Raw genomic sequence first — 133,555 nt, 5'->3', positions numbered from 1 at the left:
AATGTAAAATAAACTAACGATGACAATGACATAGATCCATTACTAAAATAATTATTTTTTTCCATGGTGATCTTTAAGAGACATATTTTCTGTATCAAAAATAAAATTCAAATTTCATTGGATGAGTGATACATTGATACAACAGAGGAATCTCTTTTCCCAAAATTTCCACCTAGGTTTCTAACTTGGTTGCACCAAGCCAAATGTCCCACATCTACTTAAAGCTCTCTAGCAGACTTAGTACTGGAATATAAAAATTACTTTATAATTCAGGATAAAACAGGTTAATGAGAGGAAATGTAAACTCTTGGAGAAAGTTCAAATATCAACTAATCTACTCAAGGAATTACAATTCATCATTACAATAGGTAATTAAAAGAAATGTCTTCTGAAAAAGGAAGGTGAAAATTCTAGTAGTTAATTCATTGCACATAATTTTGTTGCAGCAGAATTTATTCTTACATTGTCAATGTTATTTTTTTTCTCGCCTGTTTTTATTTTCCCTTTTGTATTATGCACTGTGCTGGTTTGAAACTGTTATGTACCCCAGAAAAGCCATGTTCTTTCTCCTAATCCAGTCTTGTGGAGTAGACCTATTGTGTAGGGTGAGACCTTTTCATTAGGTTGTTTCCATGGTGACCCACCCAGGTGGGGATGAGACTTTGTGATTAAGTGGTTTACATGGAGATGTGTTTCCGCCCATTCAAGGTGAGTTTTAATCAGCTTATTGGAGTCCTTTAAGAGGGAACCATTTTGGGAAAAGCTCAGAGCTGACTCAGACGGAGACATTTGGGGATGCAGAAAGAAAACACCCCCTAGGGAAGCTGCTTATAGTAAGCCTTGAAACCAGAAGCCAAAGGACCAGCAAGCAACAGTCAAGTGCCTTCCCAGCTGAAAGAGGTATTCCAGATTCATTGGCCTTTCTTGAGTCAAGGTATCTTTTCCTGGATGCTTTAGTTAGGACATTTTTATGGCCTTAGAACTATAAACTTGTGACTTAATAAATTCCCTTTATAAGGCTAACCCATCTCTGATATATTGCATTCCAACAATTTAGTTTAGCAAACTAAAACATGCAGTGTACTCCTTCTCTCTCTTTCGTCCTTTTGAGAAAGGCAGAATCACATGGGTAGGAGCTGTTGTTGTTTATACTCTATTTCCATAGTTGTTTAGAGAGTGGGAAGATGAAGGGGAATTGGATTTGGGATCCATAGGGAACATGAAGATTAAACAGGGTTTTCAAAAATGGAAATTTAATGTTTCATAACTAAAGTCACAAATTTGTAAAAAGTTACTCTCTTTCTTGTCATTATCAGTGCATGAAGATGCATCGAGCAGGCCCAAGGAGGCAAATGAGTAGTAGACTTAGATTATCTCTGCATTTAGAATATATAAACTTCTATATAGTATATATAAGCATACTATACTACTTATAGTTTCCTACATACTCAGGGTCTTTATTTAAAAATATAGCTTTAATTTTATGAACTAAGTTGGCATTCCACCTTTTTAATTTAACATTTAAATTCAACTGGGAATCTAGAGGGACTCTCTGATCTACTAAAGCTACTTAAAACCACCACACAAGTGTTCCATTTAAGTTTTCCCTAGAGGACAAATTTAGCAAAAGCTGAATTTCCCATTTTTCTCCCACCTAATGCCAAAAGACCAAACTGAGCCTGTCAGGATTTGATCCTTTAACTCAGTGATTTCTCACCTGAGATTTGGAACATTTAGTGGTGCTATAAGTACTTTTGCGAGGCATCCTTATGCTACATTTCTAATCAGGGAAACTTAAAACCAGATCGGTCCTTAAGCTGTTTTAGTTCACCTTATCAATGTCTCCATTTCTTTTCATGCGGCATTACCTTGAGAAATTGCTATTTTAAAAAATCACTTTTTGTCTAGAAAGCACACAATAGATCAGATACTAAGGATTATTGCTGAGGTTGAACATTTAGCCCCATTTTGCATAACTCCATTCATTATATGTCGCATATTCCCAATCTTGCTCTTTGTTTCTAATGTATATTCTGGATATTTTAGCAAATTAGGCTGGGTGGATTCTTGCAATGATAAACCGTACTGCAGCTAAATTAGGACTAAAAAGCATCCAGGAATATTATTACACTCAGAAAAATCCACAGGGTGCTGAAACTCTCTGTTTAAAAAAAGAAAGAAAGAAATAGAACAATCTGAAAAGTCAGGTCACATTCCTGGAATTCACATGTTAATTATTCCCAGTGAAGATTATCATGGTGATTGATTTATAGAGGTATGATAGAATTTGAATCACTTACCTATGTTTGTTCATCCCTAGAAATCTAGCAGTAGTTTAAAGAAAACTTACATGGTAATTTGTCTATACTTATTACACTTGGAGGAACACTTAAAAAACACTACACATAAAGAAAACACAAAGCAGGCACATCACTGTGGAGTACAAGTTCCTTAGAGTGACAATAACAATTAGTATAAAAAAAGCAGCGTTGGCTCTACTGAGAACTACAATTACCTCAAAAGCAAAGGAACAATTTAGAGAAAAGCTATAGGAATTAGACATTGTATCAGTAAGCTGATTGTTAAATAATGCACTGAATTGACTTTGAAATACCAAGTGGGTATAGCAATGTTACTATGTACCAGCAAATAGCAAAGAAAACTTTTCTGAATTCATTTATATTTACCTGATTCTTTTTGTCAAGTAAATTATTACTGCCAAGTGGTCAAGAAAGCACCTGTCTCTCTGCTCATTTATTTATTTATTTTGTATGCTCCATGGTGGGGTCGCATTTTATTATTTTTCCATGTGAGTTATTGCAGCTCCCTTTGTTGAATTTGCCTGTTTGTTTGTTTTGCTTGTTTGTTTGTTTTGGGGGAAGTGCACGAACCAGAATTCAAACCTGGGTCTCCTGTATGGCAGGCGAGAATTCTACCACTGAATTACCCTCGTATCCCTTCTGCTTATTTTTATATATTAGGTCTATTAGAGTCTTTAAACATGCTTTTTAATTATCAAGCACAAACCTCAAATTGTTAATTTAAAGTAAGGTTAGTGTAATGCCCAAAATCATGGAGAAATTTAGAAGTAATGTTTAAAATAGAAATTTAGACTACCGATGAGAAATTTCATGCTCTGACCACTAGACCACACTCCTGCCCAAGGATACTTAAAATTTTTACTGAGTTATTCCTCTTTGTAATTAGACGCAGTGATTAGAGTGTCTTTTACATTACTCTGCATTTTCTTTTAAGTCAGGGTTATAAACCACATAGGACACTGTCCCTTACAAAACTAAACCAGGGATTTTCAGTCTTGCAATACAATCTCCTGATATTTGTTTATAGGTTTCACACATCAAAAAAAACAATGAAATCTGTAATTTTTCAAATTACAATCTTCTCATTTTCTAAGTTATATGCCTATGAGAATTCGCAAATCTCTTGGAGAGAATGTAATCTTTATGCTTACAAAATGTAGGCTTTCATATTTGGGTATAATTATAAATCAAAGCCTTTTATCCCATAATAATCAGTTTCTTAAAGTTGTGGGTTTTCTTCACTTGAAAATAAATTAATAGGAATTTAAAAATATAATTCATCCAGCTAGTAAATCTTTTGAATCTTTAAAATTAAAAACCATTTCTAGTCTCAACCCCCAAAGAAGCAATGACAGAAAACGCCTTACATTATAGCAAATGAATTTTTTTTTAATTGGGGGGATAGCTAAAACTAACCAGTTTAAGTTAAAAAGAAATCTTATATGTGGCTGCTTATTGTTTTATTTTTTCTTACAGGTATCTATTGTATAAGTTAAATGTTGAGTTTATTTTTATAAAGTACCTGGCAAGAGAGAAAGTCAATCCTGTAATAGCAAAAACTCAAAAAGTACTATGGATGGCTTTCTAAGCTAATTTGAATGATAGCATTCAATGTTGCAAAAAAAATAAAAAAGAAAAAAAGAAAGATACCTTATAGTTCTAAACATCAGTTTTTAAATTAGAGCTTGATATATATAAGGAAGCTAATTTTTCATAATAATTTTTCATTTTCAAATAATAATGCATGATAGCTATTAAATTATACAGTAGTCTTATGTGGGTATTTATGCATAGTTTCTCAGTGCTGTCACCTATTATTTAGAAATTTCATTCTCAAAACCATGAGTTTTAGTCATAGGTTACTTTTTCTCTATATTAATATCTTACGTATTTTGAGACAAAAACATAGTCATTCACATTTTTTCCAGAACTACCTGAAGCAATCTGAGGGCAGGGAGTAGGGTCATGGTAGGCATAATAAAACTTGTTAATCCCAGGTGGGCAACGGTGGCTCAGTGGTAGAGTTCTTGCTTGCCATGCTGGAGACCCGGGTTCGATTCCTGGAGCCTGCCCATGACAACAACAAAAAACTTGTTAATCCCTATATTAAGAAGGTGAGCTTTTCGTGAGTATATAAAGAGTCCTTTATATCCCAAGGGAGTAGTAAGATGGAATCAGGATCAGCAATGCCCATACAAAGAGGTAGTTTTCCCTGAAGTACTTGACTCTTGTCACATAAAAAATAAACTCAGTATAGGTTCTCTGCCTAGTTTTCTCAACACTGTATCTCCAGGGCCTAGATCAACTATTTTTTGAGTGAATGATCAAATGAAAAATTGGTGATTTTTGGACACCTTTTAACTCAAGATGTCAAATTAACATCAGTAGTCATGGGTGTAGCGAAGGAACTACACTGATCAGAGCATAGTATAGGGAGTATACACATTGAAGATATTTGAGACAATGGTACCCAGGGTAAATCAGGGATTTTTGAAGGCAAATGGCTCTCTGACTGTGGTCACATGGTAACCTGAACTCTTCCAAAGCCAATTTAAATCATGGAAAGGCCAGTGATCTCTTCACTTCAAAAACCTCTTAAATTTATGGGTGAAATGATATGACAGCTGGGTTTTCCTTTAAAATCATACTTTAAGGAGCAAGGTAGATGGGAAGGGAAAAAATACTTAGGGTGTAGATGAAATAAAATTGGATATACTGATAATTGTTTCAACTAGGTGCATGAGATCCATTATACTCTTTTCTCTACTGAAGAGAAAAGTATCTGAAATTTTCTTTAACCACAAAAATCCTTCCACATAAAAGCTTGACATCATAAACACTTGTATAACCTGATGAGGCACTATATAGCTAATCTTAGAAGCCCATCTTATATGTAGACTAAGAAAATTAAAAAAATTTGTTTTCCTATCCAAAAAAAATGGCTTTTAGCCCTAGATGCAACAACTTACGGAAATCATTAGCATGTGACTGATACTAGGTTTTTAATGATATTGGGGACATCTAAGGAGCTATGCATATGATACTTTATTCAAAGCCTCAGCACATCTTTATACTCACTGGGACAAGGGCTGAGGAAGTCAAGGAGAGTTATAGGAAATGTGACCAAATAACCAAGGTATACTCAAATAATCTACCTGCTACAGCCATCCATGAAGAGACAGGCGAGGTCCTCTAGTTAGGTGCTGGAATTTATGTGTTTATAATGTTTTCATGTGATTCTCATTGCTCAATCAAGAGTCAGATTTATTTGTCAAATGAAATTAATCTTAGATTCTGATTTATTTCTCTAGTTCCTTATGGGATAAATATATTTCCCTGCTTCTTCAGAGGACTTTTCCACAGGTCTTTTTCTGCTCAATGATTTATAACTCCATAAATAAATACTAGTCTAATATGTATTAAGTAATTAATGCATAATAATTAATTTGAATTCTCAATTTATCTCTACACATCATCATAAATGAGATGATGCATGCATGAGTTCATCAAACAGACTAAATGAGGTGATTTCTCTAGTTGAAACTCCATGCTTTCCTGCTGGAAGGATAGTTTATGATTGATTTGCAAATAGTTGTCAGGAAAGTTTAATGAAAACAGGTATATAGTATGGGGTCCTGGAGGCCAGGAGTTATCTCTCCACAATACCTTTTTCATTTTCTCATAGCACCTGCTGCCTAATTCCTTTCTTTACAATTATTAGCACTACTATTACCATGTAGCCTGACTAGAAATAATTGATTCTAACTTCTGATAGTATTAATCTGTAATTTTTAAAGCCAATATTGTTTTTTAAGATAACTGTACTGAGATACATTCACATGCCATAAAATCATCCAAAGTATACAGTCAATGGTTCACAGTATCATTATATAGTTGTGCATTAATTACTATAAATTTTGAATATTTTCATTACCCCAAAAACAATAAAAATAAGAATAAAAATAAAAGTAAAAAAGAACACTGAAAACATCCCCTATCCCCTATCCCCCTATTATTTATTTTTAATATTGTTATTAAATTAAATTAAGAAAATCATTATTTCTAGTACTAAGACCAAAAAAATCTTTACTGTAATAGAACAAGGTTAAGTGAGCTGTTCACTGGAAATTGTATTTTAATTCTAGTATTCATACAGCATATTGCAGTTTCCAGCTTAACCCACCCAAAATCCATCTACTTACAAGAAAAGAGATTTATAATTCAAATGTTACAGAAGAGGAACTCTAATTTTGACCTTGAGTCAAACTGATGCCAAGGGGAGTTTATGGTTTTCTTTACTTTATAAGCTGTAATTGCAAATACAGTTTCCTCCATCTGAAAAAACTATTCCACCCTGAAATTTTCAAACAAAAATAGTTTTCAGAAACATTGGCAAAAGACATCTTCAAAGGAAACTAACTAGTTTGAATTAGAAGGAGAGGAAGAGAGAGATGGTAGATATTTTTAAAGGGATTATGTTTTCAATATTTTGGGAACATGATGTTTAATTCCTATTTTTTTAAAACATTTCTCATCTAAAATTTAAAAGTAGATTAGTAATTTAAATTCGCTCAATTTGTAAATAAGGTAAAAATAACACGAATGTGTCTAATAAGATAAGATAACTTCTTAAGAGGAAAAAACAGTAATATGAAACTTCTTTCTTTAAATATTAAGTAGAAACAAAGTTACCCTCAGTAAATGGCATAAAATACTAAGCTATGTTGGCCAATATCACGGCACTAATAAAGAAAGAGCAATGGAATCTAGTTACCAAAAGTATTTTGGCTGCTTACCTTTATCAGAACATTTGATAGTATAGCTTCAATTACATTTAATTTCAATAAATAATGCTGGTTGTTCCCAATACTGTTTATTATGGTATATGTTTAGGTTAAATTTAAACCATGACTAGTTTTTGATTAGCTGACTAACCTTACCACAACTATTGGCTAATGTTCAACATAAGACACATCAGGTATCTAGTTTGAAGAAGTTAGTGTAATATTTCAGTGGGTAAGAGGTTTAGTATAGGGTAAGAACTTAATGTTAAGAAGAAATATCATCCCTTCTTACTCCTTATTGTAACAGACTCTTAGTTTTTACACTAATCTTCTTATTCTTTATAAATAGATGTTCTAGTTAGCTAGCTGCCAGAATGTAATATACCAGAAATGGAATGGGTTTTAAAAAAGAGAATGCTAGTTCACAGTTCTAAGGCTGTGAAATTGTCCAAATTAAAACAAGTCTATAGAAATGTCCAATCTAAGGCATCCAGGGAAAGATACCTTGGTTCAAGAAGGCTGATGACATTCAGCGTTTCTCTCTCAGCTGGAAGGGCATATGGTGAACATGGCATCATCTGCTGACTTTCTCTCCAGGACTCTTGCTTCATGAAGCTCCCCAGGAGGTGTTTTCCTTCTTCATTTGCAAAAGTTGCTGGCTGGTGGACTCTGCTTTGTGGACTGTGGCGTTCTCAAAAGGTACTCTCTCTAAAATGTCTCCTCTCTTATAGAATCCCAGTAAATTAATCAAGACCCACATAGACTTGGTGGGGACACGTCTCCATGTAATCAAGTTTAATACCTACAACTGATTGAGTTACATCTCCATGGAGATAACCTCATCAAGTTTCCAACCTATACTACTCAATAGGGATTAGAAGAAACTGTTGCTCCCGCAAGATTGATTACGATTAAAACATGGCTTTTCTAGGGTACATGGATCCTTTCAAACCAGCATAATAGATAACTCTTTTCTTTGATGTATTTGCTTTTAATTTTTATATGCAACTACTTTTTACTCTAGTGGATATTGAACAAGGACTTTCATCATCCAAACCAAGTTTGACCAAGGGAATACAGGGTATCTACCAAATTACTTTCAGAATGCTCTTAGTTTACATTTACATTAAATGCCTAAAAATACTCCAGTAATAGTTGCAGTAATGAAAACAGGAGATACCTGAATCATTGAGAGTGTTTCGGTTTGCTAATGCTGCCGGAATGCAAGATACTAGAAATGGACTGTCTTTTATAAAAGGGATTTATTAAGGTACAAATTATAATTCTAAGGCCATAAGAATGTCCAAACTAAGGCACCAACAAGAGGATACCTTCTGGAAGGAAAGGCAGCATCCGGGTTCCTCTGTCACACGGGAAGGCACATGGCGATATCTGCTTCCCCTTCTGTGTTGGTTTCAAAACGGCTCTCTCAGCTCCTGTAGGTCCTTCTAGCTTCTGTCGGGGGGTTTTCCTTCTGCATCTCCAACATCTGTGTCTGCCAGCTCTTAGTGTTGGTTCCGAACTCTTTCTTTCTCCATGAGCTCATCTACGGACTCCAGTAAAATTAAGCACACCTTGAATGGGCAGGGTAATATCTCCCTCCAATCAAAAGGTCACACGTACAACTGGGTGGGTCACAGCTCCATGGGAATAACCTAATCAAAAGATCCCACCCAAACAACAGGTCTGCCCCACAAAATTGGATGAGGATTAAAAGGACGTGACTTTTGTGAGGTACGTAATAGTTTCAAACCAGCACAGAGACTACCTAAATATTTGAATAAGGTAGTTCATTTATCTGTTAAGGCTATATTCATGTTAAAGAGAAAGTTCAAAGGTTCTTGTTTGTTTCTAGTAAGAAATACTTAAATTCAACAAAAACAATGGAGCTGGAAAAGATCCAGAGAAACATCAACTCTTACAGGAATGGCTTCTTGGTATGACTGGCTAAAATGATAGGTTTCATAAGGTGAAGACTTTTCCCTATGTGATAGCCAAAAAAATTCCTACCACAAAGAAACAGACTAACCAAACCAAAAGCAAAAACAACCAGAAAAAAAAAAAAAAAGATTAAAATGACTTTCAGGATCATTAAAATTGTAATGGCAAATATTCAAGAAGACAATGTAATATATAGTAAATCTCAAACTCATGATTGGGGAATACTTTTTTAAAGGTGCACTCTACTTAGAGTGTTCTGTAAACACTCTCTGGGAAAAGATTGTTTTAAAAAGATGTGATGACTGGTTTTAAAATATGAAACTTTCAGAGAATTGAAACTAGATTTTGGAAAAGCAGAATTCGGAGCTACCCTCTGAAATTTGGAGGAAAATATTTACAAGTAAAATGAAATCTTTCTGCAGAGATGTGGTTTATGTTGAAAATAAATGGTGTTAATGAAAAATTTAAAACTTTGTAAATAACACTTCTGCCCTTGATCATTAGCAGAGGAGTTACAGATGTTCTTGTTAGGTCCCTAAACTGTGCAGGATGACACTATTCAAATCATCCCTTGATTAGTGTTGAGGACAGGCCATGATCCTACCCAACAGGAGAATTCATTGACTTTTCTTAATCTTATAATCTGGAAAGGACATTGAAGAATACCCAGTCCAACTTCTTCATCTTAAATATATGGGAATTGAGGTCCAGAGAAGTTGAAGTTGAGTCATTTTTCATTTGTCCAATAATATATACTTGGTGACAATCTGGATTAGAAATATTACTTCTTGGTTTCTCTGTTTCAAAGTATGCAATAGTGAGTAGTCAGTCATCTTGATGCTTACTCAAAAACTTATTACTCTTAACATTGATTGCCTTCTTACAGAGGTAATGTGGGTTAAATAGAACTATCATCATTTGTGATTGTTAGATCTCACTTACCTGATCCACATGCTAGTGTTCCACTTCAAACCACAAAACCTGCTATCTTGTAATATGGAATAATTATTTGGGGGGTAAAACTAGGAAAATAATTTTCTTTCTCAAGCATTTGCCTTTTCATTATTTCACAAAGCAATGTTGCCTTCTCTTAAAGAAGGAAGCATAGATACCCTGTAACCCTGGGCTGAATCCAGTTGGTAATTCTTTTTTTTTTTTTTTTTCAGTTGGTAATTCTTGATATTTCCATTCAAAGAGATGGACAAAGGAGATGACCAGAAAGCAGATTTTTAAAATCATATGGTTATGCTAAGTTTATCTCATGGAGAAACAGAGATTGTGTATTGGCTTGGGAAAAAGAATTATAATCACTTAAACATTTTGTTTGAAATTAGATTTCAGCTGCTGCTGTTATTTGAAATTTTTCATCCATGTCACTAATACCATGCAGCTACCATGTACTCCCCTTGACATTTGATGCTCCTCAAATTTTGTGATGAATATTTCTTTCAAGTTCGGAAGGTAAAATATCCATGTCTTAAAAAGAGGAAGAAACTTCAAACCTATCATGTTTTACAACACTTTCTTTCTATTTTACTGTCCTTGTAGATTTAGAATGGTGGTTTATCAAATATACATTTAGGCAGACAGCCAAATGGCTAAGTTTAGATCAACGTTTGTCAGGGGATGAAGCTAGATATCACCATCATTGAATGAACTTCCTGTATATAAGAAGAAAAGTGTTGTAATTGCAATCACATTTTTATAATAAAAAGATCCCAGTAATCAAATTTTAAAAGTTTGATATTATGGTTCAGGAAGAAATATTCATATTAATTGTCTATCTAATATTTTCCTGTTTTTCAATTTAACAACTTAAAGATTATTGCTTTCTGTATAAGATTATCAATTTTCACAATCTTCCCCAATTTTGCAACACTTTACTCTTCCAATACTACCACTGACATTTGAGAACATGGGGAAATTTTCATTCCAACTTACATCTATACATTCAAAATGAATATTCAAATATTAAATAATATATTAGAATGAAGTTCTTTGTTGGCATTATGCCCTTTCTATGCTGTCTGTCTGCGGGCAGATAAGATGATGATGTAGGTATGTGGCTTATCAACATTCCACAGGAAAAAGGTGAAACTGTAGTTGAAGCAAAGTAGTAAGCCTTGGCCAAATAAAAGTTGAAGTCGCACTTTACTACATAGCTAACTTCCAATTTGGTAGGACCTTTCAACAAGCATAGAATGTCCTTATACATTATAGTTTCTTTATTCTTCTCCTCCTATTTTTCTGGAGAAACAACCAGACATTTTAAAATTGAAATCATAATTGAATTCCTCTAAGATCCACAAGATGGTGCTATCAAGTGGTGTTTAGAAAATTTTTTAAAACCTTAAGCGTTTCAGGAGTAAATTTTAAGACAGGATCAAATAATTATCATTTAATAACATCACCTACGGAAATGCTATTTTAAAAAGATAAAATAGTAAATGGTAAATCAAAGTATTTGATATGAGTGGCATATCTTTACTCATAATGCTGCTTTTTATACTCTATTCTGTAAATTATACTTCTGAAAGCTGTTTTTGATCTCAGATTTTAAGAATATTTTGTGAGAAAACTAATCATTGAACTTGGATCTCAGCAGAGCTAAGTCATAATGGGAAAGTACTGTACTAAACAGAGACCAGAGTTCTAATCCCTGTCCTCCACCCAAACAGCCAAATCTAGCAATCCTTTCCATCTATTCCAGGGATTCTCAACTGAGGATACACCCCCCTCCTATCACACTCCCTACCCTGGGACATTTGGTAATGTCTGGACATATTATTGATTGTCACAATCATGTGCCACTGGCGTCTAGTGGATAGGGGCCCGGGATGCTACAAAATATCCTACAACATGGGACTTCCCCCCACCACAAAGAATTATCCAGCCCAAGATATTAATAGTGCCAAAGTTGAGAAATGTCATCTACTCATTCACTTGCTTGTTGGTTCCTCTGTCCATTCTTTAGTTCATTCACACATTCCTTTACTCATACATGTACTTATCCCTTATCCATCAGTCCATTAATTCATTCTTTCAATTAATTTTTACAAAGTGCCTACCATGAACCAAATCTGGACCAAGTCCTGGAAATGAAAAAGATAATTATCCTATTCCTATTCAGTCTAAGAGGGGAGAGAAACCCGTAAAGAAATCATTACTGATATTATGATTTGGTCAGTGTTCAGCGGTACATATAAGTGGTAAGTTTCTGAACCCAGAAAAGAACATAATGAATTCTGGGAAAGAGGATAGAATTCTGGAAGACTTCACAGAGCAGGGAGGGTTTTGGGGGGTGGGGGGTGGGGCGGGTGGGAGAACGGTCATAGGATGAAATTCTGAGCAAAGCACAAGCAAAGCCAGAGACTTAGAGCACTGCAAAATACATTTGGTAAGCAGTGTACTGTTATAGCAAGAGAATAGAGTGAAGAGGGTGGGAAAAAGGAAAAGACACTAAAAAATAGAATGGAGCCCCCTGGCAAGGGTCTTGCCCTTCAGTAACTCTTCAGTAGAAGAGTAATATTACACATAAAGCAATAACTTATGTCCTTTAGGCCTGAGTTTCATAGCCTTAAAGTGTTTGATGAGTGGAAGCTCAGATTTTTTCTCATCTTTAAATCTGTGGTTTGTCAAAAAAAGAGTCAATCTCTTAAATATATTAAATATTTGTATATTATTAGATCATTGATAAAAGTCACAATATCTATTAAAATATTTTTATCTTTCATATGTAAAAATTGTGTTGTTTTTTTGAACAATTATATCATATATTCCTATTAATATATTTGCTGTTTGTTTTAGGGCTGGACATACATGAGAAGATTAAGTTATTTGGCAAAATACACAGAATATTCCAATTAGTTTATTTCTACTTCAATAACTAACTTAGATTGCACCCAGGAAAAATTTTTAAAGGTTTTTTCCCTCAACCTTTTTTACTATTTGTACTAACAAGTTTTTGACAATCTAATTAGTTCTAAGCTGCGTGACATATGTTTCATAATTTGAATAATTATTTCAAAAGCATTAGTGTTTAAGGAAATAAAGCCTTGGAATATTGTTTATTTATTACATTAAAAAATGAAGAAGAAACCCAAAGATGAAGCTATAGTGTGAATTTTATTTGAGTACAATTAGTAGCAACTAAATAAATATGACATAATTTGATTCTGATATACAAAATGCACTTCCATTACATATTTTTGTCACATATTTTTATATTTGTAATTTAAATTCAGCTTTAAAATATGGGTGCTGAAACCACTGCTAGACAGTTCTGTAGTGTCATTCAGAATTTAAGCTTACAGATCAAATGACATGAGATAAAAGTAAAAAAGTTGGAAAGGGGACAGAAAAGTGGGTTTCATATCTAAATAAAATATAGAGAACCCAAAATCTCCTACAAGGAACATTGCCATTCTTTTGCTTAAAATAGAGAAATGAAAATACTGATGTTAAAAGTGATGGAGACACTGGGAAGGGAAGGGCTGTATTACAGTCTTTGGAATAGGTTAATGATACAGTAACTAAGCCTCTTTCACCCTTGCTTGTTGTCCCAACCATAATTGTCTACATTTGATTGTATCTTTTTGAATCCTTCCTGCTCCTTCCCCGAAATCTTTATCCTTCTGGTTTCTGTACCACATTTCCTCAAGCATTAAAGTCTTTGATGGTTCATTTTAGATTTGACCCATCCATCCATCCATATTTATTTTCTTCCATAGAAATTCTTATTAAAATCCATCCATTAATTTAAAAAGTAAAGTGGATTTTAAATAGCTCTTCCATTTTGAGACAGCATCACGAATCTTATTTCAAGATATATGATTAATTTTCAAAAGACGAGAACACTGTATGATGTTATAAGCAAGGTTTTGTGCCCCTAGAAAGTTTTTGAACTAGCCAATGGTTTTCAAAGGCACCATTAGGGTGCAGGGAAAGGCCATAGAAAAAGCAGTAGGGGAGGCAAAGCACAGAACTGCAAAGAAATCCCCCTTTTCTACTGCTTATTCCCGTCCCCTCATCCTGTCAAAAGCTCTGCTTCCAACTCTGGTGACTATTTGGTTCACAGATTAGACATCATTGGAACAAAAGGTTATGATGATGTGCCAAGTGATCTCTAAGGTCCCTGTGACCTAAGAGTCTCTGAATTATTATTTGCAAATCCTTCTCCACAGACACAGAACTCCCAGCTAATGCAGTTGAATAATAACTAAGAGGCACAAGGCAGGATAAAGAAATATTAAAAGCCACATCACCATGAAGAAATTCATCTTTCCTACTTCTTCCTAAGAAATTAAACACTTTTTATGAAAAGTTACCTTTAAAAAAAGGTTAAATTCCCTTCACACACTGAGATATACCATAAGAGACCCCAAACCAGCAGAAAAACCTTCAGTTTGAGTGTTCTGCAGAGACCAAGTTTGGAGAGCTGCCCAAGAGTAGAACTGGTTCTGCCCAGAATGGATCTTTTTCCAAGCAAGGGACACCTGTCATCACATGTCTGCACTAGGATATAGCAAGCACCACATCAAGGCTTCTGCTCAGGGTCTCTGCAAACCCTGAGCACAGAGGTTGCCCTCCTGGCATTGTAAGCGTTTACTTTAATTTGCATATGCATAGAAACATCAAACAACAACACAGAAGCACCTACAAGTGCACCGAGCATGGCTGGCCACTACCAGACTATCACAAGATGTGTCATCTTTCTTAATTAAAGATGGCAGGCACAACCCACTAGTTGGAATTTCTAAAGTAAGTACTTACAGAAAAACCTCATAACAATAAAAGTTCATGCTACTTAGGGAAACATGTCTTTAAACATCCCCCATAATTTTTCTGAATATATAAAATACATTTTATGAAAACTAATAGTTTTAGAAATAACCTTACTGTGTTCATATAAAATAAAATAAATTTTAAGCAAAGATTCAGTCTATTTTAGGAATTGCTTTTCATCCGCAATATAACTAATAGCAATGAAAACAAAGAGCTGTAGAGAGAACTCCAAGAGATACTTCATTTCATTCAATGACTAAGTTCTATAATCAAGGAAAGCACAACTGAATGTTCACATGGAAGGTATATATAAACAGGAAATAAATTAAGGGATGAGCGGATTCAACTTTTAATTTGTGGTTAACTACATGAGATATTCTGGCCATGAGTGAATAGAATGTGTAACAAGTGATTCCAGTTTAAGTTAATAATCCAGTTTTAAATATACTTACATCATAGTCTACTATCCTTCATGATAAAGAGATCAGCAACCAAAGAAGAATCCATATTGTTTAAAGGGAAAGCAATTTCCAAAATATTAAACTGCAAAACAGTTACTTCTGGAAATTTTATGGGTCTTTTTTTCTTCCTTCATTAAGATAAAAATGGCTAAAGATCATATGCCATAATAAAGGCATGTATGTATGGGTAATGGAGGTGTTTTTTGTAATGTCTGTAACTTCTTCTGGAACATTAAGCTCCTTCTCTTCATTGAAAATAAATCGAGAGTGTAGTATCCCTCTCAAAACTAAAACTAAAAATGGCAGCAGTGAAACCCATTTGCTATTTTAAAAAATAACCAATAGAATATATATTTCATAACATCAATGATACAAAAAATTTAATTTTTTTCAAGTAATTGAAAACACTTCTTTTGTCTAACTTGTCCTAAATTGGCAACTAAGACTACTTTTTTTTTAAATCTGTCATTTATTAGACCACCTTTATGTAAAATAAGAAATAAAATTTTTTCATATTCCATGAGGAGGGACCAAGGTGGAATGAAATCTGACAGAGTGTAAATATTAAGTGAAAGTGAAATCTTAAAAGAAAAATGATGGCATTAGGAATTAGACTTCTGTCTTCCTAAGGGAGATATTCTACTCATGTTCTCCTGAACACAGGAACATGCTAGAATGTGAAAAGGGAAAACAGAGACACAGTATTAATTAAAATGTTCATTAAAACACCATTCCAGAATTGATTCTTTTGCTTGTTCAAAGGAGGGTTTGCCTTTTTTGAGACAAATTGGCCAAGTCTCCTATACATGAAGTCTAGGAAACTCTTGAACAGGCTATATATGTATTTGCTAATCTGGAAATTTCTAGTTCTGTTGCCCTTTGGAGGCTAGAGGGGATGATGCTTGCAGGGCAGAGTGGCACAGTTTCCTCTCAACCTTACAATCAGAAAGACACTGGAAAAGGAGAATGCAACCAGAGATAGGCCGGGGTTAGAGTGAGGTGAGTGAATCCAAGTCAGGCAAGTGCAGACTTAGATTCTGTCTTTATTTAATATTTTGATATTTTGTTCACCATGGTTTTTTCTGCACTAATTATCATTTAAAAAATACATATCGCATTACACTGTTTTTTGGTACACCTTAAATTTTGCACCCTTTCCTGGTCCCTGCCCTTCTCAACCAGCACCTGGGCTCTGGGTTTGGGTAGACCAGTGGAGCCACACTAGAGGGCAGCCAATCCCTTTTACTCTTCTCAGCTCAGAAGGGCCAAGAAAAGCTCTGACAAGAAAGACTGAAGTTCTCCCTTCTTGGAAAAATAAAAACAAAGAGTTTAGAAAAGTGTTCTCTTCATCTAACAGAGAAACAGCGGGAATGTTAGGAAATAGCAGTTTCACTGATAGAACTGACACTAGAAAGTTTTTTTTTGTATGCTGTATGGAGGGGTCATATTTCATTATTTTTCCATGTGTGTGTCCCATTATAAAATTAATCATTTTAATTATTTGTTTGTTTTGGGGGAACTGCATGGACCGGGAACCAAACCCGGGTCTTCTGCATGGCAGGCAAGATTTCTACCACTGAACTACCCTTGTATCCCCACTAAAAAGTTTTTTATCTGTCCTCTATTCCAGTGCTTATTTGTTTCTAGACAGGAACCACAATGGACAAAGGAACTAATGCACTGAAGGTGATCTTAGTCAGAGAAACAAGGGGTCAGACTAATACATTAATTCAAAAAGCCTGAACCACCTGTCCCCTCAAAGAATGGTGAGTTTAATAAAAGAATGTTGAATTGATATACATTTATTATCAATGTGACATGAAGTCTTTAAATATTGAACTGGGTAGGCTGACATGTTAGCTAAAGTAACACCAATGATACCTTTCAATCTTATTGCTGAAGTTCTCATTGTATTTCATGGTATCTATCTTGTCTTTTCCAAAAGAGATGCTTACATTCTGCAGGCAGGGGTAGACTCAGACATCAACAAGGAACACTGAGGCCCTGTTTTCTCTCCATTTGGGTTTTCCCTTCATTTGTGTTTGAAATGAGTAGAAGCTTCCGAAGGCACTACTAGTCAATGATACTTTCAGAACCATTATCTACATAATGTTCCCAGCAGTCCTAAAAGAGAGGCCTGGAAGACATGGGGAAGAAGCTTTGGTTCTGACAGTTGTTACAGCTAGAACCATAGCCTCCTGGATGTCCCATGACTTTCTCTGAAGGCATATGACAACACTGGACGTAATGTTACTGTCCCGTCTTCAAATTTAGCAAGTTGTCATGTCATAGGATTGTTTGTAAAGGTGAAATCCAGGGGCTTCAGTTCCATTGTTCTTCCATGGAAGGAATCTCTGGACACAGTACTTTCTGGCAACAGAAGCTAAAACTATTGGCAACAAAGGCACTCAAAAGTCAAAGAGGGAAAAATTAAGGACATCGATCTGGTCACGAAGTTCTCAAAATTACCCAGCAAATAATGACATCAGATGTGTATTAATCTGAAGGCATTAACATTGGCATATATCTTTTTTTGTGCGTTTCTATGCAGATTCAATATAAAAAATACTTAAATATATATTTAATTCCATAGGATTTAAACTGATAAGCCAACCTCAAAGGGACTGATTCATGCAACTAAAACACAGACACCTCTGGGGTGAAATGTGGCAACAGTTTGACAGGCATAGCAGTAGCTTAGGCCAGAAAGGATTTATCCAATTAAAATTATGGGATGAATTTTGGCTGGCAGAATGTAATTACCAGTCTTGGAATGGTTCCAGGATCCTGAGGTTAACACCCCTCCTCTTGCCAACAACCCTCCTACCTGCCAACACTCCGAGATGGAGAAGGCTGGATCTGACATAATCGCACATAATACTGTTGTGACATCTAAGTACAATGATGATGATGTGAGAAGCATCATGAACCTGATTTTTTTTTAACACTCATTATGTTACTTATTTTTATGCCACATTAGGCTAGAAACCAAATGTCCACATAAATGTTAATTTCCTCAAATCTGTGTTTTAAAATTATAATTAGAAAATAAAAAAATAGATTTAAAAATTAATTTATTCTCTCAAAGCAGTTATTTACTGATTATTTCACTTCAGGAAGGAAACTGGATCAAAATGGTGACATTTAATCCTTGCTACATAATAAAGCAGTTCCTGATTTTTTGGAAGAGAAATGTGTTCTCAAGGTTCACTGGCCTAGAAAAAAAAAGGGAAATGCTTAACGCCTGATTCACATTCGTTGCAAGTTTGACTAAATGGGTCCACGGCAAGTACTGCTTTTGTCCTGGGATGGATTCAGTCTATACTCCCAGGCACTGGCGGGCAGTGGTTCTTTCAAGAAAGAATTTACCAGAGGGTTTTGCGCGAGTCCCTCAACAAAAGCAGAAAAAAGAGCCCCCTGCTGGTGAACGATCAACGGGGAAAGACCTAATCATTAGATCTAATGCCTTTTTAAAAAGCCATTTATTCCCCAGAGAATTGAGGAGTTTCCCAAGGTGAAAGTAAGACGAAAGGTCATTCTGAAAACAATACGAACATTTCAAGGTCGCTGGGCACGCGGTGTCCAGCTCAAGGAGCGAACGGCAGAGAAGGCTCGGGCGGTGGACCGTTCCCGCGGAGCGCGCCCCAGACCGCCCGGGAGGCGGAGCCGGCAGCCGGGGCGGCCCGCCCGTCGCGCGCTGCTTCTCCGACTCCACCGCCGTGGGGCCCCGCCGCCCCTCCGCGCACACGGGTCGGTTCCAGTCCCAAACCGCGGAAGTGCTGCGGCCGCCGGCTCGCGAGTGGGCCCAGGGCAGCGCAGCCCCGCGGCCGCCCCTCGCTCCTGGTAAGGAGCGCTCGCGACCCGCGTCCAGACGCTGCCCGCGGCGGGCCTCGGAGAGGGACGCCCGGGAGTCCTCCGGAGGCTCGGCGACTAGACTAGGCGCAGGGCAGCGGGCCAGGAAGGCCTCCCGCCACCCTCAGGTGCCCGTTCGGCCCACGTGGCCCTGGGAAACTCCGCAGCGGAGTCGGACACCCGGTGGCGCGAGGGGGTCCCGGCGGCCGGGTTCTAGCCTCGAGCACTCCTTACGCCTCCCTGACCAGCCTCCTCGCGGCGTAAAGCGCCAGCAGTGCGGCCGCAGGCAGCTGACTGGGCGGACGCGTGGCGGCCCTTTCCCGCACTGGCCCTAACTAGTTCCTCCCCGGAGCTGGGAGAGGAGGGGACCCGGTTTTTTAGTTTGATCGCCGGAAGTAATCGGATGGTGATTGAAGGGGTGGGCAGACTAGGATCTCCGTTTCCCAAACCCCACGGTGTTTGGGGGCTTTGATTTTGGGTCACGTTGTTCAAGGAGAAGGGAAAGAGATACCCTTTTTACTAACAAGTCTGACTGTTCTCCACGTGCCTCGTATTGCCGTTCATTACAGCTTTTGCTGTGGAGGTAAATTTTTCTAACACCATCTTTGTGTGATTTAGCTGTCCATAGGGAATCAAAATGTGGAATGAGAGGATGAAACTAATCCTTTCTTTTGCACTGTTAGGGGTTGCCATAAACACCATTTGTTAAAAAGCATAATTATGTTGGGAAAGTGCCTGATGAGACAATTAAGCTACATAAACACACTGAAAACAAATGAAAACCAGAAGACGCCCACACCCCTTGTGTAAAGCAATTTTTGTTTACATAGAAACGAGAAAGGTCTGAGCTGCTTTATTACAACAAATGCTATTAATGTCTAGAACAATCTAATGATCATGTTATTATAAATTTTCAATTAGAACATAATGGTCACAATATGAAAACCTTCTTGCAAACCTGAGGTAGCTGTGAAGGCCCACAGTCAGTCACGGGTTCAGATGGTTAGGCCAGCAAACCCTCTAAGTGAACAGAAGCCAGCTGATTTATTCGTTGAGCACATCATTATTTGCACCAGACATGTTTACCTTAAGGTCATAAGCTTAAAGTTTGACTCAGAGTTGGATACCATTCACCACAGTATTCCCGGGACACAGAACATTGCCTGGTACAAAATAACCCTTATCAAATATTTGTTGAATGAATTCTAGAAGGCCACATTCATTTTTAGTTATAATTTAAAAGAGGCCCAAAATTTATAATGGCCTCATCTTGAAAAGGGGGATTATTTTCTTATTATGTTGTGATATTGCAATTCCTTTAGATCATAATGTCATTTGAGGTATGGAAACGTGAATGAAAAAAAAAAAGCCGTTTTAGAATACCAAAAAGAGTCGGAACAACCACTGAAGCTTGTGTAATTAATCCACTTTCAACAAGAGAATCACTGAAATTTTATGTTTTCAGTTCAAGGTACAGAGTCCCGTGAAAAGATTTTAAATTGATAGAAACTTAGGAGATCAAAGTACAAGAGGAATTTGGTCGTCAACTATTTGTCATTTAGAGCACCCAAATCAGTCTCTTTTACTTGTTCATATAATGTTCATGCTGTGGCCTGTAGAGATACTTTTTCTTGCTACTGCAAGAGTAGTTTTTATAAGAATCGACATATTAAATAATCTTCCTCATTCCCCTTTCCTGCCTTTCTCCAGTATGTATCTGAATGAAAGGGTTGTGCCTGTTTGCTGAACAGTGCAGACTCTGGCAGAGAGTTAAACTAGGAAGACTAGGCTTAAAACTGAATGACACACTTAATGGAAAAGTTCCATTTCCATGACAGAATTCAAGCAGAGTAACTTGTCAGATATTTTCAAGCGGTATTACCATGTTTGTATGCTCATATATGCATGACCATGTACATGTGGTTTCCTGGTTTGGGTCAATCTGAGAATTTTATCCTTTTAGGTCTTCTTTAGAAATGAAATAGTGAAGTGTTCATATTACTTCAAAATCAAAAACTATGATTTCTGTTAATGGTTAATGAGCATTAAAATATGAATGCCACTATAGTGACTGAAGTGAAGAGTCATTTTTCTGTTCTAGAAAAATCACCATGTCTTCGTCCAGATTGGGTCTCAGTTTGGCTGCCTGTTTACTAAACGTTTCAGAAGCCAGAAGAAAATATGTTGTTGAGAACATAGCAAAAGCAGCTCTCCTTCAAGAAAATGGTAGGAACAACAAGACAATAGCAGCAAATATTGAAGTATTTTGATAATAATTTTTGTACTTTGTAGACTATCTATAGAACACTTGTCTTTCTTCGTTGACTTTCCCCCCTTGTTCTTGAACTATTATAGCTTCTTCTGCACGACTTCAGGAAACTGAGATAGATCAGTTACTCAGATGTGCACATATGCTCACTTCCAAATGTGTGCACACTCTCATCAGTGAAATTTTTCATGTTTGAGTGCAGATCTCTGAGATGTACATTATTCATCCTGAGGTGTGTATATTTACATGGAGGTGGAGGTGTCATGTTTGCCCTCTTGATCGTTCTGTTTGATCATTAATAGGATGAGCATAAAGCTTATATTATGCTTTTTGTTCAGCAGGTTGAATAAAAAGTAAATTTGCCAAATATCTACAATGTTTCAAAGCCCTCCTCCCAGCAAAGCCCATGCTATCATTTCAGTAATATTATTTCTATTCCATTTTCTCTGTTAAAAGATCTTTAGACGATTGTATTTAAGTGATGTAGGTCAGATCACTCAGCAAATCAATTTGACAGCAGACTGGAACTCAAGTCTCCTTACTCCCTGGTCCGGTATTTACTATGAGAGATGCTACTCTATTTTACGATTTTGAAATGTTCATGTGATGAACCACATTTCTGAGATATCAGTTGTACTTTCACACACACAACACACACATATACACCAGCCACTGTATTTACATACTTATTCTCATGTAAATAGAAATGCTTTGTTATTAAATCAACAGTTTTTTGGCAGCAGGTGAGCATTAGAATGACAACTCTAAAGCATTTAAGATGGTATATTTTAATTTCTAATTGTCATTTTTTATTTTGTCCTGCTTTGCTTTGCATGAAAAGGGAGTGTTTTCTCAGAACTCATTTCAGTGAGCATATTTAAGTTATCGTCTTGCAAGTATGCGAGAACTGGAAATATCTATGAAAATTCCTGATAATTGCTGGCAAGAAACCTCCTTTGGAGTCTGTATGCAGCTGTGCTTTTGCATTCTCTTTGCGAGAAGAATCTGCTTGGGCTCCTCATTGTCAGGAACAGCCCATCTAATGGAACTGGGTTACCTGTCTCTGTGATTAAGTGAATGTGCAGAGACATTTGTGGAAGTCACACATTGATGGACGCCTGGGCCTCAACTCAGCTTTTATCAGCTTATTAGTGGCAGCAGCTCAAATGGAATTATAGCTATTACACTCCATTACAAATACCAAACAATTTACTTCTGCTGAGATTCATACTGACAGCTCCTCTTGCCAGCAGTAATTCTTTTTCTGTATGCATGCTTAAGAAATTGCAGGAGAGAGTGTTTCATTCTTTCAGCATTTGATTCAATTGAATCATATGAAACTGAGAATAAAAGCTTTTCAGAAGAAGATTTGAGATGGAAAAAAGTCATGTGTTTCTTCCTTCAGGAGGTAAAGAAGGTTGAAAAATGACATAAAATTGGAGGTTGTATGATCTTGTTCCTACTTCCCCTTTTATAGTTTTAAAATGCAGGGAAGGTGGCACTAGTTAAGAAAATGAACCTGTTGTTTTACAAATATTTTAAAGGCTTTTATTTTTAAGTGAGTGGAAAAAACTGTATTACTGATATATAGTTTTTCTAATTAATATGAGAACATTTAAATGGCCTGAAAAGATCTTAGGTAAAAGGAACCTGAGTTATAAATTTTAAGAACATCACCAGGGCAGGGCTCAATAGATGTTCATTTGACTATGAATGAGTGACATATGTTTATCTTCTCACATTATTAAAATTAATTGTGTAGGGCTGCTGTAAGCTCTGTTTCCTTGGTGTAGCTTGTTTTTCCTTTCCTCTGAAAAGATTAATTGTTAAGCTGCCAGGGGACAGGGGGACAAGGTATAATAAATGGCATAGCTTAAGATTTAATTATTGCCTGAAAACCTTTGTCCTTTACTTTGAATTTGCTTTTGTAGGCTTAAGGGGGACTTTAAAAGAGCCTGCACCAGGCTTGTAAACTTCAAAAATAACTTTGGGGTTGCGTGTGGCTGCCAAACAAGGGCATGGCAGCTTTCTCCTCCAGGTTACACACTCAAGTGAGTCAAAGCCATCGAGGGCTGGAAGTCGTTAACATCTGAAAGCTGTTGGTGGCCTCTGGAAAGAAGATGGTGGCGTCCAAGAGTCAGACCACTTTCTAATGTACAGGTGCATGCATCCCAGAAACCTCTACTGTTGGCGCTAATTGGCCTAACCTAGTTTTTCCAGATGTCAGATTTTGACCCAGTCAGTTTGATTTCTGGGGTTTGGAAGGACAAATTGACAAGGCCCAGGAAATGAGGTTGGTAAGGAACAGAAGTTAGAGTAATATGATCTGCAGTTGAAAAAGGAGGCTCCCTTCTTAGACTGAGTTAAGAAAGCTTTGCCAGCTTGATTTGGCAAACTCAAGAACAAGCCCAAGAGAAGGTCTTTCAGAAACATCAAAGATTAGTGTCTGAACTGAGCCTTCTAAGTTATACAATAAGGTGTTATAAGAAGTGGGTATTTCTATCCACAGATTTTTTGCTTAGCCACTGTCTTTTCCAAGGATCACATCCCAGAATTTTTCTATTAAATTTAATTATATCAGAAGAAATAAAGGGTTAAGTTTCATCATGAAAAAATATCTTGTTTATATGTTGTTTTCTTTACAGGGCAGAAATATCCTAAAGTATCAGTGCTCAATATATTTTCTGATCAAGACTACAACCGTTCAGTCATTACAATAGCAGCTTCTGTTGATACATTGGGTAAGAATTCAGTTTCTTTACATTTGTGTCTTTTTTGATAAAAGGTAGGTTTCAGGTAGGCCTGACAATTCTTTAATTGTTGATTACCTGTGTAAATCTGAAGTTTTCTCTCAGCTAAGTAGAGTCTACCACAAAACTGCGTTTTATCAGTTTTCTGACTATGTATATCTCAAGTATTTCCTGATTCCTCTTTATTAAAATCAAGGTTGGGGTCCAAGACTTCATAACAGTCTCTTGTAGGAGATGATCACATATCTTTTGTGGTTAAGAAAAGCAGTATCAAGTCTTCAACTCTAAAGTCATAGTATTCAAATCAACCTTGATTTCACTTATAAGTTGATATGGAAAGAAACATCCTAATAAGCAACTGTGTTTTAGGTTGGGAGACAAAATTTTTAATTAGGCTATGGGTTGAAATGAAATGGGGTTGTCATAAGGTTTAGCAGGACAGTTTGAGTTTGAAGAATTGTAATTGTTTAAACAAAAACCTTGTGTTTAATATTGCTTAGTAAAGATTCAAAATATTTTCAAATAAACTTGAGTTCAACTTTTAAAAAGTTGGTTTACTTGGAAAATGAAGTTCTGACTGATAAGTCCCAGCAAGCACAGGACAGATAATCTTTTTTTTTTTTTTTTTTTTTTTTTTTTTTTTTAAAGGAAAGACAGAGAGAAGGAAGGAAGGATAGAAGGAAGGAAGGAAGGAAGAAAGGGAAACATCTTTAAACACTTTCTTGTTTTATTGTATTTTGTTTCTCCGTTTTTGTTACATGGGCTGGGGCCGGGAATCGAACCGAGGTCCTCCGGCATAGCAGGCAAGCACTTTGCCCGCTGAGCCACCGCGGCCCACCCCGCAGGACAGATAATCTTGAATGTTAATCATAAAATAAGATGTAAAATCTGCTTCTTTGTTATTATTGTTTATATCTGTTGCCAAAATAGTGTCATACTGTACTGCTGATGAAGACTCAGAGTAGTTACATAAAACTCTATAAGGTGTCCATAATATATATTTGGATACTATAATGCAAAAAAAAATCAACTTGCTAGATAAGAACAAAATTAAACTAAGTATGCTTTTAAAAAATCATGCCTGTGTGCATATTTTAATATAGTTTTTATAAAACATTTTGAAAATAGCTACAAATTTTATCACACTAATTTGATAAAATAAAAAAATAAGTGTCCAGTTATAAAAAATTACCAACCCGGTGTCTGCCCATGCAAAAAAAAAAACAAAAACAAAAATTACCAAGTTGTTTAAGATTGATAAACATTGCATAATTCCTCCATTTTTGAGAATAAAGAGCTGGAGAAAATGTGAAGTTTTATAACAGTGGGGAAGTGGGGCAAGGGAAAATGTTGAATATTATATACTTCATTATTTTGGATGAAAAATTTTCATCCAAATATATTACAGTTTACAAAAGAAAGTGGCTAGTGGAATGACAAAATCATGGCTTCTTCTTTAGATATAGCTGAAAGTTTAATTAATTTCTTTTTTTTACAATTTTACATTTTTTTAAGGCCATTCTGTTCTTGCTGCCTGCCTGGAGGCCTTCCAGTCTATCGATATGGCGGTTCAAGAGGGAATCCATCCTTGCCTTGGAGCAGTGGACTTAATTCCGATTTATCCTCTCTCTGGTGTAGGTGTAGAAGAATGTGGAGCTGTGGCCAGAAGTAAGAGAAAGTTTGGGGTTGTGTGTTATTCCTTAAAGTAAACGGTATTTACAAACCAGAACAGCTTGTGACAGTATAATCACTCCTGAACTCCCTTAGAGAAGTAGACCTTTAAGAATTGTATCAACAGTAAGCTTTTGTGGGTTGCAGTGTCTTGCTGTATCTTTATAACTCATCCTTCCACTTTCCACCCCATGACATTATGAAACACTAAATGCTGTGGGATGTGACAAAAAAAAATCAATAATTTTATCCTTTTGTATTTATATCTTCATAATAGATCACAAGGAAACATAGCTTCTAAAGAGTTCCATAGACTCTTCAAGGCAGCACAACGGTGTGTTTTGCCCATCTGTGTCCTATTTTCTTGAGCAGGGGTAATGATGAGGTTGAAAAACCTCTTAAATGTTAACTCCTACTCCTTTTCCTCTGATTTTTTTTTCCTTTTTTCCTAATGCACAGCTCTCTCTAAGATTTTATTTAGAGCCGAACTGTCACATGCTTGATTTTTAGCCCCAGGAGTAAGTTTAATTTGGAAAATTTGAGCTATGTCACTTGAGGTGTTTTTGAATTAGGCAAATTGGGAGAAAAGAAGGACCTTTTGCCGGGATTGTCTAGCTGCTCCACAGTTAATTATGATCGCAGAGGCTTATAACCTTTGGGGAAAAGTCTGCCTTAGGATAATTGCATTCTTCTCTGTATGACCTCAGAAATCCCTCTATGATGTTGCCTCATTTTTATTTAATAATATGTTGTCTAACATTTGGGATATAGATTTGGACTTCAGCTGAGCTACACCAAGCTCTAGAAATAGGAACTGGGACTTGTTTGCAAAGGAGTACCTCACTGCCTGTGCTGTATTTTAATATGACCTGACAGTTGAGGGTCATTTCCCAGAGAAATCTTGGCCCCAAATTTGCTGCACTTTGAATCCAAGAAAGAGTTAAAGTTCTTCATGGGGAAAAATATGTTTCACACAAAAATGAAGAGTTCAGACTTTCCCAGATCAAAAAAAATGATTTTAATTGTCTTCAAAACAATTATGGACAATGACATTAAATCTCAAATTAGCTGGGACATGAAGTTCTTCATTACATCAGGACTAGTCCACCCCAGATGTTCGTTCTGTACAGAAGACAGTTGAAAGTCAGAGGATCTGGACACTATTTCTCCCTTCCCTCGCCCTTTTGCTTCATTGGCAGCTACTGTACCTCATGATTTAAACATGGACATTTCTAATTAAATGAGAGCTCAGCTGCATTCTTGAACTAATTTATAACATTTGATTTGAAATGTAATAGCTTCAATCTTCATCTGATTAAAAACAGTCATATACTGTACATGGTTACTATTTTGATGCTCCAACATGCAGTTTTTATTTTTACATTCCCCTTTCTACACAGCTGTTCATCTAATATCATCCAATTTTTTTAAACTTTTTTTTTCTTTGGTAACAGCATGCTCAGACATTCTTATGAGGCAAACTATTCAAATTCTAGGATCCTACAGTTCTCGGAACAGGGAAGAGATGTTTTTCACTAGAGTAATCCTTTCCCAGGGAAACCAACTTTAATATAATAATTTAACTGGCTTTCTTTGGGAAGAAGGGCAATGGAAAACATTCCAATGACATAAAAGGATAGTTAATATTGATGTGTATATATATATTCATGCATGTTTTATATGCAAAAGTTCTAGATAGTATATTTCAGAACTTTTCGGTATCAACTAGCTTATACCTTAAGGAAGCAGTTCCTAAACTGGGGTCCAAAATTGGTGTTTAGGGGATGTATAAGGACTGTCAAAACTATGTGTAAGTTTGTATATGTGTGTGTTCATGTATATCCATACACACTTATGCAAAACTTTGCATATAATTTTAGTTTAAGAACCCCAAGAATAAAGGAAACAACAGTGCAGATGCCCAGAAGTGAGAGAAGCCTGAGCTTGAGGACCTGCAAAGGACTTCAGTGTGGCTGCCTGGAACTTAGAGATGTGGTAGAGTGGGAAGAACATTCCTGGGAATGTTAAAATACGAGACTCAAGAAGTGATCAGAGGCCAGATTATTAATTTATATATACAGGTTAAGAAGTCAAACTTTAACTTAAAGAAAATGGGTATCCATTGATGAGTTGTAAGCAAGAAAATATTATAAATAGATTTGACTTTTAGAAAGATTACTCTGCCTGAATGATAGAGAATAGACAGGATATAGACAGACCAGTTGGAAAAGGCATGGTAGCCTAAGATAATAGAGAGCGGGGAGAATGGAGATAATGGAAAGGATGTTGGAAGGTGGGGACAATGCAGATATATGTTGTCAATACTGACAAATGGAAAATAGTAGGGAAAGGGCTTTGGGGGGACAAAGCATGGACTTTTTTTTTTTTTTTTTTTTTACATGTTTCCATTTGGCTGTTGGATATTCAGTTTAGAGCTCAAGAAAGAGAAAGATCTGGTCTCTATTTAAGGCTTATATATATGTATTTTAATATTTTGGTTTTCTTTTTTTTTTTTTTGTAAGGACACATTTGATCTATTAGGCTCCATCTCAGTTTTATTTCACTCTATAAATTTTTCCTTCCTTTCCTCTTTTACTCCCTCCTTCCCTCTCACTTCCTTTCTTCCTCCTTCCCTCTTGCCCTTCCTTTCCTTTTTTCATTTTTATCAAAACAATAAATGTATGTGGCTAAAAGTCAAACATTCCAAGGTTTGTTTCAAAAAGGGTGCCTACATATCCCCTTACTCCCCTGTACATGTATTTTAATTTTCTTTTCCCCGAAGTGAAGCATTTTGAACTCTTTTACCTTCTTGTTTAGGGCTTAATTCCATATATCTCAATATCACACTTATAATGATTCTTTTTGATTTTTCAGTTTTAGGAATTATCTAATGACTTCTTACTCTAGAAGGTGAGAATTTAGGTTTCATTCACACACTGCTCCACCCCCCCATCAATCATCCTTCTCTTCAATGTAGTTATATCATAATTTGGATCAGTATTTAGCAGTTACATTATTATAACTGTGTGGTGGTTTGAAGCTATATGTACCCCCAGAAAAGTATGTTCTTCAAGGTAATCTACTCCTGTGGGTGTGGACCCATTGTAAAGATCTTTTGGTGGGGCTACTTAGGTTAAGGTGTAGCTTCATTCAGGATGGGTTTTACTTCTCTTTCTGGTGTCTTTTATAAGAGAATGAAATACAGACAAGGGAAAAAAAAAGCCATGGAAGCAAGAAACTAAAGCTGCAAAACCTGAAACAGAAGGGACAGACCAACTGATACTACCATGTACCTTGCCATGTGATAGAGGAGTCTAGGATTGCTGGCAGCTGGTCTTTAGGAAGAAAGCATCACTTTGAAAATGCCTTGATTTGGACATTTTCACAGGCTCAAAACTGTAAGCCAATAAATTCCCATTGTTAAAAGCTAACCCATTTCTGGTATATTGCTTTTGGTAGCTTAGCACACTAAAGCAGATTTTGGTACCAGAAGAGTGGGTGCTGTTATTGCAAATACCAACAATGTTAAAAAGATTTTGTAATTGGTTAATGTGTAGAGGTGGAAAGAATTGTAAAGTGCTTTGCTTAATAGAAAAACCTAGATTGCTTTGAAGAGATTTATGGTAGAAATGTGGATGCTAAAGGTCATTCTGATGCAGCCTTTGATAGAAATGATGGAGTGGTTGCAAACTGGAGAAAGGTCACCCTTGTTTTAAAGTGGCAAAGGACTTGCAAAATTGATTCTTGATGTCAGATGGAAGGCAGAATTTGCTTAGCTTGGATATTTAGCTGAGGAGATTTCCAAACTAAATATGGAAAGTGCTGCCAGGTTCCTCCTTGAAGGTTATAGTAAAATGTGAGAAAAAAGGGATAAGCTGAAAACTCAATGCCATAGAAATCAGAAATTGATGGTTTGGAAAATTCTGACCTTCCAGAAAGTGAGTCCCCAGCGAATGGTGCTCTCTGTGAGGGTTTGACTGAACGTTAAACCAGTCAGCCATTTTATTGCAAGTCAGTATTGGAAATGAAGTAACCAGAAACAATTTGTGGAAAGTTCTGTCTGATGGCTTGGACCCCTGTGTACTATATGTGAAACTGACAAGTTTTTTTGTGAGAGCTGTATGAACATAACCACTGCTACCCTGGACTAAAAGGACAGTTGAAGGAAAAATTACTTCTAAGGCAGAACCTTGGAAGTTGTGGTCTGGACCGAAAATGTCTTCTTGGGCCAAGAGCGTGAGCCCACACAAATATATGGAAAGGTGAGTAAGCTCTGGAGCTTGGAGAGGGTGACCTCCCACCCATAGTTCAGGAAGAATGTTACCACTCAACAATTCTCAGATCCCTGGGGCATTGCAGTGAACTGGCCACCACCCCAATGCTTGACAAGGGTGGAGTCTAGAGTTCAGCTGTCAACTCTGATTCTTGAAGTTGTTGGTGTTTGGGGAGAGTATGACTACTGTGCAAGCACTTAAGAAGGGTGGATTGGCCACTCCCATCAGGCCCAGAGGGCAAGACATTGTTCTAAACGTGACTCTCAGATCGTGATATCTAATAGAGTATGCTGTGTGGGGCTTTGGAATTGTTTGGGACCCATGACCTTGTTTTATTTCTAATTTCTTCCTGCTGGAATAAGAATGTTTATACTATGACTGTCCCTCCTTTGTTTTATTAGAAGCAGATAACTTATTCTCTAAGTTTCACAGGTTCACATATTCCATATTTTATATGGAAGAAATATGTCTTTTTGGGGTCCAGAGAGTGGAATGTGGTGGTTTTTATCTGTATGCACCCCAGAAAAGTATGTTCTTTAAGTTAATCCATTCCTGTAGGTATGGACCCATTGTAAGTAGGACCTTTTGTTGAGGCTCCTTGAGTTAAGATGTGACCCACTTCATTCAGCATGGGTCTTAATCCTTTCCCTGAAGTCTTTTATTAGAGAATGAAATTCAGACATTGGGGAAAAAAAAAAAAACATGGAACTAAGAAGCTGAAAGCAACAAAACCCAAAAGAGGAGGGAGAGACCAGAAGACACTACCATGTACCTTGTTGTGTGGAAGAGGAGTCCACGATTGCTGGCAGCCAGTCTTCAGGGAAAAAGCATTACCTTGATGCCTTGATTTGTACATTTTCACAGCTTCAAAACTGTAAACTTGTAAATTCCCATTGTTAAAAGCCAACCCATTTCTAGTATATTGCTTTCAGCAGCTTAGCAAATTAGAAAACTATGTAAATGTTACTCACCGTTAGTGATGTAAAATGTTATTATTTATTTATTTACATAGGCAGGGACCAGAAATCGAATGTGGGTTTCCGACATGGCAGACGAGAACTCTGCCACTGAGCCACCATTGCCCTAAAATGTTACTGTTTTTAACCTCTGCTCAACTTTTTTTTTTCTGGAATTGATTATTATCTTTTTATTTTTGTTTGCTTAGTTCTTTATGTATTTATCTCTGGTTTAACTCTGTCGATATCTACATTTCTTTCATGTATTCAGATAGCATACTCCATGAATTGAGTGTTCTATCAATTTCATTTTAAAGAAATGTCTTCTAGAACTCTCTGACCTGTTCCAGTTTGGCTGGTTTCCCTCAATGTCTTGTGTATAACAATTATCATTGAATCTCCCTTTACCATCATTCTAGGTATTCCCTTCACCTTTTTCCTGTGTTGGTCCTCCTGTTTCCTGAATCCTATATATTCCTTTTTCTCCGCCCTCTCAGTTTATGTCCTTGTTTTGATGGAGCACCTCCTCCAGGAGCTTTCAGAAAAAAATGTAAATAGGAGGTACGTTTTTGAGACCCTATGTTTCTGAAAATGTCATTATTCTACCACCACATTTAATTGATAATTTGATTAGGTATAGAATTCTAGATTAGAAATAATTTTCCTTCATTATGAAGACATGACTTCATTGATTTCTTATTTCCATGTTGCTTTGAAGACTTTCTGGAAGTCATTGTGATTCCTGATCCTTTCTTTGTAGCCTCTCATTTCTCTCTGGAAACTTGTAAGAGCTTCTCTTTGTTCTCAGTGTTCTGAAATTTCAGTGAGGTATCTTCATATGGGGCCTATTTTCATCCATTATGTTGGGCACTTACAGGCCCTTTTAATACTTGAAACTGTGCTCTTTGGTGCTGGAAATTTTTCTTGAATTATTCCATTGATGATTACTTCTGTTCTCTTCATACTTTCTGGAAGCCCCATTATTTGGATACTGGAAATCCTGTACTGGTCTTCTGTATTTCTTTTCTTTTCTCTGTTATTTGCCATTACTTTGTATTTTTGTAAATATCTTCTGACATATTTCCTCTATATCCCAAGCCTTCAGTAAGTTTTTCATTTTTTCTGTCTTAATTTCTAAGAGCTTTTATTTACTCTTTTGATATTCCTTTTATTTTCTCTCTAAATGTTCCTTTTATTTATTTATTTATTTTTTACATGGGCAGGCTCCGGGAATCGAACACAGGTCTCTGGCCTGGCAGGTGAGAATTCTGCCACTGAGCCACCAATTGCACCCCCCCTCCTTTTATTTTATTTATTTATTTTTTTACATGGGCAGGCACTGGAAATTAAACCCAGGTTTCCAGCATGGCAGGCAAGCACTCTGCCTGCTGAGCCACCATGGTCCACCCCCTCCTTTTATTTTATTTAACAAAGAAAATAACATTCTGCTTGTTTCATGGATTCTGTATCTTTGAGGCTATTATGATGATTTTAGCATTTTCTTCCTGCATAGTGTCTGGTTTATTTTTTCTCCTCAGGTTGTTTTCCAGTATTTTAAAGGCTATCTTCAGCTGCTGGTGATGCTTGGTTGTCTTCTTACTCTAAGAGGGGACACTAAAAGGCTAAATGGATACTCTGAGTATATAGGTAGGGTTTATCAGATATGGGGTTGATCTGGTTGGGTTGTTTCTTTGGGGGAACCCGTATGTCAGTATTTTTGTGTCTTTACTCTTGGAGTATTGGAGTAATTGGAGATCCCCCAGAGAAGGATCTTCTTGTCTTTGGCCTGCAGTGAAGATGCAGCTGCCAGTATTTTAGGTGCTGAGTTGAGGAAGAGGTCTAACTGCTGCTTGAATGGACTTCCCACTAGACTTCTTGATTTGAGCTCCACCTTTACCTTCCTTCTCAAAGTGAGGCTGCCAGCTCTGACCATTTTCAGGTGTCTTGTGTAAGGCATATTGCTTCTCTGCTGTCCCTACTTGGAGGCTGGGGTCTGCTAAATCACTTTCCTCTGATATATATGCTCTCCACCTCCAAAACTATTTTGTCCTCTACCATTTATTTTTGAGTTAATGCCTTAAAAATCTCTTTACTATGTTCTTACTAGGTTTTCTGGAAGAAGAATAAGTATATATAAGGATCCAAACTCCCATCTTTACCTGGAAGTCCCTATACCTCTAAATTCTTCTTGGTTACATTTAACTTTCTCGAACCATTAAGAACAATGAAGTCACCTGTTTTGGTCTGACTTCTAACTAAATATTAAAGATATTTCAGCTGAATTTTATGAAAGTTTAAGAGATTGTGGAACGTTATGCTTTCTGTACATTTTTCATTTCTTCCTTACTCATTTTTTTTCATGCACAGGAGGCAGTGTCTCTGTAACATGACCCTGTTTCCCACTCATATCCAAAACTTCGTGACTTGTTCAAGGATTGAGTGAAATTGAAGGGAAAGAGTCACGATAGAATAGGTCTAGGCAAATTCTCCTAATGATTTGTCAATAAAAATTAACTTCTCTGCGTAGTAGTTCAGCTTCAAAAGCCTGCACCATAGCTATGAATTTTGTAAGTGACATGGAAACTTGCTCTCTGTTTTACGTCATTAATCAAATGAAATAATGTTTGTACAATACCAAATAAATTGAAGTTATTATTTAGAGGAGTAGGAAGCTAAAAGTGCTAGCTAAGTAAGTTATATGAAATAAAGAAATAGCCCCTACATCTTATTGACTTTTATTTTCTTGATTTCCTTTAAAACATAAAACATTAATAAATTTTATTAGTAATTAGCCTAGTAGATGTTTTTCCAAGTATTTTTATAACTTGTAGAACATGTGCCATGATAAATTCACACGGCATCAACACTTGTGTAGTAGTCTTGAGACCCTTTGATTACCTTATTACAGATTGTCAAAACATGGGCTGATATGGCAAATCAGGAACAACTTTTCACTTGAAGAATTTTCTACTCTGATTCTCTAGTTGCTATGGAGATTGATGCATAAAACAGTCTTGGACTTAGTTGAGATTGATTTAGATATTGGGTTCTGATACAGTTTTTCCACCATTGGCACTACCGTCTTTGTTATAGCATGAAAACAGTGGTTAATTTTACAAGTCTGTGTAAACATTTTTTTAGGACACAGCATTTAGCTTGAGAATTACAGGATACTACCAGCATATAAAAAGTTGAAAAGCAAAGAGTTGTGCATGAAAAAGTACTCGAATTATGAAGATTGGTTTCAAGTGACTTAAGAACATTTTACCTACGAAGAATAGTTACTAGATTATTCATAAATGCATGTTGCTCAAGCATAAGTACAACAGGATACTTAACCTTGTAAAACAGAGGTACTGAGGAAAGAAAAGGCCAAGTGGGAGAAATGTGATAAACTAATCAGATCTTCTATGACCAGCAATTATAGATGAACCCAACCATACTTGAAAACGCTGCGTTCTTTTCTCACTTTGGATTAGAAGCAACCTGGAAGTGTGAGTGGGTTAGTACCACATGAGGCAACTCTTGACCAATGGGAGAACTGAACTGGTGGATAAATGTGATCCCCTCTTTCATTCCCGAAATGGACACCTGTTAGGCACAACCCAGCATGATCAAAACCCAGTTGCCCACAGCAGTGACCAGCATGATAACACACCCTTGTATTGGCTTTTCCTCCTTCCCTGTTTTACTCTTGGTGTATATTGAATAGGGTTTATTGAAAATACTGACACAAATAAATGCCCTATAAAGATCTCCTAATTGGAATGAATAGGTGGAGTGTATGGAATCTTTGCTGCCTGGCTGTGCCCTTCTTGTAATTGTTTCCTAGTCAAGAAACCATATACAAGATTAATAGGTAAAACCTGGAGCCTCCTCACTGCCTATTGCTTCATCTGGGTAAAGGGCCACTTAGAATAATCAAGAGTAAACCATGGATCCTTGTGGGAAACATTAAACATTTATCTTCTACTAGCAAAGGCAGACCTGGGGGTCCCCAAAGGTTTGAGAGTCTAGATTCTCCAATTTTCAGTCGATATCTAAAGCCCCCAGCGATTGATATTTTGTATGGTTGTTGATAATATTTTAGAGGCAGATGGAAATGGAAATTCTATCATTATTATGATAAAGCTAACATTGATGTCTGGGCTTATGCAACCAGAGATCGAGACAGACCTCTTCAGCCAGTCAGAGGCTGCACTGGACCGCATTGGCCTGCCCCTGGAAAGCTTCACGGCAAGGAGGAATGGACTAGAATGTGAGTTTCTTGCTGATAGCTAGCTTCTAAAAAGGAAGAGGGAATAAGGGTAGGCCTACGCATGCCCAGTTTCTCTCCCAAATTCATCAATCCAGGGATGAATGTTGGGATTGAGCAAGACCATTGGTATTACATGAATGGAGCTCTCTCCACATGACAGAAAATTATCAGAAATGGGCAAGAAGTATTTTTCCCCAAAAGAAGGTTGGAAGAGGTAGGAATAAGATGTATAGAAATAGGCATGCCCTGAAGGGTGGTGAAGAGGAGAGGGGCTATGGGAAGAAGGATGAGGCAATTCAATCTGGTTTGGCAAGAAATAAATAGGTTAGGTTGGAGGTTGCTGAGAGACCACTGAGCTCTGGTGGTGGTTAAGAGCAGTGACCAAGAGGCTGCTTGGGAGCAGACACACACAAAGAAACCAAATGATCTGAGGGTGGGGAGTGAGTGGGAAGGAGGAGTACGGAAAGGTGGAGAAACCAAGTCAGCTTCTTATTGCTGTGGGGAGTAGGCTTTATACTGAAAGCTATTTATACATTGTCAGTATGCTGTCTAGCAGCAGGATTCCTGGTCATACCCAAGGCTTTGCATGTCCTAACTGAACTACTCTTTGTAGCGAGCCCTAGCTTTTCAGTAGCCCTTCTGGAAGAGTGTGTGGGATCCTTAAAAGAGAGGGAGCAATGTATAGAAGGAATAGACCCATAATAATCCATCCCACCCATTACATACAGATATGTGTAAATATCTGCCTGTGAATTTCTAAGCAACATGAACTAACTGCTGATTTCACATTTAGTACCTACACAGGGAAGCCAAATGGTAAATAGGCAAAATAAGAATTTTGTTGCTGAACAAATCTAAGTTCAAATTCCTACTTCTTTGCCAAATGACTTTAGAAAAAGAATGTAGTCTCTTTTTTAGTTTTCTTATTTATATAATGGAGGAATAATACTATCCTGTCAGGCAGGTTATGAGAAATAATGGCTGTTTATAAAATAAAGCCCCTAGCTCTCTGCCTCCCAACAGTAAATGGCAGTCATTATTTTTAGTGATTCTTGTGTCCTTATTCAGTGGGAGGCTGAGCAGTTGGGGCCCCGGGCTATCTGTCTTTACTTTAAAGAGAGTGGATCCCTCTTCTCTGTTTTATGTATCAAGATTCCAAATAAGAATACATTTTGAGATAAGCGATTGTGTTAGGAAACCACTTTAGCAGGAGATCTCTGAAGTGCTTTCAGCTCTAAAATTCTTAGTTCTGTAGCAAACAGCTTCTCCCTTATGGGGTCTTCATTTGCAAAATGATATTCAGTACTATTTCAGAATAGTATTATGAAGGAAATAAAGAAGTATTTGTGTACATCCAGACAGCATTGGAGTGCCTGTTATGTTTCCATTTACTGCTATTATGATCATCAGGGAAGTAAAACAGAGTACTTCCCCCCAAGGAATCTGAGAATGTGAAATCTGTCCATGAAACAATTAGATAGCACCACAGGACAAAATAAATAAGCTACTAATGCAGTATAAGTTAAAAAGTTAGGGTCACTCAGAAAAGTATATTACTTTAAATGAATTATGTCATGGCCACACAAAATGGCAAATATATTGGCATATGCCCTACAAAGGAATAACAGCTTTCTTGTATATATATATATATATATATATATATCAAAGTGTATGCTATATACAAGGGAATAACAAGATTTTTGGATATGGAGATATATATGTATGTTTCTGTGTGTACATGTATATACATGTATGTGTGTGTGTATATATATGAAAATAAATGTTATTTTAAAAGTTGGGGGCACATTGTTTTATGTCTATATGAGGATAAAGGATATGTCCAATTATTTTTCATTTTGTAATTGGAAAACAGGCCTAGAAATATTTAAAAACTTACTCATAGTTTTCTAAGACGACAGTAGAACAGAGGATTCCTCAAACTGTTTCTTTATTAGACCTGTCTAGAACTTTTTATTAATTCTCATCTTCAAAATTTCAAGCATTTCAGGAAAAGCTCAAGTTTACCTCTGAATACTCTCCCCATTCTTGGTTCCTGATCCAACCCCCTGCCAGGTTATGGTATAAATACTGTATGCCCCAACCCAGAATTTTACCCATGCTTTTACATGTATATGTGTGTGTGTGTATACCATAAAAACAATAGAGTGTTACTTGTATGTACTTATAAGTGCTATCATACTGTAACTTTTTCATTCAGCAAAATATCCTGGAAATCAATCCATGATATTTGTATAGTTCTAGCTCATTCCTTTTAATTGCTGTATAGTTATCATGGTATGAATATATAACATTTTATCTGTTTCCCCGTTTGTGGACATTCAGATTCTCATTTTTTTCTACTGCAAGTAATACAGTAATGAACATTCCCAAATAGTTATTCTTGTACATAAATGCTGTGTTTTCTCTAAAGTAAATACAAGGAAATGGAGTTGGTAGATATGAACATTGACAACAAAATTTTTACAGATTAATTTTTACATTGAGAGCAATTCAAAAGTTCTTATCCTGACCTCATTTCCATAATAGATAACAAGTTTTTTCCTCACATTTTATTTTTTACAGCTATGCCAATGATAAATTGACAACTCAGTTGCAAGTGAAATTATTTTTTCTTAGCAAGAAAGATTTATTTTGAATCATAGATGTTGTTATCAGCACATCATTATTTGTAAGTTTGTTGTCCTTTAGAAGTAAAACATGACAGAGTGAACAGTAGCAACCAGTGATATGCAATAGGGTTTTGTTTTCCCCTTAAATTGTTTTCTGCTACCTCAAGAAAGAACAGGCAACAGAATGTGTCAGTAGAAATGCAATTTAGGAATTGCTCTTGATCTTGTTTTTCAGCTTAATGTTTCTTTTCTTTCATCATAAAGATCAGCTGCATTTTATTTTTTTCCAGTCCCTTAGAATAACATCCAGTTCTAGTCAGCATGTTTAATGTACTTCTCAATGATGTTCTAGCACAATAAATTTTTGTATCTCGTGCATGTGTACATATGGTAAAAATTTCTTCATGTTCTAGTCTTGTGGGGGAGGAATATTGCGGTTGCTTTGTTAATGCAGTGTTTGTGTTGGAGCGGTTACGGCCCCGTGCTTTAACTCACAGCGCTGGGCGTAATGAGATGGCTTTGATGGTGGTGTAAGAGTCTAGTGGGATGGTCACAGCTTCACACTTCAAAGCCGACCATATGGGGCGAATACTAGTTAGCTTTGTACTCTTTGGGGATGGTTGGGAGACAATTCTTAACAGCTCCGTTTAATGAAGACATTGGAAAAGAAATGCTTTATCTTTAAAATAATTTTGGATTGCAAAGAGAGAAATTTCCATCACCACCCTTCAATAGACTAAACTAAGAATAATTTTTCCTAGTCTGCACTTAATTAGAGGCAGTGCAGTATCACACTGCTATGCTGTATTTTCAAATGTCGTTCTTTTGAAAGTACTGTAGTGAGATCGGCCAGTTTTATTTTAGGTATATCTATGGATTTAGGCAAAAAGTTTCAGGGCTATCTGTTTTACCATCTGAGAGTTTTTTATGGCTTCTGGTAGAGAATCTTTTTTTCCCTTCTCATTAAAAAAAATACATAAATAAAAAATCAACTAAACAAAAAACTTGGCTAAATTAAGAGAGCTATACTAAAACTAGAGAATGTTTATAAGATTTCATGTCTAGCACCCAGTTTAATTTTTAGATTTTATGTTTTTCCCCTTTTACTTCCCTCTGAATATGAGGTGATAGGGGTTGAAAAACATTCTTGATGATTGCTATGTGGTTATGAAAAGATTTGATACTTTTTTTGAGTGTCATTAGAGTTCTGGTTTTTAAATAATAATGACAAACCACACATTCATGCAGGAGGTCAGAGGAAAAAGAATTGATCTTTTCCTAGAGGAAAGGTAAGGACAGATTTGAATTTTTTTTCCCAGTTGTACACTTTGCCTGGTATTGAAAATGTAACAAAACTGAGCTCATCAGTCAAGTTCCTTGAACTGCTGTAATACAGTTCCATTGTAACAGTTAAATTTTAGCTCTATTTATACCTGTAGTCCTAAATTGTTCCTGAAAAAGACAGAAGCAGAAGAGAGAAGGATGATATTAAATAGCACTGTAGAGATGAAATATGTGTTAGGATAAGGCAGGCATATGCAATTAATTAAGCAGATTCTTAAATATTGTCTTCATGTATTACTTTTATTATTGTATATTCTCAATAAAATAAGCATTTCAGCCACATTACAGTTATGTGTGTAATACAAAAACTCACAAAAATTGGTCTTTTAACAAAGAGCAGTTTTAGAAGCTGTAGAGTACAGTTTTGTCTGTTTCAGGTTTACGTTATGGCATCATTCTCTTCTGAACAAGGTGATTCAGAGGTTTGCCTCATCTGATAATTCTGGTAGCTCTAGGATCCCATAGGTACATGTGGCTTTGGCAGCTGCAGTGGGATCACTATTCTGAGGACAGCTCATGAAACCTGAAGACAGTTGTGGCAAAATGAACCCTATGCTTTCTCCTTAGGGATATAGTGTACTTTTGCTTGAGTTGAACCCAGTTATCATTTTCTTAGCATAATTGTCCCTTCCTGTCATTTGTAGGTATGGAATGGATATTGACATTTCACATTTGCAAAGGGTCCAATATCTGGAAAGTGTTTATAAACCAAATTAAGTCATTCATTTTAACAAACATTTATTGAGTAACCACAAGGCACTCAGGGAGTGCGAAACTCAGAAAAGGAAGCAAAAATCCATGATTATATTGTACAAGCAGGTGAAGTTTGATGCTATGTTCAATTAAAATGGTAAAATACTATGTGAACATAAAAGAAGAAGAAATGAATTTCAGTGAAGGGAGAGCACAAAAATGAAGCAGGGGTTAGCATTGAAAATGCTAAAAGTTCCTGCTTTGGAAGAGTTTAACTCCATTTGTAGAAGGAAATAGAGCAGACCGCTAAAAAGGTTGTAGTTAACAGTAACTTTATAAGAAATGTGCACAGAATCATTGCTTTAGTTAATGGTACCACTTATCGGAAGATTGATAAGATTTAGCTTCCATAAGCTTGAATTTGAGGTATTCAGAATTTTTATCTTCTTTAAGAGGGCTACTTGATTTGCATGATGTGGATATTTGAAATTTCAGGGAATGGCTTTTACCTAGGTTAACTGTGAAAATCAAATGATAAATTTAAAATACTTCTTTTGAACCTATAATTTATATCACAAATGATATAGCTTGTTATAAGCAGTCCAGGAAGTTAATAGTGGTGTAGGATTGCAAAGGGAAAAAGATTAACATTTACTGAGTAAACTCCCTGTACCCCGGACTGTGCCAGATGCTTTTCTTAGTTTATCTCATCTTAATCTCTACATCCATGCTATGGGGTCATTTCCTTTTTCATTTTTCTTCACTTTACTTTATTTCTCTCTTCTCTCCTCCTCACTCCCTCCATTTTTCTTGGTCTTTACTAAGAAATTATTTTTAAATATTTTAAAGCAAATTCCAAACATTATGTTATTTCACCCATACATATTTAATGTATATCTCTAAGCAATATGGAAATTTTCTTACATAACTATAATGCCATTATCATACCTAATGAAATGATAATTCTTTAGTATCATATGAGGATCGGTGTATAATTCAAGCAAATGCCTTTCTGTGGTGGATTTGTTTGAATCTAGAGCTACTTATATCTCTATAAGTCTCTTTTGATGTAGACTAGTTCTCCATCCCCCTTTCTTTCCCCTGCCATCGACTTATTAAGATATGGGGTCAGTTGTTCTGTCAGAATCTCACATTCTGGATTTGTCCCTTTGCTGCCTTGGAGTGTCATTTAATTTGTATCTTCCCCACGTTTCCTATAAATTTTGTAAGCTCTAGAGACTTGATTGATTTAAGGCTCAGCCTTTTTGGCAATAATCTTTCCAAGGTGGGTTGTGTGTTTCATACTGCATTGTATCAAGAGGCCACAATGTCTGGTTATCTGACTTTTGGTGATGCAAAGATTAATTGCCATTGTCTGCCATTGTAAAGTTGCCAGTCAACTTTTCAAGAGAGTTTCATCCTTTGATATTCTTGCCTACAACAGTTATTTTCTTAGGGGCTGAAAATGGTAGTTTTCTAATTCTACCATTGATTTTACGTTTACTAGTTGATTTTTTTTTCTATTAAATTTTTTCTAAACATTTTTTTCTATTAAAAAAAATCCCTTATCAGTTCAATCTATCTTACTATCCTGAAGTACTGTTCATACAGGAAAAGCCGGATAAATACTTACATTTTTTTCGGTTGCTAAATTTCTTGGTAAAGAGTTAGTGCTTTGGAGGAAGCTCCCCACCCCCCCTTTCCATTTTATAGATAGTGAAGTTGAGGTTCAGAGACATCAAGTAAATTGTTCAAGATCCCATATAGCTGTTAAGGAGCAGAAATAGTATTTAAACCTCTATACATATTGGCCTCCAAAGCATAAGCTGTTTCCACTAAACCAAAGAACACTCCTGTCATTGAATCCCCAGGTGCTGACAGCTAAGGTTTCTTGCTGCAAGTATCTCCCACTGTTTTGCTGTTTGGGAACCGGGCACCCAAGAATCCTCTCTTGAAGGCATTGTGGGCTTTATTAATATATACAGTACTCTAAAACTGTAGTTCCAAATGAAGGTATTGGTCTATCCAGGCTAGCTGGGCAGATCCAGAAAGGATGTCAAAGTGTTTAATAGGAGAACCTTTTAGGCATCACAATTTGTGCTTTAGGCTCTTACCTAAGCCAAAATGTGAGTCACTCTAAGTTATTGTTGGAACAGTTACAGGTGAACAGAAAAATCTGGACAGTTGTCAGGTGTCTCTTCTAAACTTCTGCCTTTCTTCTGCTTCCCTCTTGCCTCCTGTTCTAGACTTAAGGGGAGAATTTAGGGAACTATCTAAACATTATTTTATACTTCCAAAGCCAGTTAATGTGTTTGTCCCTGGTATCTGGCTCCATCCACGGCTTTTTCATATCTTGGAGTCATGCTAAAGAAGCACACATCATTTGAGGCTTGAATAAATTGAGGGGATTTTCTTGGTTTCATATTATCTACAACATCATGGGTTTCTAACACTCAAATCTCTGTCTGACTCAGAGAAAGAACATTCCCCCAAAGACTTTATACTTCCCAACTGTACGAAATATTTTTTTGATGTCTTCCACAGTTCACCTGTTCCCATCAACATGGCAGTCTACAATTAAAAACACAAAAACCAAACCCTAACATTATGTTTAGGGAGGTTTCCTAAGCTTATGGAAGCCAGAGGCCCCTGCTCGGCCTCTAATGTCCCATGATATAACATTAAATAAAGAAGGCCCACATTTCTGGTCTCCCAGGACAGCACCCAAATTCCATGAGTCCCTGAATTTTCTATATCAGATAGACAGATTTATGCTCTATCTGTCCTTGCTTGTAGGGATCTGTAATTAGCTCCATGCAAAGATGCCATAGACCCAAGTAGAGGTCGACTGAAACAGTTATCTAAAAAAAACAGACAATTCTCTAATCTACCTTGAGAAGATGAAGTTAGATACAGAGAATCCAGATACAAATAATGGAGGAAGATGATGAAAAAAATGTTCTGCCGTTCAGAGTAACTCTAATTATGTTTAAATAATAAACTTCCTTACAGAATGTCTGGCCTAATCCTGTTCAATAGAACTTCCTTTGATTGTGGAAATGTTCCTGATTACAGTGTCCAATGTGGAGGACACTAGCTATATGAGACTATTGAGCACTGTAAATGTGGCTAATGTAACTGAAGAAGGGAATTTTTAATTCTATTTAATTTTAATTAAAATATAATTTTATATAGCAGTAGAGCTTGTGTTTACCATATTGATCCTATTATTCTTAACTTTTTATGTCTTAACATTATATGCAAGTTGGGGCTGTGATGAAATTGCTTGAAATTTGAAGGCACCAGCTTCATTTATCTTAGTGATGAATTTTGTTTGTGAAATTCGATTTGTAAGGGGTTGGAAATTCTAGTCTCCTTATGTAAAGATAGACTTGAATTATGGGACTAACTTCAAGGGAAATAAAATTTGCCCTAATTTTGACTTTTAAAGTTATATACTGGGTGGGCCATGGTGACTCAGTGGCAGAGTTCTTGACTGCCATGCCAGAGTCCCAGGTTCGATTCCCAGTGCCTGCCCATGTTTTAAAAAAAAAAAAAGGTGTTGTTTAAAATCCTGAGTTCTAGTTCTCTAGCTGCAGTATTTGCAATATACCAGAATGCAATATACCAGAAACGGAATAACTTTTTAAAAGGGGGAATTTATTAAGTTGCAAGTCCACAGTTTTAAGGCCTGAAAATGTCCCTACTAAAGCAGGGCTAAAGAAATGTCCAATCTAAGGCATCCAGGGAAAGATACCTTGGTTCAAGAAGGCTGATGATATTCAGAATTTCTCTCTCAACTGGAAAGGCACATGGCAAACATGGCAGTGTCTGCTAGCTCTCTCTTCTGGCTTCTTGTGTCATGAGGCTCCCATGGGGGTATTTTCCTTCTTCATCTCCAGAGGTCTGTGACTGCAGGAGGCTCTGTTCATTCTTGTGGCTATCTCATCGTTCTGAAGCTTTCTCCAAAATGTTTTCTCTTTTAAAGGATTCCAGTAAAGTAATCAAGACCCACCTGAAATGGGTAGAGTCACATATTCCTGTAATTAATACCCACAATTGGGTGAGTCACATTTCCATGGAGATAATCTTATTGAGTTTCTAACCCTATAGTACTGCATAGGGATTCAAAGAAACAATTGCTCCCATAAGATTGGATCAGGATTAAAACATGGCTTTTCTAGGGTACATAATCCTTTCAAACTAGTACATCCTGTTTTTTTTTTATCAGACCTGGTTTTAAATTTAATTTTGTTAACATTTCCCTCTGTGCATAGGCATTGCTGAAAACCTGGTCCAGCACATTCCTGGCTGCAGCGTGTTTCTCTTTGGTGAAGCCGACCTGCCTGAGAAACGTAGTCTTGTCCAGAGAAGGAAGCAACTGGGCTGGTTCACCAGGAGGGATTTCAACACCCTTAATCCTGACCTGGGAGCTGTACCTGCACGAAGATGTGGTTTAACAGGTTCTGAGTGTGGTTTTTGTTCTACTCTGTTTTGTTTTTAAACTTGTTTATAGAATCCTGGGGTCCCCTTTATTTAGTTGCTTCCTGATAGTGCACAGTCCTGGCTTCTTCTTGAATTGGGTAAGGTTCTGCTTTTGGCTTCTACTCTCACCCAGGCCCTCTTAAGCCATCTAGGCTAGAAATCATCGTCAGACATTTGATGAGGCTCCCAGGAGTGATATTTAAATATACAACAACCCCATATAGCATGGCCACTTATGGTGAAAAGGGATGCAACTCCTGGCACAGGACAGAATCCAGGAGGCTCCTGCTGTGCCAGGTATTAATCTTTTTGTTGATGGATAGTGGCAGGATATTTTTCTTTGGATGTAGTGGGGACACTTGGGGTGTGGGAACTTGGGTAGCAGCTATCTTTTAGCTGATAGGAGAGTATTTCAAATACTTGACCATCCAGTGTGACCAACTTGCTTATAACTGGAAGGCAGTGTCTAGAGGCACCCTGGAAGAAAGCATTTCTAAACAATGGGCTTCTAGAACAAAGAGAACAAACATAGGGAAAAAGGTGGTTTCTCTTCTTCCCTAGCTCTCACCAACTCAGGCCTCTGCTCCTTCAGAATCCTGTGCTTTTAGGGTTTACCTTAGGAAAAGGACAAGTAGTAGGTGAGCATAAGAAACCTGTCCCTTCACTGCATTGCCCTGCCAAAGCCTTCAGAATCATTCACACAGTTGCCTTGGTTGCTAACTCCTGGTGCAGAATTCTGCTTTTAGATGAATGATGCCATCTATAATCAAGTAGATCAGTGCTATGAAAAAGGCAAGGCTCTGAAACCAAGCTAAATCCAGCCATTGCTGTTTACTGGCTGTGTGACCTTGGAGAGCTCCTTAATCTCTTGAAACCTCAGTTCCCATGTATATAAAATGGACAGAATAATCATATCTCCCGCATAAGATTGTGAAGTTGAAATAATGTCTGTAAAGTACTGAACACACCACTAAATGGTCATTCTTTTCTTTCCTATAAGAGAAAACTTATTGAGCTAAAATTCAAATTGAAGAAAGTTATTATAAATGTATTTCAGTATTTAGTTATGGAAAAAAGGAGGAAACTGATTGTTCCTGCCAATTTGAACCTCACATATTTTTCCCATGATTTGTCTCACAAATGGAGAAGTGTAAGTTTTATGACTAAATTTTAAGAAATCTATTTCCTGGATTCTAATTTGGGCCTCACTAAAGACTGAAGGGATTATACCACAAACTGAGTCAGTGCAGTGTCACGTGTACAGAAACTAGAAACAGGTTTACTGGTATTAGAATATAGAAAAACTGGTTTTAGTCTTAGGTTTAGGAAACACTTGATTCTTACTTTTGCATTTCTGTGAGAATGAATGGATCAGTATTTGGGAAGAATCTTAACCTGATATAAAAAGCATATCTGATAGCTCCTTTAAACAATCCAAACACATGGGGCCCAGAATGCAAAGGAGGGTTTGTAAATATATATAGCCTAATGCAATATGCAGATACATCCCAGGGCAGATAATTAAAAAGTATTAGCAAAGTCCCTTGAGGGAGGGACTGGAGAAAAAATTTGGAACTATGAAACCTCCTCACCTGGGAAACCTCTGAAACTCTCTCAAACATCAGGGAGTCTCAATTTAATAGGTAAGCCCTTGACCTTGAGGCTTGCTCTTCATGGAACTTATTTCTGTAGGAGAGAAGCTCAGCCTGACTAGAATTAGGCCTGAGCGTTAGTCCCAGCAAACCTCTTTTGTTGCTCAGATGTGGCCTCTCTCTAAGCCCAACTCTCCAAAGAAAATCATTACCCTCCCCCTTATGTGGGACATGACTCCAGGAATGAGCCTGGCTGTGGCACCATGGGATTGACAATCTCTTTCTGACTAAAAGGGGAAAAGAAGTGTAACAATATAAGGTGTCAGTGGCTAATAGAGTTTGGATAAAGTCACAAGGTTATTCTGGAGGCTACTCTTATGTAAGCATCAGCTAGATATTGCTAATTGCCATGGTTTGCCGAACCCCAACCAACATCATTCCTGTTAACCCTAAAGAACACCTAGGACTCTATCTGATATTCCACAAAAGTTTCATGCTATGAGTTTACTTTCCAGAAACTCGTAACCTCCACATGGTTCCTAGTCCAGATAAGCCCTAAAACCCAGAGGGGCTGCCATTCTAAGAATGTCAACGAGTTCCATCCCCCTCTACTATATTGTCACCACCCCTTTTCACATGAAAAAGTTAGAATATCCCTAAAGATTGGTAGAAGGATCAAAGGAAAAGGAGGAGTTATAACAGAGAAGATAGGATTTAACAAATGAGTATGACTGCTGAATCATTATATTGATATTTCTTTTAGTTTCCAGTGTCTTGGAGCAACTTGCAGGAAAAATGTAAAATTGTGGGACTGTAACCTATACCAAGCTTTGAAATCTATTCTATAACTACTTGTTAAAATGCACTTTGAAGTTTATTTTTTGTATATGTGTTATATTTCACAGTAAAAAAGTCACAAAAAAACATGTCCGAGATAAAAACCAAGTGTTATTATCACTAATCATAGCTAGTCCCCTAAAAACAAACTTGATTTGTAATTTTTTAAACTAGAGTGAACACTACTTCCCATTCTCATCTTATGATTGCCAGTGACTGAGATAATCTTTTTGTTTCTACTCCATCAACACTTATTTTATGTTGTTTGATTTGAAATGGCCAACCCATGGGGATTTCTAGTTTCTTCTGTTTTACCCCACATGGAGATCTGTGATTAACCTGGAGTGGTCATGAAAACCTGAAACTCCTAAGTTAAAACTTTAAGACTCTAAAATTGGCCCCCAAATATTTAAAGATGGTGTTTAATACTGGTGAAGATGTAGTTAAAAGGATTCATACTGCTAATGGTATTATAAATTGGCATAAATGTTTTAGAAATGAGTTGATATGTAACAAGAACTCTAAAACTGTATATAACTGCCTATCCAAGAATCTAGTTCCAATGATGAGTCTTGAAGAAATAAAAGGCATAGTACAAGTATGTCTCTCAAAATACTATTTACAATAGCAAACACTGGAAGCAATGTAAATGTTTGGTATTGGGGAATGGTTAAACTATGGCATACCCAAGTCATTTACTGAATTTCTGAATAACTAAGCATGAAGTTTGGGAAGAATTTTTAGAGCTGTGGAAAGTATAATATAATGTAGAGAGAATTGTAATCAATTAATTAATTCAGTGAGTGTTTATTGAGCATCTACTATGTGCTAGGCACTATTATCAGTGGACAGAATAGAAATTAAATGCCCTCAGAGAACTTGTATTTTATTGAGGAGACAGATAATAAACAAGCTTAATTAATAAATGAATTTATAATAACATTAGAAGGTGATAAGTGCTATAGGAAAAAAGAAAACTTGAGCAGTACCAGAGACATCAGGAGTACTGGGATGAGGGTGCACTTGTGATTTTAAATAGGATAATCTGAAGTGGGCATCATTGTGAAGGCAGTATTGGAGCAGAGACTAGAAGTGAGGACGTTAGAATATGGAGATGTGGCAAAGAATTTTAGGCAGAAGGAATAGCCAGTATTGAGGCCAAAGGATATAAGAAGTGTGAACTGTATGATCTTAAAATTATAAAATACAGATGCACATTTTCTGTATGGTTTATATGTTTATAAGAAAAATGTTTTTAAGTTCTCATAGCTTCTGACGTATTTTCATAATTTCTCTAAATCAGTCATATAGTTATTTTCCATCTTCTTCCTTAAAGGGTAATTATTAAGATCTATCTGTGCTCAATTTTATAAAAGCTGGATCTGAATGTAGAGTAGATTTGATGAACGATTCAGAATATTTTTTACAGGATAAGAAGGAAAAAGTAGCACAGCCCCATATGTCTTTTCCACTAGTATCTCCTGACAAGTCGTGGAAATCATAGTTTGTCCAAGAAACATGAAATTTACTTGAGTTGCCAAGGTTAGGCCGAGTGTCTTTCACTATGATGTCAGAGTGGCCCCTCACTTAACATGCTCAAAGCAGGTGCTAACAGCAGAAAAATAAAATGTTTCCAGGAGGGAGTCAATAAGGGATGTGGGTAAAAGATTAGTTCCTAATATTCCACAAACCAGATTGTAATTAGAATTGAAGACATATGATCAACTGAGATCTTAGGTTACTTTAATTGCACATATTCTCCCTTAAAAAAAACACATGTATTTGGAAAGAAGTAAAATGCTTTCAGATTTTGAAGTAGTATCTGTTGAAATAGAATTTTGAAGTAATAACTGTTGGAGTAGAATGTATCTTTAGGGTAGAAATGTTACTCACCTAATTTTCCCACAAATTTGGTTCCAAGCAACGTGAATTTTTTCTCATAACTTCTAATTTAATGGCTTTATATATTTTTCTAATGTTATATGGTTATGTCACTGTTTCTCTACATATTTTTCCACTCCTCCCATCAAAACAGGAAAACTTCAACACATTGTTGCTATGTTTATTTTGTTTCCTAAAAAAATTAAATAGAAATGATTGGTGCTATCAACTTAACACTCACGGTCAGCTTTCCAGTGACAAATTAATTTGCACAGTTACCCGAGAGGAAAACAGAATCTATAAGGGAACAAGTTTGTGTTTTGAAGTTCCCCAAGAATATTATAAACAGAAGAGAAAAAAATTGAGCTCAGAAATGATTAACACCCTTCGTTAGTGCCAAACACACAAAATCTTTTAAGCCAAATTCCTTTTAAAAGTTTGTAGTTGGCCAGCTCATGGGGAACATAAGTGAGGACAGATCAGTAATAGTTGATACTTTTAGATCTATAAATAAATACTCTACATATATTTTAAAACCCTAAACATTTATGTGATAATTTAAACACTGCTCTCTGATATGTTGTATGAACGGCCTGCATGTTTGCATTCTTGTTTAAAAATGCAGGGAAAATTATTTGCCTTAGGAATCATAGATATAGGTAAAGGGTACATCTTGGAATAAAGGAATTCTATTTAGTTTTTTAAATGAGTTGTTGAGAGCTGACCTTGCTTACTTATCTGTGCTGTAAATAAGTGCAGCATCAGGAACTTTTCTTAACATCAAATAACCCAATTTGTTCCATATCAAAGTTTTACCTCATCTTTAAAAAACAGTTTCCATTTTTAGATTGAGTCTTGTTTTAAGAAACCTACTTTTGTTATTTTCTTAAGTTTGCCTGTAAGTTTAGTTGGGATGATGGAAAATGCATGGCTCAGTGTGTAGCTAAGAGCGTAACGTGAAGGACTTCTTGAGACTTTTTCTCTGAGTGAATTTGTGAAGGGCGCTGTTCTACAATGGAAAAACCTGGCAGCAGGCAAGTCACCTTTGGGTCCTTCCTGTGCTGGCTTCATGCCATGATGATGTTAATGTGCACCTACTTTTGTAATTTCTTCAGAATTACTGTTATTCTGAAAGATACCTGAGCACAGAGGGAGTGCTCTATAGAGGTAGAACTTGAGTTCAGATCCCTAGGCAGCAATTCCCAGTCCTAGGTCTCTGCTTCTTACTCAGCTTTTTTTCCTGTGGATTTGGCTGCGTGGTTAAGAGTCCTGCATTCTTCCAGATATGGGAGCATCAGACTTAACAATTGTGTTTTATGGCTTCAGTCATCAAACGTCCTGGTCCAGCTATAGTTTCTTTTTAATACATGATCTAAAAAAAAATGTACATACCGGTAATGATAGCTAATTCCTTTGGTGTAATGACCATTTATATTTTTTGAACCTGAGTTCCCAGTTTGTTGTCTTGCACTGTTACTCTGAAGCAAAGACCTCATTTTAGGGTTTTATCTTATGTTTAACTTTTTCACAGTATATACCCCAGCAACCTACATGATTCCTGGCACTCATCAGGTTTATCAGTAAAAACATATTTAATGAGAGGGATGCACATGAGAATCTCTCTGTTTATTCAAACTGTAATGTTATCTACAAATTTAAAATTATTTCTTAAGATAAAATGCCAAATATCCTAAAACATCACCTCAGGGCGGGCCGCGGTGGCTCAGCGGGCAAAGTGCTTGCCTGCTATGCCGGAGGACCTCGGTTCGATTCCCGGCCCCAGCCCATGTAACAAAAACGGAGAAACAGAATACAATAAAACAAGAAAATGTTTAAAAAAAAAAAAAAAAAAAAAAACATCACCTCAGCTGGCTCTCTCTTCATACATGTTTTAACACTAGCCACCAAAAAGGAGCTTAATGTAATAAATAGAACTTGTAAAGGTATCCCTAAGCAACTTCTGACCCCCTAAAATGAAGCCCTTTCTGTGGAGGAAAATATATGGAATCTTTTCACCTTCGATTTATTGAAAACGATGGTGCTTGGAACTATTTCTGAGAATCATTTTGATCTAAAGGAAAAAAATGCATCTGTTTCTTCTGAGTGCTGCTGTTCCATTTTTCTAATGGGTTCTTCACTATTGTTTTGTCTGAATGCAGTTTTTTATTTGTGTTATTCCAGACGTGGTCCTACCACAAGCATCTTTAAACCAGACATTAATAGCATAGTTCACAGTCATTACTGCCAGTGCTCAAACACAAATATTGCATTTGTGTTTGCAAAAGCTACACATCAGATGTTAATTAAGTGCATTTGGTTTTTTTCTGCTTAAACAATCTGGCATAAAGAGTTTACATCTATATCAGTTCACCATAAGGTCTCCATAATATCTGAATCCACCAGCCGTACGGTATATGATAAATACAGTGTTTCCACACAAGAAAATAACAGAATTGTCAGAAAAACATCAGGCCTGTTATATTTCCCTGTGAAATAATAGCAACTGAATCTCAGTTTCTTTTTCTTTTTGATAAAAAAAAAAACTATTTAACTAGGAGTAAACACCAATATTTAGAATGATAATTTTTTCATTAAAGAACACATGGAAAGTGAAATCGTACCAAAGATTTTTTTCCTTGTTTTTAGCTTGCTTCAGGGCGTTGTGACAGTTGCGTTGGAATAAAATTGGAATTTCAGCCTTGCAGTGAGGAGATTCATGCTGCCGCCAGAGCAGCCGAGTGCCAATCTGCAGGAGGCAGGAGCGGAGCGAAACCACAAACTGAGAAACAAACTTTCACATCAGGTTTCTAATTTTAGAGCAAAAAATGGAATTACTTTAATTATAAGACATTAACTAGAAATACTGTTTGCAGGGAGCAAAATTCTCACTAGGTTTAACTTAACATAAAAAATATAATTCAGCGCTTGAATAATATCGATAGGACTGCTGGATTTAAATGCAAAATGTGGCTCAATGTTATGGGATCACCATATTGGTGCTGGACTTGAAAGGATGAAATGGAGGAATTGGAGAAGCATGAATTTGGACAGAACGAGCAGTTTTCTTCCCTTTTTTTTTTTTTTAAGGGAGAAATGGGTCATGGCCTTGCAACCCATTCTCAGAGAGGAAATTACTGATTAGCCATAAACTTCTCAGATTCATTAACTGTCTCTGTTTATACACTGCTTGAATGATATATAGTAATAAAACAAAGAAAGACATTGCATAATTAAGGTTTAATAAAATGATTTAAAATACCCAAACATAGCAAGATTATAGAAGAAAAATGATTATTTTATTTTCCTTAGAAGTAATTTAAAGTATGTTTTTAAGAAATTTTTAAAATGGATTTTTAAAATTTTAAATTTTAATTAAGTCAATCAGTGTGGGGATAAATGCGTTTTTTAATGAAATTCTTATGCTCAGAGCTTTAACACTGAACTATTTCAATTGTTTATAATTTATCTTAGGCAATGAGTTCATTTATTAGTAGGAATGATCAATTTGGAAATTCTACTTTCCAAAGTAGGACAGGTATTAGGCACAGGATGGTAAAAGATGCCTTGGAATTTGCTGCTGGGCATTCAGGAAAAGTCCCATAGTTAAATTTCATAAATGAAATGCCTTATGTCATGGGTGGGGCAGGGGGTGAAGTCCTATGACCATAAGAAGGAATCTCAGTTGAAAGTAATGCACTCCCCAAGTTGATAAATTACATGTGACTATCTGAATGTCAGAAGGGCATTTCAAAGTTACGGAATAGCAAAGCACAATGGAAAAGCACAATAGGCCTGACATGTATTTTAAATAGTAGTGCTGAATGCAATCACAGTATGATATACTCTACAGCAAACTTGGTTGCAATCCAGTTATTTCATTTAAACAGTGATGAAGAGGTTGTCACTTCTTGAGTCAGAGTAGAGTATGTGTATCAGATTTTAGAAAATGAGACTATTTGTACATTACCTGTTGAGGCTTGGAAGAGAGGAAAATCATGCTTGGGTGCTTTTCTCTAATGAATGATAACATTAGCATTGACAAAAAAGGTTTCCAGTTGTACTCTGTGAAATGTTGTAACTGATATAATTTTCAAAGATATTTAGAGTAAGTGATTGGTATATGAGATGATGAGAGAGAGAGATGTATTGACTGTTCGGAAATTTAATTTTTATGAAATCAGCATTATGGGGAAATACTGTAATCTGATTCATTCCTGCACAATTCCCAGTAGTATGAGTCCAGCCCCGGGAGTTGAAATGTTTCATTATGTACATGTGTGGGGAAAATATGAAATGTGGTTTCCGTGTGCTGATTTTCTGTAAAATGTCTATTAGTGTGAGAGTAGCCAGGCTAGGGAACAAAGCCCCCAAACCACAGTGGTCTAGGGAAAGTGAACCCAGAAGGCATTTCTCTGCTGGGTATTGACATCATGAACAGTAAGTTTGAAAGCAGCAAGAAAAAGCAATGGCGGTAAAACGATGTTGAAGTAGTTGTTATGGAATTGTCGTGTACTGAAGGTGAGGTCAGCCTTTTATCCCCCATCAGTCCCTAGTCAACTTTGCTTTTAGAAATTTAAGGTTCCCCAAAAATGAGGAAACTGCAAACCTAAGTTTTTTTATACCAATGCTAATTTAACCAAGTTGTCCATTTTATAATGTAAACTATAATTTGAGCAGAGCTATTTATGTAACCTGAGCTGCGCCATCCCTGAGGCAGGGAAAATTGGGACATTAGAGACTCGGTGTTCTGGAGTGCAGTGGCAATCTCAGCGGAAGGTTGGGAAGCCTGGGATGGAAGGAAGGTGTGCCTGAAGCAGGTTGTGCAAAAGATAGAGATGAGATATGGTACCCCAAGCCCTGCCAAACCCACATCACCAAGAGAGGCCAGTTCCCTTTGCCCTTTCCAATTCCAGGGCTATTTTGACCCTTTGTGACTTTTAGTTACCTTCCCTAACCAAAACTCCCCTTGAGGTTCATTTTAACCCGATTTTACTTAACCAAATGTTGACAGGTGTTTGTGAGTGGGACGGAAGGAAGAGGTGGATACAGAGTGTGATTTACTCCCGTCTCTGAGGCCTTTAGACTCAGTCCCGAATTCCACCCCTGTGGAGATGGCCTCAGGTATAAAGGAAAGGCTGATGCCTTTTGCTGCTGCTGCTGCTGCTGCTGCTATTTAATTCTCAAGTGCGCTTTGCTTTCTCTGTTCATATTTTTGGAAGTCTGGGCTGTTTGCTATGTTAGAAAGAAACATGCTTCAGATACTTTTAGGGTAGATGAAAGTTATTTACTTGTAGCTCAGATAATTCTGTTACAAACAATTTTTGATCTTTAGAAAATTCTGATGAGTTGAAAAGAGAAATATTTGTACTGTTTTAAAATAGAACTGGGTAAAGGAAACTCTTGTGATGAAAATGGATGAAAAACAGAATCGCCGAAACAAGGCGTCTGCTCTGCCTGATGAGCGTGTTCTTCTGATTCAGGTGTCGGCGCCAGCCCCTATGTGATGAACTGCAACGTTACCATAGACTCACGGGACCTGGCTGCGGGGAGAGAGATCGCTGCTGCCATTCGGGGGTCCAGTGCAAATGGATTGAAGGGTGTCCAAGCGATGGCTTTTCCCCACGATGGAAACATCGAAATAGCTTGCAATGTAGAGAGTTTTGAAGACCAAAGTGCTACAGAAACCTCAAAAGACTGTCGATACGTGGCTTACAGTGTCCTTGGGGACCATTTTGCTTATATGTCTCCTCATTACATAGAAGCTCAAATTAAAAAGTTAGCAAGTGATCAGGGAATTGGTACTATAGGTAGAGCACTAGTTGGATTTACACCCCAAGAGTGCAAGAACTGTGCTGAATATGCTTTAAAGGAAAATATTGGGGAATTCTGGAAGATGCGAGGAGGTGTTTTTATGTGATCTAATCTAAAGCTTCTTTGAAAATTTAAGGAAAAGCATCAGTCATTATAAAATTTCTTTATAAAGAGAAGGGGAAGAGCTTATTTCCAGCTGTGTATTGGGAAATTGGAAGCGTTTTCTGTTCAACACCAGCAACAGTTGTTTATAGATTGTCCATAATTGCCCTATAACATTTCTAGTCATCATTAAAACTTAGTGAGAACCTACTTTAACAGGTGCTGGTAACTTACATGCATTAGAAGCCCTCCAAAATCAGCTGGAGCAAAATAACCATGGTTACTGAGCCACCTTTCATTATTGTGACTGAAACTAAAAATGAACTCAGTGTATTTAGTTTTCCTGAACTCTACTTCCAAGTTTTCTGTATTCAACTCTCATTTTTAAAGCAGTGATTCTTTTAAAATGTGCATTTAAAAAATCAAGTAGCAAGTGAGAATTATAAAATCAAATCCCTCTTTCAAAGTGTGATTGTTTTTCTTGCATTGTCACTTTAAGGATGACCTATTCTTTCTGAAGATAACTCCAGAAGTCTTATGGTTGAGGTTTAGTTAATGGTTTAAAAATTGAGGATTTTGTAGAAGATTTAGGAAAGCTTAAAATGGAGTTGACTGGGTTTAACCCAGTCGTCTATTTTAAACACTGATTTATTGTTTTTGTTAAAATCAATAATTTTGTAAAACCAGTACAATCACAGCTCTTTCCTGCCATTCATATTCGAATCCCCCTTTCTGTTGTCTTTCTCTCTTGACCCTTCTTCCTTGCTCTCCCATGATTCTTTAGAAGATCTTCCTGAATGAGCTGTAAATTTATGAAAGTCTTTGGGTGGACGGATGCAAGTATCATTAGTGCTTTCTGTGCAGGAGCGGACAGAAGTAACCAGGATGAAGCTGTAACCACTAAGGAGAAGTGGGGGGCAGTGCATTCCAAATAAATATGATATATCCTATTGGGTTGAGGAAATCTGGCAAAATGAACTAACAAGTAACTGTCTCATGCTGACCTTTTCTCACATTGGCCTCTTAGAAACAGACTGACAGTTTGTGCACGTGTCCCTTCAGTACTTTTTCTCATTTGACCACAAAGTGGACATTGTGTGAAATACAGCTTCATAGCTCATTTAGCCTCTTCTCCTGCCAGATCATTTTGCCCACCATTACTTGTGCCAGTTGTAAATAGGACAGAATTGATGTGGAGTAATAGAGTTTTCACTTTAACAGCTCTTTAGTGTTTTTGCTGTATCCAACTTTAAGCTTCAAATTTTAGTTCTTAAATGAGGGACAAGGAAAGAAAAAAGCTAGGTTATAAGGGTGATAAACTTTTGGTGGGGGGTAGGGGTAGGGCAGAGGAGTAGAGGAGTTGTCATTTGTGTCCATCCTGTATACAGGCTTGAATCACGATAAATTAAATCTACCTCAACATAAGGGAGGTGGGGAGCACAAAATAAGATATAACTGGAAAATGAAACAAAAATACGGGTAATATTTTCATTCCTTGACATAAGGAAAAGTCTTGCTTTATAATTGGTTTGTACTGTCTTGGAAGTGGTGTCTATGGTCAACAAAGGACCACTCTGTGAGAGATCTGCAAGGAATTTATCATTCCCTCTGGCTGAGCCAAAGCAGGCTTGATATACAGTTTTGTTTAGTATAAATATTCTCATGTTACTGTTTACTCTGTGGGAATATGAGGATCTCGCTGACAGGGTACGTGCTCCACTGCCTTCCTTTTAAAAAGCATGTATTTGACTTGGTTGCTTGTACTTGCCCAAAAACTTCAGAGAATGGCACAGGGACCTGTCTGATAAGCATCCAAGACCATGCCAGAGTATGTTGTGCTGGGGGGTTAGAAAAGCTTATTGTTTTAAGTAAGCTTGCACATGGCTTCGTAGGAGCCTGTTTTTGATAGATAAGAAACAATTAGGATACTAAGAGCAATCTCTTAGAAGACTTCTCTAAGGTGTAAGGAAGTATCTTGGTAACTGTGGCTCTGATTGAACTCTGATTCTTGATTACTCTGCCACGTCTTTTGTCTACATTTAGTAGTATTTTGAAGTGCATTAATATTATTATGAGTTAAGATGTGAGACAGAGACCTAACCATGGGATGAATTTCTCAGCTCCATGCTTACCCTTCCATACTGTTTTATGATGCTGAGGCTGGAGCTCCACAAACCACATTTGTCCTTTTCTAGCTGGCTCCCTGTTATGTTTTGGCAGTAGGGGGCGATAGAGATGGGATGCTGCAGGAGCTGGAAGAGGGAGAGAGATCCTCTATCCTGTTTGCTTCCTGTTTCCGGCAGTGCCACCTCAGCAGTGGTTCTTCACTCTTAGTTATAAGCCTCAGCTTTTTTTTTTAAAACACTTTCAGATCTAGCCTCATTGTGCTCCTCATAGGGACCAGCAGTGGCTGGGCAGTGCAGCCTCTACAAGGTCTGTGCACTAACTCTGCAGGGAAATACTCCTCTAAGTTTCTGGGCTGAGAGGCCCCCACACCTTTCCTTCATTCCTTTAGCCGTAAGGGAATCTGCTTCCTGCAGTTACTATCTCTGTGATATTTGCTTTGTAAGTTACCAACTTCTTCTGTTAAATTATGTCTCCTTTGAAACACCTAGTGTAGTTTCAGTTTTCCTGACTGGGTACTCATAGAAACATATCTTTCAGCCTCCCCTGGGGGTCTGGGCATTCCGTGCTGCTAGGCACAACCCTTTCTCATCAAGAGGGAAGTAGAGGATGTGTCCTCACATGCCCACATTTCTCCCTGCTCAGTTTCCTGGGATTGAGCCACAAAACTTACTCCAACAAATTGGGATATTCTTAGAATCACTCCTACTGCCCTGAAAAGAACAGACAGCCATGGGACTCAGAAGGGTCCCCACCAGTATTTAGGTCAGTGAGGAAAACTGACATCAGGTGGTGCCAACATTGCAGCTAGTACCAGGAGGAAGGGATGTGAGTTATGCAGCCAGGACTTCTGGCTAACCATGCAGGGTCCCGTGGGTCATTTCATATACTTTGAGTTCACATCTTCATATTTTATACAATTATAGTATTTGAACTTGACATACTGAAAATAGCAGGGTTTTACTGGTCTTTTATTGTTTGTCTTACTGACGACTATAATAAACTCCCTGAGGCTAGACCTTCACTCACATGTATTTATTGAGCATCTACTATATTTTAGCGGGGGCACATTTACCATGGTGCTAGTGGAACTTAAGCCTCAGGTACCCTCACTTGTATGAAACACTTGGAAGCCCTGGGATTGGTCACAGCAGTTGGCTTACATGGCCATATGATTTTGTGAAGTCTGCAAAAGTAAGATATTTTAGCCACAATTGGTTGAAACTGCTAATTCTTTTAGAAGAAGCTCCACTTATCCTCTATTATACTTCTACTCAAGACAGGTAGTACTGGAATGACCAGGTTAGCTTGATAAGAATGTGTCTTGCTCAGGAGCAGAAGCGAAGGGTCCCACATTCTGTTATCATTGTCATAAAATTCTTAATTTTTTACCAATATGACCTGCATTTTTATATTGCACTGGGGGTGGAGGTGGGGTTCTGGGAGTGGTTATGGGTGTTTTAGAGGCTCAGCAAAGGGGAAATTGAGTTGGGAATAATTTAGACTTAAAGGAATTTATTTATATGACTCATAGTCACGTCCATATATCACTAAGTTCTTATCAGCTCTTTTAATGTGGGAATGACTTCTAGGAATACTCCCCTTACTCACTGTGGCACAGGAAGCAGGGCTAGAGTCGTATCATGATGAGAATGCATCCTCTGCTGTCAGCACCAGAGGAATGTAAGTCATGGAGGAGAAATGAGCATGTCAAAATGTATGTAGCCAGAACTAGTCTGTGGAAAATCCTTCTGGGTTATTAGCATAAAATTGTAAATACAGGACTCAACTTTTGATGATATCCAAACAAAACAGAAGCTTTCCCCTGAAGGAATAAATATGTTGGTGTAATGTGTACAATCATAAGTATAGCGATTTTTTTTTCTTTTTTGATGGTTATCATGTGGAATCAAATTAATCAGAATCTTTGTCTTTGGGAACAAATCTGTGATAGTGCTACAAAAGCAAATAGGTTTGTGTGAGAGGTCACATGTTCCATGCATCCCAAATATTAATAATTAAAAAACAGATTTTGTTTAACCATTCTACAGAAAGGAATGAATTAGCTTTATATTCTCTTTATATAAAATGACAAATCATTGTAACTTGAATAGGTGATCAAAGAATATGCAGTCATAAAAATGAGAAAGACATTTAGAAAAATAATATAGAGATAATTAATAAAAATATGTTATTTTTCTGGACTTTGCAATAATGGTAGTATTTCTCCACTCTTTAAAATGTGTAATTTTTGTGGCACATTTGTATTTTTTGTGCAATTGTCATGACTTATTTTCTCATTCTAAATTCATGTGCAAGCCTATTTTTGACTTATTTTTCTTAAAGATGCCTCTCAAAATCATATAAGCTCCAGACCCTGGATATGCTCCTGTGGGCAGGACACATGCTAAGCACTTGACATACATTATCTTATTTAATCCTCACAACAACCCTAGGAGATCGATATTATTTCCACTTTATAGGTGAGGAAACAGAGGCTAAGGAGCAGTCACTTCCTTGAGGTCCTAAGCTGTTAAGTGCCAGGTCCAGCTTTCAGTCTGTCTGTCTGATTCTGTAGTCCATGCTTTATCCATTGCTCCTTAATTCCTGGGGTCAATGGTGATGTGTTTTCCTCCAAGAAATCTTCTAAGACCACTAGGTTAAGTCAGAGATCCCTGATACAAAGTCCCATAGCACTTGCCCTTTCTTTCATAGCCAGTATCACAAGTATTTAGTTACTAAAGCAAGCAGTTATCTTCCTCATCCTTTACCCTCCATGGAGACAAGCAGACTTCATTTCCAGAGCAAGGATTTAATGTATATGTTCAGTGAATTCGTTCCTCTAAGTCTACTAATTTTCAGATGCACCTTAGAGCAGTTTCTTGCTTCAATCACTTTTTTCCTGACTTTTCCTCCTAAGGAGAGAATGGATCTGGGAATCACAATTTTTTTTTCTTCAGGCTTAGATTTAACACCCCAGAACGTTTAGGGTTAATCTGTTGATCATGGAGAGATGTTATCATGTATTCATTCACACCTTTGGATGGATGGCCTGGTATCCATGCAGAGGGGCTGGCCACTTATACCATAATGTGTCTGTTTCATAGTTTTGTATTTTTGTAAACGGAATCGTCTTAAAATGGGGAATGCCTGTATTCAATTTTCACTGGAATGTACAACTGAATTCTCTTATACTCCTCGTTTCAGATGAGGTTTTCTGGATGACACCATCTGGAAAATGTCACTTTGATTAAAGTAAATATGCAGCATAGTTAACACTGGGAGCCTATTTGAATTTCCCTAAGTAGCCACATCTTACAGAAGCAGAAGGCAGTCGGCTCTTTGGATTGGGAGAACTTGAGAGTGATGCATTCCATGGTGTGGAGTCAGTCAAATGGCAGTGTGTGGCCGATTGAGCTTGAAGAGTTTTGTGTATTTTCTTTTCTTACCATTGGACTATTTTTTTTTCTTTTCCAGTTTATTTTGACACTGAGAAGAAAATATATAAAAATTTAAAAATCAGCTTTATGATTGCCAAGTTTTTCTTTCAAACTAAGAAAAGAAACCAGTTGTTGAAAAATATGATGAATGGTGTTCTTTGTTTTATTTTCAATGTAGCATAAGAAGGCACTGCCACTGGAGTGAGGCCAAATTCCCCAGGCAGGAGGGGGCATTGGGCTGAAAGAAGGCCTAGTGATTTGGGGGCGAGGGAGTCAGGTTGGTGTGTTGGGATTTCCTTTCAGCCGTCATAAACATCTCTTTCTTTTCTACAAGTTTCCTTCACACCCCCACTCCTATCTTTCACTCATTCCTTGTTTTCAGCACTAGTTACGGATGAGGATGTCATCTATTTGTAAGAAAAAGCCATTAGTATGATGTGGGCGTTCAGTTTTTAACTTGTGGTTTTCCTAACTTCTGTAGCTACTGACTGTGGGCTCATGTATGGTTGAGGACACCAGTCAGTTGTTAATGTGTAAGCAAGCCCTAAGATTTTAGCATTATTCCTCCTCTGTTGTCATCTTGTCACCAAGTGGGTTGGAAAGAACCAAAAGGAAGAGAGTTTAAGTTCTGCAAGTCAACCTCAGAGCAATACCATTCCAACTCTCTTTGCCACCCATATATTGGAATCAAGAGTATGGGTGAGTGGGAAGGGCCACACTAAGTTTTCAAGGAAGCGAGGAAAATATCTCGAATGTCTTTAAACATCCACATATTTCCTACAAAGTGAAACCTAAAATTGTTTGCAAAGTAACTCAGCTGAACCTGTAGAACTTCCCCGATTTCGACATCTCCTCTGAAAATTTTAGGTACCTTAACTGGGATATTTAACTCATTTATTATTATAAATGTTGTTTGCAAAGCTGTTTTCCTCATTACATCGTGAGCTCTTTGAAAACAGAGACTGTCTTATTCCCCTTGATAATTCCAATACTGGCTTCAGAAAATCTTTGTTGATTAAAGTAATGCACACATAACTGAACTCAGAGCCTGGGTGTTGGGGCAGAACTCTTCAACTCTTTCTTACAGACGGTTCAATTATTTACCCACTGATTAAAGATTCTGTTGCGTGAAGACAAGCTACATTTATGCAGTACAGTTAAAGGAAGGAACTATTTGGAACTTCTAGAGAACAAAAACTTTGGCTTAGCTTATGTGTGAGGCTGGGGAAAGGGAGTGGAGACACCAAAATTCCTCATAAAGACAGCTGATAAAATGACTCCAGAATGAAACACCTGACTCAAACTTCACATGGAAACGTCTGCTGGAAAAAGTGTTAGTTTGAGTTCCTCACACCTCTTCCTCTTGTCTTTACTCTTAAATTCAAGCTGTCTTTTAAATGCCCCGTGATCCACTTGTAAACTCTTAAAGCAAAAATGATGCCAGGTTCTGTTCTGTGGCTACCAGATTGGAGCTTTTCTCTCCCTGCTTCATTCAGTTAATTGAGCTGTGCTGCAAGAGTCAGTAATTTATTCTATAGAGCCGTTCTGTGCAAACAACTCCAGGCTGAGGGAAAGAGACTTAGCTGAATCTCTCAAACACTTGAAATGCAGAATTCATGGTTTGGAAAACACCAGTGAGTCAGTGTCCTCAAATGTAATCAATAAAAGGCAGTCTCCATCATCAGCTTTTCATTAACTGAGCTCAGAGTTGCCTCCTTTTACTGGTTTTTACATGTTTACGGTATCTCATTCTTTCCTTGATTCTGGATTTTCACACCATATGGCCACATCTTTAAGTCATTTTTTCAGCTGCTCTATTAAATAGTAAAATGAGATTCAGAACAGATTTCTTTGATTTTAAAATAGCATTTTGGGTGTGTGACTTTTTTTTGTAAATAAAAAAGAATTAAAGCACTTAAAAGCATGAAATTTCAGGTATTCCTACCCAGACAGTGTAATATGTAGCTTTCTACTTACTTAGGGTAAATATGTGTTCATCTCGTGGAATTTCACCTGCCATATAAATTGATTCATTCATCCTACATATCGAAAGTCATTTCTCCTTAAATGAGATTTAGCCTCCACTATGGTTAATGAACATAGATTGCAAATGAAATTGGCAGAATATCTTTTATAACTATTCAATATTATATTTCTCATTAGACATGATTGCTCTAGCCTATCAGCAAACATACTACATATCAATAATGCTCTATTGCTATAATTATGGTTGTAGTTCTAATATTCGATATTGGGTAAAATATAGGATTCTTTTACGTTTTCCTTTTTTTTCTGGAATATTTAATGGTCAGTTCCTTAAGGAGTTGCAAAGGAAAGTATTCCTGCTAACATTCAGATTGCATAGTTTACAGGAAGACGCAAAGCATATAGCCTCACAGTTTGACACAGTTTACTTTGTAAAGAGTTAGACATTTAAAAGGTTATTAACTATTTACTGCTTGTTTTCTTAGCCAGAAAGGACATTTTGGTGTAACTTGGTTGGGATTTTTTTTTAAAGGATAGTACTTAACAAAAGGGAATCGCTGCATGAGCAGATTTTATAATCTGAGTCAATTTGCCATTGATCCAGTCTTTAGCAGCAGGGACTGTGTCAATCACAGTTAATCACTTTATGAGGATGTGATTTGAGATCTTCAATTAGCCATTAAAATCTGCACATCGACTTGAAGAAATGACTGACCTAAAGTTGATTGTTTAAAGTTAAAACCAAGTGCATTCAACATCCAGAAGGTCAATTCTCTCTTAATTGTAATTCAATAAAGTCAATTATAAGTAGAATGCAATTTGTGTTATAAATACAGTTCACATATTTTGGCTCCAATTATGGTGCTGTTTGCTAGAGAAATATGCTTCAGTTGAAGATAAGTCCATTGAATATGTATGTTTTGATGACTATCAGTATTTTATGTTCAATATTTAATATAATACCTAGGAAAGTAGCAATTTGGAGCAATCAATTCTAAATTCAGGTGAACTTCTGGTGTAGTCATTGTTTTTATTGTCACATAAACTTATACAAGATTTTTAAATGACATAGGCGCAAAAGAAGTCAAATGTTAATTTTAATTCTTTTTTAAATTTAAAAATCATAGTCACTTCCATGTGTTCTATGCTATCTTTTTAATTATAGAAATTTCTGGAAAATTTGTTTCTCCCAACATGTTGTGTACCATTTCTAGAATGCAACTGCCATCTTGAAGCCCAATTAAGAGGGCTGCATCTTTTCCATATAGCAAAAGTCATTAACGCTCAGCATTTCCTAAGCCCCGTAATAGCTAATGATAGTAGAAAACTGCATGGCGCTTTTCCTTAAACAGTTGCAAATTAAGAGAGATGGTATGTTCTCAAACAAATAAAAATAATTTGAAGGACAATGTGAAATAGCTCCCTGGCAGTTGACAGGGACAAGCGTTCCACAAGAGCACCAGTGCCACTTTCAGCCTGAAGCTCAGCAAAGGGTCCTGCTCCTTGAAGGAGATCCACCAGGGCATTTGGAAGATGTTCTAGCCTTCTGGTTTGCAGATCATTCGCTGGTGGGAGGAAGTTTGTTCTTTTTTGGCAAGGAAATAATGGATTCAACAAATATTTATTGATGATCTACCTGGTATCAGGCAGTGTTTTAAGAGAGCTATGAACAAGACAGTCCCTGCCCTCACGGAGCTTGCTCTCTAGTGGTGGGAGACAGAAAGTCCACAAATGAACAAGTAATAGGAAAAATTTCAGATGATGCCAAGAACCACGTAGAGAAAAGCAGTGTAAGGGGCTCGCTTGGGGCTGGGGAGTGCTTGCATTTTATGTGAGATGGTCACAAAAGGCCTCCCTGATGAGATGCCCTTTGAGCCGAGACAGGGTGGGAAGAACAGGGTGTGCTTGGGCAGCCAGGGCAGCTGGGATAAACCAGACAAAGCCCTTCTCTCCAGGCCCCCTGTGCTCAGCTGCCATGCTTGGCATAACACAACAGGTGGGTAAGAGACAACTTAAACGAGGTTGCCCAGACCGAGAGATCTCCTTTTCCCTAGTAAATATAATGGAAAAATACTTGTATCTGCTTCCCTGTATTGAATGCCTTCTATGTCAAATATTAGGTTGAGCACTGTTGCAACAGTCCAGGTCAAAGTTTTTATTATTTTCTTTTCCCCAGTAAGGAAACTGATGCTTAATTGATGTCAAATGACATGCTCAGGCCCACATGCCTCTGAATGGCAGGGCCAGAATGCAACCTTGGGTCAGGCCGACTCCAGAATCCCAACATGCTGATATGCTGCAAGATGGTAAGAGGCATGGGAAGACAGCAACATTAGTTGCTTATTGCAGTGTCTTGAAGAGTGACAGATATTAGTGTTTTTTTATCTGAATGAGGAAGGCTGAGTTGTTGCTCAGGAAAAGTCAGAAGAGCAATTGGCTACCAACTCTGGTTGAATTTACTTAAGGCAGCCTGGTTTTTCCACCACAGAGAAGTTGGAAACGTGGCTATTATCCACTAAGTTTGGATTCTTTGGGCAACTGGTCCACATAAACCATGACTCCCTTTTTGCCTCAGATGAGAAATACTTGCTTTGGCCTCAATGGTTTTTTTGTTGTTGTCTTTTTTTAAAATTTTTAAACTTTTGAGTACTTTATTGGAAATGTTGGTTCTTCTATGCAAATTTAGCCAGGCCACTATTATGAATAAAAAAACACTCAGTCCCTTTAAGAAGTCTTGGAAACATACTAAAGCTTTGCCACTCTCAAAATTTCCACAAGTCTTTACTCAGATTGATAGTATTAATAATGTCAATGCTATTTTTCATCCAGAATAAACTATACATTTTTCAGGATATTTGTATTTTCAGTGATGAAGTTTAAAATATTTCTGACCATCTAAGGCACATCCAGGGTGTGAGTAGAGGGTAGAGTCCACCAGGGTGCTTGCTCATTTGAATATCAATGTATGGAAAAGTGATCTTCAACTGAGATAATTAGAGATGCAGATTTTACTTTTTATGTTGCATCATCTGGCTTCTTTCTGTAAGGTTTTGGTGCTGTACTTTGAACTACCCATGCAAAGAGAAGAAAAAAAATGATAATGAAGTGAAGTATACATATAATGAGTATCTGTTAAAATAATAGATCTGGAAAGAAACTGATGTTTAATGCAACACAGGAATTTTCTCTCCTTCTTTTGCAGATCCACATCACAGCTGGTCTGAGGTCCTGGCCTAGATGGTTGTGACTTGTCGATGTCAATGCCATATGTGTGGGGAGTCCATCCATGGCTATTTGGACCCTACCTCCATGTGTGTGTGCTGCAAATTTAACACTGGAGTCTGCTTTTTTTTAGATGAAAATTTCTACTTCAAAAATGGCTTTAGAGTTTTGTCATTGTAATGAAATCATGATTAGATGTAAAGACTGGATGAGACCTTGTGGTCGAGATTCACGAGGCTAAAATGTCTATAATGTGCACTGCAGGAAACTTGAAAATACTTTTATCCCTTTTTTGTTTCCCAGTTTGCTTTTGGTAAGTTTATTATTACTTTTTTTATTGATGATGAACATTCATATATGTTTTAGATTTCTTTCGATTGCTTCTCAAAGCAAGTTTCTCTCCTTCTGCCCCCAATCTTTTCCCAGATAATTTATACCAACTTTTAGAGGTTTCTGCTGAGGACTAAAGTGTGACTCATACCTTCAACAGATGAGAATTATGTCTTAGGTTATTTATCTTGTATTCACATCTCACCTACCTTATTATTAATTTTTAACCTCATATATTATTTTCATTTCATTTGTTCATGAGAACAAATGTCTCATCGTATCCCTAAGGGATTTGGTTCATAGAGATACTCACAAGCAGTTGAAATGTTAATTTGTATCCCAGGCTGTCTGGAACTTGGGTCCTGTTGTTGGGAGATGAAGAGAGTCTCATTTCTTCACCTTTCCCAACTTGAGTTCTGAGCACTTTGCAATTCCAGAAGCATTTTGAAGCCATTGTCTTTGTGTTGTGTATGTGGGCCCATAATCCAACCACTAAAAACTTTAAAAACATCTTTGGCAGGACAGTGAGAATCTAGAGGGGAAAAAAAAAAAGATGTGCTCTTTAACTTAATCAACATTGATGGTTAAATTACTTATGTTTGATACCAGGATATTTGGAAATTTTTAAAAAATGGTCCTCATAGTTGCTTTGGAGGATCTTATTTTGGATACAAAGCAGATACATAAAGAGTAATTAGAGAGCAATTCAAAACAGCACAGGGTCACAAGAAGGAGATATTTATATGCTGGGAAAAAGTGGACTCTGGAGATGAGAAATCATCAGAGGGAAATAACAGTCAGTTTTGCAGGATACCTAGATTAGCAAGAAGTGAGAGAATATTACAGAGTGAAACACCAGGAGAGAGAGCACAGAAATGGGAAATAAACAATACATAAACGGGCAGCTGGCAGACGTGAATGCAGACACACATTGAAGATGCAGGAATGACCAGTCCTTGTTTTTTGCCCATAAGGAGCCCACAGCTAAGTGTGGAGAAAAATATACAAACCACCCTTTATAGTGCAAGTGGTAAACGAAGATAGAAGTAAAAGCAAAAAACGACAACAACAATAGAAAAAACTCTCTGCTGGAGAGAGTCAGGGAAAGCTTCTCGAAAGAAGAGATGTTTGAAGAGTGAAGCAGACTTTCAGACAAAGGAGACACCAGATTTCATTGGATAGAAGTGAGATCTCTGGGGAGAAATAATCTTCAATAGACCTCAAAATTTAGTATGAATTATTTCCAAATTTACCAACTGCCTACCCCTTCACGAGACCTGGTTGTACAATCGTTTTTGGATTTCATATTTCAAACACTTTGGAAATTTGGTAACAAATTAATATGATAGAAAAATTGTAATTGTCCCAAAATTCTATCTTCCACCATTTGTAGGTTTTCCTTTTCAAAGAAGTTTTGAAAATTTTGTTACCCCTAAAGTTGTACAGAGAAAAGAGACAAATTTTGTAATGGAAACACTCCACATAATTATTCTATACATTATTATATCTAAAGAAAGTAATGTGGTTTGTTCTCTTATTATCACTATGGGAATAAATTCACCTAAACAATGTGGTTTTTAAAAGGGGATAGTATATACAAATGTGGTATATGCTATAGTATATAGTATATACAATATGTAAATATATATTTGAAAGGGGCACATTATATTTGCTAGAAGTCTCTCTCATCACGTAGTATCAAAATTTGTTCTTCATGTTACTACTACTGTGGGAACCATAGTCATCAGATTAAACAAAACAAAAATAGATGGCCTTGCCCGTATACTGTTATAGGGATTTAACATAAATTTCACATTATGTACAATGACACTATTAAATGTGTTAATACAACACATAAAATGACCAATTCTCTTTAAATTTTAGTGTTTCACATATTTGTTTTGATTATACGTGTGGGAGCTGCAAGAACAGCTCTGCAAAAATACTTTGCAAGTTACCATAGTGACTAAAGTGTAGCGCTTTATGATGTTGTCTTTCTCCTGGGTCTTAATTCAGTTACATGTTTTTTTAATCACAAGCTGATAGTTGGCTCTTTAATTATCCTATTAAAAATTTGTATATACATGTTTATAACTTTATATAAGTGCATAATTTGATCATATTGAGATTTTTTTGAAGCTAAAATCTTATTTTTTTCTTTCTCTTTTTGTTTAGTCCCCACACCCACTTTTTCTTATTCTTCTTTCCTTATTTCAGTATTCTATGTTAATAAATAGTATGTCTCCTTTCATTTTTTTCTCCATTTCTACGTGATTACATATATAAAGACATACCTGCATGTAAAAATTTAGGGTTTTGAATAATTTCATAAAACTATGGTCATATTATACATACAGCTTCATCTTATTTTTTTTCACTAAGTAAGATCCTGTGATAATCCTTCCAAATCAATTGATATAGCTCCTTTTCATCTTTTAATGGCTGCTTAATATTCCATATTGTGAATGGGACTTAATTTATTTAACCGCTTTGTTTCCATTTATTCCTACTTTGAATAATACTTCAATACATATTGTAGTACAGATGTCCTCACTTACTAGCGATGTTTTTGCTTTTGTGGAATAAATTCCAAGAAGTTGGGATTTCAGGGGCAAAGTTTATATGGATTTTAAGTTTTCATAGAAGTTGACATATTACTTTCCAAAAGGACTGCAACACATGATAATTATGCCAAGCAGTATCTGAGGGAATCTTTTCTTCGTGTCCTTGCCAACAGTAGATGTTAGAATTTTCTTTAATTTTTGCCACTCTGAAAGGAATAAAGTAAAAATTTCATTGTCCCTTTAATTTGCATTTCCCTGACTATTAGAAAATTTGCTGGTTGACATTTTAGACGTGTTTAAAGACTATCATGGTGTTTTGAAGCTGTATGTACTTAAAACATGTTCTTAAATCTCATTCATTTCTGTGAATGGAAACTCATTGTAAATAGGACCTTTTGATGTGACTTCTTCAGTTAAGGTGTGACCTACTTCTTTCAGAATGGGTCTTAATCTTATTACTGGAGTTCTTTATGAATGAATACAGAGAGAGAAAAGTGAAAGTCAAGGAAGCAAGAAGCTGAAATCAATAAAACCTGGAAAAGAAGGAAGAGATCATCAGACGCTGCCACATGTCTTGGCATATGGCAGAGGAGCCCTGGCTCACCAGCAGCCAGTCTTCAGGAAGAAAGCATTGCCTTGATGGTGCCTTGATTTGGACATTTTCTCAGCCCCATATATTCTCATTGTTTAAGCCAACTTAGTTCATAGTGTTCTAGTTTGCTAGACTTCCAAAAGTAGATACCATAAAATGTATCAGCTTTAACTGTGGGAATTTATTAGCTTACAAGCCTACAGTTCTGAGGCCACAAAAATGTCCAAATCTAGGCATCATCAAGATGATACCTTCTTCCTGAAGACCAACTGCCAGTAATCCTGGACTCCTCCATCACAAGGCACATGGAAGCATCTGCTGGTCTCTCCCTTATCTTCCCACTTCATTGCTTTCAGCTTCTTGCTTCGGTGACTTCCTCCTCTCTTCCTCTTTTCTCTGAATTACCTTCTCTTATAAAGGACTCCAGTAAGAGGACTAAGACCCAATCTGGGCCATGCTTTAACTGAAATAACCTAACCAAAAAGTCCTACTTACAATAGGTTTACACCCACAGGAATGGACTAGAGTTAGGATCATGATTTTTCTGGGGTCCATGTAGCTTAAACCATCATATGTGGTATCTGTTTTAAGCAGCCTAGGAAACTACAGAAAATATGTTTTTTGAAAATTTGTATGTATTTAAGAATTGCCTATTCAGATCCTCCTTGCCCATTTATTAGATTTTAGCTTTTTCTTGTCAAACTTTGAGAACTTTTTACATATTACAAATATTACCCCTTTGTACATCATCTCTGATGCAATTTTTTTCTACAACCATTGTTTCTCTCTTGCCTGTCAGGTATCTTATGCTATATAGAAAATTTAATTTTTTTTACATAGTCCTTCAAAAATGTTTTAAGATAAAATGATCTAATACCCTTCCACCTCAGCCTTCCCCAAACCAAACCATGTTGAAATTCTAGTCACAATGGCATCATTACATTTATATAATTCACATTTTTATGAAATTAAGTCTTTCCAAACAAAGAACCTGGTATGGGTATCCATTTGTTCAAACTTTATGTCTTTCACGAGTGTTAAGGTTTTCATCATACAGGTCCTATGTCTTTCTTGGAATTTTTATTCTGAGTGCCCTATTACTTGCTGATACTATAATAGAATATTTTTCCATTACCAGGTACTTACGTGGAAAAAGACATTGATTTTTAGACATTTATTTTATGTCCAGTACCTTGCCAATTTTATTAATTCTAACAGTGCTCTTTTTTACTTGAAATTCTTGAGAACTTGCTGGGCATGCATTTATATTAATAACAAAAAAGCATAGTTTTATATCTTCTTTTGCAATCTTTATGCCAGCCTTTTTATTTTCTCAAAAAATCAACCAAAAGCAACATTTAATCATAACGAAGACACTGGGTATTCCTGCTAATTTCCTAGTTTTAATTAAGATTGTGTAATGTTTCACTACTTAGGGTAATGTATTCTCTTGATTTTTTATAAATAGTCTTTATTGTAAGTTGTTTTCCTGTATTGCTTTTATCCTTAGAGTTTTTAAAATTAGGGATAAGGGCTGAATTATATCAAATATGTTTCCATCTCTTATCATTTTTTATTTTTCTCCTTTAATGTATTGATATAATGGATTATGTTGATAGATCTCCTCTATTAAACCACCTTTGCATTCCTGGAATAAAAACCATCCTTGGTCCTCTTATGCTATCATTTTACATTTTGTTTCAACCTATTTTTGCTAACTTTTGTTTAGAATTTTCACCTATATTCATTCATAGTGAGGTTAACCGATAGTTTTGTGCTTTTTATTTCTTTTTTGTGTGTGTTACTATCTCTAATAGTTTTTAGTGTTAAGATTATGCTTGTTTCCTGAAATAAACACCAAAACTTTCTACCCATTTCTATAGTCTGGAATAGTTTAAATAAGTCTGAAAACTTATTGAAAATAGGTTTTGTATGTATGAAAATAACATACATACAAAAAAAGCAGTAAATAAATAATTGAAACAATAAATTTCAAAGCACACCACAACAATTAGTTGCAGAACAGATTTAGAGTTTGGTATAGGTTACAACTCCACAATTTTAGGTTTTACTTCTAGCTGCTCTATGATACTGCAGACTAAGAAATATCAATTTAATGATTCAGCAATCATACTCATTTGTTAAATCCTACCTTGGCTATATAACTCCACCATCATCTTTGATCTTTCTCCCACTCGTTAGGGGTATTTGAGCTATGCCCATTCTAACTTTTTCATATTGGAGGAGGTTGTCAATAAAATGGGGTAGGGAGATGGAAGTAGCTGATGTTCTGGAGAGGGTGGCCCCTCTGGGTTTCAGGACTTATCTGGTCCAGGGACCCATCTGGAGGTTGTAGGTTTCTGGAAAGTTACCCTAGTGCACGGAACCTTTGTGGAATCTTATATATTGCCCTAGGTGTTCTTTAGGATTGGCTGGAGTGGTTTTGGTTGGAGGTTGGCAAGTTATGATAGGTAGCAATGTCTAACTGAAGCTTGTGTAAGAGTGACCTCCAGAGTAGCCTCTCAACTCTATTTGAACTCTCTTACCCACTGATACTTCATTAGTTGCACTTCTTTTCCCCCTTTTGGTCAGGATGGCATTGTTGATCCCACAGTGCCAGGGCCAGACCGTCCAGGAGTCATCTCCCACGCTACCAGGGTGACTTTCAACCCTGGATGTCATGTTCCATGTAGTGGGGACGGCAATGATTTCACTTGCAGAGTTGGGCTTAGAGAGAGTGAGGCCACATTTGAACAATAGAAGAGGTCCTCCAGAAATAACTCTCAGACATACCTATAGGTAAGCTAAGTTTCTCCTTCACATACATATGCTTCACAAGAGTAAGCCTGAAGATCAAGGACTTGCATATTTCTTTAAGATGATTGTGTAATGATATAGCTTTTGCAAAGTGACTGTGACTGTGAAAACCTTGTGTCTGATGCTCCTTTTATCTATAGTATGGACAGATGAGTAAAAAAATACGGATCAAAAATAAATAATAGGGGGAACAAATGTTAAAATAAATTGGGCAGAGGGAAATACTAGTGGTCAATGAGAGGGAGTGGTAAGGGTTATGGTATGTATGAGCTTTTTCTTTTCATTTCTTTTTCTGGAGTCATGTAAATGTTCTGAGAACTGATCATGGTGATGAATATACAACTATGTGATGATATCGTGAGCCATTGATTGCACACTGTGCTGGTTTGAAAGGATGTATGTACCCTAGAAAAAACATGTTTTAATCCTAATCCCATTTTGTAAAGGCAGCCATTTCTTCTAATCCCTATTCAGTACTGTATGTTTGAATCTGTAATTAGATCATCTCCCTGGAGATGTGACTCAATCAAGAGTGTTAGTTAAACTGGATTAGGTGGAGACATGTCTCCACCCAATCAGGTGGCTCTTGATTAGTTTACTAGAATCCTATAAAAGAGGAAACATTTTGGAGAAAGCTGGAGATTCAGAGAAAGCAGAGAATGATATAACCACGAGAAGCAGAGAGTCTACCAGCCAGTGGCCTTTGAAGATGAAGAAGGAAAATGCCTCCCGGGGAGCTTCATGAAACAAGAAGCCAGGAGAGAAAGCTAGCAGATGATGCCATGTTCACCACGTGCCTTTCCAGATGAGAGAGAAACCCTGACTGTGCTTGCCATGTGCCTTTTAGAAACCCTGAACTTCACTGGCTTTCTTGAATCAAGGTATCTTGCCCTGGTTGCCTTAGATTGGACATTTCTATAGACTTGCTTTAATTGGGACATTTTCTTGGCTTTGGAACTGTAAACTAGCAACTTATTACATTCCCCTTTTTAAAAGCCATTCCATTTCTGGTATATTGCATTCTGGCTGCTGGCAAACTAGAACACACACCAAGTATGGAATGTTCATACATTAAGAATGTTTGTGTTGTATGTTGATCGGTTTTATTAATAAAATTTTTTTAAAAAAGATCAAAGGCTTGGCCCTATTGATTTGGGTGTCCCTAATGTTTGACACAGTATCAGGGGTTTCCCCAGTGTAAAGTTTAATAGTTCCATATTTTTTCTCCCATCTCAAGGAACTTTGCCAATACTTTTTGATTATCTGCTTAATATATTCTAGGATGTATCCAGACTACATTAAGCTCTACAGGATTAAAGGCCCTCCTTCTTATAATGGGTTCCCTGTGTTTCAGTTGTTTAACTGAGCTATTCAGACAAGTTAAGTTAGATTATGTGCTGCAGAAAATTTAGGTTCCAGACAAAATAAATCTTTCTTCTGTTGGTCTCAAAGAATAGGTGTGGTTCTAAAATATAGACAATATCTTCCTTACCCCTGTGTTCTGAAGTATCTTAATCCTGACCTGATTGGCTTTATTCTTTTCTCTAAATTTCAGATATCCATATATAAAACAGCCTCTCAAAATCCAGAAATAGTAATTACCACTCTGGAATAGATGTGTCTGCTATAAGAGCTTACATTCTAGGCCCCTGTTTTCTTATAAGCATTTTCTAAAAAAGACCATACAATAGTTATTCTTTCATGTCTGGCTTATTTTGCCTCACCAAATGTCCCAAAGCTTCATTCACATCATTGTATGCCTCACGACTTCTTTCATTTTGGTAGCTGTGCAACATTCAATCATAAGCATAAACCATCATTTGCCAATCTACTTCTCAGTCAGTCCATCCTTCAGCCACCTGCATTCATTTAACATCATGTATAATCATGTATAATGCCCAAAGTCCACAATCCATCAACCGTCTGAATTTTAGATAATTTCATTGTTTCCAAGAGAAAGATGACCAATAAATACACCCTCACAAAATAGGAAATCTAAACCTCCCCTTAACTCTTGTCCTTCTCCCCATTATTTACCCCTGGTGTTGTTGTGGTACTGCTGATGTTTTCCTGTTAAACATAGCCCATAGCATGCAAAAGCAGTTTTCTCCCTGTAACCTGGACTTAAATGCTCTCTATACATGAATCATACCTTTGAAGTAATTCTTGCATGTACTTATTTATATTTTCAGTGTTAACCAGTGGGATACATAGGTCTATACAACCCCTTTCAATCATGTTCACCTTCAGTATGGTAATATTACTTATCGACCCATTAGAGAACTGCTTCACTTCTATCTATTCCCTTACATTTGAGTTCAACCTCATTAGCTAACTGTTCATCCATCTCTAGCTTCTATGTATCTCTAAGTCCCCTATATTCTGTATTATAAGCCTCCAGTTATATGTAATGTATCCAGACATTACATTAAGCTATACAGGATTAAAGGCCCTCATTCTTATTCTGGGCTCCCTGTGTTTCAGTTGTTCAACTGAGCTATTCAGACAGGTTAAGTTAGATTATGTGCTGCAGAAAATTTAGGTTCCAGACAAAATAAATATTTCTTCTGTTGGTCTCAAAGAATAGGTGTAGTTCTAAAATATTTACCATGGTTATAAAAGTGGAGTCATGCAGTAACTACCCTTTTGTGTCTGGGTTATTTCACTCAGCATTACGTCCTCAAGGCTCATCCATCTTGTCATGTGCTTCGGGGCATCATTTCATCTTACTGCTGCATAATATTCCATCATATGTATATACCACATTTTGTTAATACCTTCCTCTGTTGATGGGCCTTTGGATTGTTTCCATCTTTTGGTGATTGTGAATAATGCTGCTATGAACATAGGGGTGTAAATGTCAGTTTGTGTCACTGTTTTCAACTCTTCTAGAAATATACAAAGTAGTGCTATTGCTGGGTCATAGGGCAACTCAATATTTAGTTTCCTAAGGAACCCCCAAAGTGTCTTCCATAGTGGCTGTACCATTGTACATTCCCACCAGCAGTGCATAAGTGTCCTAATTTCTCCACATCCTTTCCAACATTTGTAGTTTCCTGTTTGTTTAACAGCAGCCATGTTATAGGTATGAGGTGGAATCTCATTGTAGTCTTGATTTGCACTTCACTTATAGCTAATGAAAATGAAAAATCAGCACGAACCTGGGAGAGAAAGGAGGGGACATAGCCATGTGTTGTGAGGCAAAGATGCATGCCAAAGAACTCCAAGGATTGTGGCAAGGCAGCACCCGAACACTACCAACCCCAGAAGGAAGCAAGGCTTCCAGCCTTGGAAACTGTGAGTCAACAAATTCCATTGTTTAGGCCAAACCAATCTTCCTGTTTGTGATTGTAGCCCAGGCAAATTAAGACAGAGTAAACTCTGTTAAAATTTCTACTTTTAAAAAATCCCTCCCCCTTGAATTCTTCTCTTTCCATACCCACCAGGTAGAAGATAGAATATCAGCCGCACTACTGCTTCATAACAAGGTTACAGATACCATCAGGGAGGGTAGAGAACAAGATGGAAAGGACCTAGTCCCTGGAATGTGGAAAAAGCTGAATCCCTGCCAGGACCTCTCACTTCAGCCCTGTTACTGGAGAGGAAAATAAGCTTTGATCCTTTTTTTAAGCAACTGTTTTGTACTCTTTGTTATAGCATCTTAGATTTTAAATTTACAAATAGAAACCCTATCTGCAAGCTTGTGTCCATGTTACCTTTCTGTACTGTTTTGCCTATTTTTCTTTAATGCAGAAATCCAGTTCCTTGCTTGGAATAAAAATAGGCAATGCTTAAAATTCCAATTTTGCATTCAGTGGTAATGGCACTATCACTAGAGGGATAAAAAGCAAAATATGTCCTTGAAACAAAAATGAATATATTCATATATTTGTATATTTTATGTTTTATTTAAATATGAAAATATAAAAATTGGCTGTCTGAATGTGTATTGTGTTTTATTCAATCTGAGATGCTATTGATTCTGGGTCATACCATTATATTTTATACCAATAAGAAAGAAAATATTCTGCCAGTTACATAACTCAGCATCTCAACAGTTTCTTAATATTTAGATTTTTTATTTTATATTTATTGAAAGAGTGCTTTTAGACCTTTTTAGACATAGATTTTTAAATCATATACCTCTTTTCTGTGTAGATAAAATAGAATCAATAAATGAAATCAATTAGAGAGGGTATTCCCCAGCCTTCTTCACATCGGAGTCTGATTTGCATGAATCACCTTCAATTTGTAGCCATTGGTATTTGCATATTTATTCACATAGTACCATCCTCTGTGACATCAAGAGTTTGCAGATCCAGAATATTTTTAAAGAATGCTTCACTGTTGTCTCTGAGATTTTCTTCCAAACCTCTGACATCAGTTCTACAATTTTGATGTGCAAGTGCGTGGTAGAAAGAATAATGACACCCAAAGACGTCTGTATCCTCATCCTTAGAACCTGAGGATATGTTTAGTTACATGACAAAGAGGAATTAAGATTACATATGGAATTAAACTGCCGATCAGTTGACCTTAAAATATTGAGATCATCCTGGATTATCTGGGTGGGCCCAGTGTAATTACAGGATGCTGAATGCAGAAGAGGAGGGCAGAATGAGGTGGTGTTAGAAGTAGACCCCCACTTGCTGTTTTTGAAGAAGGAGGAAGAGAAAGAGGACCGTGAGCCAAGGGAAAGCAGGTGGTGTCTAAGCACTGGAAATGCAAAGGAACAAATTTCCCCTTAGAGATTCCACATAGGCTTGGAACCCTGCCGACACCGTGATTTTAGCCCAGTGAGGCCTATTTCAGACTTTTGACCTCCAGAAATGTAACATCATAAATGTGCTGTTTTAACGGCTAAATTGGTGGTAATTTGTTGCATCAGCAATAGAAAACGATACGACGTGCAGGCAGCGACAGCCCTTCAGGACTGTTACCAGGCTGACAGCAATTTGAAGATATACCCTGATACCAGAGACACTGAAGTGTGAAAAATATGTGCCTTAAAAGTGATGAATTATGGTATAAGTTTGCTAAAAACATGTCATCGGAACGTCCATTTTAGAAATGATGGCCATAGACTCAGATAATCTTGTGATACTCAGGCATTACTTAAATATCTGAAGAAATTGTGTCCCTGCCTAAGTAAAATATGAAAGTCCATGGCATTTCATGGAGTTCAAAGGTTTTTAGGGCTAAGTTGGAATATATATAAATATCTTAAGAGCCACAGAAATATGCACTTCAATTGAGAGCTGTGGCAACCAAGACATGGGCTAAGTAGCCACCCCTTTAGAGAGTTCTGGAGACCTTGTTATAGACTATAAACAGAAATCAAGGCATCCTGTTACCTTAGACAAGAATAGAGCAATGTTCAGACCTGTGCCCTGCTCATTGCACAACCTCACCATTGGGGACGTAATGCAAAATTGTTTAGGATGACATCATTGGTTGGTTGGTGACTAAGAAGCATTACATCCAATGATGTTAATTGCTGCCAGTCAGAGCTAAAATCTTATAAAATGCAATTTAAATTAGTTTCCACAGGCTACCAGTGAAAAGCTCTAGAGCTCAAGAATCTGTAAAGGTTAAGAAATCCCTACAGAAAGAAAGGTATCGGATGACATTCAGTGATTTGGAGAATATGTCACCCACATATGAGGTTGTGAAATTACTCAAGAATATACTCTAATCAACATGAATGAAACATAATAGTAACTCAAATTAGAAGAGATGAAGAAACAGCAAACAATGAAACTTGACAATTCATTGTGTAGTTGAGAGATCTATTTTTTAGTTGCAGGTGAATATCATTATTCATTTTTGCTGTTTTTCAAATGAATATCATACTTCTGCAGCAATTCTAGTTAGCTGGGTATGTGTTCTGGATGTCCTAACTGTTCTCTGGTTACAAATCTCTCTTTGATGGTGTAGTACACATTGGAGCCCCACACAAATCCCCCTTCCCAGAAGCCCTTATTTACCTCGTTGCTGGGAGAGTTGGCTGCTGACAACTGATGAAATGAGTTTCTCCACAGGAATTACTGCTAGCCAAAGAGTTGCCTCATTCAATATATACTTCCCCTAAGAAGAGCCCACCTCCAAGGACCGATAGAGAAGTGGATACCAGTTGCCTCATTTGTGAGCAACTGAGGGAGTTTCCCACCTCCACAGCCCCTAATGAGATTGGCTGAGGTTTCTATTACAATTGCATTGCACTTAAACGTTTCCCTTTGCCTAATCCTGCTTCTCTCACCCCTAATAGATATTATTCCTATGAGTAATCCTCAGTACATCTCTAGCATGCAAATCCCAGTATCTTCAAGTTTGCTTCCCAAGGGACACAATATAGAACAGGAATATAGAGTTGGATCTCTTGCCAGCTGGCTGACAGTGAGGACCCTATCACTGGTGTTCGATGGAGCACTCGTAGCCCCTGGCATAGAGTTTTCGTGCAATTCATGAAACTTTACCTGGTGGTAAGGAGGGATGGGGCTATACATGGATAGAATTTACTGGTGGTGAAATATCTCAGGATTGAGAGTTTTGGAGGAGTAGTCATTATAAGGACTTTGTAATCAGACTGATATTGTTGGGGGCTGTAGCTACATTGGAGCAGGATCAGTTTGAGGAATTAATCACCAAATGAAACCAAGTGGCAACATACAGAAACACTCTCATCTCCTGTGACTGGAGGGCAGAAAAAGCCAATAAAGCCCTGAACTTTATTATAAGAGCAGTGAAGCACTAGACAAGATTAAATTCTCAACCCTGAGGGATTGGCTATACTGTTGTTTGGGCCTTGACTAGGAAGGAGTAGGACCCTGAGACTTGAAATGGAGACGTGAGATGATGCACTAAAAAAATCTTAAATTCCCAGATTCCTCTTAGCTCTCTGGGCCTGCAGATGTGATCCCCTCCTTCCTATAAAAGGCTAACATTCCTCTCTCGAACATGATGCAAACTCTTCTTTGCAATTCAGCATGCCTCTGCCTCCAAACCAAATTTATCCACCTGCATGGCAGTTCCCAGTCCAATAACTAGGACAATTCATAATATAACCTGGCTAGTGATGGGTCTGCTAAGGGAGGAGAGGGATTGTATCCCAAATGAGCCACAGGACATTAGCTAACATGTTCTGGCAGGAGCCATGGAATCATGTATGGGACTGGAACCTGAAAATTGTGTATCAGTGAAGGTGGAACATAAGGTTGAATAAGGGGATGGAGTGGGGTGCTATTGATATGGGGGGCACACTTCTGGTACTCAGGATTTTAAACCCTGACAGAGTACCATGAGATGGTGTTAACAGGTTACTAAGTTTACTCTAGAAAGCTTGGAAGCTCTAGGAAGCTGAGTTTACTCTACGATAACCCTACTAAGTAAAGTTGAAATGTCAGAAAAGCAGTAGCATATACCTGAAGGATACATCAAAAGAGTCAGAGATGATGGCATACTAGAGTAGATATATTACTTAAGGCCAGAAAACCTGCCAGCTGTGTTAGGTAGGAGGACCTGGGGGATACTTGTTTACCACATAATAAGAAATGTGCTTGTGAGAGGAGCAATAACCTGCTTCCAGAGCTCAGGACTGACTGTTCTGTGTACTGGGACTGACAGTAGGCGATGCCGTTTTTGAGCTGGGTTTCCTAAGAGCATTTTATGAAAGAAAGTAAAGTGGACACAACTTTCAGAGTGACCTGCAAGGTCAAAGTGGCACCAGAGGGAGCCAAACCTGCAGATGTCTTTGGGAATGGTTAACATGGCATCTCTAGGGGGCAATATATGGGCAGTCAACAAGAGTATTTCTTATCCTATATGATAAAAAGTAGTCGAGGATGGATGACCAAGTGCTTAAAGATAGCTATCCCAACAAAAAGTCCCAATCCCTTGTGCATTTCATAGAGCTCAGACCCTCAGACACTTCAAGCCACTAACTGAAGGAAAGGTTGGATCTTCATGAGGAAGGCCCTACCAAACCATGCCTACAGTATATGATGATACATTGAGAGGAGAGGAATACCCAGCCATTTTTACACAAGGTAGGAGCTGGCCACTGATACCCAGGGACCTGAGTTTTCAACCTGACCCCCCTATTAGAGTGCAGTGGGGGTGTTTGGGGATCGGGTAAAAAATGGAGTTCTGGTCCAAGTCCACTGGTTCCACAGATCTGTCTTGTGGTCATCTCTCTTGTCCTCCCATATATTATTGGAATGGACATATGAGTTGGCAGAACCACAAATCAGTTCTTGGCACTGTAGATTATGAGCATTCATAATATGAAGGCCAAGTGGAATCTTCTGAAATTTATAGCAACTTAAAAAGGGAAGCAAAAGAACATTTTGGGGTGATGCAAATGTTCTGTATCTTGACTGTGGTGGTAGTGGTTCATGGAGTCATATATTTGTAAAAACACATTGAATTGCACATTTAGAACAGGTGTGTTTTATTATATGTAAATTATTCTTCCAGGGAGTTTATTTAAAAAATCATTCTGTGGGAACATGATAGATGTTAAAGACTTACAGGATTCATATCCCTCTTTAATTCACAGTCTGGCTCCTACAAAAACCAGATGGATTCTGGAGCTTGAGAATGAACTTCACAAATTCAACCAAGCAATGGCCCTAATTACAGCTGCTGAGCAGTTGTGTTACCTTTAATAGAGAAGATTAACACTACCTCAAGTAGATGATATATGACTATATATCTGGCAAATGTATTCTTCTATTTAATCTTCTTCCATGGGAAGAAGAACCAGAAGCAGTTTATTTTCACATGGAACAGTATATGTGGTTTTGTCCCAAGTCTAAGCAAACTTTCCCATCCTCTGCCAAACTATAGATCAAAGGGAGCTAAACTGCCTGGACATCCAATAGATGTCACTCTGGTCCATCATATCAATATATTGTGACATCTTGTTAATGGGGCTGGATGAAGTAGAAGTACTTTGGAGGCTGTTCTAGTTTGCTAGCTGCCAGAATGCAACATACCAGAGATGGACTGGCTTTCAATAAAAGGTGATTTATTTAGTTAACATATAGTTCTTCAGAGGAAAGGTAGTTAACTTTTGACTGAGGTTCTTTCTTATGTGGGAAGTCAATGAGCAATCTCTGCTGGCCTTCTCTCCAGGCCTCTGGGTTCCAACAACTTTCCCCAGGTTGATTCCTTTCTGCGTCTCCAAAGGCCAGGAATGAGCTGCGAGTGCTGAGATGAGGTATGCTGAGCTGATGGGCTACATTGAGCTCTCTCGTTTAAGCACCAGCCAATTAAATCAAACATCATTCTTTGCAGCAGGCATACCTCCTAGCCGACTGCAGATGTAATGAGCAACAGATGATATTCACGTACCATTGGCTCATGTCCACAGCAACAGAACTAGGCACCTTCACCTGGCCAAGTTGACACTTAAACCTAACTACCACAGGGGCCTTAGTATGACACTTCCATTCCAGAGGATAGGAAATAATGCCTATAGATATTTCAGGGGCCTACATATTAGTAATAGTCTTAGGGCTTGAAGTGGTCTGGGAAATACCATCCAATGTAAAGGAAACATTATTACATCATATACCTCCTGTCACTAAGAAAGAAGCACAGTGCCTGAGAGGCCTCTTCAGGTTCTGGTGGCAGCATATTCCACACTTGAGAATACAGCTCTTAGGTAAGCATAATTATGGACTTATAGATAGTGGTAAATAGTTTGTCTGGTTGGTCAGGGAGGAAAAATACCGGGTAATTGAAGACAAAGAAATCTGAGCAAGAGGCAAGTGACGGACCTATGGGAGTAAACGTGTAGTGAGAAGATCCTTGACTTAAACATTAACATCTACATAGAAGGGGGAATGAAATAACCCAAGTAGATAGAAGGACATGGTTGACCGCTATCAGCCAGTATCTGACATTAGCACCATAGCTGATCTAGCACCTGGTGATGCTGCATGTCCAACCTGCCATCAACAGAGACCAGTGTTGATCCCCCAATATGGTATCATCTCTCAGGGAGACTGTGCTGGTTTGAACCTGTTATGTTCCTCTGAGAAGACCATGTTCTTTTTTTTTTTTTTTTTAAAGAGAGAGGGAGGAAAGGAAGGAAAGACAGAGAAGGAAGGAAGGGAGGAAGAAAGGGAAACATTTTTAAACATTTTCTTGTTTTATTATATTTTGTTTGTTTGTTTGTTTTTTACATGGGCTGGGGCCGGGAATCGAACCGGGGTCCTCCGGCACGGCAGGCAAGCACTCTTGCCCGCTGAGCCACCGCGGCCCGCCCCAAGACCATGTTCTTTTAATCCATTCTTGTGGGGGCAGACCTATTGGGGGTTAGACCTTTTGGTTAGTCTATTTCAATTGAGATGTGACTAAGCCTATTCAAGGTGGGACTTAATCCTTTACTGGAGTCCTTGTGAAGAGGATAAAAGTCAGTAAAAGCCCAGAGAGGTCAGAGAGAAACACCCCGGGAGAAACAAGCAAGGTCCCATAGGAGCTGAGAGAGAAAGCCATTGAAACCAGAATCCAGGAGAGAAAGACCAGCAGACACCACCATGTGCCTTCCCATGTGTCAGAGGAACCCTGGATTTCAACAGTTTTTCCTCAGAGAAGGTGTCTTCCTCTTGATGCCATATGGCCATTTTCATAGATTTAGAACTACAAATTTGTAAATAATAAATCCCTATTGAAAAAGCCAGCCCATTTCTGGTATATTGCATTCCAGCATCTTTAGCAAATCAAAACAGAGACCAATGAACTAGTTGATGGCAAGCTGACTTTATAGACCCCCTTCTATCTCGGGAAGTACAGTAATTCCCCTTGAATGGATTTGAAACACATTTCATAAAGGGTTTGCCTTTATTGCCCGGAGGACTCCAGCCAGCGCTTTTATCCATAGACTTACAGAGTGTTTGATCCCTGGCATCGGATCCTGCATATCAATATATTGTACTAAGAGACCCACTTAGAGCTAAGGGAGGGGTAGAAGTGGGAACATGACCATAGGATACACTGGTCCCCCCAGAAGTTGCTACTGTTAAAGAGTGTTGGAATGGCCTTTTGAAGGCAGAGCTGAGGATCAGTTTGGAGATGATATCCTGGTAGAATCAGGTACCCTCCCTTAGATCACAGCATATTTCTTAAATCAAAACCGTTATTTGGTGCTGTGTCCCTAGTAAGTTGAGTACATGGATCCAGGAAGTAAAGGGTCAAAGAACTTTAAAGTTCTGGTCTGAAAACTTGAACAAACGTTCATAAAATTTTTGCCCAGCTTTGTTATTTTTCACAAAAAAGAAAAAAGTCGATTGTGATGATAAATGCACAGCTATTTGATGATATTGTAAACCACAGATTGTACACTTTGGATGATTACATGGTATGTGAATACACATCAATAAATTTTTTTTTTTTTTTGCCCAGCTCATGTAGCCAGTTAACCAAAAATATTCATTTTTTCTGTGACTATGATTTGAATCAAATAGTGAATATTTCCATTGGCTTGCTCTTTACTTAATAAGAAAGAGGTGACATGTTAAGTCCTTGTTTTTCTGTAGTCTTTGCACTTATGAACTTGAGGATGTATCTTGGGGATGTATCTTTTGGGGAGCAAAAGTTTCCATTATAATTTGATGGAAAAGTATGTGACCAAGTGCTCCTGTAAGAAAAAGTCCCCATGATGATTACTTAGTACTCATGTCCACTGGTAGGGACTACCCTGAACTATTAAAAATGCATTTTATAGATTGCTGCAGTCAATAAAACTCAGTGTGCCTATCACAAGAATTTGGAGTTACAGTAGAATGTCATCATTTCAGGAAACTATAAAGCAATGAACATGTTTATTTTCAGCCACAAAGGAAAAAAATATCCTGAGAACCAGACTTTCTTGGCAGTTTGAGGCATTTATTAGAAAATCTGCAATTTCTGTTTGTAATCCCACACTCAGTGGGCATCCCTTTTAGTAGAGGTATGTGAAGCCTGGAGAATTATATGGTACATTCTGAACTTGCTTTGCTGGGAAAGTAGAACTCATGACAATTTATAAGGATGTTGAGTTCATCACCCCTGACTCTCTGGAAGGAGAAATTAAACTCTCATAATGGCTTAAAGGGGCCTAATGTGCTCTTAAATGCCCTTAAGCACTTGGAATGGGGAATACTGAATTTTGACATTTGCATTTTACCTTACATCATGTGTAGTACAAAAACGTTCTCTAAAAATTATAGACGGTTTGGGGGACTTTCTGGATAATCCTATTGTGTGGGTGATGTCTCCATTTTTCTGTGTTTCCTCTATGGTCCCAATTTTTTATTTCTCACCACCTAGAACTGGACGGACTTTTAGCTGTTTGTTATTTCACATGTGCTCTCTAGGAGAGAACAAGAATCTTTGAAGGGTATATTAGTTTCCAAGGGCTCCCACAAACGGGATGGTTTAGAACAACAGAAACTAATTCTCTCACAATTCTAGAGGCTACAAATCTAAAACCAAGATTTTGGTAGGACCATGCTCGCTCTGAAGGCTTTAGAGAAGATTTCTTTATTGCCTCGTCTTAGCTTCTATTGACTCCTGACTTGTAGCTGCATTGCTCTAATTTCTGCCTCTGTCTTTACATGGCATTTTCCCTGTGTGTATGTGTGTGTGTGTCTCCAAACCTCCCTCTTCTTACAAGGATACCAGCCATTGGATTTAGGTCCCACCCTAATCCTGTTTGACCTCACCCTAACTTGATTATATCTGCAAAGATCCTATTTCCAAATAAGGTCACATGCACAGGTTCCAGGTGGACATGAACTCTGAGGTAGACACACTTCAACCAATTCCACAGGGTCAGGGAGATAAAGCCCGGTTCTCCTCTTGACCTATAAATGCGCTAGCTGGCCACTTTCTACCCTCTGGATGTGCCACCCTGGATTATGTCGCTTGTGTATGGGTGGCAGCTTACATGGAACCAGGAAATGGTTTTGAACTTCCTGTTTGGACTGTATCTGCAGTTAAATACGCTTTGGTTACTATTCTTCCCTTGGTTCTTATTCATTTGCAAGCTGCCGGAATATAACATACTAGAACTGGATCAACTTTTAAAAAGGAAATTTAATAAGTTACAAGTTACAGTTCTAAGGAAGTGAAAATATCCAAATTAAGGCACCAAGAAGAGGTTACCTTCACTGAAGGAAGGCCAATAATGGGTCAAGAACACCTGTGTTAGCTGGGTAGTTACGTGGCTGGCATCTGCTGGTCCTTTGCTCCTGGGCACCATTGCTTTCAGCCTCTGTTCCTGTGGGGGTTCCTCACTTTGCTTCTCTGGGGCTGGCCTTCATCTTGTGGCTTCCCTTGGCTGTCTCCAGGTTCTGGCTTGCTTAACATCTCATGGCAATGTCTGCTGAGCTCCAAGCATCTTCAAACATCCATGTCTCTGTTCTCTGAAGTTTCTGTTCTCCAGGCATCTGCATCTGCTCTTTGTTGGCTCTGAAGCTTCTGTTCTTTCTCTCTCCAAAATGTTTCCTCTTTTAAAGGATTCCAGTAAATCCAGTAATCAAGACCCATGTGGAATGGGTGGAGTCACATCTCCATCTAATCAAAAGCTCATACCCACAATTGGGTGTGTCACATCTCCATGGAGATAATTTAATCGAAAATTTCCAACCTCAGTGTTGAATCAGGATTAAAAGAAATGGCTGCTTCCACAAGATTGGACAAGGATTAAAACATGGCTTTTTTGGGTACATAAAACTTTCAAACTGGCTCAGTTCTCTACTGCTATCATTACAGTTTCCTATCCATTGAACTGAGTAAAATCTGCATTCCCTTTTGTAATAAAAAGCCTGACTCCACTCTTTGATGTTTGATCACTGATGGTTTTAAGCCTCACCCCTTTGGCTTGCCTTTGTGCTCCATATTTAGGCAAGCTGATAAGAAAGTCTAGGTGCTCCCTCTTTTGTGCTGATGGGAATTCAAACCATGCAAGTCCCTGCCAGCATATGGGAGCCCTTACCCCAACCCCACCCCTGATCACTGGAAGAACTCCAAGCCAGTCTCCTTTCTCAAGCCATTTTCAGATGTGTGTCAGACCTCCCCAGAAAACCTCATTATGTTAGTAATAAACCTTTTCAGACCCTTTTGGTGTGTATATGGTGTCAGTAGTCTCAACAACTGAACCAAATTCATCCTGTTGCTGCAAAGTAGTTACAACACCTTTAGTCTTCAAATAACTTGCTTTTACCTCCCAACCTTCCCTTGTCCTGTTTGACTTGTGAGATGTTTGCAATTTGGGTAATGTCAGACACTGAAGGGACTCAAGTGGTACCAATGACTCCAAGATGTTCAATTATATCTCATACCGCACAGGAAACTTTTGGGGCTTGTGACTGTATGTCATTAGATAAGGGGTAGCATCCCTGCTATTTGTCATGGGACATAAGCCATTAGGATGAGGAGGCTGGAAATTTGAATGTGGTAAGGTAGGGTGGTTAAAACAGATGGATGTTGTGAGATGTGGTTTTTGTGACTTATATAAGCCTTGGTTAAGATGTGCTCATTAGAGCTCAGTGAGAGGTAACTACAGCCTTCCTCTCATTACTTGATAGATATGACATGAAAATCTAAGGTTCTTTTGGGCAAGATCAGTCTCTGGCTTTCCTACTTTTTCTCAGGATTCCAAAGGGCTGTTGGCTGCTTAAAAAGGGATTTTGCGGGCGGGCCGCGGTGGCTCAGCGGGCAAAGTGCTTGCCTGCTATGCCGGAGGACCTCGGTTCGATTCCCGGCCCCAGCCCATGTAACAAATACGGAGAAACAGAATACAAGAAAATGTTAAAAAAAAAAAAAAAAAAGGGATTTTGCTACTCTCCTTAGTTTCTTTATCTGTAAACTGTAAACTGACATGATCCTTATTTCATTGGGTTGTTGTGAGGGACAAATGGTACAAATACAAAACAAGATTAGCACAGAACCTGATACATACTAGGTCCTCAAACTGTGTTGATCTCATTTGCTTTCTCTTCTTTCCTTCTAAAGCTCCTTTCTTTATCTTCTAGACCAGGTTGTGGGAAGAGGGCAGAAAGCAGAGGATGAAATTTTACTGAGTGCTACAATCATTGACAGCACTGGCAACATCAACAGAAATATCTGGAACAGAGAGGAATATTTGTGCCCACCCTTGTGGTGGACAATACCTACAGTTTGTAGGCCACCTCTGACCTTTCCCCCAATCAGGAACTCTGAGAACAGTCTGGTAAGAATATGAACAGAGCTGAAATTCCTCCAGAAATTCCAACCAGAGACATACTGTACAATTTTGAACAACATAGTTTAGTGGAAGGACTATAGAATTTAGTCCCGTAAACACCTAGAGTCAAATTCCTCCTTTGCCTAAGGGATGTTTACAAGGGAGAATGAATTTTGTTCTCTTTGTCCAAGTTTTCTAATCTGTAAAATGGGAATATAGAGGATATGTGGTTGTGGTGAGTCACGAAGTTACACTTTCAGATTCAAGCCACTTACTTCTCCAGGTGTGGGAGAATTGGCTACCAGGGGCTCAGAGCTGAGTCCTATCAGGGAACTGCTTTTGAACTTAATGAATTTACCTCATTCAGGTTTACATCCTTTCCCAGAGCAATGACTGGTTAATGTGAAGAAACAAAGAACAGCCCCCCTGCCTCAATTTGGGCAAACTTTGAAGGGCCAATCCCACACAAGAATCCCTTGGGGATCAGCCGAGGTCTTTGTTAAAATAACATTGCATTCAACTTTTCCTTCTGTCTAATCTTAATGTTTTCACTCCTTCACAAGTGTCATTTCTGAGAGCATTCTCAAGTAAACTTCCTGCCCACAACAGGAATCTCAGTCTCAGAGACTGTTTCTTGGGGAACTGGACCTAAGACCACTGGAGTCAGGAGTGGTTCAAGAAATGTAGTTTTGGAGCTGGATCATGTGCTGGCTAGCTGGCAATAAGGAAACCATGGCTGGTGCTAGGTGGGGCACTGAAAGTCTCTGCCATTCTGTAGCAATGAAACTGTTAAAGCAGTGAACTAGGATGAGATAATGGTGGATGGGAATGATTTAAATACTTTGGGTTTGAGAGATTCTGAGGGAGGTAGAAATTATAAGGATGACAGAATTGGATGGCTGCTGTTGAGTGCAATCACAGGCACTGGAGAAAGACAATGAAAGACTGAGAGGGATGGCTGCTGTTGAGTGCAATCACAGGCACTGGAGAAAGACAATGAAAGACTGAGAGTGATTAGTCAGTCATCAATTTAAAAGATATTGTGAATATCAGAGGGAATGTTTGGGAACATATGAAGAAACTCTTACTTCCTATAGCCAAGGACAGAAAAATCTGTGTGTCAGTGCCAGGACATAATTCTAAAAACAGCAGAGTGCCAGAGAAGGTTGACTTTCCAACCCCAGAAAGTCTTTTATGCCAAGGGCAAAGCCTGGCTGGAAAGAAATTGAACTCTAAGTCTTGGGAAGGAGATATCTGGGTTGATGCACTAAAAAATCTTATAATTCCAGTTCCTCTGTCATCTGAGCTGGCAGAAGTATCTCATTCCTTCCTAGTAAAGCCTACCATTGCCACACCCTTTGCTGAAAAACAAAGCAGGGGGCTATGTTTTGCAAGATAACATGACCCCTCAGGATTTAGTCATAGCACTCATCTTGGCTACTCAGCTGATAATAAGGCCAAGTCCAAAATATAACCTGTACAGAGAAATGCTGGGCCTGCTAAGGGAGGAAAGGGACAAAACAACAAAAAAGATGCAAGACCTAGCAAGACAGGATGAAATATGTATGGGACTGGATCCTAAAGAAATTAGATCTCTATCAGGAAATAAAGTTGGGTAAGGGAAAGTTTATTGATAATATACAGGATTTAACAAGTACACTAGGAGACAGTGCTGACACTGCTAGGATAGCCTCTTAAGGTTGTAGGAGATCACAAAGGCCAAAACTGCTATAGCAGATGGTGGGAAAAGGATGAAAGGCTCAGGGTTCAGGGCATGTGAGAATGGATATACTATGTAAGCCCAAAAAAGTCACCAGCCAACTATGTTTCAAGGATAACCCAGAGGAAGTCCATTTACCAAAGTGGTAAGAAATGCATAGGTCAGAGGGGTACCGGTATCATGGAGAAGCTCAGAGGAGGTTGCTTTGTGTAAGCCAGGGAGAAGCTGTTAGAGAACTGGGCTCCCTCATTGCAACAAAGATGATGTTATCCTGAAATAATAGAGGTAGCACTTAAACATTAGAAGCAAGGTGGGACACAATTATTATAATGAGGAGCAAGGTCATAATAGTAGTCAGAAGGATATGACCCCCATAGAGACATGGAGTTGGTTAATTGAACACAGCACCATGATGGACAGTTAACAAGGGAATTACTTATTCTATACAATTAAAAGAAATCAAGGAGGGATGACCAGAAAGCTGAGGGCAGGCATTCCTCCCAAAAGTCTCAATTCCTTTCTAGTGTCTGGACGTGAGCTGGTTCTCAGACCTGGAAACCATTGACTGAAGAGGCTAAGCCTCCAGGAGGAAGGATGTTACAGTACTATGGTAAGTAAATATGGTAATGACTTCCCCAGATCTTCCCCAGGAGTCCTATGGCCATTAACTCAGGTAGGGAAAGAATAATGCTCAGACATTGTGAGTGTTGCTCAATACTGGGTCTAAAGTGACATAGATACCTGGGGAGCTAAACTGTCATTGTGATCCTATTAGAGTCAGAGCACATGTAGGTGTTTTGAGTTTCCTAGGTTCAAGCAAATACCATGAAATGGGTTGGCTTAAACAATGGGAATTTATTAGCATCTGGTTTTGAGGCTAAAAGAAAGTCCAAATCAATGCATCATCAAGGCGATGTTTTCTCACCAAAGACAGTGGCATTCTGGGGCTGGCTGCCGGTGATCCTGGGGTCCGTAGCTTGTCACATGGTGTGGTAGTTAGATTCAATTGTCAACTTGGTCAGGTGAAGGTACCTAGCTCTGTTGCTGTGGACATGAGCCAATGATATGTGAACCTCATCTGTTGCTCATTACATCTGCAGTCAGTGAAGAGGTGTGCCTGCTGCAGTGAATGATGTTTGATTTAATTACCTGGTGCTTAAATGAGAGAGTTCAATGTAGCACAGCCCAAGCAGCTCAGCATACCTCATCTCAGCACTCACAGCTCAGTCCAGGCCTTTGGAGATGAAGAAAGAAATCATCCTGGGGAAAGTTGTTGGAACCCAGAAGCCTGGAGAGAAGGCTAGCAGAGATCGTCCCGTGCCTTTCTGTGTAAGAACCTCAGTTGAAAGTCAGCTGCCTCTCCTCTGAAGAACTAATGAGATAAATTCCCTTTTATTGAAAGCCAATCTGTCTCTTGTGTGTTGCATTCCAGCAGCTAGCAAACTAGAACACATGGCAAGGCAAATCACAGCATCTCCTGGTCTCTCCCTTTCTTCCAGGTTCAGTTTCTTAAGAACATGTTTTTTTTTTTTTTCCCCCTGGGGATACATAGAGCTTCAAACAACCACAGTGGGCCAGGAAATAAAATGGAGTCCTGGAGTAGGACCACCTCATAGCAGGTACACTGGATCCATGTCCCTCAATTCAGTGGTCATTTTCCAGTCCTCAAATGTCTAATTGGAGTATATATACTAAGTGGCTAGTGAAACCCCAATATTGATCCCTTGGCCAAGGGTTAAGAGCTATCATAACCCAATGGGGAAGCCAAGTAGAGCCATTTGAAATTGCCATCCTCCTCTATAATAATAAAAGCAATATTGTGTCTATAGTAAATGGCAATAAGTACCATCTTTAATACCTAAAGGACTCAGGGGTAATGATCCCCATCACATTCCTGTTAAACTAATTCGTTTTGGGCTCCTTCAAAAACTAAGCAGATCTTAGAGGATGACACTTCTGAAACTCAACCAAGTAATAATCGATTGCAGCCACTGTGCCAGAAGTATTTTATCTAGAAGATTAACAGAACCAATTAACACATGTTATGCAGCCATGGATCTGGAGAATGTGTTCTATTCCATTTTTATCAGAAAGGAAGAACAGAAGCAGTTTACATTCATAGGGAACAGACAAGAGTATACATTCAAGGTCTTGCCTCCGAGCTAAGTTGTCTCTCCGTCCTCTGTCACAATCTACTCTCAAGGGACTTGGACCATGTGGGTATCTGAAGAACATCGCATTGGTCCAGCATATTGGTGGCATCACATCACTGAGGATGATCAAGAAGCGGCAGGTGAGTTGGAGGCTTTGGTAAGATGTGTGTGTTCCAGAAGGTGGGAAATAAACTCTACAGTGATTCAGAGCATGTGCATGGGGCGAAGGCTAGGGCCTGGTATGTAAATATGGAGGGAAGTGAGTCAGTCCAGTTGATATTTACTCAGTTCTTACTCTGTACCAGGCCTAGGGAATGTGTTCCCTGGTTTTTAGAACTTGTGGCAGAGAAAACAAGAGTTTGCTGCTTTGAAGGAGGAAGCCCAAGGTGTTAGCAAGATGATATCAGTTCTTCTAATCCTCCTGTTTAATTGTTGGTGGTTTTCTTTTAAAATCTAAATGGCCTAAAGCACTGCTTCTCTACAAGAAAATTGTAACATTGTTCTCTGTTGTGGGGTAACATAGAAATGTCCTGTTGCCCAGAGTTCACCCAGAATCTTTTCATTCAATGAGCTAAATGACCATGCATAATACATTTAAATTATGACTTATACTTTTCTCATTTACCATTTGTTTTTGATCCTTTATGCCATAAGAAATTAATGAGGCTGAAAGTCTTCAACTGTGTTTTATGTATTTAAAATAATTATGATTAAAGGCCTTTTACACATGTGTATTTATCATGAATCCTCATTCTAAGAACTATTTTTCATGGTTCAAGTAGCAAAATTAATTTAAATCGGCAGCTAATGCACAGTTCTCAATTCCGTGAGTCAACTGGATGCTGCTGACATTTTTATGTGGTGCCTCCTTTAATGTAATAAAAGGCATTGCACTAAATGATGTGAGGGGGTGGAGCATTCATTGTCTGAAATCCACTGCAGTGTTCCAGGCCATGTCATGGGCCAGAGCACGCCATCGTTCTCTCTTGTCCTACACTTGGCTCATAACTAGATCAAAAAGGAAGATAACGCTCTACTCTTTACATTCGTGTCTGGTTGCATTTAAGGTGGCTAATCCGCATGCCTATCATTCTCCATCAGAGCGGGGAATAAATTCCCCGTCACATGTTCAGGATCCCTAACGCATGCCAGTAAAGAGGATTGAGAGGAAGTTGGCTCTTTCACTCTACATGTGCACTGTGAGCGCGCATTTGGTCTGAATATTCAGAACCCCAGGGCTCAGCCTCTAACGAGGCCAGATTCCATTGCAGGGTAAAGCTCACGCCTCTCGGCAGTTCTCCCTGTGCGTCTGCTGGAAGCCAGGTGATCCTTAATGGATAGCGTGGATAATTATGAATTTTTAAAATGTGGATAGTGATCCCTTTTCTATTCAGCATGTAGCTGTGAGTGAAGCTGCAGACAATGGGCAGAATACTCTTTGTGTTAGTCTGAATTTATCTGAGAATATTGAAGTAAAGAGCCAAAAGGCTCTTTTTTCCCTTTCCCAGATATTCGGGGAAGAATAGAATCCAGTCTTTGTCTGGGTTGTTAATTGTAAAAGTGGCTTGTGCAGGGATAATGCAGGGATAGGTAACAGCTCTGGGGGAGCACAGGAAAACTATATTATCTCTACAAGGGACAAATGTAGTGCTGTTTTGAAAGTGAAGAAATATGCTAAGGATCCAGATATGATAAGGTGACTTTTTTGCTAATAAGACATTAAAACACTAAAAAACAGTATCAGAAGCAGCATGGAATGTTAGAAGGAATTTTGACTATGGGTCCCAGCTTTGCCAACAAAGTTAGGTTACCTCTTGATGCCTCAGTTTTCTCATTACCAAATTGGAAGATTGGGTCAAATGATTTCCCTCCCTAGTTCCTTCTTACTCTAATTGATCCTCTGACATGCTTTTAAGACTGGGGAAAGGGTAGTCCCCAGGCATTGTGAATACTTCTAGATACTAGATGTATTTCCACCTGGGAAGGTAAGGTCTCATAAAGACCCCTGCCTTCATGAGAGGCAGTGACCTCTACAGCTCAAGAAAGACCATTATTGAGCACCTAATAATCAGCCAAGACAATACCAAGTTGTGAGGCTATAACAGAGGTATGTTCTAGTTCCTACTAGCAGTGCTGAGAAGATGGAAAAGAGACTGAAACAGAGGGCAAACTGTCAGATGCAAGATGGCAAGTTTTAAAATATCTCAGAGATGAGAGATGGCAATGCAGTATCCACACGTATGAAAGGTGAGAATTGAACTAAAATGTGAGCTGAGCTTCAGAGGATAGGTAGGATTTGGGTAAGTGAAGGAGAATTAGTAGGTCATTCTTGGTTTAAGGATGCATCAGTCAGGCTCCTGGTAGGAAACAGACAATTCAATCAAACTGAGTACTTGAGAAGAGTTTAATAAAAAGACCATTTACACTGGGCGGTGCAATGGTGGCTCCGTGCAGAATTCTTGCCTGCCATGCCGGAGACCCAGGTTCGATTCTCAGAGCCTGCCCATGCCAAAAAACAGGACCGTTTACACAGGTGTAGTCAGGGCTTTGATAACCAGCACAGATGATGCAGCACTCTGCACTAGCAGTAGTGGGGAGCCATTACCCACCTATATGTGAAGAAGTTAAGGGCTAGAATGTAATTGTAACTGGACTTAAACATCTAAAATGAGGAGATACCTTAGTAGAGGGACCAACGGAAGCCAATCCATGGCAACTTGGCAAGCAGAAAATGGGGGAATAAATACCCAACTTTCATTCTCCTCTGGCCTTCAGTTTCCTTCTGGAGCTTCCCCCAACCCCGGCCAAATTCAGAAAGGTCCATAAAGATCAGCCTCCCAGGGTATAGGTGGAAAGGAATGACGAGTAGATCTGGAGAAACAAGCCAAAGATGTTCAGCAGAGTGGAAGACCATGAGCATTTACAGATACACACATGGAAACCTAAATGAACAATGGGGGGTCTCTCTGAACGTGCAAGTTCAGAAGGAGGATGATACCTGGGGCCACTGAGCAGCACGCCTTGATTGCAGGGCCACAGTGGACTGTTGAAGAGTTTGGGGATGTGTGAAAGGGCCTGTCAAACACTTCTAATGTTCCTGGTCTTAGTGAGAGTTCTCACCCAGCCCACTCCAACCCTGCCCCACCCCCCCCATTCAGGCCTTCCCTTTCACTCCTTTCATCCCTTCTCATTCTCACCCCACAACCTTGGGAACCAAGACTGTGCTAAGTAGTTAAGATCTTCTGGAACCTCAGCAAATCACAATAAAAGTAGCATTCTCACTTTTCATGTTGGAACTAGTCCTCGTGGTCCTCCAGCACTCTAATTTGGGCTTTCCATCCCTGAACTTTTCCTACCATGTACCCCACTTTCACCTGGACTTCCTGTCCTGTAAATGCTTTTCTTTCTGATTTCCAAATAAAAACACACTGATCTCAAAATGGGGAAACAGAAAAATTCAAAGCTTATGACCAAATAGAGATTTGAATTCTTTCTGCAGAAAGACTTTGAAATGACTGTGAGAATTGTTTGTCCGGAGAATAGTGCATGCGGTAATGTTGGAAAACAAAGTAACAAAATGATGTATAAGATCTTTCTACTCTTTGCTGCCTGTGTCATTCTGTGTTTAAGTCATGGTGGGATGTATGGCTTTCTTAGGGCAGCAAAATTTCCACTAACAAGAACCTCATATTAAGAATTTTTGTCCAAGCCCATATATGAGCCAAATAACAATGAAATTTTTTATGCAGGATTTCTCTTTATTTATTTATTTTTCTTTTTAGAATTCACAACTTCCAGATAGATCCTGGAATCAGTACTATTCCTTCCTGTGTTTTACATTTTACTTTCATTTCTCCAGAGTCCTATACTCTGTTCAGAATTCTTATGAGACTCAACACCCTCACTGTCAAAGATTCACTGTTTTCGTCATTTTCTGATTACTAAGCCAAAAAAATGGTTCATATGCTATTAAACAGAACTCAACATTATCAACGATTATATTTCATACTTTATATTTACATGGTTTATACTGTAAATGTCTTTTTAATTCATCAGAATAAAATTTAGAGAGTGCTTATCTGTGAGTTTTTAAAGTTTGTGCAAAAATTAATGAATGCATGTCTTATTGTCCTACATGATTGGATTAAAACCAGTGGATGGAAGTTAATCCTAACACAAGCTATCTCAAATAAAGTAGGATATGTCTATAGGAATTCAAGCAGAGGCCAACTAATTGTTTGGTGGTTAAGACATTAGGGAATTCAAATCATGAATGAAAAATCAGTCTCTAAGAGTTTCTGAACCCGGAATTTCTAGAACTCCCTGAAAACTGAAATTGATAAACTCGTTCATGAATATCTGTGGAAAACATGGTACCCAGTATGGAAAGAGTCTGATTTTTCAAGAATCTTTTTGTTTCTTAAAAGACTATTGGTACTTTATTCTGAATTTTTTATTGAAAATCATTTTGATTTTCATTACTTCCACTTCTGACCCTGGTATTGTCACCTTGGTCAAATATAATTATTTTACATGGGGGGTTTTGATCATTAGGTCCTATTTATATAAAAATTCTCTTCAATCTGGAAACTTAGTGCCAAACCTCAGTGATGATTTCTTTTCCCCTTCCCCCACCCCCAAAACCACAAATATTAAATATATGTAAGGCATTTTCTTATGTACTCCTTAAGCATTTCAGTAAATCATTATTGTCTAGACACCAAAAGAAAGTCAGAAAACATTGCTGGAAGTGAAAATTCCTTAGGGATTTTTATTCAATATTAGAGCAATTAAATAGGACATATTATTGAACAATAGAAAGTACTTTCTTTACAATCTGCACTCTTAGCAGATGCATCATTAGCCATCAAGCCAACACTTAAGTTCAAGGCCATACTCTGAAAAAGCACTTTGTATATGGATATATGATCTTTCTTTGGATGTTACTTAACACTTTAAGTAGAAAATGAGCTATTGCATTTCATATTAAAGCTACAGTGTAGTGTGATATTATTTACAAATATCTTTTATCTTAAGTATATAGCAGGAATAAAATTATTAAAGTATTCCAACAATTCTGTTTATTTAATCAAAAGATACCCCAAACCCTTAAATAATTCACATCTGCCATAGTTCAAGGCAAATCATGCCAACAGATGGTAGGCTTTCTGTTTACAGGCTAATGTGGTAAGGCCTTGTGGCAAAGACTAAACTCAGTTTACAATTTAGCTTTCATATGCAGTAATCTTTATAGATGTTTATTTGCAGGGCAGATACACGTTATTTCAAAATTTGCACGTGATGCTCTACTTCAAAATCACACGACTGAAATTTGCACTTATGATGCTACCTGATTGTATTGACAGCATTTCCTGCTACTTGACTTTTTAAGGAGGGTTCTGTGTAAAACCTGCTCAGTTTGTCTGTTCATTATTGAGCTAAAAGAGTAAGAGGCAAGAGGAAAATTGCAATTAGAGAGAAAGGTTAAACTGATTTACTTGAGAAAAGAGTTGTTGCTACTTAGGGGTGCCTGTGTGCCTGTGCATGTATATGTTCGCCTGTTTGCAGAAAGAGAACCAGTGAGGGACAGAAAATGGGAGCAAAAGGGGCCAAAAATGAAAGTGTAGCGGTGAGGTAGCAAAACTACTCCTGGCTGATGTCTTAAGGAAGATAGAAAAGAGATGCCACATGGTTGTAGTTTCAGGATGAGATTTCCTTTTTTTGCCTCATTTGCAAGACTGAAGTAAAACCTCATATTATTTTTAAATGCTTTTGCTGTTGAATATTTTGTGACTGAATGCCCCTAGCTGATCTGGGTGTTGAGAGAATATGTTACCGGATTTTGGCTTCCTAGGTTTTTGGTCATGCTGCAAGAAAAACTTCAGTGCACAGCACAGAGTAAGCAAGCAGAAGATTTATTAGATACACATGTAAGAGGACATGTGGGCACTCTAAGATAGAGATGAGGGAGGTGAGAGGCAATAGGCAATGTGGGGCCATTTGCTTGTTCTGGGCTCTTTCTTCTTCCCTCCCCTCTCCTTCCTCTACACTACCACCAAGGTGGTGCCTGGTGGTAAATAGTGCATTTGAGTGTGGTTTCACCCTGCTCCGTAGATGACTCACTCAGATGAGGGTTGTTTGGCTTTACATGGGTCAGCTGCTGCTGGGGGTTCCCTGTGAGTGGGTAGGCCTGGGGCAGGGTGCCTGTACCAGACACAGCTTAGATGCATTTGGGGTCTCAGTGTGAGCTGTTAAACGATGTGAGTGACACTGAGGTCTATTTTCAGGCATTCAGACCACTTATGGATCTGTGCTTAAGATGACATGAGAAAGCTTCTCCTGGATGGGTGGATCCAGGATAGAGAAGTCCATATACCTTCTGTGCCAGGCCTGGGCAGGTCTGAATGTCAGTAAGGAGGCTGGGAAGAGTGCATACAAGCGAATTATTAGTAGGCATATGTGTTTGTTTAAATCTGTTGTGTATGTAGAAAAGCCATGTTCTTTAATCCTAATTCAGTATTGCTGGATGGGATCTTTTTGATTGTTTTCATGGAGATGTGACCCACCCAACTTTTGGTAGTTGGTAACCACCAAAAGTTTTGGTAACTTTTGATTAGATGGTTTCCATGGAGCTGTGTCTCCACCCATTCAAGGTGGGGTTGCTTACTGGAGCCCTTTAAGAGGGAACCATTTTGGAAAAAGTTTTAGAGCCCAGGCAGCCAGAGACCTTTGGAGATGAAGAAGTAAAACACCCCTGGGGGAGTTTCATGAAACAAGAAGCGGGATAGAAAGCTAGCAGACTTCGCCGTATGTTCCTCCAGCTAAGAGAGAAACCCCAAACTTCATCGGCCTTTCTTGAGTCAAGGTAACCCCTTCTTAGTGCCTTAATTTGACATTTTCACAGCCTTAGAACCATAAACTAGCAACTTAATAAATTCCCCTCTTTAAAAACCATTCTGAAAAAAAATAATAATAATAAAAATAAAAATAAATAAATAAATAAAAAATAAATAAATAAAAACCATTCTGTTTCCGGTATATCACATTCTGGCAGCTTGCAAGGTAGAACAGCATGGAACAGGGTCTTGGAAGGTCCTGCATGTACTCAGGTCTGTCACATCAGAAGGGCATGTCTAGATTCCCATGTTCCACATACCTGGGTCCACTATGGACTTGTTCTTTAAGTTAAGTAAATTTTCCTCCAGTAATAAAGGGAGGCAGATTCCCCAGGCCCTGAAAAGCAGTAGCTTTTAGTACCCCATGTATGCCTTATGGTAAGAGAGTCCTTCTTCTGTTCCCATAGTTACCCAGAAAATAAGTTTGTAAGGTAGGGAGTAGAGAAACCATGGGTATGCTATGTACCTCAGAAAAGCCATGTTTTATCCTGATCCAATCTTCTGGGGCCAGACCTATTGTTTAGATTAGAAACCTTTGATTAGATTGTTTCCATGGAGGTTGACCCACTCAATTATGGTTGTGACCTTTTGGTTAGATTATTTCCATGGAGAGGACACATCCAATTGTGGGTATGACCTTTTGATAAGATGAAGATATGACACCACTCATTCAACCTGGATCTTCATTAGTTTACTAGAATCCTTTAAAAGGGAAAACATTTTGGAAGAAGCTTCAGAGCCAATACTGGGCCCAGATGTTTGGTGATGCAGAAAGAAAATGCCCTCAGGGAAGCTGTTTAAAACCAGAAGCCAAAGGACCAGCAGATGACAGCAATGTGCCTTCCCAGCTGACAGGTGTTCTGGACACATCAGCCTTTCTTGAGTCAAGGTATCTTTATCTGGATGCCTTAGTTTGGACATTTTATAGCCCATCATTCTAAGGCTATAAAATTTATTATTGTAACTTAATAAATTCCCTTTTCAAAAGTCGTTCCATTCCTGGTATGTTGCATTCCAACAGCATTAGCAAACCAAAACACTCAGTTTTATAATCCATGTCCCAATTTTTCCATCTGTATTCATGAATTTGCTGGTGTTAGAAATTCGAGAATTTTAAAATTGTTTCTCAGCATAGAGTTGGGTTCTTTGGTGCAGAAGGGTCTTTACATGTAAATCTTCAGATCATCCCAACCCTGGATAGGACCACAGAATACAGGTGGGAGGCCAGGCAGAGTCAGGCATGGAAAAGAAGTGGGGAAGTAGAGTTCAGGGAAAAGCAAGGAACATGCTGGAAGGAGGCCGAAGAAGGATTATTTCTTCCATAAAGATCTCCAGTCAATCTCCAGTTGGTGGGGAATATATAAGCATATTTAAAGCAGGCAATTTCCTGTCTTCTCCCCCCACTCCCATCTCTGTAATCTTGTATCAGACTTGTTTTGTAGCATAAGGATGCAAATTACCCACATTGCAAGGGGCTCTGTAAAACTCAGACAAACTGCAAGTCATATTGGGGAAAGGAGAGTGTGAACATTCTAAACCCCAGATGGAGAATCTAGCAATGAGCCTGGTTTTCCTATATGGTTAGTGGAATCTACCTCATTAGTGAGGGCACAGCCCTAGAAATCACTGGAGCACTGTCACCTCTGCATGATGTCTCTCTAATTGTGGCAACTTAAAGTTGATGGGCCCTTAGCAGTGCTTTTTAGTCTCTTGAGTGATGTGTTATTACTTACACCTAGGTGTGTTGAGAAATGCCTCTCTCCTTTTTCCAGCATGCTGTTATTGAACTGAACACAGATAGAGGCAATTATGTGATCTTCCTGAAGCAGAAAATATTAAGGCTGACCCCCAAATATGTGCTTTTATCTTAAAACTGAACCTTGCAATTTATAGGAATATTATTATACTGTACAGTTTTCAGAATATGGTTCCAGTATCTCATTTTATTATTGTATATAGCATATAAAATGAAGTACATACAACTATTCAACAATTATGATGCATGTAATTGTATATATAATATATGTGATATAAAGGCAGATTAGGTTTATTATCCCTTTTGTACAGAGGAGGCATCTGGGATTGAAAGACTGTATAATACCAGGCTATAAACAATAACACTGTAAAAATTCATTCATTTAGTCCTTCATTCACTCATCAAATATCCATTGTACTACTGCATGGGGTAAGGTACTATTCTAAGTTCTGGAAATATAGTAGAAAACAAAGCCTAAAAGACCCCAGTTCTCCTGGAATTTATATTTTAGTGGAGGGAGACCAGTATTAGATTAAAAAACGAATATAAAATAGTGAAAAATGTTATAAGGAAATAAAATTGGTGATAGAATCAAAAGGGACTTTGGATCAGGAGGTGAGAGGAGGCCTCTCTGAGAGAGCAGTGAGCTGAGGCTTAAGAAAAGCTGGAACCAGCCCTGTAAGGATCTTAGGACTGATCATTCCATGGGAAGGGACAGAAAGTAGAAATCCTGAAGATAGGAATCAGCAGTGTTTCTAAGGAACAGAAAGCAAGCCAGTATGGCTGCAGCAGGGTGGCTGAGGGTGTCTGGGTTTGGAATTTTATTCTATTGTTAAGCTCATAAATTAGCCTGCTACTGTTACTTGGATGCTGGGAGAAGACAGGAGAGTCCCAGGTCAGACTCAGGGCACAGCAAGCAGCACGAGCCTCACACTCACATAGTTGCCCTTTGCCCACATGTCCCACGGGAGCTATGCAGATGGCTTCAGGTGTATGCGTCAAAGTCAGAGGGGTTGTGTCTGGCTGACGAACACTGAGCTCGGGGAACCCATTGCATTATAGTAAGTGGTAAGCAAGACTGTCCTTTGTCCTGGAGAGAAAGATTACTTCATACCAACTGGCCTGGACAAAGGGCAGCCAGGGTCTGTGTTCTTGGCAAATCTGGCAAGAACCAGTCGGGATGCTCAGCATCCCGTGGGAGCAGAGTGCCCAGAAAGGCAGATTTGGGTTGTGTAGGAACTGATCTGGCCCTGGCCAGGACTTACTCAGGGATGGCATGGGACTCTGTTTACCAGTTGCTGGCTTCATACATGTGTTCACAGATACCTACAGGCTTCTATTTACTCTGGGCAGAGCAGTTAGGGTCCTGGCAGGAAACTGATGACATTCAAAGTGTTAACTGAAGGAGTTTAGCGAAGTGACAAGTTAGAGAGGGGTGGGCAGGATCAAGGGCATCAACAACGGACAGAGGTACTTAGGGATGGGTGTTAACCAAACTTGGAGAGAGCTTGGAGCCTTGGGAGAGGGGTTCCGTCAGCAAGATAGGGAGGAGGCAGCCAGGAATGGGCTGAGATGGAGATGGATAACACCCCTAGCCCCCTTTATCTTCTGCCTACAAATCTCTCCTGCACATACCGCCCACTGTACAAACCCAACTGGCACCCGAAGGCAAGGGAGCCCATTGTAGAGGTCAGCCTCTAGGGGCCAGACAAGGCAGGGAAAGATGGAGAATGGACCGGAATAGCACAGGGAGAATAACCAGCACACTACTTATACTTTTATTCTTGTGTTTTTTTTCCCTCAGGATCAAGAGTATTACTCCATATCCAGAATTACTAGATTCTATTAAAGATATACTATATTTACATATGCAAAATAATATTTTCCCCATAAACCTTCTTTAAATTCACTTTAAATATATACAATGAAAAGTATTTAACTTTTGTTTTTGAAAAATAATTTCCTTGTAAAATTGGGATAACCCACCACCTGTGTACAAGTTACTCAGTGCAGCCTGGTTCATTCTGTTTATACTCAGGAAGGAGCCTCAGCCTAAGAGACAGCAGAACTGGATTCTAGTCCCAATTTTATCATTAAATGATTAGAAAATGAGAGGGTCGTTAAAGGACTCTAAAGCTCTTTCTGGTTCACTGCTCTGTTAGGATGCTGAATTTGATCAAGAAAACAGGACCCCCTCCCTCTTATGGGGACTAGTTGACTTCATAACTAGCTTTGCCTTATTAGTCTTTTCTTTTCAGTGTGAATTTTTTTCTTCCTAATTCTTATTTAACCAAGTTTCTGATATCCATCCCCAGAAGGAATTTTGGGCTATTCTCTATATTTTGGTCCAAATCCATCCATTTTCTTACATGATATGAATTTCTTCTTAATTTTGGGGGGTGCTATATAAAGTTAGAAAAAAAACAAAGTGATTGACATCAATCCTGTTTTCCTTTACGATGGAAACATGACACTGACTATCACTGCTGCCCTTTGTCCTGACACCACCTATGCCCAATGTGATCACCCATCCGCCGTGTGTGAGCTTATGGGTGACACATTCTTCTAGGACAGGGCTCCCACGATATTTGTGTTTACACACTGAATCCACTGGTATCCAGACCTTGAAGGGACCCTTAAATTCATGTCCCTGGGAAACTCGTTTTAGCAGGTCTCTAAACTATTATGTTAAAAATAAAGGGGGCGGAAAAAATAAAAATAAAAAATAAAATAAAGGGGGCAGGCAATGGTGGCTCAGTGGCAGAGTTCTCACTTGCCATGCTGGAGACCCGGGTTCGATTCCCAGTGCCTGCCCATGCAAAAAATAAAAAATAAAAAAATAAAGGGCTTCTCAGTCACAGTAATATCTACAAAGCAGAAGTCACACACACACTGCTTGTCCTAAAATGAAGGGGTGGAAGTAATTATCAACCAGTTCCTCAAAGGACTTGCAAATGTACGTTCCTGTTTATTTCTTTGATCATATTTATTAGACTACTTGATTTTCATACTCAGACAACTCTGGCAAGAATGATAGTAGAAGTCCAAATAAAAGTCTTGTGGTTAAGTGGCCCAATGTCTTTGTTTGGCAGGTTAGAGAGATGAAGTCTGGAGAGGATGGGAATTGCCCGAGGTGACATCGCTGGATTGTGTCCAGGCTGGGTCTTAACCCAGATCTCCTGGCCTCCTCAGGCAGTCCTCTTTCTTAAAATTAAAAAGAAAAGTTCACAAATAATACATGTATGAGTTTTTGTTGCAAAAAATCAAATGAAAAAGAAAAAGCTACAGTCTTCCTTGACCACTGTCCCAAACCCAATATCCTTCCCGGAATTAACCACTGCTATCAATTGAACAGTAACCTCCAGACTTTTTCTGCTGAATGTTTACACACACATATACACATAAGCATATATGTGCAAATGTACTTATATATAGAAATAATGTATATGAATGTATGGTATTGTTCTGTAATCTAACAAGCGTAAGTCACATCCACTATGCATTTGGTTCTGTAATATTCGAGCTTGGATATTTTTCTGGCTCAAGATATAATTAACCTATTCTTTTAAACTGCCAGTTAACCTTCTATAATATGAACAAACCATGATATATGAGGAACAATTAGATAGTTTCCAAGTTTTTTCTATTACATAATAATGCTATAATGCAGAACCCCTCAAATTTTCATGAATATCAGAATCACTAGAGGGACTTGTTAAAACCGATTCCTGGGCCCCACTCCCACTTACCCTGATTCACTGGGTCTGCGGTGCCATGGATTTATATTTCTAACAAGTTTATAAGAGACGCTAATGCTGTGGTCCAAGGACCATACTTTGAGTAGTGCCCACTGAAGTGACTATCAACGCACAGGCTTCCTTGTGCACATCTGTGTTTTCAGAGGGGGAGAAGTACAAGGAAGGATTTATTGGGGTCACAGGGCATGTGCAATTTTTAAAAATATTTTTATTGATAAATCTTACCATAATCATTCCATACATGGTGTATGTCATGGTCAGGTTCATGTGTCAACTTGGCCAAGTTGTGGTACCTGTTTGTCTGGTTGGGCAAGTGCTGGCCTGTCTGTTGCAATGAGGACATTTCATAGAATTAGATCATGATCGTGCCAGCTGCATCCACAGCTGATTCATTTTGTAATCAGCCAAAGGGGAGTGTCTTCTGCAATGAGTGAAGCTTAATCTAATTACCGGGAGCCTTTTAAGGAGGTTTCAGAAGAGACAAGCTCTTCCTGTTTCAGCTGATGAGCCTCTCCTTTGGAGTTCATCCAGACCCTCCATCGGAATCGTTGGCTTCACAGCCTGCCCTGCGGATTTGGACTCTGCATTCCTGTGGTCCCGTGAGACACTTTTATAAATTTTATATTTGTGAGTGTTCCCTGTTGATTCTGTTTCTCCAGAGAACCCTGACTTATACAGTGTATAATCAATGGCTCATACTATCATCACATGGTTGTGTGTTGATCACCATGATCATTTCTTAGAATATTTGCATCACTCCAGAAAAAAAAATAAAAAGAAAAAAATTCATACATACCATACCTCTTACTCCTCCCTCTCATTGACCACTATTATTTCCATCTACCCAATTTATTTTAACCTTTGTCCTCCCTATTATTTGTTTATTTTTCATCCATATTTTTTACTCATCAGTCCACATTCTAGATAAAAGGAGCATCAGACACAAGGTTTTCACAATCACACAGTCCATTGTAGAAGCTATATGGTTACATGATCATCTTCAGGAATCAAGGTTATTGGAACACAGCTCAACAGTTTCAGGTACTTCCCTCTATTCGCTCCTCCAATACACCATAATCTAAAAAGGAGATATCTATATGATGTGTAAGAATAACCTTCAGGATAACTTCTCCACTCTGTTTGAAATCTCTCAGCCACTGAAACTTTATTTTGTCTCATTTCTCTCCTCTCACTTTTGGTCAAGAAGGCTTTCTCAATCCCTTGATGCTGGATCCTGGCTCATCCTGGAAGTTCTGTCCCACATTGTCAGGGAGATTTACACCCCTGGGAGTTATGTTCCGCATATTGGGGAGGGCAGTGAATTCACTTACTGCATCGGCTTAGAGAGAGAGGCCACATCTGAGCAACAAAAGAGGTTCTCTGGGGGTGATTCTCAGGCCTAATTTTAAGTAGACTTAGCCTATCCTTTGCAAAAATAAATGTCATAAGGGCATATCCAAGATCCAGGGCTTGGTCTATTGATTTGGTTTTTTTCCACTGCTTGTAAGAATATCAGAAATTCTCCAAATGAGGAAGTTGAGAATTTCTTTCTTTCTCCCCAGGGCCCCAAGGGGACCTTACAAATACTTCTTTATTCAGGGCACATGCAGTTTTTTTGTTTGTTTTTTCCATGGGCAAGCTCCCGGAAACTAACCCGAGTCTCTGGGACAGCAGGCAAGAATTCTGCCACTGAGCCACCAGTGCATGGCCTGCACGTGCAGTTTTAATTCATAGATATCAAGAAATTCTCCTCCAAAGTGGCTTTGCTTTACACTCCCACCGGCAGTGTATGAGAACTCTTGCTTCCTCTCATCCTAACGGTACTTTAGGTTAAAGTCTTTAAGTTTTTTTTCCACTCTTCTTTGTGGGAATGGTGCCTTACTTTTCCCTGATGACTAATGAGGCTGACCATTATTTCAAAAGTGTGGACCATCTGTATCTTCCCTTCAATGAACTGCATATTCATAGCCTATGCTCATTTTTAAGTAGGGTTTTTTATAGACATAGCACTTTTGCAATATTTATTCAGATATTAATTTCTTACCTGTTCCATGAGTCTGAATCTTTTTGCCCAGTGCTCTTTCCTCTATACAACACAGTTATTACTTTACTTCTAATTTTATAATGTTACCTGAATGGTACTGACACCATCTGAGGATAATAAAAATTCCAGAATAAAACTGATATTTTCCTCTTGGACCCTCAGTTATAATTCCATGTCCGTGGTGCTGCATGTTAGCTAATGATCAGCAAATTGGGGAGAACCTGAGACAGGGAATAGATTGAAGATTCCCCCAAACGTCTTAAACTAAAGGAGGTTCCATTGTGGAGGGAACACCCTGAGCTAATTTAAGGAAATAAGACACACATATGTAGTTGAAATAAAGCAACCTCCATTTTGTCATAAAGGAATTTCTGTAAGCTCCTGAGTAAAAGTTCTTCTAAGCTACTTCGACATAGGATTATTCTCTTTTGACATATTATAAACATTAAAGAAAATTTAATGCCCATCTGGACAGCTAGTTTTTGCCAATTGCTACCACCACCAGCTGCAAAACTACGCTGACTACAAGCCATCCAGCTGCCATGCATACTCAGTGCCAAGAGAGAGCAAGCTGCCAACGCTGCTTCAAGTGGCCGGGCTGGTTTGCAGCCAGGATTTGAGGGAGGATGTGCTGTGAAACACAGTAGTCGGGACTCTCATTTTCAATGAGTGTTATTTGTGATTTTTGTTTCTTTTTTTTTTTCTGGTCATCTAATGTGGGAGGCTGCTGGGGACACCATTCCTTTCCTGGAAATGGCAGCAAAACATGTTGATCCTTCTTCTTTTGCCTTTTATGTACTTGCTGGCACCCCTTGCATTCACATTCTGCTCACACACAGTCATTAGCTGGGACTGCCTGGAGCTGCGAAAATGGTGTCATATCTCCAAGACTGAGCTTCCCCAGCTCCTGATCTCTCTCACCATTCCTAACAGCACCCCTCTCCTTGGTTTTTCTTTTCTTTTTTTTTCTTTTTATTTGTTTGGTATTTAGTCTCACAAACTAGCAGAGAGAAACTGCTTCCTCGGCTACCGTTTTCCTAGAAGTGTTCTTGTATTCGTGTATTTGCGTTCCAAGCATTCCTGTGGATGGATGTTTCCCCACAACAAAGAGGAGATTGTTCCACCTTCTGTTGGGGAGCAAATCACTTTCCGGTTCAAGGCGTAAATCTTCCATTGACATCTATTCTAGAATGTGTTAGTGTTCACCAAATATTCCATTTCCTTTCCCCATAAATTTTTTTGGGGGGTGGGGGAGGGAATGATTAATCATCCCCTCCTTGTTGAAGTGAGGAGAAGCCATGTGGCTTATTTTGGTCAATGCAATGTGAGCAGAAGTGAGGTGTGTAGCCTTGATGCAATAGATTTAAAAGCCCCCTTGGGGTTCGCCAGGTCCCCTTTGCCCTCTGCCAGAGGAACAGCAACACCCCAGGTAGAGTTTTCTCCATTAGCCTGGGCCCTGGAATGAAGAAGACATGTCACAGAGCCACAGGTGACTCGTGGGGAACAAGTAGTAGAAGTTAAAATACAGCTGAGTTTTTGAAAGTCGCTGAGATATTTGGAATTATTTGTTACTGTAGCATAACTTTAACCTACTGTGACTGATACAATGTCCTTTAATCTATAGGTCTTTATAATAAAATATTAGAATTAATATGTTGAGATTATATAGTCGAATATGGAAGAGAAAAATCTAAGAAAGCACCATTAAGGACAGTTATCCTTAAAAATAGAGGATGCTGCTTGCCTGCTAACATGCATTTGGCCAGGTTAACATAGGATCTTAGAATGTGAGAAATTGCAAGGATCTTAAAGCTTTTCTAATTAAGTCCCCTTTAAGTCAACCAGCTAGCTGGTGACAGAATATGGTCCATACTGGAGGAAGATGGGCTCCAATTCTGTGCTTTTTCTTTCTTTTCTTTTTTTTCCTTGATGGGGAGGCTGCATTATCAGGGAATGGAACCTGTTGGGGGGCGTGCATGAGCAGGAAATCGAACTGACTTTCAGCTCAGGTAGCACTGGTAAAAAGATAAGACTGTATTCTTATATAAAAAAATTTCTATCATTTTAAATATTTTCGAAAAAAGTTAACATATTAAACTTTCACCTGCTCACTTTAAATCCTAGATTGTTTCCTATTTCCAGGTCAAAGACACTTCATATCACCCAAATGAAATGCATATTTACAGAAGTAAATTTACTATAAAGGACAAGTGCGAGAGGTTTTTCTTTTCTTTTTACCATAAGTCAAGTGTTGGCTCTATGCAACTGTTTTTCTAAATCAGTCAAGTCTATTGTGTTTTAAAACACATGAAGGGTTCAGCTTACTTCCAGGATAACAGGCCCCCTTATTTTATAAATTGTTAACCCTTAATAATAATAGAAGCCATATTTATATAATGGGTACTATTATAAAATGCCATTCAAAGTGCTTTACATCTTTTTACATGCTTAATCCTCACAGCAACCCTGTGATGTAACATTATTAACCGTCATATACAGATGAGGAAATGAAGGCACAGAGAAGTGAAGTGACTTACCTAAGGTCACACTGATAGCGAGTAGCAAAGATGGCATTTTAACTTAGGCAGTCCCACTATACAGCTCCTGGAGTGACTGCACCATGGAAGCATTAAGTAACTGCTATGTGCTGGTACTATGTATCACTTTATGTATATTATACATATTATTATATCAATTTCAGTATGAAATCAATGTCATACAAATGATAACTTGGATTCAAGGTCAGATCCATCTGACATCAACACTGTCCTCCCTTCACTCTGTTATGCTACCTATTCATGTCATCACTACAAGAAAGCGCGACGAGAGAGAAAAGGGGTAGTTGACAGCCAAGCAATTTTTTACTGCTTTGTGTATCAAATGCACCAAGCAGAATGCTAGTGAGTTCTCTATCACTGGAAATAAACTCTGAAAACTACCAAAGTGAATTGAATTGTGCCCCCAGTTTGGACACATTCTTGGTTGTGGTCCGCATTCCGGTGGGTGTGGGCCATGGTCAACAAGAACTCTCCCAGTTGTTTCTTCAGTTTAGGTGTGGCCCAGTTGGGTCAGTTGGGCTTTAATCTGGATTTCTGGGGTCCTTTATAAACAGAGTGAAAGTCAGACAGATAAACAGACAGAAGCTGGAAGACAATGGACCCCACAGGAGAATGAAGAAGACATTACCATGTGGCAGAAAAGCCAAGGAACCCCAAGGATTTCTGGCAGCCAGCTCTAGGATGCCTCAGTCTTCGGGGAGAAAGTATGGCCTTCCTGTTGCTCAATTTTGGACCCCTCCTAGCCTCAAAACTGCAAGCCAGTCATTTTCTCTTGTTAAGTCAACCCATTTATGGTATTTGCATTAGGAAACTAATGCATCTATTTATCAAGTTAGTGATGAAGGACACAAGTACTGGGTGTTTGGATCAGGCATCCAGTGATACCTCTTCTCACACTAAGCCTCTATGGTGCTTATTTCTTTAAGAGAGTTGCCCTCATTCTCCCTCCTTTCAAGATGTGAAATTGAGGTTCAGAGCATTAAAGTGCCTCAGGCTGCCTAACTCTGATGTTAGTTGTGGGGCTGGTAGTAAAAACTTGGGTCCTTTTACTCAGGCATCATGTTCTATATGATGGATTTCACAGTTTTGAATATTTGGGAATGTCTTTTGCAGAGATTTCCAAAGCCTGAGTGGAATTTTCTACCTCTTAGAGTGTTGTAACTGTTGTGTAAAAGAAACAAAATAGGGAGTTATGTATAGTTTTAAGTTGTGTGTGCATGTACGTATTTTAATTTTTAACTATTGTCAGCTAAGTAAATGGTTCAGAGCATGAACTCATATTTTAAATCACTGCTTATCTGAATACAAGGAACAGTCATGAGATTCCTAAGTCACCCAGTCTTCAAACAGGGTTGTGGGAAGTTTCCATCCTTGTTCTTTAACTCCCTCACCTCTAGGATTAGAGAAGATCCTAACATGTTAAGACACTGCAGGCTCCATAGGAAACAACTTGTATTAGTTGGGATATGGCTTAAAATAATGCTTAAACAAGACAGTAGTTATTCCTTTCTTACATACCAGTCCAGGCATCAGCCAGCCTGGTCTGACCTGGTGGCCCCACATGTCAAGGGCCTAGGCTGCTTCCATCTGCAGGTCCACCCACCCCTGGTGCCCATCGTGCAGGACGGCCGCTTCCATCTGCAGGTCCACCCACCCCTGGTGCCCATCGTGCAGGACGGCCGCTTCCATCTGCAGGTCCACCCGCCCCTGGTGCCCATCGTGCAGGACGGCCGCTTCCATCTGCAGGTCCACCCACCCCTGGTGCCCATCGTGCAGGATGGCCGCTTCCATCTGCAGGTCCGCCCACCCCTGGTGCCCATCGTGCAGGACGGCCGCTTCCATCTGCAGGTCCACCCGCCCCTGGTGCCCATCGTGCAGGACGGCCGCTTCCATCTGCAGGTCCACCCGCCCCTGGTGCCCATCGTGCAGGACGGCCGCTTCCATCTGCAGGTCCACCCGCCCCTGGTGCCCATCGTGCAGGACGGCCGCTTCCATCTGCAGGTCCACCCGCCCCTGGTGCCCATCGTGCAGGACGGCCGCTTCCATCTGCAGGTCCACCCGCCCCTGGTGCCCATCGTGCAGGACGGCCGCTTCCATCTGCAGGTCCACCCACCCCTGGTGCCCATCGTGCAGGACGGCTGCTTCCATCTGCAGGTCCGCCCACCCCTGGTGCCCATCGTGCAGGACGGCCGCTTCCATCTGCAGGTCCACCCGCCCCTGGTGCCCATCGTGCAGGACGGCTTACCACTCTATCCACAGGTCAGCCTGTGGGCATGGAGAAAAGGGGCCAGGAGAGGACACACATTTCCCTTTGGGGACATGATCTAGAAATTGCACACATTTGTTCCACTCACACCTCATCGGCCATAATTTGACCCCACGGCCACACTCAGCTCCAAAAGTGGCTGAGAAAGAGAGCCTTTATTCTGAATGTCTAAGTACCCAGTAATAATCAAAATATTATTACTGTGGAAGAAGGAGAGAATGGATAGTGGGGAACAATTCTCAGGCTCTGCCACATCTCTATTCCACCTTCTACTTTGTCTCTCACCCACCCCAAGAAAGTCCTCTCCAGGACTTCTGGACCACTTTACCATCCCTTTTATAAAGTTGTGACCCTTTTGTAGTCCAGTCTTGGAGGAGGCATGTGTCCAAGGAAACACTGTCCAACAACCAGCAGTAATAATAAATAGTCCGAATCCTTTTCCTGTATTTCTTAATAAATAACAAAAATATACAACACAAATCTCAGTAAGGGTTCTAAGTTCGCGTTTTCTTTCTCCTTGGCTCTCTAGTCCTGGAAATCTGCGTCTAGAGCGTCTTCCTCATCAGGAACCCCTTCCTCCTCAGACACAAAAAATAACCTCTGGAATATTCAGCCCCAAATGGCATTTCTCTCTGTCTCTCTCTCTCTCATCTTTCCTTTTTTTTTTTTTTACATTATGTGTTTCAACTAATGGTGTCTCCCCATAAGCAAGAATGTCTCCCCCTGAAAGGAAAAAAGCAAAGGAGGAGAAGGCAAAGGTAAATGTAGGTTTCCCCTTATCCAGCTGACAGTGGGAGTGGAAAGAGAAAACAGCTTATGCCCACAGGTGAATCATATTGGAGTCACCAGGCTTACTCTCCAAATCCACTTTCCAAATAATTTTTAAAAATATGAATTACAATCATGTCACTGTCTTGCTTAAATACCTCACTAGGTTCTTACTCGAGGTTGAGAAAGTATCATTTCCCTTGCCGGGACCCAGGCCCCTGGGTGGTAAGGCCCTGCCCACCGCGCTGCGGCCTGCTCTCCCTCTCTGCCTCAGTCACCCACACTTGCCGCTGCCTCCATCTGGAATTCTCGCCCCCAACTTGGGCCACTCATATTGATTTTCAAAGTTTTTTCTCCCAAATGTTGCCTTTTCAGAGAGCCTTTCTCATCCTGTAATAAATGAGGCTTATTTCCTCACAGCCCGTGTTCGATTTGTTTTTTCCACTGCAACCTTCACTGGACTGTCAGCTCCAAAGCACTGAGTCATACCCCACCATGCACTGTGCCCTAAGTATTGTCGGAGGATGGGGCTCTCCCTCAAAGCTTCCAATTGATGTGTCCATTTATTTATCCATAAGATATCTATTTTCATTTTTCAAGCTGAAGAAGATGCAGACTCTGCACTCATGTCTGGACAGGTTAGGAAATGCTCACCTCTCGCCCTCCCTGGCTTCCTACTCTCCTCTGCAGCCTCGGATGTGAGGCTGCAGCTCGAAGATGCCAGCTACAGCTCAAGAGATGTTGCTATGAAAAATAAGAAGAAAAACTAAAACAGAAACAAAAACAGCACTTGCCCTTTCTCAAGGCTCCTTAGGCCCAAATCACTATAAAATGTACTCTCGCCATTTGGGGTGGAGGATGTTCATGGCCAATACGCTCATTGGCCTATAAACTCTGTCTTCTGTGAGAAGAAAAAGTTCCAGAAATCTTTTGAAAACAAGAACGGACCCCAAACAAAGTAGAGACCCTCACCTGGAAAAACTGGTCTGTGTGAGGGGGCACCTCAGCTCTGGGGAGAACTAGCTGTGCCAGGGCCCAGGCGGGGTGGGGGGGGACTGGGGGGGACACTGACAAAGAACCAAGTGAGGAGGAATAACAGGGGAGGGGTTGGGGAGAAACAACAACAGGGAGGAAGAGACGAAAACCTCTCAGGGTGGGGGATGGTGGGTCCCCACAGGGCCCTGGGGCACAGAGGCTGCTCCCCTTTGCTCTTGGCCTGTCTGTGGACAGCCAGGCTTCCTCGGCCCCATCCCCCCCCATCCTCTCCACATTTAGTGATCCACCCGTGGCTCCCTGCCACTTCGTTTATTTGGAAGCAATAGATAAATGTCAGCACTTAGAAGCTATGTAACGTCCTAACGGGCCCCCCTAGACTAATAAACATAAAAAAAAAAAAAATCCTGATTCAGGCAGCTTGATGGGTTCATTGGTGAGAGAGAGAGATAAAGTTTCCCTTCAGGACATTTATAATTTACATAATAAAAAGCTTTTCACCTTCCAGTCAAGGAGCAAAATTAATTACCGTGGGCCTGTTACCTCTCAGAACATTTTTTGCTTAAACTGGCAGGAACAGTTTGTGAACCCTCAAATGAGGACCGGGGGCCGGGGTGGGGTGTTAGAGGAGGAGAGAAAGGCAGCCCCTCGGCTCACTTTAGGGTGGCCTGGAGTGGGGTGCAGTGAGGAGGGGGTGCTCTGCATTTACCGAAGACCTTGTGCCCTGCCCTGTCCTTCCAGCGCATTCGGCACCGAATGATACTCTAATGATAATGGACTCCCTGCGGTCCGAGGTGCCGTAATCACCAACACTGCCCCCGCCCCGGACAGATGTTGAATGGACGGTCACCAGAAGGGTTGTCTTGCTCATATCCTTCAGTCATGTCTTGTCCTCGTCTCTTTTGGGCACTGTTTCAAATAACGGATAGAAAAGCTGGTGCGTCCGTCCCCCTGGTTCTGAAGATATATGGACAGCCCCAAAGTCCTTTGATTCAGGAATCACGTTTCATGTCCACGCAGGGTCTCTCATTCCTAATTCACCGGGCTCTTCAGAGAGCTGACAGAATTAACCTGATATCGTTCATTCTCGCCACACTCCTGTGAGGGAGCAGGTGGCCCACATTATTAGGGCTATTTTGCAGAGGGAGAGATGAAGGCTAAGGGAGGGGGAGCGACTCATCCACGATGAGCTGGGAACAGAATCCAGCCTCGGGTCCGCAAGGTTATACAGTTTCCCTCCATGTCTGAAAGGGTCAGCCGAGGGTCTCAGGGAAGGGGAAAAGGGTGGGGAGGCGAAGACAGGGAAGTCAAAAGCCTCCTGTCTCTTAAGAGAGCAACCATTATTGCTTTAGTTTTCATTGTTAGTTAGCAGCCATTTTAATAGAGCATAGCATTACAAAAGGAAATAAAAGAGGTTGGCCTGGCTAAAATGATGTTTTGCAGCTCCTTTAAGCCTGGTTTCCTGTCTTGGATAAACAGAATATCAACAGGTAAGTCAGTTTTAGTCAGAAGTTCAGAATTTGGAGGGGAGAGTTTGAATGTGTGGAAGGAGTCGGCCATGCAGAAGATACTGTGGCAGCCCCTGGGCCCCTCCCCTGTCTCTCAGGTTCTCTTTGGTCCTATGTGTTCTCCACTGGTTGACTTTTCTTTGACCCTTTCACCCAGTGTCTTTCCCAATGCAGGGCACCCATATTTCTTACTCTCCAGATAACAACTAAATTAAGGCCAGCTCAGAACCAGTTTTGAGGGGAAAGAGGGCAAAAGTGAGTTCAGCCTAGTGGAAGCAACCTCCCTACTCCCCCCACTTTTGGTGTTTTATGTATTATGAGTAAATTGACCAATGCAAGTAACAGAATCTGCCATGGAGAGACTGGAATTTGTGGTGCCTTTTTGATCTGAATATAAAATGGGGGCTGTTGACAGTTTAATTATGGCCCTACTGCAGAATATACCTTTTGTTGTTTCTAGTGGAAACCGCACAAGGTCCCGTTTGTATGGAGAAGTGGTTGAGAACCTGGGCTATGCCACCATGGCCTGTGTCAGAGGCCCCACTGCTACTTGCCTGCTGGGTGTCCGTGAGCACTTGTCTGTAAATCTGTAAAGTGGGCCCCATAAAAGCATGTGCCTTCTGGAGTTATCGTGACAACCAAATGATTCCGCGCTCGTTAAACACTTCCAACAGCACCTGATGCATAGTAAGTCATCAATAAGTGTTAGCATTTTTTACTCATAATAATTGGTATATACTTGTTTTTAGGGGTAGAGCTTATTTTATATGTGATTAGATCAACAAATGACATTTGCATGTTATGATGGCCAAAATAACTAGCTTGGTTGTGGCTGGTGATTGCTGATAGTTTCGTGGCCAAACTGCATTGATTGTGAAGGAATCAAATATTATTACAAACTGTTTGGAAAATAATTTAGTCAGCACATATAGACCTGACTTCCATGATTTCCATCTCTCATTTTCTTTTTTTTTATGTACACATGAATGGATCATTTCATTCAAATCTGTTGAGCATCTACTATGGGGAAAAAAAGACTTATCAGAAATGGTCTCATCCTTAGGGAAGTCCCTGGCTGGCGGAAAGACAAGCAAATAACAGATACGGAGTCATGGTGAACAGGGCCAGGTGTGCCCGAGGTGATGCAGGAGCCTCTTCCACTCAGGAGGGAAGTTTGAGTTGAGACTTGAGAGAAAAAGTTGGAATTCGCAAGGAAAGAAAGACCCTCTCAGACAGAGCAAAAAGTGGGCACCACTGATGTAGTGGGAGAGGGTACGGATGGGCGACAGCTTGGAGTGACTGCAGTGGGCAAGGAAGGGCTGCCAGGCAGTAGTTTCTGTAAGGTCTCTGCCCTGGGGTGTTTGGGCTTCATCTTGTACACGAGAGTGTGTTTTTGGAGGAAGGAGAAGTAAGCAGGAAGCAGGGAAAGACTATCCCAGCATCACCGAGGCATTTTCCAACCCTTCTGACACTTCCACACCATGTCAGAATCCAGAGGGAAGAAGAGAACTTGTGGAAATGGTACAAATTGTAAAAAGCTCACTGGGGAGATTCTAATAAATTCCCTTCCCTCCATACTTGACCCTTGAGAGCCACCTTCCTCAGCAGTGGATACGCGAAGGGTTTGAGCAGGGCAATGACTTACACAGAGGTGCATTTCAGATCTGTTGCTATGATTGCAGAAAGGAGCTATGAAGCCATGAAAAGACACAGAGGAACCTTAAATACGCATTGTTAAGTGAAAGAAGCCAGTCTGAATGACTACATACTGTATGACATTCTGAAAAAAAGCAAAACTATAGAGGCAGTAAAAAGATCAGGAGATGGCATGAGACTCAGATTCGATTCCTGACCCATAACCAAAAAATAAAAATAAAAAAAGATCAGAGGATGATTAGGTAGAGAGCAGAGGATTTTTAGGACAGTGCAACTTCTCTGTATGATACTGTGATGATGATTATATGACATTAAGCATTTATTAAAATTCGTAGAACTATACGACGCAAAAAGTGAACCCTAAAGTAAACTCTGGCATTTAGTACATAATAATGTATTAGTATTGTTTCATCAATTGTAGTAAATGAACCACAATAATACAATATGTTAATAACAGAGGAAACTGTGGGGGATGGGAGTGGTAGATGGGAATTTCTGGTACTTTCTGTACAATTTTTGTATAAATTTAAAACTGCTGTAAAATAGACATTTTAAAAATTTCAGCAGAGGGGGCTAAGGTGTGAACTATTTAGATGCATTTAGAAAATACTATTTAGAAGCAGTTAGAAAATAACCATTCTTTGTGTCTGGGGGTATGGGAGGAGGCAACTTCTTTCAATGCCCTTAACAAAAGGCAGAAATACAGGAGAGGAAGAAGTTTACTTTTTATTTTGAGGTGTTGGTAGGACTTTCCCACAGAGACACTTTGGTAGCAATTAACAAAAAAATAAATGTGCAGTTTAGGAGAAAAATATGTCTTTGCATTAGCAGTCTGGTTTTATAGCCTTAGCTAATCTATCTGGATACAGGGTGACTTCATTAAACAAAGAAAACCTTCATGTAACTCTTACATTTGCACTTATAAGAATGGCAATGTATAGGACAGGGTTCTTTCTCCATGTAGAGTGTAATCTACATATTTTGATGATACCTTCTAAATTGGGTTAAATTTTCTTCAAATATTGTGCTACTCTTCCCCACCCAACTCTTTCCTCCTCCTCTTTCAGATTCTTACTGCTCACACTTTAAAGGTTGCCTTTAAAGTTTCCATTTCACAAGTCAAAGGATCATGGATAAAGACAGCTGAAGAAAATCAGGACATAGTGACAGTAAGCAACAAGATTAAATAAGCATGGGGAAAAAGAGAGAGAAGATAATAATTAGCAATCCAAAACTAAATTAAGAATAAAGTAGAGGTTCCCAAGCCAAGAAGGTCTTGGGAAAGGGGAGAAGAGAGACTGAGCGTACTAGTTTTGATGTTCTTTTCTTGTAAAAATTTTAAATCAAATTTGGCTTTAGATTTCTGGCAATGCACACTCTGTGCAGAATGAGCTGGAAAATGGAGCCTGCTTGCTTGCTACTTTTAGTTCTCACCATTCTGATGGTTCAGACAACTTCTCACTGGGTTCAGTGTATGGCAATGAAATGCAAATCATAAACGGATGAGAGCTGGCCTCCGGGAAAAAGGGGAGCCCTGGATGTGATCCAAGGTCTGTAATGCAGAGTAAAGACATATTTCTTTGTCACACGCAGTAGATTCTCCCTGAGGGTTTTGACGATGGGAATAAAGTGATTGGGAGGGGAGGAGGGGTGGTGGTAGTGGAAATCATTACAATATTCTTCTCTCATACGAAAAATCAAACACAAACAAATCCTCTGTGTGTGGGAACACAGACAAGCCCCAGACCTTGTGGCCGCTCTTCACGGCACACTCCATATACTGTAGTCATTACACCAGTGTCAGAGCTGTGCATGCCTCTCTCTAAGCACGCAGTTCACGTGCAGATGCTTATCACGCCCTTTGACCTGGGTGGAGACTCGCAGCAGCGCTTCACATCTGTCAGGCTAAGTTCCAGAGTTTTTTCAAACCTGTTCATGCTCAGGAACATTCAGAATGCATTTTCCCAAGTACTTTCCCTCTGAATATTTAAACTCGTGCATATTCTGAGGGAATTTTAATCCACATGTTTCTGATTCATTTACACTTAATTCATCAAATTGTTGCTTCCTAAGAGTTTTTTGATGTGCAAGGAGCTTTATGAGGCTTTTTTTTTTTTTTTAACTAAACTTCCTTATTTGAAGTAGCATATTGCTTGTACCAACACGGGACAAAATGCAGAACGCCATTCTGAACCTGAACCCAGACCCCAAGAAGTTTAAGGTAGTGGGAGGTGTAAGGGAAGCAAGAGGAGTTAAGAAGGACCTTGTTTTGGCAGAACTCAAGGGAATTCTCTCATCTCTGATTGGAATGACAGGGATGGGTTCATTTTCATTCAAGTTCCTAAAGAAAAATAAATGCGAAGGATATCTTGTTCACTGGAGGCTGTCACCATGTGTTTTTTCTATTATTTCATTGGTGAGGGTTTGAAGCTTCTTGATGGTTTTCAAGAGGAGCAGAGACCTGAGAAGAAAGTTTACAATCAAATTTCAAAACTGTTTTAATGGATGGTGGCCAAACACCAGTGACTGTTGAAAACCAAGCCCGTGGTTTTCAGTGCCTCTCAGGAACCTCTCACTGGGCTCCTAGGACAAGGGCTTGGATTTCTCTGCCAAGTGATACCCATGACATGGATATTATGCTTTGCCTTGAAGATCCTCTTGATCCAAGACCACCAGTCCAAGAGCTGATTCTTACTTGTCCCTCCAAGACAGAAGGCCAGATCTAGGCAACCTAAGATAAGTTTTTTGGAATTAAACCCCATTCTATCTTCTCCTCTCCCGCCCCACTAGCACTGTTGTCACTTTTATGTTTTGGAGGAGGTGAGCTTTCAGTACGACAAAACTGTCAGCAGAATTAGGAAAGAATGCAAGATACAAAGACCAGAGGACTTCTGATTTAACATAAGACCTTAGGACATTGACAATTGTCTACCGATTTTGGTAGAGAAAAAAAATCAGACTTTATCTTCAAACCTATTTATAAAATATGGCAAAGGTTATTTTTGGGTTGGCTGACCTTAAAGAAGAGATATTTTTATGCCATGTAAAATTTGATCCATGTTGCTGAATCATTTACATTTAATATGTGCATTTTACACATAAGTATAAGTTCGCTTTTAGATGTTTTCACAAAACAGTGCTTTGATCCCAGGATAGCAATTTGATTGAGACTTGCTATAGTCGAAAATAAAATAATTACAGGGTAAATTCAGGGTTCTGGCTTTAAGTTCATGCTCCGAACTCCTATCCAAGGTCTGATCAGTGTGCAATATGCATTTCACTGTCATGACCTTGGTTGATTTTGTCTGAACTAGTGTAGTGGAGTTAGAAGAAATCAGCCAAGAAGGATCCCCATGGAAAAGTTATGGGGAAATTTGTTTGTATTTTTACTGCCAATACAGGGCTTAAGTAAAAACTAGAATATGAAGCACTTGTGCTTTGCTTTGTGGTGGCTAATCTGTACTCCAGATTTTAGAAATCCAGTTGCCAAACCTTGCACGGATTCAGTTGTCCTTTTAAAGTCCCTCTTTATAAAATGGACTAATGGTAACTGTTATTCATTTTCTTAAAGAAATGGGAAAGCAGATCAAGACAATGGTGAAAACCAGAAACCTGTCCTCTAGAAGGAAAAGGCATCTTATGGAAATAAAGGACAATGTTAAAATAAGATCAAATATAATGCAAATCTTCTCAATCAGAAGTTATTTAATAAGAAAGCTGATGATAGAATTTAAGCTCCATGAGGATAGGAATTTTTTATTTTGTTCTTTGCTATATCCCCAACTCCTGGAGCAGTACTTGGCACATAGTAGGCATTCAATACTATATGTGTCAAATAATGAATGGAAGAATGAATATGGGCATATCAGTCAAGGTTCTCCAGAGAAACAGACCCAAGAGGACGTGTGTGTGTGTGTGTGGTGTGTGTGTGTGTATGTATGTGGAGAGAGAGATATTTAAAGACTTGGCTTATGCGATTTGGGAAGTTGATTAAGTCTGAAATGTGTAGGGCGGGTCATAAACTGGAAATTCCTCTAAGAGTTGATGTTGCAGTCTTGTGTCCACAATCCTTAGGGCAGGCTGGCAGTCTGGGAACTCAGACAAGAAGATGTGGAAGTCTTGAGGCAGAATCCCTTCTTCCTCTGGAAACCTCAGTTTTTGCTCTAAGGCCTTCAGCTGAGTGGCTGAGGCCCACCTACATTATGGAGGGTGATCCCTTTTACTTAAAGTCAACTGACTATAGATGCTAAGCCCGATACTAAATTCCTTCACAGCAGCATCCAGGGTAGTGCTTGACCAAATTTCTGGCCTCCATATAACCTAGCATGTTGATACATAAAATTAATGCACCATCACAGTGGGTAACACCAGGCACAGTTGTGGAGAGATGAACCTGCATTCTTTTCTTCCTCCTTCAGGCCAAGCCACAGATGGCCATGTAGGGAGGGTGGCAGGTCCCCAGTTCTGCACGGAGTAGTACAATACACTGGAGGCTGGTACCCCGGGTGGCAAGACTTGAGTGATATGTTTTGGAATGTTGTTAGCTGAGAGCCATGCAAGAAGTCACGAAACGGGAGGTCCTTTGAAGGCTGGGCATTTTTCCTGTATTTGTGGCAGCTGTCTAGGGCTCAGCAATGTGACTTTCTGAGGCAATGGCCTGTGGCCATATATCAGGTAACTCTAGGGCTCCTCAAGCCTTTTCTTTCTAAAAATGGCTGGCGTCATAAAATGAAGAAATAAGATAGTATGAAGAGAATTCAGAAATTCTGCTTTACCCTCTGGAAAACTAACAACAATGAGTCCTGACTTATTCATTGAAGAAAAGTGGAAATTACTTTATATCACAATGTTGAGTTTGGGGGGTTAGATGGCCCCTCCTCAGAGTAAAGTGGCAAAGCATGGAGGGCCATTTCTGAGGCCTAGCCTAACAGTTTTCCTAACAGTCTTGGTCATTATAAACTAAGGATTTTCTCATGTGTTAAGGGGGTGGAAATGTCAGGCATGTTCTGTGATCTCTGGCTCCAGTGGTAAAGCACTGGTATTACCATCGAACTGTGGCATTGGTCATGCAGCAAGAAACATAGAAGGCTTTCTGGTTGAAGCTGGGCAACAGGCATGTTGAGTAGGAAGAGAGCCAGGCTATTTCTTTGTTCATTTATTTTTAAAGGCAAGCTATATCCTGGAGACATGATACTCAGGCTTTCAAATTCTCGTGGAGATCACTGAAAATGCAGATTATTTACCAGGAATGTCAACATTCCTGGGGGGAAGGGGAATTTTCATTCTCTTCAATGGTGAAAATATCACTCTAGAAATTTAGAGCCAGAAGGACCCTCAGAGAAACCTATATACTCAATTTTTTAATGAGGCTCCAGAGACCCAGAGAAGTTGAGACTTAATTAACGCCACACAGCCAGCTAGAGGCAGTCAGGAGGCGCGCCTAGTTTCTACACTGCATGTGGTCTTGGAAAAACACCTGGAGCCCTCTCACATGTTGACTTTGCCAGCTACCCGAAAGTCACTGCAGGGTTCCACCCACTGGGCCTACATGTTTGTTTTGGGGTCTCGTTTAATCCATTAATGAACAAGTGCTCAATGACTATGCACTCTACACTCAATAAGAATGGACAAAGGCACAACATTCTGTCTCAGGAGATATGTATCTATAGTCTGGTTTGGATGACTAGAGTAAAATTAAAGACAGAAAAAATAAAATAAACCCAAGAGCATATATAATTTCACAGAAGCAGCTAAAATTCTAGTGGGCTTTTAAATATGGCTTAGCTTTCTTGGAGTCTCTTGAGAGGGCTCTGTGACATACTGGAAAGATCACAGGCTTGGGGGTCAGATCTGGACTTGAGCTCTACTTTATTACTAACTGGGTCTCGGGGAGCAGTCATGGGGCTCACTGAGCCTCAGTTTCCTTATATCTAAAGGGGCAACTGCAGGCTAGGAACGGATACATTTTGGCTTTGGGGTGATTGTTGTGGTTATTGTTGTCACACGGTTGTAGTCCCAACTACTATTAATGCAGCTGCCACTGGTAATCCCACCGCCTTTGGTGACGGAACAGCAGGAGGTTTACTTGGAGATTAGCCTCCAGCGGGCCCTTGTGATAACCTCTGAAGGCTGCTTCATTTTTATGGAATAAATAACATTTCCAATCTTCTTTATGATGCTCTCTTATTTTTCCCAAGAACTTGACAGGTGGATTTTTGCAAGACTTGTTTGTAGTTCCTCTGTGATTCTCCTTCATTGCAACATAAATATCTAAATATAATTCTTTCCCCCTCCTTGGTGAATTGAAAGAAAATTCATATCTTGTCTTTCTACTTCTATATAGTGAACTTTTCTCATGTTTAAATAGATGCATGAGCATATTATAATAGGACAGCTAAGAGAATCTTTGGGTACAAATGCCAGCTTTGTTGTATGACCTTGAGCAAAATTACCTAATTTCTGTGTGTCTTGATTTCCTTAACTAGAAAATGGAGAAAATTGTATATTCACGTTATAAGGTTGTTATGATAAAAAAAAATCCATTCCATGAAAAGTGCTTATTGTGCAGCCTGGCATATAGTAAGCACCCAAAAAAACTAGCTATTATTATCATTATCAGTATCTTCAAGACCTTTAAGAGAAAATGAAATAACTTTGTGTAATACTACTTTGAAAAGAAGAAAATTAAAGAAGGAACTCTTAGAACATATTCCCCAGACATTCATCACAAATGTGCCAGGCATTTTGCTATGCGCTGGGGAGCAGGGTTACTTTGGGTCCCTGAAAGAACTAATGGGGAAAAAATCAGGGGAAAAACCACAATGGTATGTGGTTGTGGAAGGAGCAACACACAAGGGAATGGAGCCTAGAGGGAGCAGCATCTAAACTTGTCTGGGGGAGTTAGGGGAAAGGAGGAATTTTCACAGAAGGAAGTAATTGATTTGAGGTTGAAAGAAGGGTTAGGGGGTAGTCAGGTAGATAAGGGGGTGCAATCGTGTTCCAGGCAGAGGACTGGCATATTTAAAGACATATAGGCATAAGGGAACAAGAGAGTTCAGGAAACGGTAAAAAGCTGGGTCTATTGTAGAATGCATGGAAGAGAATGGCAGGAAATGAAGCTGGAGACAGTGGGCAAGTAATGGTTTATGAAGATCTTATGTGCCACATTAAAGAGGCTAGATGTTATCATGTAAGCCAATATCTCCTACGTTTCCTCTCAGAATCTTTGATATATTAATAGGTGTTCTATAAATTAAAAACATTTGGTAGTTCAATAAGTTTGGAAAAAGTTTGGTACAATAGTGATAAATATTTTTTTCTTCCTGTAGAATTTTTCAGAGCTCTTACTATGCCAAGAAGAGGATGAGGCTTTCTCAAAACCAATTTAATCTTTGAATGCTTTTATGCTGAGCACCTGTTAACATTCAGATCCATGTAACAATGAAGAATTTTGAAGAAAGAAGTTATATAGGATCATATTTTATTTAGGGTTAGAAAGATAATTCTGGAAACAATGTGGAGATAGATTAGAGTGTCTACGAGTTGAGGGTGTTTTTAAAAGAAATATATTATTTGTTCTATAAATATAATAAGCCTGAAATTGGGCAATAAAAATATGTCATGTAATCCAAAGGGCTTGCTAATCTACGAAGTAAAATATTTAATTAGTTCTTATTTATAAAGCATGGCTGTGCTTTTGGTGGCCAATGCTACTTTCTACAGGGAAATTCATCAATGAATGGGGTGATTTTTTTTGTATACTGTATGGCAGTGTCACATTTCATTATTTTTCCATGTGTTTCCCATTATTGCAGCACCATTTGTTGAATTTTGTTTGTTTGTTTTGCTTGTTTGTTTGTTTTTTGGGGAAGTATATGACCAGGAATTGAACCAGCATGGCTGTAGAGAATTCTACCTTTGAACTACATCCCCACAGGGTGAATTTTTTTTAGTTGAATTATTGATTACCCAGTGTACCTCATTATTATCCATATTTTCATAGGTTGATGTAGTGACTTCCTAAAACAGAGCTATATGTCGACTCCAGGAATGTATAAGGTAGCATGCATTGAGCATGGCTCTATACTTCCTATTAAATGCATGGCCATAAACAAATTATTTAAATCTTTGAATAAATATTTACAATTATTTATTCTATCATTATGCACATTGAAGAAAAGCATAATAAACAGTGGAGTTCTTTTCTACCAAAAAATTATTTCCACCCATTAATTTAGCTAAAAACACTAGTTTGAAGAGGTGCTGTTATATGCCATTTGTAATTGTATCTCTACAGCAATCAACTGTTTTATAATTGGAGCATGTTGAAAAAAATCTTGTCTCATAAGTCTTTGGTTTTTTAAGTCTCGACCATTAAGAGTTCATTGTACTTTGGGAGAATCTTGGTGTCCTGGATGACTTTTTGAACACATCAAAATCAAACAACAAGTTTGTATTCTGAAAATACTCTTCAATCCGTACAAATGTTGCTTGGGTTGTGGGGCTCAGATTTCTCTTACTGGCACTATAACGTGTGAAGAACATTTGTTATGAAAGTTCAGGCCGACTTTTTGTTCCTTCCTCATTAGTCACTGTGCTTCCTTTCCCATTGCTTTCCTTTGTTGTTCTGCTGCTTTCTTTTCTCTTTCTGCTATTTTCTGCTGCCTCAGAACTTCTTCTGCTTGCCAGACCATATCTGCTTCCCATGCATTGACATTTTCTTGCCAGGTATCTAATTCAGGAAATTGACGAGTAGAAGGTATTTTAGTTTTCCAAGCTGCTTAAGTAAATACCACGAAATGGGTTGGATTAGGCAATGGGGGATTTATTCGCTCACAGTTTCAAGGTTTGGAAAATGTCCAAATCAAGGCATCATCAAGGCCATGCTTTGTCCTGAAGACTGTGGCATTCTGAGGCTGGCTGCCAGGGATCCTTGGTTCCTCTCTTGCACGGAGCATGGCGGCATCTCCTGGTCTCTTCCTTCTCTTTAGGTTCTGTTTCAGCTTCTTGCTTCCTGTGGCTTTCTCTCTGTGTGTCTAAATTTCATTCTTTTATAAAGGACTCCAGTAATAGGATTAAAGTCCATTCTGAATGAAGTGGACTATGCCTTAACTGAAATTAACCTCATCAGAAGGTTCTACTTAACGATGGGTTCAATACCCACATATGAATAGATTACATTTATGAGCATGTTTTTTGGGGGTGTATACAGCTTCAAACCACCACAGAAGGCATACCTTGTACAGTTGCTAATCTACTAAACAAACCTGTGCTATCATCTGGGATGCCAAAATGTAATGGTTTTCTCTTAATAATATTTTCTGAGTCGTTCTTATGGTTGATGCATGTCCTTAAAATAGTCAGATTCCAGTCATTCCAAAGCATTTTGTTGGGTTGTCACAATCCTATTCCTTTCACTGATCTTTACATTTGTGGGTATATTATTGTCCCAGGATGTCCACCCTTCAACATCTGTCTGCTTAGAAACTGATGAATAATCAACTGTGGTTGGCCAAGTTATTTGGTCTCCACTTAATTTCCACCCTTTGCCAGATCTGCATGTTAATAATCTCTTTAGGAATGAGAATACTGTTGCTAGGCAGGCACAAACTTTAAGGAATTGGAGCTGTGTGATGGCCATGGTGGGAATCAAAGCCTTTGTAGTAACATTTTTTTTCCCTAAAGCCGGAGACCTAAGAAATGAGTAAAGGTGAAAGAGAGATTCACCCAGGAACACAGAATCCAGAGAGCTATTGTCTCCAGGTTCGTGCTCATCCTGTGTATTTGAATCTTTTCAATTCCAAATTTCCTAGCTTGTGAAGGGGAAGTAATAATTCCTGTCTCAGGGAGTTTGTGTGTTGATAGTCTGTCATTAAATAACCTTGTGAACAATGAAGGACTACCTAAATGAATGGTTATTAAACACTGTGGGAATCTGGCACACAGTAGACACTCGGGGACAATTGTTGAATGATTCAGCGGAGGTAGGTCTTAGTCCTGTCTTCTAGCAACACGAAAAAGGGCGTTTGCTCATGTGCATACTTGGATTTTTAAAATCAATAATTATTATGTATTAGTTCTCCCAAAACTGTCAACTCCCTTTGCAGCAGTTCTGAAGACAACCTAAGCTGCTTTCCAGGGACGCTTCATCAAATCCCCAGCAAATGACCAAAAGAGAGTCTCAAGAGGTTCAGTAAAATGCGTTGCCTTTGAGATTGTAAGGAGAGCTGGCAGTGCTTAGTTTCCAAGTGAACTCATTTGCTGGGCCTTTCTCCCCTGCAGCATTGCTCTTGGAATTCACTTTAGCCTCAGTTTCCCCAGGAAGCAGAAAGGGGCGTGGGGGTAAACCATGGTATATGAGCACACTAAAGGGGTCATCTTTTCAGGGTTCTCATACCACCTTAGGGCCAGGCACCCAGCCCTTAGTTTCCCTTCCAACTCCTGGCAGCTCTGTGATGCTCAGTTTAGGAGGAAAAGGAATGGGTAGAAATTAAGGTGATTCAGATGCCCTTGAGAGCTCTCTTATGGCTATAATTCTGCTTGCATTCTTTCTTCAGCTTTGAGTTTTGTGACTACAGTTGAACTACAAACTGTGAAAACCTTTGCAGGTTTTCTCTTTTCTGTGCCCTGCTCTGTCTCAAAGGCTCCCCACCCCCAAGTCATAATAGTGATTGCTTTTGTCTCTCATGTCATTTCATTTCAGTGAATCTCTCTCTGCTAGTGATGGTAGTTCATAAAAATGAGTAATAACGACAAAATGAACCATGGTGTCTTGCCAGGCAATAAGGACGCTTTGCAGTTATAATGCTTCTGAATTGATGGGCTAACAACTGAAGAAAGGTGAATGAATCAAAACAAATTTCCTCTTAATACAAGGGTTGTTTGCCACACTCAATGTTCTCTTGGATGTAATGTGACCTCACCCCAGCAGGGGGCAGTGTTCATCTTTAAATGATGTGCGTGAGTCTGGCCAGCCCGGCTCCCAGCGAACACCCATATCCAAGAATCTGGGGTCCTCCAGAGCAAGCATTTGAGGTTCTTTCTAAACACAGATTTCCTGAACACAAATCTTAGGGGTTGGTGACTCTAGATTGAGTCCGAGTTTCATAAAACAGAATGACAGGGGACGTTATCTTCTTTGTGAAGAATATTTTAATCATTTGGGGTTATTGGGATGGTCGCAGAGTAATTGAAAATCACTCCTGTATTATTATAGCAGCTAAACTGGGCTCTCTGTTTTGTTTTGATTTTGCTTTTTGCCATCACCCTGAGGCTAGAATAAGCAAAAGACAAATGAAACAACTGGCTGCTATCCATGGAATCCAGCTCCTCAGGTGAGATCTCTTCATTCCTCCAAATAAGCACATTTTAGCTTCCCAGGTCAGAAGTGAGTTTTCCAAGAGTTGTGACTTGAATTTTGAATGAAAGGACCAGAATCACAATATGATTCAGGCCGATTTTTAACCGACTAAGTAATATACATGAGCCCAATATCACTAGGTTTAACCCATAAAACCTCTTCTGAGTTTAAAAAAAAAAATGTCCGTGTGCGTTTGTGTGCATTTGTGACAACTCGCCCCTCCAAAGCGGAGCTGAATGTCATTTGGGGGACGGTAAAGAGGGAAGCTTATCTCCTTGCCAGTGGCCTTGAGGCAGGAACCAGCTTTCAAGAATGTGGGGAAAGTCAGAGGATTAAAGTAGCCAAACTGCTTCAAACCCTGAGATTTACTTAAAACACACGGTCTTTATTTTATTAAAATGAGAAACACACATTTTAAGGAAACATTTAGGATTATTTTCCCCAAATCTTGAAGAGTTTGATTTTTTCTTCCTTCTAAGACATGGTTTCTAGTAATTTTCCCATACAATTTGTGCCTTCCTGTGACTGATAGTTTATTGCAATGCCTGACACATTTTATGGTGCTATTACAAAATTTAACTGAAATACTCGAGAATGGTGTGTTTACAAAGATTGTGCAATCCTCTAAGTTAATAGAAACAAAGTTCCTTTGGAATAGTGAAGTGGGTCTTAAGATAGAGTAACCTAAAGAAAGAGAGGGAGGGAAAGAAAAGAAACTTTAGCCCTTAAATCCTTCAATTTTGCTTTTATCAATTCCTACTTGAACCATCTATGAACCATTATTCATAGTTGAATTCGGTTTTCACACTCTAAGGCAGCTTAGTATTTAGACTGACTTCCTTAAGAGTTAAGGAATTTAAAACACTAAAGAATTTGGACTTTGGGAAACACAAAACGAATCATTTGACCTTGAATTGTTTATTACAATCCCCTGTTTTAGTATAAAGGCTGCATATGTACATGTTTAATGAATAAGACCCTTAAGGTTTGCAAAAACAGCAACACCCTAGATTTATATATTCCACTAAACATGATCTTCACAGGCTAATTAGTTAGTAATTTCACCCTTGCTTGTAATATAAACCATTTTATGCTCAATAATAATAAAAACTATATAAACCAGGCTCTTTATTAATAAACATTATGCGCTTCTGTCTTGCAAATAAAATAATGCCTTACGTGTTTTCCTCACTATCACGCCTAGACTAATCACACAGTAAATATCAACAACTAAACTGTGGTTTTCATCGTCTGTTATAGACCTCATGAATAAGACACAAACTAAAGAAGGGTGGGGCAGATGACTGAAGAATCCAAATGTTTATTTCAGTGTTTGCTATCAGGATATTTTTTAGGCTCTTATGATTGTTCAAAATATGTTTTAAAATATGAACTGTCATCAGTGATATCCCAGATGAGGGTAATAACTCCAGATCACTCTTGCTCCTCAATTCCTCTTGACCTATGAGAAGCTCATAATGCAGTGTTGTGTAGGAAGTCAGCTCTGTGGCTGTCTTGTGAATCTCTATTGGGAGGCAGTTGAGTCATCTGAGGCAGTTTCTTCTTTGATAATAATCTCAGGAAATCTAACTTTCTGCTACAGGTAAACCAGCTGAGTTCACGTTTTATGAATGACTTCTTATAGAAATGTTCCTACGTATGGAATGTGCATTATTCTAGGACCTTAGCTACTGGACTGGACCTAGCTACTGGACTAGTCATAAAATTTTCAGAGCCCATTGCAAATGAAAATGTAGGGCCCATTGTTAAAAAATGATTAAGAATTTCCAGATGATGACAGCAGAACATTAAACCAAGGTGGGGGATGCTGCCCCTTGCAATTGCTCAGGCCAGGAATGGATGAAGCTGGCCCTGCCCCAGGAGACACAGTGGCCCCAGGCCCCTACCATACACAACATTTATTTTTCCTACATTTTCTTCTCCATAAAATAATATATGTCTTAGCACAAGAAGAGCTCAGGTCATTTTGGAGCTAGTATGAAAATAATTTTCAATAAGGTAACTCCCGATAACCTTTCTAGTGATATTTTACCAAATATAAGCTGTGAGTATTCTGGGAACTCTGAAAAAATAAAATAATATGTTTAATGGCAAATGAAGATGTCTTTGCTAGGAGATGTACTATTTCATATTTTAAAACATCTGATGCACTAGTCATGTTTTCAAGGCTCCTATTTGAAGTTTCTTTGTGTTGGACGATAACAAAAACAAGGGCTAATATTTATTGAGTATTTTCTAAATGCTTTGTATATATAAACTCATTAATCCTCCAAATAACCCAACTCTTAAACAGAAGTAATGATGTGTCCAAGTTATAGATTGGATGCTGAGAGTAGTTAAATAACTCACTGGCGCTCACAAAGATGGTAAGTGACAGAGATGAGATTTGATCCCAGGTTGACTGTTTCCAGAGTTCATGTTCCAAACCGCAGCTCTCAATCACCGCTCTCAGCAGGGATGGGGAGCACGGAGTGAAGTTACTGTTTTGGAAGTTTATTCCATGACCATTTAGGCACTGTGATTCCGCAGACGGGCGGGCAATTACCTGCGTCCACTGTGGTTTATGTTCATTCCATCACTGAGTAATGCAGGCAGCATGGGGGCCCCATGATGACGGCTGTGCACTGAACTCATCAGTTGAGTCAAACAACCATTCAACTCGGTCAAATAACCGGGCTCATAGACTGTTTATTTGACTTGGCTGACTGGTTGTCCGAACTGACTGCAGGGCCAGTTGGGTCTATTGGGGCAGTGTAGATACAGCCTTAGATTGAAGTAATGCCACAGCTGTGACACTGGCTAAGTTCTTCCTCTAAAAACCAACATTGATTCTGTGGGAAGGGGATTTGCTTCTTTTCTAATCAAATCTAAGCAACTTTAAGTGTTGTCATACCTTGGTGAAGACAGCTAAATGGATTGCATAACAAGCAGTGATATTGAGTAAAGGACAAAATAAGAGAGAGAGGCACATTGTTATTTACACATTTAAGGAAGAATGCTGCTGATAAAAACTTAGATTTCCCTTTATGTAGAAAGTCAAGGTTAGCTTCTATGTTTGCAATTTCTAAAGCCAGTCAGCAACTCAGGTGTCACCTACAGTTCTGGAAGAACAAGTTGGAGGCCAGAGTGCAAACTCATATTTGTTTGCCTAAGGCAGGTAAAAGATCCAAGGATGCTCATAGAAGAAGCTTTGAAAGGCAGAAGGATGACCCCAAGGAATGTTTTTAAAGAGGCTGCTGGAGAGTCTCTTTGCTCTGTAAAGATCTCCCATCTTACCCGGGTGTATCTCTTTATCGCGGTTAAATATTTGCAAATGGATGTTTAAGTGCCTGGGGACTTGGGGAGCTTTACTTATCAGAAAACACTTTTTAAAAGGCAGTTAAGCCTGGCTCTGGTGAAGCTATGAAAATGCCCTCTGTCCCAATCATTTCTCAGCCGCAAAGCTGTTCTTCGGGATTAGTTAGCATTGGCTATTCTAATGACTGTGTTTGGGAGAGAATCTTGGAACATTTGAAATGAATTCAGAGTTGTGCAAGGGAAGGCCATTAAAGCTAGATTTGCCCAGCGTCCTATCTGAAGCTCAGTTTGAGAGAAAAATACAGAGTCTATTTATTCCAGATCTGCCTTATTCATCCATAAATATTTAATAGATATTTATTGAGTAACTTCTTTGTCCCTGATGTTGTGCTACAAGTTACAATGGAGCTGTGAACCCTGCATTCAAAAAGCTGTCGTTTTAATCAGAGAAGAACACTGGACTGTGGTAGCTGGAGAAGTATGCTTTTCACACCCAAACATGAAAAGACAGATAAGAACTCTTCCATTTGTTAATTTTCTGTGTTCTTTGCACATTTCTATAGAAGAATCCTTTACCTGTGGTGCAGATGCAAACGCTTTCTGACTGTCATTCAAGATATCTCTTGGAAAAAACCAAAGAAGCCAGGAATAGGATCCTATAATAATTTAAGTTGTAAATTTTTATTTGTTACATACAAGTTAAAAAAAAAAGAAGTAGAGTGAGATTCATTCTTGTATGAATCAAGCCAACCATTAACTCTGTCAAATACTTTTATGTACAACGGCTCTCATAAAGCTAAACATTCTGTCCAGTCCACTAGGGTGCCTAATGTTGGTGCACTTGTAACATGGCACAGCATAGAGGATGCGACTTGTGAAGATTTTCTCCAATGTTCTCCTTCCCCAAAGTTTGATCAACTGAATTGTCAAAATTAGGTTTATGTTATTTAGCCCTAGAGTCAATTGCCCTTTAAAAATCAATCTTTTCAGAGTCTCTGTGTTGCCAGTCACTGGAATAATCTCATACTTAGGGCTGATTTCCCTGTTTTCAGTTTTTCAAAAATAGTGTTTTTGTTTGGCTATTAAAGGAGTTTAGGAATATTGTTGTTTCCTGTTAATTTGACGAAAGTTCTAAGACACTTTCGTGGTTATTACCTGGAGGGATGCCTGACTGAGAGTTTTGCGTTGCGTTGCGTTTCTCCAACTCTCTGTCAAACATTTGAGGTTTGGCAAATCTCTTTGGCACATTTTGCCAAACACTTTCCCCCATAATTTTTTAAACCCAAGTGTATTTCAGGAGAAATTTAATCTCTATATCTCTGGTTCATTTACACTTGGCCCACTAGAATGTAATTTTGTTGGGTCTCTTTTATTGTCTAGGAGCTCAGTAAATACTCCAACAAACTCTATTCTTTTTCTGTCACAATTTCTGAGAATAAACAAAATTTGAACTTTACAATTCTGAATTACTAGGAATCATTAATTCCGGATGCTGTTTGAAAGTGCATACAATGTTGTTGATAGTATGACATCTAAATGAACCTAGGGTGAAAATGAGAAAGATAATTTGGTTTAAAGATACCAAGAATCAACACAAAAGGAAGACTTTTTTCAAAATAGGGTATTTGTATCTGCAAATATCCCACCTGCTATTTAATCATGAATAATTAATTCCAAATATTGGTTAATATCATCTTAGCCTTCTATAATCCATTTGATATCTTAGAGTAGAAAAAAGCAGAAAGTTGGAAGCTTTTCTCATCCATCTATTGGTACCTTAACTTTGCTTCTGGGAACCACTGTAGTATGCTTCCATGTATCATAAAGCCCAGTGCTTAACTTGTGTCCTAAAACGCAATTTCAGCATTTATCTGCAATGTTGTGTGAGCGTGAGCTATTAGAGCCTCTTTGGCTTGGAATCAGGAAACCCACTAGCTGTTTGTTTCCTATATTTATGAAATAGGAATAGAAATTAAGGAGAAGTATTTAGAATCTTTTATAGCAATTTAACAGAGTGATTTTTGGTTATTTGATCAACTGCCACCCCTATATTTGTATGTGTTTCAGGGATAATTTATAAAACTCTTCTGAAACTCAGTTTTCCCCTTTGTTAAATTGGAGAATGCAGCCTTGCACTACTGATTTGAAGCTATTCTTCACAATAAAATGAAATAATAACTAAAAAATACTTTTAAAACCTTTAAATATGAAGCAAACTCTGCAGCAGTACTTCCCAAACTATCTGTGGTGAAAGACAGTTTTTTGTCTCAATCCATTATGGATTAAAACTTATAAAATGCAATGAAGATGAATTGCTAGAAAAAAGAAATAAAAGACAAACAACATGAGCTTTTTTTTTATTAGATCCAACAAACAGAAAATTTCTTGGTTAAATTACTATAAAAGTTTCTAAATATTTATGTGTATTCTTCTCTCATTATGGGAAACTAACAGTTCACAGACTGGCACTGGCCTGCAGATCATACTTTGTGCAGCTCTGCTTTGGGATTCTGAGCAGGGAGGACACGTGTTGTAAGTTAACCTAAGGATGCTCTCCTTTCAGCCACCTGACGATGCTTGTTCCTAACTCCATGTCATATTATGGTTTTGGATTTTCATCTCTCTTCTGGTTTTCCTAGATAAAGTAGTTACATTCATGAGACATATTTCTGAGTATTTCGCATTTAAATTTTCAATGATGCTTCTTTGGGCTTCATGCCTCAGCATCACCTTTGATTCACCATTTCCCTTACCTAATTCCAGCAACTTTTACTTCTTAGGAATCTGTTGTCTTCTCTTGATTCCTATTGCTGTTATTTGGGGGAGGTCTCCTTGCTAGGACAATGAACAGCCAGCCCTCAGTCCAAGCTACCTTGCACTCCATGGCTAAATTAGCATTCTCAGCCTCATCTCTACACCAAGTCCTGGCTCACAAACCTCCTAAGGCGCCCCGCTGTCAGATTAAGAACCCCTGCCTCACTCTTTCCTGACTTTTAGCCTGTTCCCATGCCCTCATCGCCACTATCCTGAGTTTGCAGCCTCTCCATTTTGCAGAGGCTTAAGTCAATCATCATCTTCCCTGAAAAGTGTTCGCAGGGGGAGGTGCTCCGTCCTTCCTTTGAATCCCCATAACAGTCAGCACCCCACATATGACACCAATACTATTCTACCCAGAATTATGATGCCTTGTGGATTAAATTTGACAGCTTCCCCCTGCTCTTCCCCACCCCCACACTAACTCATTTGTGAGCGCTTTGAAGTGAGGGGTCGTACCTTGCTAATTCTTTTGAATAAAAAAAGAGTTATTATAAATTTCAGAGTAATACATAATTTAGCTTTTGTTCCCCCCCCCCCCCCCAAAAAGTGCAAACAATACAGAGAAAGTTAATCTTCCTTGATCACTTCTAATCTCAATCTCTTGGGTAGCCATGGTCATATGTTTGATGGTATGGGTATGTTCTTCGAGATCTTTTTCTTTTTTGCATTTATATTTTTTCACAGTTGAAAACTTTATTTTGTGTGTTTTTTTTTTTTTTTACACAAATAGTATCACATTGCTTATTAAATAGTAGAACATCAATATCGACACTGAAGTCAGACTGCCTGGTTCTAAATCCTATCAGTGCCTCTTGCTAAACCAGGGTCTTTGGCACAGTAGTTAACCTTCTCTGCTTTGGTTTCCCTTTTGGTAAATTGAGAATAATAATACCTACCTCACACAACTGTGAGAATTAAATGAATTAATATATGTGGAATAACGACCTGGCATGTATCAAGAGCAGTATAAATGGAGATTATTATTTTTATTCTGCAATTT

At 38.7% G+C, this 133,555-nt stretch overlaps 1 protein-coding gene and 1 pseudogene across 7 annotated transcripts; one reads left to right on the top strand and one right to left on the bottom strand.

Moving 5' to 3' along the window:
* Positions 1-12,383: 12,383 nt before the first annotated feature.
* Positions 12,384-75,039, top strand: FTCDNL1 (formiminotransferase cyclodeaminase N-terminal like). Of its 7 annotated transcripts, none has more exons than XM_077154593.1 (7): positions 12,384-12,443; positions 16,922-17,057; positions 21,245-21,369; positions 24,058-24,153; positions 25,678-25,830; positions 44,266-44,451; positions 54,264-63,257. In XM_077154593.1, the coding sequence occupies exons 3-7, from the start codon at positions 21,255-21,257 to the stop codon at positions 54,698-54,700; spliced, it is 987 nt and encodes a 328-aa protein (XP_077010708.1). In that variant the 5' UTR covers positions 12,384-12,443; positions 16,922-17,057; positions 21,245-21,254; the 3' UTR covers positions 54,701-63,257. The 7 variants fall into 7 exon arrangements, 6 of the variants coding, with proteins under 6 accessions (XP_077010708.1, XP_077010709.1, XP_077010706.1 ...); XR_013172980.1 differs by lacking the exons at positions 12,384-12,443; positions 16,922-17,057 and adding exons at positions 18,972-19,134; positions 51,430-51,586 and having other exon boundaries at positions 54,264-54,372; XM_077154594.1 differs by lacking the exons at positions 12,384-12,443; positions 16,922-17,057; positions 54,264-63,257 and adding exons at positions 18,972-19,134; positions 74,905-75,039.
* A 37,890-nt stretch (positions 75,040-112,929) lies between these two features.
* Positions 112,930-124,707, bottom strand: LOC143675842 (receptor-binding cancer antigen expressed on SiSo cells pseudogene; annotated as a pseudogene).
* Between the last annotated feature and the right edge of the window lie 8,848 nt (positions 124,708-133,555).

Source organism: Tamandua tetradactyla, chromosome 3, assembly GCF_023851605.1.
Source record: "Tamandua tetradactyla isolate mTamTet1 chromosome 3, mTamTet1.pri, whole genome shotgun sequence".
In the NCBI taxonomy this organism is placed as follows: domain Eukaryota; kingdom Metazoa; phylum Chordata; class Mammalia; order Pilosa; family Myrmecophagidae; genus Tamandua; species Tamandua tetradactyla.
Note: the sequence above shows the minus strand (reverse complement) of the source record. Positions and strands in the feature narration are given on the sequence as shown.

What these genes read in the sequence shown, in the direction of transcription:
- FTCDNL1 (XM_077154593.1), top strand. Translation starts at nt 21,255, where the DNA reads ATGTCTTCGTCCAGATTGGGTCTCAGTTTGGCTGCCTGTTTACTAAAC. An exon ending in AGCTCTCCTTCAAGAAAATG is followed by an intron (nt 21,370 to 24,057) that starts GTAGGAACAACA and finishes TTTTCTTTACAG; the next exon opens with GGCAGAAATATCCTAAAGTA. An exon ending in AGCTTCTGTTGATACATTGG is followed by an intron (nt 24,154 to 25,677) that starts GTAAGAATTCAG and finishes CATTTTTTTAAG; the next exon opens with GCCATTCTGTTCTTGCTGCC.